Genomic DNA, 144179 nt, shown 5'->3' on the forward strand with positions numbered 1-144179 from the left:
GAGAGTAGACAGCAGGCAGCAGAGAGGAGACAGTAGGCAGCAGAGAGGAGACAGGAGACCGCAGAGAGGAGACAGGAGACCGCAGAGAGGAGACAGTAGGCAGCACAGAGGAGACAGCAGAGAGGAGACAGCAGGCAGCAGAGAGGAGGCAGGAAACAGGATACAGTAGATAGGAGACAGCAGAGAGGAGACAGGAGGCAGCAGGCAACAGAGAGGAGACAGGAGGCAGCAGAGAGGAGACAGTAGGCAGCAGATAGGAGACAGCAGGCAGCAGATAGGAGACAGTAGGCAGCAGAGAGGAGACAGCAGGCAGCACAGAGGAGACAGTAGGCAGCAGAGAGGAGACAGCAGGCAGCAGAGAGGAGACAGCAGGCAGCAGAGAGGAGACAGTAGGCAGCAGAGAGAAGACAGCAGGCAGCAGAGAGGAGACAGCAGGCAGCAGAGAGGAGACAGCAGGCAGCAGAGAGGAGACAGCAGGCAGCAGAGAGGAGACAGCAGAGAGGAGGCAGTAGGCAGCAGAGAGGAGACAGCAGACAGCACAGAGGAGACAGTAGAGAGGAGACAGGAGAGAGGAGACAGGAGACAGTAGAGAGGAGACAGGAGAGAGGAGACAGCAGAGAGACAGTAGAGAGGAGACAGCAGAGAGGAGAGAGGAGACAGCAGAGAGGAGACAGCAGGCAGCACAGAGGAGACAGGAGACAGCAGGCAGCACAGAGGAGACAGGATTCAGCAGAGGAGACAATAGGCAGCACAGACAGGAGACAGCAGAGGAGACAACAAGCAGCAGAGGAGACAGTAGAGAGGAGACAGCAGAGAGGAGACAGTAGAGAGGAGACAGGAGACAGTAGAGAGGAGGCACTAGAGAGGAGACAGGAGACAACAGAGAGGAGACAGGAGACAGTAGAGAGGAAACAGTAGAGAGGAGACAGGAGACAGTAGAGAGGAGACAGCAGAGAGGAGACAGTAGAGAGGAGACAGCAGACAGGAGACAGCGGAGAGGAGACAGCAGGCAGCAGAGAGGAGACAGTAGAGAGGAGAGAGGAGACAGCAGACAGGAGACAGTAGAGAGGAGACAGGAGACAGTAGAGAGGAGTCAGCAGGCAGCAGAGAAGAGACAGCGGGCAGCAGAGAGGAGACAGCGGGCAGCAGAGAGGAGTCAGCAGGCAGCAGAGAGGAGACAGCAGAGATGAGTCAGCAGGCAGCAGAGAGGAGACAGCAGGCAGCAGAGAGGAGACAGCAGGCAGCAGAGAGGAGTCAGCAGGCAGTAGAGAGGAGTCAGCAGGAAGCAGAGAGGAGACAGCAGGCAGCAGAGAGGAGACATCAGACAGTAGAGAGGAGTCAGCAGAGAGGGGTCAGCAGTTAGCAGAGAGGAGAGAGCAGGCAGCAGCGAGGAGACAGCAGGCAGCAGAGAGGAGACAGTAGGCAGCAGAGAGGAGACAGTAGGCAGCTGAGAGGAGGCAGCAGAGAGGAGACAGCAGGCAGCAGAGAGGAGACAGTAGGCAGCAGAGAGGAGACAGCAGGCAGCAGAGAGGAGACAGGAGACCGCAGAGAGGAGTCAGCAGTTAGCAGAGAGGAGACAGTAGGCAGCAGAGAGTAGACAGCAGGCAGCAGAGAGTAGACAGCAGGCAGCAGAGAGTAGACAGCAGGCAGCAGAGAGTAGACAGCAGGCAGCAGAGAGGAGACAGTAGGCAGCAGAGAGGAGACAGCAGGCAGCAGAGAGGAGACAGGAGACCGCAGAGAGGAGACAGTAGGCAGCACAGAGGAGACAGCAGAGAGGAGACAGCAGGCAGCAGAGAGGAGGCAGGACACAGGATACAGTAGATAGGAGACAGCAGAGAGGAGACAGGAGGCAGCAGGCAACAGAGAGGAGACAGGAGGCAGCAGAGAGGAGACAGTAGGCAGCAGATAGGAGACAGCAGGCAGCAGATAGGAGACAGTAGGCAGCAGAGAGGAGACAGCAGGCAGCAGAGAGGAGACAGCAGGCAGCAGAGAGGAGACAGCGGGCAGCAGAGAGGAGACAGCAGGCAGCAGAGAGGAGACAGCAGGCAGCAGAGAGGAGACAGTAGGCAGCAGAGAGAAGACAGCAGGCAGCAGAGAGGAGACAGCAGGCAGCAGAGAGGAGACAGCAGGCAGCAGAGAGGATACAGCAGGCAGCAGAGAGGAGACAGCAGGCAGCAGAGAGGAGACAGCAGAGAGGAGGCAGTAGGCAGCAGAGAGGAGACAGCAGGCAGCACAGAGGAGACAGTAGAGAGGAGACAGGAGAGAGGAGACAGGAGACAGTAGAGAGGAGACAGGAGACAGTAGAGAGGAGACAGGAGAGAGGACACAGCAGGCAGCAGAGAGGAGGCAGGAGACAGCAGAGAAGAGACAGCAGAGAGGAGACAGCAGAGAGACAGTAGAGAGGAGACAGCAGAGAGGAGACAGCCGAGAGGAGACAGCAGGCAGCACAGAGGAGACAGGAGACAGCAGGCAGCACAGAGGAGACAGGATTCAGCAGAGGAGACAATAGGCAGCACAGACAGGAGACAGCAGAGGAGACAACAAGCAGCAGAGGAGACAGTAGGCAGCAGAGGAGACAGGAGACAGTAGAAAGGAGACAGGAGACAGCAGAGGGGAAACAGCAGATGAGACAGCAGGCAGCAGAGGAGACAGCAGGCAGCACAGAGGAGACAGGAGACAGCAGAGAGGAGACAGCAGGCAGCAGAGAGGAGACAGCAGAGAGGAGACAGGAGACCGCAGAGAGGAGACAGCAGGCAGCACAGAGGAGACAGGAGACAGCGGGCAGCAGAGAGGAGACAGGAGACAGCACAGAGGAGACAGGAGACAGCAGGCAGCACAGAGGAGACAGCAGAGAGGAGACAGCAGGCAGCAGAGAGGAGACAGCAGGTAGCACAGAGGAGACAGCAGGCAGCACAGAGGAGACAGGAGACAGCAGGCAGCAGAGAGGAGACAGGAGACAGCACAGAGGAGACAGGAGACAGCAGGCAGCAGAGAGGAGACAGCAGAGAGGAGACAGCAGGCAGCAGAGAGGAGACAGCAGGCAGCACAGAGGAGACAGGAGACAGCAGAAACAGGAGCAGCAGGCAGCAGAGAGGAGACAGAAGACTGACATCTTCCAGCCCAGCCCAGCCCTCCCAAAGGTTTCTGGGAAAACAACTAGGGAGGTCTAAAAATGTGCCTGATGCATTAGCCAAGACCTATATCCATCATAATTAAAGTATTGCGCAGACAGAACCCAGGAGGTTCACATGTCTTGAATGAAATCTTCCAGCCCAGCCCTCTCAAAGGCTTCTGGGAAAACAAGTCTCCAGTTGGGGCCTTCCACTTTTACACTGGAACTCGGGAGGTCTAGAAATGTGCCTGACGCATTAGCCAAGACCTCGATCCATCATTGTGAACGCTAACTAAGCTAACTAGGCCAGTAAACCAGAAAAATGAATGACCTGTGTTTGAGATGGGACGAAAAGCTCTGGATCGCATTCATTATAGCACATCGTAGCAAAAGTTTTGCAACGGAAAATAAAATGTATATTGAAGTTCAGATAGTCCCTCCCTGTTTCAGTATGGCTTCTTGCTTTGGTGCCTAATGAATAAGACCTTTGTCAAGTCTCTTAGCCCTTAAAGACCCAGTGTCAGTTTCCCTCTGTGAGCGAACGCAAAGCCTTTCAGCTGGTTTTAATTAACTCAACCAGAGACAATGATTAATTACAATGAGTGCAAAGACTTTTTACTGAGGATACTGACAAAGACTGGAGAACTTCACACTGGGGGATTTTAATACAGACACAGAAGTAGGTCTAACACACACACACACACAAACTCTCATGAGTCCCTCCCCATTTTAACAATGTCCAAACAAACCAATTGAAAGTGGGCTTTGGATGTTCAATGCAGACGAAACATGTGTTCAGTGGTTATAGGTTTCAACCATCATAATAATTCCCAGATCCACAGCCTTTACCGGTTGGGCTTTGACACACAGAGGGATGCAGAGAGAGAGGAAACATGGTGAGACAGGCAGCGTGGTATAAGGAGCCAGGCGGCGTGGTATAAGGAGCCAGGCGGCGTGGTATAAGGAGACAGGCGGCGTGGTATAAGGAGACAGGCGGCGTGGTATAAGGAGACAGGCGGCGTGGTATAAGGAGAGAGGCAGTGTGGGATAAGGAGACAGGCGGCGTGGTATAAGGAGACAGGCGGCGTGGTATAAGGAGCCAGGCGGCGTGGTATAAGGAGACAGGCGGCGTGGTATAAGGAGACAGGCGGCGTGGTATAAGGAGCCAGGCGGCGTGGTATAAGGAGCCAGGCGGCGTGGTATAAGGAGCCAGGCGGCGTGGTATAAGGAGACAGGCAGTGTGGGATAAGGAGACAGGCGGCGTGGTATAAGGAGACAGGCGGCGTGGTATAAGGAGACAGGCGGCGTGGAATAAGGAGACAGGAGGCGTGGTATAAGGAGACAGGCGGCGTGGAATAAGGAGACAGGAGGCGTGGTATAAGGAGACAGGCGGCGTGGTATAAGGAGACAGGCGGCGTGGTATAAGGAGCCAGGCGGCGTGGTATAAGGAGAGAGGCGGCGTGGTATAAGGAGACAGGCGGCGTGGTATAAGGAGCCAGGCGGCGTGGAATAAGGAGACAGGAGGCGTGGTATAAGGAGACAGGCGGCGTGGTATAAGGAGACAGGCGGCGTGGTATAAGGAGCCAGGCGGCGTGGAATAAGGAGACAGGAGGCGTGGTATAAGAAGACAGGCGGCGTGGTATAAGGAGACGTGGTATAAGGAGGCAGGCGGCGTGGTATAAGGAGACAGGTGGCGTGGTATAAGGAGACAGGCGGCGTGGAATAAGGAGTGAGGCAGTGTGGGATAAGGAGACAGGCAGCGTGGTATAAGGAGACAGGCGGCGTGGTATAAGAAGACAGGCGGCGTGGTATAAGGAGAGAGGCAGCGTGGTATAAGGAGACAGGCAGCGTGGTATAAGGAGAGAGGCAGCGTGGTATAAGGAGAGAGGCAGCGTGGTATAAGGAGACAGGCAGCGTGGTATAAGGAGACAGGCAGCGTGGTATAAGGAGAGAGGCAGCGTGGTATAAGGAGAGAGGCAGCGTGGTATAAGGAGACAGGCAGCGTGGTATAAGGAGAGAGGCAGCGTGGTATAAGGAGACAGGCAGCGTGGTATAAGGAGAGAGGCAGCGTGGTATAAGGAGACAGGCAGCGTGGTATAAGGAGAGAGGCAGCGTGGTATAAGGAGAGAGGCAGCGTGGTATAAGGAGAGAGGCAGCGTGGTATAAGGAGACAGGCAGCGTGGTATAAGGAGGCAGGCAGTGTGGTATAAGGAGACAGGCAGCGTGGTATAAGGAGGCAGGCAGCGTGGTATAAGGAGAGAGGCAGCGTGGTATAAGGAGAGAGGCAGCGTGGTATAAGGAGAGAGGCAGCGTGGTATAAGGAGAGAGGCAGCGTGGTATAAGGAGAGAGGCAGCGTGGTATAAGGAGAGAGGCAGCGTGGTATAAGGAGAGAGGCAGCGTGGTATAAGGAGACAGGCAGCGTGGTATAAGGAGACAGGCAGCGTGGTATAAGGAGACAGGCAGCGTGGTATAAGGAGAGAGGCAGCGTGGTATAAGGAGAGAGGCAGCGTGGTATAAGGAGAGAGGCAGCGTGGTATAAGGAGACAGGCAGCGTGGTATAAGGAGGCAGGCAGTGTGGTATAAGGAGACAGGCAGCGTGGTATAAGGAGGCAGGCAGCGTGGTATAAGGAGAGAGGCAGCGTGGTATAAGGAGAGAGGCAGCGTGGTATAAGGAGAGAGGCAGCGTGGTATAAGGAGAGAGGCAGCGTGGTATAAGGAGAGAGGCAGCGTGGTATAAGGAGAGAGGCAGCGTGGTATAAGGAGAGAGGCAGCGTGGTATAAGGAGAGAGGCAGCGTGGTATAAGGAGAGAGGCAGCGTGGTATAAGGAGACAGGCAGCGTGGTATAAGGAGACAGGCAGCGTGGTATAAGGAGGCAGGCAGCGTGGTATAAGGAGGCAGGCAGCGTGGTATAAGGAGGCAGGCAGCGTGGTATAAGGAGACAGGCAGCCTGGTATAAGGAGGCAGGCAGCGTGGTATAAGGAGACAGGCAGCGTGGTATAAGGAGACAGGCAGCGTGGTATAAGGAGAGAGGCAGCAGGGGTATAAGGAGACAGGCAGCGTGGTATGTTGAGCTTGTCGGCCCCATCAGCGGTCTGTCAGAAGGATGTATCAGGAGCAGACGGAGCGTGACCAACGTTGTGTCAGCAGCTAGCTAACCCAGTACTCCCTCCCTGGAGGAACTAACACTGACAGCCATGCAGCCTCTACAGTCAGCAGCATCTCCTCTCTGTCACGCTGACACACACACACTTTATGTCTAGTCTACACATCATCGTATTTGAACATCTATTGCATTTTTCGTTCAAATTGCTTCAGATCTAACTTCTCTTATCCATTAAACACAAACATCAACGCAACATGTAACAATTTCAAACATTTTACAGTTTATGTAATGAAATCAGTCAATTGAAATAATTAAATTAGACCCTATTCTATAGATTTCACTTGACTGGGAATACAGATATGCATCTGTTGGTCACAGATACCTTTAAAAAAAACAGTAGTGGCATGGATCAGAAAACCAGTCAGTATCTGGTGTGACCCACCATTTGCCTCATGCAGTGCGCGACACATCTCCTTCACATAGAGTTGATCAGGGTGTTAATTGTGGCCAGTGGAATGTTGCCCCACTCCTCTTCAATGGCTGTGCAAAGTTGCTGGATATTGGCGGGAACTGGAACACGCTATTGTACATGTTGATCCAGAGCATCCTAAAAATGTATCATGGGTGACAAGTTAGGTGAGTATGGAAGAACTGGGACATTTTCAGCTTCCAGTTATTGTGTATAGATCCTTGCGATGTGGGGCCGTGCATTATCATGCTGAAACATGAGGTGATGGCGGGTGATGAATGGCACGACAATGGTCCTCAGGATCTCGTTACGGTCTCTTTGTGCAATCAAATTGTCATCGATAAAACACAATTGTGTTCGTTATCCGTAGCTTATGCCTGCCCATACTTTAACCCCACCACTACCATGGAGCACTCTGTTCACAACGTTGACATCAGCATACCGCTCGGCCACACGCCATACACGCTGCCATCTGCCCGGTACAGTGGAAACTGGGATTAATCCGTGAAGAGCTCACTTCTCCAGCGTGCCAGTGGCCATCGAAGGTGAGCCTTTGCCCACTGAAGTCAGTTACGACACCGAACTTCAGTCAGGTCAAGACCCTGGTGAGGACGATGAGCACGCAGATGAGCTTTCGAGACGTTTCTGACAGTTTGTGCAGAAATTATTCAATTGTGCAATCCCACAGTTTCATTAGCTGTCTGGGTGGCTGATCTCAGATGAAGAATTCGGATGTGGAGGTCCCGGGCTGGCGTGGCTACACGTGGTCTGCGGTTGTGAGGCCGGATGGACATACTTTCAAATTCACTAAAACAACGTTGGAGGCGGTTTATGGTAGAGAAATGAACATCCAATTCTCTGGCAACAGCTATGGTGGACATTCCTGTAGTCAGTATGCCAATTACACACTCCCTCAAAACTTGAGACATCTGTGGCATTGTGTTGTGTGACAAAACTGCCCATTTTAGAATTGCCTTATACGTAATGATTATGCTGTTTAATCAGCTTCTTGATATGCCACAGCTGTCAGGTGGATGGATCATCTCGACAAAGGAGAAATGCTCACTAAAAAGGATCTAAGCAAATTTATTTAAGGAATAAGCTATTTGTGCGTATGGAAAATTTCAGGAGTGTTTTATTTCAGCTCATGAAACATGGGACCAACACTTTACATGTTGCGTTTTTTTGTTCAGTGTAGATCAAATACTACCCTATGCTCTGGACAGTGAACATCAAATGATTTACTGACAAATTAAGAGAAGTAAGCCACCTGCTGTCATAAAATGTTTTATTCTCTAAGGTATTATAAATTACACACCACACACAAACACCATAACAGTATTCATGTCCTGAGATCACCTCGAGACTTCACAGATTTGATTGACAGGGAGAGACCTCCTCTGATGATTTACTTGCACACTGAGTTTAAAGCACCAATAGGTAAGAGCACATGTTCTGACATCAAAAACAAGGCCCAGATTGAATACTTTGAAAACACATCCTTCCCTTCAATAATCACAGATTTTAAATGACTCTGGATTGTCAGCCATGAAGTGGAAGCAATCGGTCAGCTATTCAATAGAGTCAGATCAGAGATGAAGTCAAGCAATGATGGAAGGAAGGAAGCAAGGAAGGAAGGATGCATTGTCAAAGTATTGGAACAAGGCCATGTTCTTGATACAGACCACAAGAGAAAAATTATAGTGCCTTTTTACAAAGCTCACTAGAGTGTGGATCAGTAGTAATAAGAAAACTAAATGTATGAAAGCAAGATATATACAATAAAAAAGGACTTGTACAAAAAAACAGGCTCTATCGATATAATTAGTGTAGAAAATGTCCTAAACAGTATTGAACTTGATAGTAAACATAGTCGACAGATGCTATTCTGACAAATGCCTTTGGTCAGGGTTTGAATTACTCATTTGCTCTAGAAAATGGGCTGAACCAATACACATTTTTTATGCATTTATGGCAGTAACGTGATTTGTTGATAACATTGCAAACCAGCCAGGTCACCTGTTATTCAAGTCAGTATTCGACGTCCATCCAAGTCTGAAGATGTTGGGAGATGACGTGGAAACCGGCCACTAGTGAGCGCTGTTACCTTCAATAAAGTTTCAGATTCGCTAGGGCGTTGTGGACAGGGATGGCGGATGGGGGGAAGCATCTCCCTCTGATTCCAAAGGTTGCAAGTTCGAATACAGCAATAGAAAGTTAAGCCTAACCCAAAACTTATCCCTTACCTTAACAATTCAGTTAATACCTAAACTTAAGAATATGGAGTTAATGCCTGGACTTAACCTTAAACACTTTCAAAATTTACGTTTGAGAAACATGGATGAACGTCTAAATCTGACGTGAGACTGAGCTGGTTGATGCAAAGATCCCTATCATTTGGACCTTTCCTTTGCTTTCCCACATTTTCCTTAGTATATGTCCCCTTAAAAACATTAAAGCTGGAATCCTTAGTGGTGAAACAGCCACGTCCGTTTGTGATATTACAACAACAAAGAAGTTACTGGAAACGACCAACAGTTCTCCCCCTCAGACATCAGTGCATGCGCGATAGAAGAGCACAATATGTCCTGCTATTAGTTTTACCATGCTGTGTGACGCTCCTCAGCCCGGACAACAACAACAAAAACAGTAGTGGGTAGGCTTCCCCATACTGCGGACTCCACCTTTAAGGCTTTAGATAGTCCAAATACACAGGTTTAGACCGCTACATTTTTACATTTTAATCAACAGACGCTCTTATCCAGAGCGACTTACAAGAGCAAATTAGGGTTAAGTGCGTTGCTGAAGGGCATAGAGAGATTTTTCACCCAGTCGGCTCAGAGATTCGAACCAGCAACCTTTAGGTTACTGGCCCAACGCTCTTAATCGCTAGGGTCCCTGCCACCCGAACTTCACAGGGAAAAATACATGTACTTTGTTTAAGACGACAGAACACAATCATGACCATTTGCAGAGTGCCACGACATTAACAAAGCAAAAGACTCATTGGGCACTTAGAAATACAAAACCAATTCACTGTGTTTGACAACATCACTGTAGAATCACAACAGATAATGCTGGTGCATTTCATTATAACATAGATTTTCCTAGTTAAAAAGAGCATAGAAAAATCTGTCCATTGCATGCAATTTACCCCAGTGCAGTAGGAATCAAATGCTTTGTCTATGGTCCCCTGATACAATAAGAAAAGCAGAATAGTTCATTTTGTTGTGATTGTTTGACTGTTATGGCATGCAGAAGGCAGAGCAGGAGAAATTATGTATTTCATGTGATTGTTTGACTGTTGTGGCATGCAGAAGGCAGAGCAGGAGAAATGATGTATTTCATGTGATTGTTTGACTGTTATGGCATGCAGAAGGCAGAGCAGGAGAAATGATGTATTTCATGTGATTGTTTGACTGTTATGGCATGCAGAAGGCAGAGCAGGAGAAAAGGATGTATTTTGTTGTGATTGTTTGACTGTTGTGGCATGCAGAAGGCCGCGCAGGATAAATTATTGTCCTTTAGCAGATCTCCTGTTCTTCACCTACTCTGATCTGAGAACGCAGGCTAAAGCAACATAGCAGATGACTAACAGACATTGGCTCTCACCTGTCTGGCTCTTTCAGATCAATGCAAGGAGAGGAGACGAGAACTATAGACTAATGAGCTATAAGGAAACCACTTTAGACTAATGAGCTATAAGGAAACCACTTTAGACTAATGAGCTATGCCTCCCTCTCATTCCACCTTCTTCAGGATGTAGAGGATTCCGATATTGTCGATGGTGACGAAGGTGGAGAAGTCAGGTGACACGTGGATCCTTTTCAGATTGGCTCCTGTCGGGTAGAAGGTCTGGAGGGCCTCTCCTTTCTCCACGTTCCACCACTATGAGGGAGAGCGAGAGGGAGAGAGAATGAGAGAGGGTGAGAGAGACAGACAGAGAGAGAGAGAGAGTTATCAGTTTAAGTGTCTCTCTAAGTTCCTACCACTGATGTACAGTAGTACCCTGTAAGAGCCCTTCTAATAAATAGATCAGTGATGCAGTTTGGTCTTGTCAGCCACACACACAGTTTTGCTAACCAATTCTGTTTAATGCGACCTGCTAAGCTGTAATGTTTTCATTGAAGTTCCACCTCTCAGGAATCCCCTATCAAAAGGCACCAAGTCAATCATATCAAGTGTGCGCGCAGGAGGTGTCTCAAACGAAGACATGCCAATCTTCCACATTTCCCAGAATAATATTCATATTCGCTCTTTTATCAAGCCAATGAAAACAGACAGCATCATCACACCACTTATCTCCCTGCAGAACATATTTCCACTTCCTCAATTCTATTAGTGGAAGGGAGAAACCTAGCAGCTTCTAAGACCCAGCTGTTATTGTGGGTCTGAGGAAAAACCAGGACAAGTCTGTCTCCGAGAGAGTGTATGCAGCGTCAATTGTTGCAGAATTAGTAGTAGTATCCTTGTACCATCGTGCTCAAGTACACACATACATTCTCACACGCAGACACATGTACGCACGCACAAACTCACCACAGACACAGAAATATTAATGAATCATACAAACTCCTCAAACACACAAAAGGGGTCTCATTTTCCATTCCCCTGCAAGTACAGCTTGCAAATGAGGCCCCTTTTGTGTGTTTGAGGAGTTTGTAGCATTCATTAATATTTGTGTGTGTGGTGTGTCTGACTGTCTGCCACTCTGTACCCCCCTATCTCTAGTCTATGAGTGTGAGGCCCATGCTGTGTAATGGCTCGGTCTGTACACTACAAACCTCTGCAGGGGTTTCGGCCACGGTCTGTGGAATACCAACACCACTGTGTGAGCAGCGTATGGAGCCGGCTGCAGTGAAGTGGGTGACTGAGCTCCATAAGGCCTCAAGCTGACTATTCTAGATCTATGAAGACTGAGGAATGGAGGGTCTCATTAAAACAAATAGGAGGAACAACAGGATGTCTGTTTTGACTTAATGAGGTATGCTTCTGTGGAGAAGAGAGGGAGAGATGGAGGGAAGGAGAGATGGAGAAGGTCCGGTAGGCGATTCCCTTTCAGATCCCCGTGTGTCACTCACTCACTCACACACAGAGGTTACATAACCATGCAACACAACAAGACAAAGGTCTTCAATATTTAACACCACTAAGATCTCTCTCTCTCTCCCTCTCTCTCCATCTCTCATTTTATTCTCTCCCCCTCCTTTCTTTCACACACCCTCCATTTCCATATAAATATTTGGAGAGAGAGGAGAGATAGACAGTGAGGCGAGTTAATAATAAATAAACCCTGTACTGTAGCTGTAAGACTGCTGATTCTAATCCCAGACTGGGCAACACAGATATGGACCCACGGATATAGATAGTTAATGCTTTCAGCAATGCTCTCAACCCTAGATAACTCTAGGTAGTGCTGTACTTGGAGTGGTGTGTGTATGTGTATGTGTGTGTGTGTGTGTGTGTGTACGTGCATGTGGCCTGCCTGTTGACAACAGAGAAGAAGGTTTTTGTAGTAACAGATGGATATAAAAATAAAGTACTATTCTTCCTATTTGACAGATTTCCGTGATGGAGGAGGTGGTACCACATACTGAGAGGAGAGAGAGGGAGGGAGGGAGGGAAGTGTGATTAAGTCTCAGAGGAAAGAATAACAGCTCCCCCCACACACACTCATGGGTGCACAAAACTCCTTATCTCTCAAACTCAATCTTTCTTGTAAATATCCTTTGATCGAAAAACCACCAGCAAGGGATGAGAATAAAGACAAGACCACCAGCAAGGGATGAGAATAAAGACAGACCACCAGCAAGGGATGAGAATAAAGACAGACAACCAGCAAGGGATGAGAATAAAGACAAGACCACCAGCAAGGGATGAGAATAAAGACAAGACCACCAGCAAGGGATGAGAATAAAGACAAGACCACCAGCAAGGGATGAGAATAAAGACAGACCACCAGCAAGGGATGAGAATAAAGACAGACCACCAGCAAGGGATGAGAATAAAGACAGACCACCAGCAAGGGATGAGAATAAAGACAGACCACCAGCAAGGGATGAGAATAAAGACAGACCACCAGCAAGGGATGAGAATAAAGACAGACCACCAGCAAGGGATGAGAATAAAGACAGACCACCAGCAAGGGATGAGAATAAAGACAGACCACCAGCAAGGGATGAGAATAAAGACAGACCACCAGCAAGGGATGAGAATAAAGACAGACCACCAGCAAGGGATGAGAATAAAGACAGACCACCAGCAAGGGATGAGAATAAAGACAGACCACCAGCAAGGGATGAGAATAAAGACAGACCACCAGCAAGGGGTGAGAATAAAGACAGACCACCAGCAAGGGATGAGAATAAAGACAGACCACCAGCAAGGGGTGAGAATAAAGACAGACCACCAGCAAGGGGTGAGAATAAAGACAGACCACCAGCAAGGGATGAGAATAAAGACAGACCACCAGCAAGGGATGAGATTAAAGACAGACCACCAGCAAGGGATGAGAATAAAGACAGACCACCAGCAAGGGATGAGAATAAAGACAGACCACCAGCAAGGGATGAGAATAAAGACAGACCACCAGCAAGGGATGAGAATAAAGACAGACCACCAGCAAGGGATGAGAATAAAGACAGACCACCAGCAATGGATGAGAATAAAGACAGACCACCAGCAAGGGATGAGAATAAAGAGACCACCAGCAAGGGATGAGAATAAAGAGACAACCAGCAAGGGATGAGAATAAAGAGACCACCAGCAAGGGATTAGAAGCGACCGAATAAAGAGAACGAGAATGACACAGAGGAGAAGAGAGGACTTAACTCCACATCCTCCAAACTCTAACCCCAAAAAGAGAGAGAAAAGAGAGAGAGAGGAGAGAGAGAGTGGTTCCTGCTAAAGGCATCAGCATGCTTCAGTTCGGCTGATGCCTAGCTGAACCGAACGAGTGTGCTCGCATACTGCCTTGAAAGACCTATGCTTGAAAAAGGAGGAAAATGCAGAAATTGTACTGTTTGTCGTAGCCAGGATATACTTCCTCAAAATAGTCTGAATTATTCCAAGAAATCCGTCATTAATTTTGACGTTTTGCCGAAGAGATCTTAGTCATGCAATTTTACATCTAAGATGTTCGGTGCAGTATTTTTCTGTGTGTTGGGGACAGTGTGTCCATGTGGTGTACATGATGCAGGGGAAGACAGGGGCAAGGGAGGGAACGAACATTACAGGGACAGAGTCACTGTACTATAGGTACACACAGACACACACTACAAGAGCAGCCTTATTTGACAAAGGTCTAATGACCACCAAGAGAATACTGCAGTATAAGTCATGATGGAATGTGTGTGTGTCCTCTATAGAACAGATGGTGCTGCTGATATGAACACTATTACTGTGCTGCCATTGATTTATGATGGTGTTAGCGAAGCAGAAAGATGCAATGTCCTGGTGTGTGTGTGTGTGTGCGCGCATACGTGTACTGTAAGCTGTTTTTGTTTGTGTGCGTGTGTTTGTACTTGGGTGTGTGTGTGTGTGTGTGTGCCATCTTGAGATCTCATGAGTTAGAAAACTTTCCAATCCAACAGCACAGCTTGCTGCCCCCTCCTGCCAAGTCTTCTAAAATTAACACTGATGATGATGATGATGATGATATCTGCATGGATATGCTAATATAGAATAACAACCAGTCTAACACACACACACTGACTAAATGTGTTAGTATATGTACTGTGTGTGTGTCTAGTGAGTATTAGCTTATGCTAGAGTGCATACAGTACACTAGAGCCTGTGTGTGTCAGTATGTTAATATGCAGGCGTGTATACTGAGAGTGTGTGTGTGTCAGTATGTGAATATGCAGGCTTAAATACTGAGAGTATGTGTGTGTGTCAGTATGTGAATATGCAGGCTTGAATACATTTGTGTGTGTCAGTATGTTAATATGCAGGCTTGTATCCTGAGAGTATGTTTGTGTGTGTCAGTATGTGAATATGCAGGCTTGAATACATTTGTGTGTGTCAGTATGTTAATATGCAGGCTTGTATACTGAGAGTATGTGTGTGTGTCAGTATGTTAATATGCAGACTTGTATACTGAGAGTATGTGTGTGTGTCAGTATGTTAATATGCAGGCTTGTATACTGAGCGTATGTTTGTGTGTCAGTATGTTAATATGCAGGCTTGTATACGTTTGTGTGTGTCAGTATGTTAATATGCAGGCTTGTATACTGAGAGTATGTGTGTGTGTCAGTATGTTAATATGCAGACTTGTATACTGAGAGTATGTGTGTGTGTCAGTATGTTAATATGCAGGCTTGTATACTGAGCGTATGTTTGTGTGTCAGTATGTTAATATGCAGGCTTGTATACTGAGAGTATGTGTGTCAGTATGTTAATATGCAGGCTTGTATACTGAGCGTATGTGTGTGTGTGTCAGTATGTGTAGAAACAACCATAACCCAGTCCACTGGAATAAACTGGCTGTGACAGGTGCTTCCAGCTTTTGCAGAGCTGAGCAGGTCTGTCTATTGAAGCTGCCCAGGGAAAAACTCAAGACTTACATGATAGAAACACAGCCTGCCTGGCCCAGTCACAACACAACAGAGTGTGTGTGAGTGAGAGATAATTGGATGGGAGGAGAGAGAGAGAAATAGGGAAAGAGAGAGATGGAGAGGCAGGTGTTTATATGTGGATGAACAATCTTGCTCTTGTTCAACTCCTACAGGCTCTGGGACAAGGTAGCCACAGGAAAGGAGATGGAGGGAGAGAGATGATCAAATAAAAAGGTGAGAGAACTGTGGTTGAACTAGGTGAATACCAGTACACTGTAGGCCTATATTACAACTGTACACTGATGTACCAAATATGAACACCACCTCCCTCAATGTTGTCCTCAGAACAGCCTCAATTCATCAGGACATGGACTCTACAAGGTGTCAGAAGCGTTCCTCAGGGATGCTGGCCCATGTTGACTCCAATGCTTCCCACAGTTGTGTCAAGTTGGCTGGATGGCCTTTGGGTGGTGGACCAATCTTGACACACACGGGAAACGGTTGAGCGTGAAAAACCCAGCAGCGTTGCAGTTCTTGACACAAACCGGTGCGCCTGGCACCTACTACCATAACCCGTTCAAAGGCATTTAAATATTCACCCTCTGAATGGCACACATACACAATACATGTCTCAATTGTCTCATGGCTTAAAAATCCTTCTTTAACCCGTCTCCTCCCCTTCATCTACACTGATTGAAGTGGATTTAACAGGTGACATCAATAAGCTTTTACCTGAAATCACCTGGTCAGTATGTCATGGAAAGAGCATGTTCTTAATGTTTTGTACACTCAAGTGTGTGTGTGTGTGTGTGTGTGTGTGTGTCAGCACCCAGAACCAAGCGGAGAGGGAGGGAAACGCTGTCTGACACAACGGCTGCATTATTGAACAAAGGCTCCACCCAATGAAATATTGATGCAGTTAATTCTTTAACTCCTCCATCTCTCTCATCCCTTCCTCCCTTTCTCTCCCTCTCCTCTCTCTCTCGGAAAGGACGGCATTGTCTCAATTTCTATATGCATATGTACTCTCTGTCCTGGCAAGGCTGTGTGTGTGTGTCTGTTTCTCTCCTGTCTCCACCTACCTCTCCCACTCTTCCCTAACCCTCTACCTTTGTGTGTGTCGGTCTGTCTGCGTGTCTGTCTGTCTGCGTGCGTGTGTGTGTGTGTGTCTGCGTGTGTCTCTCTCTCCACCTACCTTTCCCTCTCTTCCCTAACTCTCTCCCACATCTTGCCTCTCTTTTTCTCCATCTCTTCCCGGGGTGTAAGGTATAACATGCCCTCTCCCTCTCCCACAGACAAAGACAATTAACCCAGGTTTAATGAGAAGAGCATCGGAACAACAGGCTTTGGGGGGGATAAATATTTCACTATATCATGTTGTGTTTACGCCATGAGCCTGAGAAGAGATATACTGTAGCTAGGCCAAACTCAGGGCTGCCAACCAAATGGCACCCTATTCCCTTTATAGTGCACTGCTTGGATAGGGCTCTGGTCAAAAGTAGTGTACTATAAACGGAATAGGGTAGCTTTTGGGACGTAGCAAAAGCTGAACAAGGCTAGATCACGGCTGAAGAAGAAGAAGAATACTTTATTAGTTCAACGGAGACAGAAATTAGTCTTCTGCTTTTACCAAACCGCACGGTTTCATCGCTGCTTGATGAAAGATCTGTCTCTCCAACTGTCTGCACTCCTAAACTACCAGTCATTTTGTACCGGACAGATCATGCTTTACACATTAGAACGTATAGATGTGTGTGTGTGTGTGTGTGTGTGTATGTATGCATGCATGTATATGTGTATGTATGCGCACGTGCGTTCGCGCACGTACGTACGTGTGTGTGTGTGTGTGTACGTACACGCAAACACACATTAAGTTGGAGAAGCTGGAGCAGAGAGCAGCCAATGAGCAGTTTGGGTGGTCCTTACTCAAGGGAACGGTGACAATAGCTGGCTTTTTCAAAGACCGAGATGTATCTTTTGATCTTGGAATAAGAAAAATATGAACACACAAATATAATAACTGTACTGTGTCTGATCGTAATTCTATCCGAAATACACATTTCATTTATACAAAAACACAAGCCTAAAAACAAAATCTCAAACAACAAAATCACAAAAAACACCCATCCCAAACCCACACACACACAAAGCCACCACATAGCACAGAACTGTGATTTAAAGTATGTGATGTGACAGGTAGTGTGCGTGTATTTTATGAGGCATGTCTCTGCTCTGCGTGGAGTGTGGCATGGCTCTCCTGCAGCTTCTCTGTTGGGAACTATCAGTACGTGGTGTTATGGCTGGGGAGGAACAACAGATCTACACTGACAAGGTTCTCTCCTACTGACTCGCTCCACCATGTCTTATCGGATGACTTCATCCAATCTATTTACCGACATAGACTGTGGTGTAAGAATGCTGTATCTACAAGCATTAGAAAATGCACCGTTGTCATGGGAAGGCAACGTGATTACACAGACAGAGACAGAGACAGAAAGGAGAGAGAGGAGCAGAAAGCTCTCATTTTATCCAATTCTTACCCTTGTTCAGAAGCTTATGATGAAGGAGAGAGAGATTGAGAGAGGGGTTCCAATGGGGAGATGAAAAGTGAAAAAACAGAATGAACACCTGAGAGAAAGGGAGAGTGAGAAACAGACAGAGAGAGAGAGACACACACACAAAGTGAATGAGTAAAAGAGAGTGAGAGAAAGACAGAGCGAGAGAGGAGAGATACCATTAGTGTGAGAGACGTCCTATGGGGAACAGAGAGATGGAGCGCAACAACAGCGAGTGTGAAAAGGTGAGATAAGGTTGGATGTCTTCTCTTGGTCTTCAATCACCTAGAGAAGAGAAGTGAGGTCTGACAACACTACCGACAGGCAACTGCCTTCATCTAAACTCCTCACATCCATCTACAGTACTGTGTGCGTGTCTACGTATGTGTGTGTGTGTGTGTGTGTGTGTATGTGTGTGTGTGGGTGCATGATTCATGTGAGAGTAACTTGGGAAATGAATGAAGGTTAAATGAGGATGGTATGAGATCTGGGGATATATTTGATAAATGTGGGTATATTGAGAAAAAAGAACATACAGTGTCTTCAGAAAGTAGTCATACCTGTTAACTTATTCCACATTTTGTTGTGTTACAGCCGGAATTCAAAATTGATTAAAAAATAAATAAATGATCACCCATGTACACGCAATAACCCATAATGACAAAGTGAAAACATGTTTTAAGAAATGTTAGCAAATTTATTGAAAATGAAATGCAGAATTACAACCCAACTTTGTAGATGCACTTTTGGCAGCAATTACAGCTGTGAGTCATTCTGGGCGAGTCTCTAAGAGCTTTCCACACCTGGATTGTGCAACATTTGCCCATTATTATTTTAAAAAATTGTTCAAGCTCTGTCAAATTGGTTGTTGATCAATGCTAGACAACCACAGGTCATGCTATAGATTTAAGTCAAAACATTAACTCGCCTTTCAGGAACATTCCCTGTCTTCTTGGGAAGCAACTCCGGTGTAGATTTGGCCTTGTGTTTTAGGTTATTGTCTTGCTGAAAGGCAAATTAATCTCCCAGAGTCTAGTGGAAAGAAGACAACCAGGTTTTCCAGGTTTTCCTTTAGGATTTTGCCTGTGCTTAGCTCCATTACGTTTCCATTACGTTTTTTTTTTATCCTGAAAAACTCCCAAGTCCTTTATGATTACAAGCATACCCATAACATAATGCAGCCATAACTATGCTGGAAAATATGGAGAGTGGTACTCAGTGGCAACTCGCCATTTAGGGCATGTTATTTTGGCATTAATTCATGTCACATATCAGCAAACGATGTAAAACATTTTTTAAAATAATATTGAGTTAATAAAGCTGCATACAAAACATGGTCTCTTTCTTGAGTAAGGCAGCTCCAAAATGCAGGCGTTTCAGCCTAGCTCAGTGCTTTCTGTGGTGGAGGGGCAGCTAGCGGAATATACAGAGCGTAGGCGTTGGTAATCTTCTTTAGTTGTGCCGTGATTGGCTCAGTACTCTGTCACTCATGGGAACACTACGTCACAGCAGAATCTACAGGGAAAGCTAGGCAATTTAAGTCCCCTTGGATGCTGCCATAGATTTACATTAGAAGGGCATATTTAAGAAGGCTCAAGGTCATTGGCCACAGATAAAATGACATCAAATCACGTTATATCTACCGTTTGATTGGATCATCTTACTTTAAAATCTTAGCTAGCAAGCTAGACAAGCAGTCATCACCATGAACCACGTCGACAATCTACTGGAAAATCCTTTTCCATCCTTGCAATATGAAGATAAATTATAGATAAAATAAATTATAGATAAAAAAAGGTATCGGTGCTCATTGGCCATAAACATTACACAACAAGTCAACAAATTCAAATTCAAATTCAACAATGAGTGGTTTGGAAGGAATCAGTAGCCAACTGCAAGTGTTGCAAAGCAATCACCATTTTGCTTCGCCTGCCTGCTATTTGGTGGAGAGGATGTGTGGTCCAAGTCTGGGTTTAAGGATTTAAATAATCTGTCTGAAATGGTCTCTTTTCCAAGCTTAAAAAGATAAACCTTCACTCGCAACACCATGGGCCAGAAAAGGTTGAATACATTAGCCATGCTGTCCATCCAGAATGACTTCTTCCGTGTTTAAGACAACTGGGAACTCTGGGGGGAAGAAAATAGCTCAAACTTGGAAATGACATTTTGAACGGTCATCCAACAGAATTCCACACTGGGAACTAAGGCATCTTTCTAGCGCTCCGACCTGAAGATCACGGACATCATGATTCAACCTTTTATTTTGTATTGTTTTTTTTAAAGAGTTCCCTTTAAAAAAAGCACCTTTGATGACAAAATGTGCCCACAAGAAGGACCGCCACGCCACCTTCCTGTTCAAGTAAGCACAACAACGGTCCAAAGATTAGCTCATGTGCTTTTATTCATGAGGAAGGGATACTATATAATGTTGTTGGGTCTGTAACCATGAGGAGGGGATACTATATAATGTTGTTGGGTCTGTAACCATGAGGAAGGTATACTATATAATGTTGTTGGGTCTGTAACCATGAGGAGGGGATACTATATAATGTTGTTGGGTCTGTAACCATGAGGAGGGGATACTATATAATGTTGTTGGGTCTGTAACCATGAGGAGGGGATACTATATAATGTTGTTGGGTCTGTAACCATGAGGAGGGGATACTATATAATGTTGTTGGGTCTGTAAACATGAGGAAGGGATACTATATAATGTTGTTGGGTCTGTAACCATGAGGAGGGGATACTATATAATGTTGTTGGGTCTGTAACCATGAGGAAGTGATACTATATAATGTTGTTGGGTCTGTAACCATGAGGAGGGGATACTATATAATGTTGTTGGGTCTGTAACCATGAGGAGGGGATACTATATAATGTTATTGGGTCTGTAACCATGAGTGGATTCTATATAATGTTGTTGGGTCTGTAACCATGAGGAGGGGATACTATATAATGTTAGTTGGTCTGTAACCATGAAGAGGGGATACTATATAATGTTGTTGGGTCTGTAACCATGAGGAGGGGATACTATATAATGTTGTAGGGTCTGTAACCATGAGGAAGGTATACTATATAATGTTGTTGGGTCTGTAACCATGAGGAGGGGATACTATATAATGTTAGTGGGTCTGTAACCATGAAGAGGGGATACTATATAATGTTGTTGGGTCTGTAACCATGAGGAGGGGATACTATATAATGTTGTTGGGTATGTAAACATGAGGAAGGGATACTATATAATGTTGTTGGGTCTGTAAACATGAGGAAGGGATACTATATAATGTTGTTGGGTCTGTAACCATGAGGAGGGGATACTATATAATGTTGTTGGGTCTGTAACCATGAGGAAGTGATACTATATAATGTTGTTGGGTCTGTAACCATGAGGAGGGGATACTATATAATGTTGTTGGGTCTGTAACCATGAGGAGGGGATACTATATAATGTTATTGGGTCTGTAACCATGAGTGGATTCTATATAATGTTGTTGGGTCTGTAACCATGAGGAGGGGATACTATATAATGTTAGTTGGTCTGTAACCATGAAGAGGGGATACTATATAATGTTGTTGGGTCTGTAACCATGAGGAGGGGATACTATATAATGTTGTTGGGTCTGTAACCATGAGGAGGGGATACTATATAATGTTGTTGGGTCTGTAAACATGAGGAAGGGATACTATATAATGTTGTTGGGTCTGTAACCATGAGGAGGGGATACTATATAATGTTGTTGGGTCTGTAACCATGAGGAAGTGATACTATATAATGTTGTTGGGTCTGTAACCATGAGGAGGGGATACTATATAATGTTGTTGGGTCTGTAACCATGAGGAGGGGATACTATATAATGTTATTGGGTCTGTAACCATGAGTGGATTCTATATAATGTTGTTGGGTCTGTAACCATGAGGAGGGGATACTATATAATGTTAGTTGGTCTGTAACCATGAAGAGGGGATACTATATAATGTTGTTGGGTCTGTAACCATGAGGAGGGGATACTATATAATGTTGTAGGGTCTGTAACCATGAGGAAGGTATACTATATAATGTTGTTGGGTCTGTAACCATGAGGAGGGGATACTATATAATGTTAGTGGGTCTGTAACCATGAAGAGGGGATACTATATAATGTTGTTGGGTCTGTAACCATGAGGAGGGGATACTATATAATGTTGTTGGGTATGTAAACATGAGGAAGGGATACTATATAATGTTGTTGGGTCTGTAAACATGAGGAAGGGATACTATATAATGTTGTTGGGTCTGTAACCATGAGGAGGGGATACTATATAATGTTGTTGGGTCTGTAACCATGAGGAAGTGATACTATATAATGTTGTTGGGTCTGTAACCATGAGGAGGGGATACTATATAATGTTGTTGGGTCTGTAACCATGAGGAGGGGATACTATATAATGTTATTGGGTCTGTAACCATGAGTGGATTCTATATAATGTTGTTGGGTCTGTAACCATGAGGAGGGGATACTATATAATGTTAGTTGGTCTGTAACCATGAAGAGGGGATACTATATAATGTTGTTGGGTCTGTAACCATGAGGAGGGGATACTATATAATGTTGTTGGGTCTGTAACCATGAGGAGGGGATACTATATAATGTTGTTGGGTCTGTAAACATGAGGAAGGGATACTATATAATGTTGTTGGGTCTGTAACCATGAGGAGGGGATACTATATAATGTTGTTGGGTCTGTAACCATGAGGAAGTGATACTATATAATGTTGTTGGGTCTGTAACCATGAGGAGGGGATACTATATAATGTTGTTGGGTCTGTAACCATGAGGAGGGGATACTATATAATGTTATTGGGTCTGTAACCATGAGTGGATTCTATATAATGTTGTTGGGTCTGTAACCATGAGGAGGGGATACTATATAATGTTAGTTGGTCTGTAACCATGAAGAGGGGATACTATATAATGTTGTTGGGTCTGTAACCATGAGGAGGGGATACTATATAATGTTGTAGGGTCTGTAACCATGAGGAAGGTATACTATATAATGTTGTTGGGTCTGTAACCATGAGGAGGGGATACTATATAATGTTAGTGGGTCTGTAACCATGAAGAGGGGATACTATATAATGTTGTTGGGTCTGTAACCATGAGGAGGGGATACTATATAATGTTGTTGGGTATGTAAACATGAGGAAGGGATACTATATAATGTTGTAGGGTCTGTAACCATGAGGAAGGGATACTATATAATGTTGTTGGGTCTGTAACCATGAGGAGGGGATACTATATAATGCTGTTGGGTCTGTAGCCATGAAGAGGGGATACTATATAATGTTGTTGAGTCTGTAACCATGAGGAAGGGATACTATATAATGTTGTTGGGTCTGTAACCATGAGGAGGGGATCCTATATAATGTTGTTGGGTATGTAACCATGAGGAAGGTATACTATATAATGTTGTTGGGTCTGTAACCACGAGGAGGGGATACTATATAGTGTTGTTGGGTCTGTAACCATGAGGAGGGGATACTATATAATGTTGTTGGGTCTGTAACCATGAGGAGGGGATACTATATAATGTTAGTGGGTCTGTAACCATGAAGAGGGGATACTATATAATGTTGTTGGGTCTGTAACCATGAGGAGGGGATACTATATAATGTTGTTGGGTCTGTAACCATGAGGAGGGGATACTATATAATGTTGTTGGGTATGTAAACATGAGGAAGGGATACTATATAATGTTGTTGGGTCTGTAACCATGAGGAAGGGATACTATATAATGTTGTTGGGTCTGTAACCATGAGGAGGGGATACTATATAATGCTGTTGGGTCTGTAACCATGAAGAGGGGATACTATATAATGTTGTTGAGTCTGTAACCATGAGGAAGGGATACTATATAATGTTGTTGGGTCTGTAACCATGAGGAGGGGATCCTATATAATGTTGTTGGGTATGTAACCATGAGGAAGGTATACTATATAATGTTGTTGGGTCTGTAACCATGAGGAGGGGATACTATATAATGTTGTTGGGTCTGTAACCATGAGGAGGGGATACTATATAATGTTGTTGGGTCTGTAACCACGAGGAGGGGATACTATATAGTGTTGTTGGGTCTGTAACCATGAGGAGGGGATACTATATAATGTTGTTGGGTCTGTAACCATGAGGAGGGGATACTATATAATGTTGTTGGGTCTGTAACCATGAGGAGGGGATACTATATAGTGTTGTTGGGTCTGTAACCATGAGGAGGGGATACTATATAATGTTGTTGGGTCTGTAACCATGAGGAGGGGATACTATATAATGTTGTTGGGTCTGTAACCATGAGGAGGGGATACTATATAGTGTTGTTGGGTCTGTAACCATGAGGAGGGGATACTATATAATGTTGTTGGGTCTGTAACCATGAGGAGGGGAAACTATATAATGTTGTTGGGTCTGTAACCATGAGGAGGGGATACTATATAATGTTGTTGGGTCTGTAACCACGAGGAGGGGATACTATATAATGTTGTTGGGTCTGTAACCATGAGGAGGGGATACTATATAATGTTGTTGGGTCTGTAACCATGAGGAGGGGAAACTATATAATGTTGTTGGGTCTGTAAACATGAGGAAGGGATACTATATAATGTTGTTGGGTCTGTAACCATGAGGAAGGGATACTATATAATGTTGTTGGGTCTGTAACCATGAGGAAGGGATCCTATATAATGTTGTTGGGTCTGTAACCATGAGCAAGGGATACTATATAATGTTGTTGAGTCTGTAACCATGAGGAGGGGATACTATATAATGTTGTTGGGTCTGTAACCATGAGGAGGGGATACTATATAATGTTGTTGGGTCTGTAACCATGAGGAGGGGATACTATATAATGTTGTTGGGTATGTAAACATGAGGAAGGGATACTATATAATGTTGTTGGGTCTGTAACCATGAGGATATTCTATATAAATATTGTTAGGTCTGTAACCATGTTTGCCAGTGACTCTTCCCATTCAAATATGATTTTTCAACAAAAAAGTTCAGTAATTCTAGTTGATATTGCGAGTTCATTAACTTGGTCTACGTGCTAAAATCACCAGTGGTGGTACTCAGTAATGTGTTGTGTTTTCTCCAAACAACACTACGTATTCAGGACTAAAAGTTAATTAATTGCTTTGCCACATTTTTTACAGTAGTACTTAAGTGCCTTCTTGCAAACAGGATGCACATTTTTGAATACATTTTATTCTGCACAGGCTTCCTTTTTACTCTGTCAATTATGTTAGTATTGTGGAGTAACTACAACGTTGTTGATCCATCCTCAGTTCTCCTATCACAACCATTAAACTCTAACGGTTTTAAAGTCACTATTGGAGTCATGGTAAAATACCTGAGTGGTTTCCTTCCTCTCCGGCAACTTAATTAGGAAGAACGCCTGTATCTTTGTAGTGACTGGGTGTACTGATACACCATCCAAAGCATAATTAATCACTTCACCATGCTGAAAGAGATATTCAATGTCTGCCATTTTCTTTTAAACCATCTACCAATGGGTGCCCTTCAAAAATCTCCCTGGTCTTGGTGGTTGAATCTGTATTTGAAATTCACTGCTCAACCTTACAGATGTGTGGGGTACAGAGATGAGGTAGTCGTTAAAATATATATGTTAAACACTATTATTGCACACAGAGTGAGTCCATGCAACTTATTGAGCACATTTTTACTCCTGAACTTATTTAGGCTTGCCATAACAAAAGAGTTTGAATACTTTTGTCTCACTAGATTTCAGTATTTAATAAATCTGTAAAAATGTTTTTTTTTTTTAAACAATTCCACATTATGGGGTATTGCGTGTGTAGGCCACTGACAAAACATCTACATTTCATCTATTTTATATTCAGGCTGTAACACAGCAAAATGTGGAAAAAGTCAAGGGGTGTGAATACTTTGTGAAGGCATGCTATATGTGGGTCTGTTGAGAGAAAGAACACATTACAAAAACCTGCTCTTTCCATGACAGACTGACCAGGTGAATGCTATGATCCCTTATTGATGTCACTTGTTACATCTTGTTACATACACTTGAGACATATATTGTGTGCCATTCAGAGGGTGAATGGGCAAGACAAAAGATTTAAGTGCCTTGGATCGGAGTATGGTAGTAGGTGCCAGGCGCACTGGTTTGTGTCAAAAACTACAACGCTGCTGGGTTTATCACAGTTTTATCAAGAAAGATCCACCACCCAAAGGACATCCAGCCAACTTGACACAACTGTGGGAAGCATTGGAGTCAGCATGGGCCAGCATCCCTGTGGAACGCTTTCAATACTTTCTAGAGTCCATGCCCTGACGAAATTAGGCTGTTCTAAAGAAGGTGCTCCTAATGTTTTATGTACAGTACCCACATACATGTTCTGTTCTGCTGACATAGGTGTTTCTAACATGTATGGAATCAGGAAGCTGAATACTTATGCAACTAATATATTTTATTTATTTTTTATTTATCTTTAAAAAAAGTGTTGAAAAAAATTCCACTTTGAAAGAGTATTTTGTTTAGATTTGTTGACAAACATTTAAAAAATGTAATCCATTTCAATCCCACTTTGCAACACAATAAAATGTGAAGAAATCCAAGGGGTCTGAATACTTTTGCAAAGCACTGTATTTTGGAATATTGAGAAAATTCAACATTATATCGCTTGCATTAGTCTTTTATAGAACCGTAATGTAATAATATAGAGCACTATGTTGAGTCATATACTACTGTATAATATTGCATTGGAAAGCATCAAAGTAATATAATGATAAATTAAATACTGTGTGATTATCAAGATAGGTGATTGCACCTACAGTACCAGTCAAGGTTTAGACACACCTACTCATTCCAGAGTTTTTCTTTATTTGTACTACTTTCTACATTGAAGAATAATAGTGAAGAAATCAAAACTATGAAATAACAAATATGGAATCATGTAGTAGCCAAAAGAAAAGTGTTAAATCAAAAAATATATTTTATATTTGAGATTCTTCAAAGTAGCCACCCTTGCCTTGATGACAGCTTTGCACACTTTTGGCATCCTCTCAACCAGTTTCATGAGTTAGTCACCTGGAATACGTTTCAATTAACAGGTGCGCCTTGTTAAAAGCTTGTGGAATATATATTTCGTTCTTAATGCATTTGAGCCAATCAGTTGTATTGTGACAAGGTAGGGGTGGTATACAGAAGAAAGACCAATAGTTGAAGTCGGAAGCTTACATACACCGTAGCAAAAAAAACTGAGTTTAAAAGTTTCACAATTCCTGACATTTAATCCTAGTAAAAATTTAGTTTTAGGATCACCACTTTATTTTAAGAATGTGAAATGTCATAATAATAGTAGAGAGAATGATGCATTTCAGCTTTTATTTTTTACATCACATTCCCAGTGAGTCAGAAGTTTACATACACTCAATTAGTATTTGCTAGCATTGCCTTTAAATTGTCAAACGTTTTGGGTAGCCTTCCACAAGCTTCCCACAATAAGTTGGGTGAATTTTGGCCCATTCCTCCTGACAGAGCTGGTGTAACGGAGTCAGGTTTGCAGGCCTCCTTGCTCGCACACGCTTTCTCAGTTCTGCCCAAAGGTTTTCTATAGGAGGTCAGGGCTTTGTGATGGCCACTCCAATACCTAGACTTTGTTGTCCTTAAGCCATTTTGCCACAACTTTGAAAGTATGCTTGGGGTCATAGTCCATTTGGAAGAACCGTTTGCGACCAAGCTTCAACTTCCTGACAGATGTCTTGAGATGTTTCTTCAATATATCCACATAATTTTCCTTTCTCATGATGCCATCTAGTTTGTGACGTGCACCAGTCCCAGCAAAGCACCCCCACAACATAATGCTGCCACCCCCGTGCTTTAATGTTGGGATGGTGTTCTTCGGCTTGCAAGCTTCCCCCTTTTTCCTCCAAACATAACGATGGTCAGTATGGCCAAAGAGTTCTATTTGTGTTTCATCAGACCAGAGGACATTTCTCAAAAAAATACGATCTTTGTCCCCATGTGCAGTTGCAAACCGTAGTCTGGCTTTTTTTAAATGACAGTTTTGGAGCAGTGGCTTCCTCCTTGCTGAACGGCATTTCAGGTTATGTCGATATAGGACTCGTTTTACTGTGGATATAGATACTAATATACAGTGGGGCAAAAACGTATTTAGTCAGCCACCAATTGTGCAAGTTCTCCCACTTAAAAAGATGAGAGAGGCCTGTAATTTTCATCATAGGTACACTTCAACTATGACAGACAAAATTTGAGAAAAAAAATCCAGAAAATCACATTGTAGGATTTTGAATGAATTTATTTGCAAATTATGGTGGAAAATAAGTATTTGGTCAATAACAAAAGTTTATCTCAATACTTTGTCATTGCCAACAAAGGGTATATAATAGAGGTCAAACGTTTTCTGTAAGTCTTCACAAGGTTTTCACACACTGTTGCTGGTATTTTGGCCCATTCCTCCATGCAGATCTCCTCTAGAGCAGTGATTTTTTGGGGGGCTGTTGTTGGGCAACACGGACATTCAACTCCCTCCAAAGATTTTCTATGGGGTTGAGATCTGGAGACTGGCTAGGCCACTCCAGGACCTTGAAATGCTTCTTACGAAGCCACTCCTTCGTTGCCCGGGCGGTGTGTTTGGGATCATTGTCATGCTGAAAGACCCAGCCACGTTTCATCTTCAATGCCCTTGTTGATGGAAGGAGGTTTTCACTCAAAATCTCAAGATACATGGCCCCATTCATTCTTTCCTTTACACGGATCAGTCGTCCTGGTCCCTTTGCAGAAAAACAGCCCCAAAGCATGATGTTTCCATCCCCATGCTTCACAGTAGGTATGGTGTTCTTTGGATGCAACTCAGCATTCTTTGTCCTCCAAACACGACGAGTTGAGTTTTTACCAAAAAGTTATATTTTGGTTTCATCTGACCATATGACATTCTCCCAATCTTCTTCTGGATCATCCAAATGCTCTCTAGCAAACTTCAGACGGGCCTGGACATGTACTGGCTTAAGCTGGGGGACACGTCTGGGCACTGCAGGATTTGAGTCCCTGGCGGCATAGTGAGTTACTGATGGTAGGCTTTGTTACTTTGGTCACAGCTCTCTACAGGTCATTCACTAGGTCCCCCCGTGTGGTTCTGGGATTTTTGCTCACCGTTCTTGTGATCATTTTGACCCCACGGGGTGAGATCTTGCGTGGAGCCCCAGATCGAGGGAGATTATCAGTGGTCTTGTATGTCTTCCATTTCCTAATAATTGCTCCCACAGTTGATTTCTTCAAACCAAGCTGCTTACCTATTTCAGATTCAGTCTTCCCAGCCTGGTGCAGGTCTACAATTCTGTTTCTGTCTGGTGTCCATTGACAGCTCTTTGGTCTTGGCCATAGTGGAGTTTGGAGTGTGACTGTTTGAGGTTGTGGACAGGTGTCTTTTATACTGATAACAAGTTCAAACAGGTGCCATTAATACAGGTAACGAGAGGAGGACAGAGGAGCCTCTTAAAGAAGAAGTTACAGGTCTGTGAGAGCCAGAAATCTTGCTTGTTTGTAGGTCACCAAATACTTATTTTCTACCATAATTTGCAAATAAATTCATTAAAAATCCTACAATGTGATTTTCTGGATTTTTTTTTCTTATTGTCTGTCATAGTTGAAGTGTACCTATGATGAAAATTACAGGCCTCTCATCTTTTTAAGTGGGAGAACTTGCAATTGGTGGCTGACTAAATACTTTTTTGCCCCACTGTACCAGTTTCCTCCAGCATCTTCACAAGGTCCTTTGCTTTTGTTTGTTTTGCACTTTTCGCACCAAAGTATATTCATCTCTGGGAGACAGAACGTGTCTCCTTCCTGAGTGGTATGACGGCTGCGTGGTCTCATGGTGTTCATACTTGCGTACTTCTGTTTGTACAGATGAACGTGGTACCTTCTGGCGTTTGGAAATTGCTCCCAAGGATGAACCAGTCTTGTAGAGGTCTACAATGTTTTACCTGAGGTCTTGGCTGATGTCTTTTGATTTTCTAATGATGTCAAGCAAAGAGGCACTGAGTTGGAAGGTAGGCCTTGAAATACATCCACAGGTAAACCTCCAATTGACTCAAATTATGTAAATTAGCCTATCAGAAGCTTCTAAAGCCATGACATAATTTTCTGGAATTTTCCAAGCTGTTGAAAAGGCACAGTCAACTTAGTGTATGTAAACTTCTGACCCACTGGAATTGTGATACAGTGAATTATAAGTGAAATAATCTGTCTGTAAACAATTGTTGGAAAAATTACTTAAATCATCTACTTTGTGCATGACACAACAGACTTGCCAAAACTATAGTTTGTTAACAAGAAATGTGCGGAGTGGTTGAAAAACGAGTTTTATTGACTCCAACGTAATTGTATGTAAACTTCCGACTTCAACTGTATTTGGTAAAAGTTCATATAATGACAAGAACAGATCAAATAAGCAAAGAGAAAAGACAGTCCATCATTACTTTAAGATCAGTCAATGCGGAAAAATTCAATAACTTTTAAAGTTCCCTCAAGTGCAGTCGCAAAAACCATCAAGCGCTATGATGAAACTGGGACCGCCACAGGAAAGGAAGACCCAGAGTACTCTGCTGCAGAGGATAAGTTCATTAGAGTTACCAGCCTCAGAAATTGCAGCCCAAATAAATGCTTCAGAGTTCAAGTAAGAGACATCTCAACATCAACTGTTCAGAGGAGACTGTGAATCAGGCCTTCATGGTTGAATCGCTACAAAGAAACCACTACTAAAAGGACAACAATAAGAGACTTGCTTGGGCCAAGAAACACAAGCAATGTACATTAGACCGGTGGAAATCTGTCCTTCAGTCTGAGGAGTCCAAATTTGCGATATTTGGTTCCAATCGCCATGTCTTTGAGACGCAGAGTAGGTTAACGGATGATCTCCGCATGTGTGGTTCCCACCGTGAAGCATGGAGGAGGTGGTGTGATGGTGCTTTGCTGGTGACACGGTCATTGATTTATTTCAAATTCAAGACACACTTAACCATTATGGCTACCACAACATTCTGCAGCGATACGCCATCCCATCTGGTTTGCGCTTAGTGGAACTATAATTTGTATTTCAACAGGACAATGACCCAACACACCTCCAGGCTGTGTAAGGGCTATTTGACCAAGAAGGAGAGTGATGGAGTGCTGCATCAGATGACCTGGCCTCCACAATCACCCGACCACAACCCAAATGAGATGGTTTCGAATAAGTTTGACCGCAGAGTGAAGGAAAAGCAGCTAGCAAGTGCTCAGCATACATAGGAACCCCTTCAAGACTGCTGGAAATCATTCCAGGTGAAGCTGGTTGAGAGAATGCCAAGAGTTTGCAAAGTTATCATCAAGGCAAAAAGTGGCTATAAAATATATTTTGATTTGTTTAACACTTACTACATGATTCCATGTGTTATTTCATAGTTTTGATATCTTCACTATTATTCTACAATGTAGAAAATAGTAAAAATAAAGAAAAACTCTGGTACTGTATATTGGTCTGTGGTTGCATTCCAAATGGTGCACTTTCCCCTATACAGTGCACTACTGTTGACCACTACTGTTGACCAGAGCGAGTTGGGCCCTGATCAAAAGTAGTGCACTAAATAGGGGAATAGTGTGCCATTTGGGATGTATACTGTGTCTCCTCAATCCTAAGGACTAGTGTTGACTTAGCAACAGTGGAGGTGTAGGGGTGAGGATGAAGCATCTAAGATTGAGCGCTCTGTGTGAATTACTCAGGGTCTCCTGCTGTGTGTGTGTGTGTAGGTAGGTAGGTGTGTGTCAGGATGAGCCTCTTCACACATCCCACCTCTACTTGGATTATGGCATTATGACAGATTGTCTCACAGCAACTCATGCTGAATCTGTGAGATCCCGCTGATTCTGAGTGTACCTATGTGCGTACCTGTGTCTGCATGTATGTGTGTGTGTGTCTGTGTGCGTGTCTTCATGTGCGTGATGTGTGTCAGACTGTGTGATGTATAGCTGTGCGTCGGGGGCTGTCTCCCAGGTGTAAGACAGGCTGTGTGAGGTATTACCGGGCAGAGAATGATGGGGTCAGTGTGATATTACACCCTCACTTAGAGAGCTGCCCCAAAACACCTTATCACTCCCTGAAACAAACACACACACACACACACACACACACACACACACACACACACACACACACACAATGTCCTATCCTGGTGTCTCAGAGGCTTAAGGAAGCATTGGAACAGCTCCCAGAGGGTCACACACCATGCTGCTTTTAATTACACTACCTGATATTACCTGTCACATGGACCAGATGGAGAAAAGAAAAAGGTAAATAATGAGAGGAGTCCATGGAAAGGGACCAGAGATGGAGAATAGAGAGCGGGAGAGAGATCGATAATCTCCTTTAAATATAGCAAGACAGAGATAGTGTGAGTGTTGTGGTGGGAAGTTACTCCAGGAAGCCATAAGGAGGAGACAGATAGGGGTTGACAGACATCAGGGAGACTAGCTTTATTGAATCAACATCACAGCACTACTGATCCCATCTGCACCACTTCTACTGAACACACACGTCTGTAATGATAAGTTCTTCTCACTGTTGGCTGCTTCCTCAAGTTAGTTTTCATGCAGCGTGATACAAAATCAACATTTGGAAAGACATGGTCTTCTTCAGGCAGACAAAGCTACAGTACAAACTAGGCCTTAACTCAACCAAAACCCAAATTGCCAGAGCAGAAGGAAGAAAGTTTTGTACTTGATTCATGCGTCCTTCACAAAGACACATTTTCACAGTGGGTGCGAGACCCTGTGGCTTGTAGGCCTCTCCAGGTCTCACACCCACTGTGAAATTTGGTGGAGGATCGGTGATGATTTGGGGGTGCTTCAGCAAGGCTGAAAATCGGGCAAATTTGCCTTTGTGAAGGACGTATGAATGAAGCCACGTACAAGGTTGTCCTGGAAGAAAACGGGCTTCCTTCTGCTCTGACAATGTTCCCCATCTCTGAGGATTGGTTTTTCCAGCAGGACAATGCTCCATGCCACACAGTCAGGTCAATCAAGGTGTAGATGGAGGACAACCAGATCAAGACCCTGTCATGGCCAGCCCAATCTCCAGACCTGAACCCCATTGAAAATCTCTGAGAATGTGATCAAGAGGAAGATGGATAGTCACAAGCCATCAAACAAAGCTGAGCTGCTTGAATTGGTGTGCCTTAGTCACCCAACATCAATGTGAAAGACTGGTGGAGAGCATGCCAACATGCATGAAAGCTGTGATTGAAAATCAGGGTTATTAAAGCAAAGATTAATGAACTCTTCCTAATTAAACATTAATGAAAATGAATATGAACTTATTTTCTTTGCATTATTTGATGTTTGACAACACTGCATCTTTTTTGTTATTTTGACCAGTTGTCATTTTCTGCAAATACAGTGGGGCAAAAAAACATTTAGTCAGCCACCAATTGTGCAAGTTCTCCCACTTAAAAATATGAGAGAGGCCTGTCATTTTCAACTATGACAGACAAAATGAGGGAAAAAAAATCCAGAAAATCACATTGTAGGATTTTTAATGAATTTATTTGCAAATTATGGTGGAAAATAAGTATTTGGTCAATAACAAAAGTTTCTCAATACTTTGTTATATACCCTTTGCTGGCAATGACAGAGGTCAAACGTTTTCTGTAAGTCTTCACAAGGTTTTCACACACTATTGCTGGTATTTTGGCCCATTCCTCCATGCAGATCTCCTCTAGAGCAGTGATTTTTTGGGGCTGTTGCTGGGCAACATGGACTTTCAACTCCCTCCAAAGATTTTCTATGGGGTTGAGATCTGGAGACTGGCTAGGCCACTCCAGGACCTTGAAATGCTTCTTACGAAGCCACTCCTTCATTGCCCGGGCGGTGTGTTTGGGATCATTGTCATGCTGAAAGACCCAGCCACGTTTAATCTTCAATGCCCTTGCTGATGGAAGGAGGTTTTCACTCAAAATCTCACGATACATGGCCCCATTCATTCTTTCCTTTACACAGATCAGTCGTCCTGGTCCCTTTGCAGAAAAACAGCCCCAAAGCATGATGTTTCCACCCCCATGCTTCACAGTAGGTATGGTGTTCTTTGGATGCAACTCAGCATTCTTTCAAAAAGTTATATTTTGGTTTCATCTGACCATATGACATTCTCCCAATCTTCTTCTGGATCATCCAAATGCTCTCTAGCAAACTTCAGACGGGCCTGGACATGTACTGGCTTAAGCAGGGGGACACGTCTGGCACTGCAGAATTTGAGTCCCTGGCGGCGTAGTGCGTTACTGATGGTAGGCTTTGTTACTTTGGTCCCAGTTCTCTGCAGGTCATTCACTCGGTCCCCCCGTGTGGTTCTGGGATTTTTGTTCACCGTTCTTGTGATCATTTTGACCCCACGGGGTGAGAACTTGCGTGGAGCCCCAGATCGAGGGAGATTATCAGTGGTCTTGTATGTCTTCCATTTCCTAATAATTGCTCCCACAGTTGATTTCTTCAAACCAAGCTGCTTTCCACCATAAATTGCAAATAAATTCATTAAAAATACTACAATGTGATTCTGTGGATTTTATTTCTCATTTTGTCTGTCATAGTTGAAGTGTACCTATGATGAAAATTACAGGACTCTCATCTTTTTAAGTGGGAGAACTTGCACAATTGGTGGCTGACTAAATACTTTTTTGCCCCACTGTAAATGCTCTAAATGACAATATTTTTATTTGGAATTTGAGAGAAATGTTGTCAGCAGTTTATAGAATAAAACAAAAATGTTCATTTTACCCAAACACATACGTAGTATATATTTTTTATATTTTATTTCCTACATTGGTACCCCAGGTAATCTTAGGTTTCATTACATACAGTCGGGAGGAACTACTGAATATAAGAGCAACGTCAACTCACCATCATTACGACCAGGAATATGACTTTCCCGAAGCAGATCCTGTGTTTTGCATTCCACCCAGGACAATGGATCGGATCCCAGCCGGCGAACCTAAACAACGTCGCCGTAAAAGGGGAAAACTAAGGTGTCTTCTGGTCAGGCTCCGGAGACGGGCACATCGCACACCACTCCCTACCATACTACTCGCCAACGTCCAGTCTCTTGACAACAAGGTTGACGAAATCCGAGCAAGGGTTGCCTTCCAGAGAGACATCAGAGACTAACGTTCTTTGCTTCACGGTAACATGGCTCACTCGAGACACGCTATTGGAGTCGGTGCAGCCAGCTGGTTTCTTCACGCATCACCCCGACAGAAACAAGCATCTTTCTGGTAAGAAGAGGGGCGGGAGGGTATGCCTTATTATTAACGAGACGTGGGCTGCATTCATTGTAGCTGGGGATTTTAACAAGGCTAATCTGAAAACAAGACTCCCTAAATTCTATCAGCATATCGATTGCGCAACCAGGGCTGGTAAAACCCTGGATCATTGTTATTCTAACTTATTCTAACGCATATAAGGCCCTCCCCCGCCCTCCTTTCGGAAAAGCTGACCACGACGCCATTTTGTTGCTTCCAGCCTACAGACGGAAACTAAAACAAGAAGCTCCCGCACTCAGGTCTGTTCAACGCTGGTCCGACCGATCTGATTCCACGCTTCAAGACTGCTTCGATCACGTGGATTGGGATATGTTCCGCATTGCGTCCAACAACAACATTGATGAATACGCTGATTCGGTGAGCGAGTTCATTAGAAAGTGCATCGGTGATGTCATAACCACAGCAACTATTAAAACATTCCCAAACCAGAAACCGTGGATTGATGGCAGCATTCGCGCGAAACTGAAAGAGCGAACCACTGCTTTTAACCAGGGCAAGGTGACCGGAAACATGACTGAATACAAACAGTGTAGCTATTCCCTCTGTACGGCAATCAAACAAGCTAAGCGTCAGTATAGAGACAAAGTAGAGTTGCAATTCAACGGCTCAGACACAAGAGGTATGTGGCAGGGTCTACAGTCAATCACGGATTACAAAAAGAAAACCAGTCCCGTCGCAGACCAGGATGTCTTGCTCCCAGACAGACTAAATAACTTCTTTGCTCGCTTTGAGGACAATACAGTGCCACTGACACGGCCCGCTACCAAAACCTGTGGACTCCTTCACTGCAGCCGACGTGAGTAAAACATTTAAACGTGTTAACCCTCGCAAGGCTGCAGGCCCAGAGGGCATCCTCTGCCGCGTCCTCAGAGCATGCGCAGACCAGCTGGCTGGTGTGTTTACGGACATATTCAATCAATCCTTATCCCAGTCTGCTGTTCCCAAATGCTTCAAGAGGGCCACCATTGTTCCTGTTCCCAAGAAAGCGAAGGTAACGGAGCTAAACGACTACCGCCCCGTAGCACTCACTTCCGTCATCATGAAGTGCTTTGAGAGACTAGTCAAGGACCATATCACCTCCACCCTACCTGACACCCTAGACCCACTCCAATTTGCTTATCGTCCCAATAGGTCCACAGACGACGCAATCGCAACCACACTGCCCTAACCCATCTGGACAAGAGGAATACCTATGTGAGAATGCTGTTCATTGACTACAGCTCAGCATTTAACACCATAGTACCCTCCAAACTCGTAATCAAGCTCAAGACCCTAGGTCTCGACCCCGCCCTGTGTAACTGGGTACTGGACTTCCTGACGGGCCGCCCCCAGGTGGTGAGGGTAGGTAACAACATCTCCACCCCGCTGATCCTCAACACTGGGGCCCCACAAGGGTGCGTTCTGAGCCCTCTCCTGTACTCCCTGTTCACCCACAACTGCGTGGCCATACACGCCTCCAACTCAATCATCAAGTTTGCGGACGACACTACAGTGGTAGGCTTGATAACCAACAACGACGAGACGGCCTACAGGAAGGAGGTGAGGGCACTCGGCATGTGGTGTCAGGAAAGTAACCTCACACTCAACGTCAACAAAACAAAGGAGATGATTGTGGACTTCAGGAAACAGCAGAGGGAGCACCCCCCTATCCATATCGACGGGACAGTAGTGGAGAGGGTAGTAAGTTCTAAGTTCCTCGGCGTACACATCACAGACAAACTGAATTGGTCCACCCACACAGACAGCGTTGTGAAGAAGGCGCAGCAGCGCCTCTTCAACCTCAGGAGGCTGAAGAAATTCGGCTGGTCAACAAAAGCACTCAAACTTCTACAGATGCACAATCGAGAGCATCCTGTCGGGCTGTACGGCAACTGCTCCGCCCACAACCGTAAGGCTCTCCAGAGGGTAGTGACGTCTGCACAACCTATCACCAGGGGCAAACTACCTACCCTCCAGGACACCTACACCACCCGATGTCACAGGAAGGCCATAAAGGTCATCAAGGACAACAACTACCCGAGCCACTGCCTGTTCACCCCGCTATCATCCAGAAGGCGAGGTCAGTACAGGTGCATCAAAGCAGGGACCGAGAGACTGAAAAACAGCTTCTATCTCAAGGCCATCAGACTGTTAAACAGCCACCACTAACATTGAGTGGCTGCTGCCAACATACTGACTCAACTCCAGCTCACTTTAATAATGGAAATTGATGTAAAAAAAATGTATCACTAGCCACTTTAAACAATGCCACTTAATATAATGTTTACATACCCTACATTACTCATCTCATATGTATATACTGTACTCAATACCATCTACTGCATCTTGCCTATGCCGTTCTGTACCATCACTCATTCATATATCTTTATGTACATATTCTTTATCCCTTTACACTTGTGTGTATAAGGTAGCAGTTGTGGAATTGTTAGGTTCGATTACTCGTTGGTTATTACTGCATTGTTGGAACTAGAAGCACAAGCATTTCGCTACACTCGCATTAACATCTGCTAACCATGTGTATGTGACAAATAAAATTTGATATGGATTTATAACCAGAGAAACTGATCATTTTGCAGTGGTCTTTTATTTTGTTCCAGTGCTGTATATTTTGTAATAATTTCCAGCTGAAATCTGGATACAGGTTTGATTGAATAAGGCCCGCTGTTAATACATACAGATGCAATTAGTCCGTTTTATTTATTCTGTCCCCACGTCTCCCCAGGCTAAATTAGCCATCGTTTAACTATGAATACACAGCTGCCACGGCAATTATTATGACTGACAGCTCACCTCTCACCCACGATAAATCAATCAACGCTCATTACAAGGGATTCGCCTCTTCAGCGCAGACAGGCATAATAATCAATCACTGCTCGTTACATCTACACATGCTCAGATCCATCAAGGGAAGGTGCCTCAGGAGAAAGAAAGGAAGTGTGGAAAGAGGAAGTGATAGAAGGACAGAATACCTCCATCACTCTAACACTCTGGATAAGAGCGAGTGTCATCAGGAGGTAATGATGGAATTAGTAGTTAAGTTCTCCATCAGTATCAATGGAGTTGACTCATTAACACTATGCACAACATATTGACTGATCACAATGGGCTTAATGACCTGGGGCGCATCAATAGAAACTAGAATCTTCCCAATGAAGACAACAAACAAAAAGGCTAGCTAACAACTGCGAGAGAAAGAAGTTTGAAATGAACATGCAGTCAATTTATTTTGGGTTTCTTGGATACGTGGCAAACAGTTTGATTCAAACAGACTAGAGGTCGGCCGATTAATCGGAATGCCCGATTAATTAGGGCCGATTTCAAGTTTTCATAATCGGAAATCGATATTTTTGGACGCCGATTTTTTTAATTATTATTATTTTTTAAAAATACCTTTATTTAACTTTATTAACCTTTATTTAACTAGGCAAGTCAGTTAAGAACACATTCTTATTTTCAATGACGGCCTAGGAACGGTGGGTTAACTGCTTTGTTCAGGGGCAGAACGACAGATTTTCACCTTGTCAGCTCGGGGGATTCAATCTTGCAACCTTACAGTTAACTAGTCCAACGCAATAACGACCTGCCTCTCTCTCGTTGCACTCCACAAGGAGACTGCCTGTTACACGAATGCAGTAAGCTAAGGTAAGTTGCTAGCTAGCATTAAACTTATCTTATAAAAAACAATCAATCATAATCACTAGTTAACTACACATGGTTGATGATATTACTAGATATTATCTAGCGTGTCCTGCTGATATAATCTGACTGAGCATACAAGTATCTGACTGAGCGGTGGTAGGCAGAAGCAGGCGCGTAAACATTCATTCAAACAGCACTTTCGTGCGTTTTGCCAGCAGCTCTTCGTTGTGCGTCAAGCATTGCGCTTTTTATGACTTCAAGCCTATCAACTCCCGAGATGAGGCTTGTGTAACCGAAGTGAAATGGCCAGCTAGTTAGCGCGCGCTAATTGTCGTTGTGTTGCTGGTTCGAGCCCAGGGAGGAGCGAGGAGAGGGACGGAAGCTATACTGTTACACTGGCAATACTAAAGTGCCTATAAGAACATCCAATAGTCAAAGGTTAATGAAATACAAATGGTATAGAGGGAAATAGTCCTATAATTCCTATAATAACTACAACCTAAAACTTCTTACCTGGGAATATTGAAGACTCATGTTAAAAGGAACCACCAGCTTTCATATGTTCTCATGTTCTGAGCAAGGAACTTAAACGTTAGCTTTCTTACATGGCACATATTGAACTTTTACTTTCTTCTCCAACACTTATTATTTAAACCAAATTGAACATGTTTCATTATTTACTTGAGGCTAAATTGATTTTATTGATGTATTATATTAAGTTAAAATAAGTGTTAATTCAGTAGTTGTAATTGTCATTATTACAAATAAAATAAATTAAAAGTCGTCCGATTACTCGGTATCGGGTTTTTTGGTCCTCCAATAATCGGTATCGGTATTGAAAAATCATAATCGGTCGACCTCTAAAACAGACACTTGAATATCACAGAAAAAGATGTGTTGAGAGATATTAGAAGAAAAACATCCATCACATTGATCCAATGTACGTTAAAATCACTGGTTTAATATACTTCATACATTTACTAGAGGCTTTTGGAATTCAGAGCGGAGGAGACAAGTGAGTTAAGGAATGCTGCTGTTGAATTTTCCTGAAATCACTCAGGCAAGAAACTCCCTCTCTCTCCTCTCACACCCACACCCGCCCACCTACCCACGCCCATCCACGTATGCTAAATGTAACGCCCCCAAGCTTCCTTACACCACAGTAGGTTTATAGTACTCCCAAAGCAGTGAGATTTCACATCTCATCCTCCTCCCAACTTGATTGGATTGCGGAGTGTGTGTCTGCATGTGTCTGTTACTCCTCTCTGATTACCTCCAGTTTTACAGAAGGAGGGATCACCTGGGGGTCAGCCTCAGTCGGGCTCTGATTGGCTTTTTAACCAGGCAGTGATGATGTAATCCCCGGGGGACAAGGGCTCTGGTCGATAGTGCTTTAAACCTCAGTTTGTTCCCATTAGTGTGTGTGTGTGTGTGTGAGTGTGTGCGCGCGCGCCTTTGTCTTTACATGTCTGTGTGTGTCTCTCTGTGTGTATGTGTTTCCTACCTTAATGTATCCTCCTGTAGACAGCAGCACAGTGTTGTCTGGGGAGAAGTGCAGGTCGGTCACCCAGCCTCCATGCAGAGAGTCCATGGCGTCCTTGTTGTCACGGGAACAGATCTTAAGCAGAGTACCATCCTTCACGTTCCACAGCTGAGACACACGAGACAAACGAATGAAAAATGAGAGAAATGAATGAGACCTAGTAGTTATAAATGGTGGGGTGTATGACAGCTATGTACTTATTATCAACCTGGTATCTTAGGAACCTTTTGACGGGACGGCCATAAAATATCTAACCCCAACCAGAACTACAAACTAAAATAACAAATATCTCATGTACTGTTCGGGCTACTTTAGTACTTTCTAACATGGCCATCTAGTGACTACCAACCTTAGACATACAGTAGTCTACAGTTAGGTGTGCAATAATCCAGTCCTTGAATGCTACAGTATGTTGTGCTTTTCAACTTTACCTTTCAATCAATGACTACTTTCACTGATTAATAAAGGCCCATAGAGACGTAAAACAACTCTCCATTTTAATACTGGAGTTATGCAACTAACAACCATGAGCCATACTGTCCTGTCTATATAGGACACAGAACATGCTATATTTAACACCTTGCATGATTCACTGAGAATGACTCAAGTGTTTCCATAGAAACAAGAGGGGCATATATTCCACTTTATGTACTGTAATTCAATCTTGTGGTTTAAGTCGGTTTCCTTCTGTTTGGTGCCTAATGAACACAACCCTGGATGATTGACATGTCATGACTTTAAAGTGACAGTTCACTCCAAAATAAAAGTTTGTCAGTTGTTTTCGAACCTGGGAAGTGGCATGAGATGTGGACTCATCTCGACTTTAGATTACTTTTCACGTTCGAAAACTTGAGTGTACTCACAAACTTTGGAGTGTAGTCCAAATGTACTAGTCAGACAGTCAGGGATAGTTTGTGGAAAGCAGCTGGTAGTGGGATTGTAGAGGAACAGACAGGTCCCTCTGTCATGCTCTCATTTCTTCAGTCCATTGTCTGTCCCTCTCTCTCACTCTCCCTGTTCTTCTCTTGAATTGTTCTTATTTTCCATCATCCCCTCTTGCATACTCATTTCTTCTCTTACCCCACTTTCCCTCTCTCCCTTCATTTCCATCATCCCTTCTCCCTCCATCTCTCCTTCTCTTTCTCTAGGATCTATGCAGATGCCAGAGCCTTAGGGATTCAATCTGAATAACTGTCTTCTACTTCCTCCCCTCCTCAGCCTTATTTCCTTCCTCTTCATCCCCCCTGCTGACCTGCACACCTGTTCCTCCTCTCCGTCTCTCCAGCTCCTTCCTTCACTCATGTGCTCACTTCTTCACTTAACTTCCCCTCCTTCTAATGCTCCTTCACTCACTCCTTCCTTCCTCCCTCCCCCTTTACTCACTCACCCCCCCCTTCCATCCCTCTATCCCTACCCACCCGTATCTCTCCGTTGTCGTCGCCGGTTGCTAGGCGCCTGCGGTCCCAAGAGAAGCGGCAGCTGCGGACACAGTCCTGGTGGCCGGTCAACAGGCGCACGCACTCCCACGATGCACTGCTCCACACCTGAGGGCCAATGAGAGGAGAAACAGGAGGTCAGCGGTTACAAAAGTTTGTTGAAACTAAAATAAAACATTTTCAAATATGTTATTTTGAACATGCCATAGCAATTTTGGTTAGGCCACTTCTATATGCAGAGTGCCTTGGTTAATTCAATTGAATACATTTCCTTTTTCCCTGAAGGCCTAACTGTCTATTGTTTCTCTATGCTGCTAGTCTGGTAGACCACTCAACTTAAAGAACGGAGCAAGCGCTCACTGATAATGAAGCCTGGCACCAATTAAAGCCTCCCGGCTGCTCTTTGATAGACGATACTGCCCATACCATAAGGCTATTTTTACACTGTATTAACCCATCCACCACTGCCCCTCTTTGGAGGATACACACACACACACACACACACACACACACAGTGGGGCAAAAAAGTATTTAGTCAGCCACCAATTGTGCAAGTTCTCCCACTTAAAAAGATGAGAGGCCTATACTTTTCATAGGTACACTTCAACTATGACAGACAAAATGAGAAAATAAAATCCAGAAAATCACATTGTAGGATTTTTTATGAATTTATTTGCAAATTATGGTGGAAAATAAGTATTTGGTCAACTACAAACAAGCAATATTTCTGGTTCTCACAGACCTGTAACTTCTTCTTTAAGAGGCTCCTCTGTCCTCCACTCGTTACCTGTGTTAATGGCACCTATTTGAACTTGTTATCAGTATAAAAGACACCTGTCCACAACCTCAAACAGTCACACTCCAAACTCCACTATGGCCAAGACCAAAGAGCTGTCAAAGGACACCAGAAACAAAATTGTAGACCTGCACCAGGCTGGGAAGACTGAATCTGCAATAGGTAAGCAGCTTGGTTTGAAGAAATCAACTGTGGGAGCAATTATTAGGAAATGGAAGACATACAAGACCACTGATAATCTCCCTCGATCTGGGGCTCCACGCAAGATCTCACCCCGTGGGGTCAAAATGATCACAAGAACGGTGAGCAAAAATCCCAGAACCACACGGGGGGACCTAGTGAATGACCTGTAGAGAGCTGTGACCAAAGTAACAAAGCCTACCATCAGTAACACACTACGCCGCCAGGGACTCAAATCCTGCAGTGCCAGACGTGTCCCCCTGCTTAAGCCAGTACATGTCCAGGCCCGTCTGAAGTTTGCTAGAGAGCATTTGGATGATCCAGAAGAAGATTGGGAGAATGTCATATGTTCAGATGAAACCAAAATAGACCTTTTTGGTAAAAACTCAACTCGTTGTGTTTGGAGGACAAAGAATGCTGAGTTGCATCCAAAGAACACCATACCTACTGTGAAGCATGGGGGTGGAAACATCATGCTTTGGGGCTGTTTTTTTGCAAAGGGACCAGGACGACTGATCCGTGTAAAGGAATTAATGAATGGGGCCATGTATCGTGAGATTTTGAGTGAAAACCTCCTTCCATCAGCAAGGGCATTGAAGATGAAACGTGGCTGGGTCTTTCAGCATGACAATGATCCCAAACACACTGCCCGGGCAACAAAGGAGTGGCTTCATAAGAAGCATTTCAAGGTCCTGGAGTGGCCTAGCCAGTCTCCAGATCTCAACCCCATAGAAAATCTTTGGAGGGAGTTGAAAGTCCTGTGTTGCCCAGCAACAGCCCCAAAACATCACTCAAAATCATCATCATCAGAGGAGATCTGCATGGAAGAATGGGCCAAAATACCAGCAACAGTGTGTGAAAACCTTGTGCAGACTTACAGAAAACGTTTGTCTGTCATAGTTGAAGTGTACCTATGATGAAAATTACAGGCCTCTCTCATATTTTTAAGTGGGAGAACTTGCACAATTGGTGGCTGACTAAATACTTTTTTGCCCCACTGTATGTATGTATGTATGTATGTATTTTTTTACAGCTTTTCTGCTACATATACATACACATTTGACACACATGGTACTTCTATATAAAGCTGTCACATAACAATAATACATTACCAAACAACGTATTATTACCAATCCCAACCCTCAGCCACTCTCAGCCCATCCCACCTACCACCATAGACCTCAGCTCTTTAATCCCACCCCTCAGCCACTCTCAGCCCATCCCACCTACCACCATAGACCTCAGCTCTTTAATCCCACCCCTCAGCCACTCTCAGCCCATCCCACCTACCACCATAGACCTCAGCTCTTTAATCCCACCCCTCAGCCACTCTCAGCCCATCCCAACTACCACCATAGACCTCAGCTCTTTAATCCCACCCCTCAGCCACTCTCAGCCCATCCTACCTATCACCATAGACCACCCTCATTTGGTTTCCATCTACTGTGTTAAACTTGAAATATGAAATATCCTTGTTCATGGTACAGAGGGGAATGCAGAACCTGTCATTCTGACATTCTGTTAGAACATGTTATTGCTTGACATCAGGTATCCTATGGAAAGAAGGGCCACAGTCTAGTTTCAGTTGTTGTTTAATTTAATTTGAAATACTTGCTACACCAGAAGTGAATGGTTTTCTGTAGGAGGAATGTATATGGTGGGGTCAATTAAGGTTGGATATGAGCCAGGGGCTTGGACTGTTACTGAGTAAGGGAAAGGCAATCACATGGTTGTGGTCACTGATAAGGGTGGAGAGCTGTGGATTAGTGAGGAATCGGGGCCCAGGTCAGATCACATTAAGAGAAGGAACAGTTTATTACCCACATCACTTACCTTCCTGCCTACCATTACATATGTAATGTTTAGAGAAAGGGAGGAGACCACCCAAAGTGGGGTGGGTATATATAGAAGGATATTTCATATTCCAATTGTGCAAGTTCTCCCACTTAAAAAGATATACCATAATTTGCAAATAAATTCATTAAAAATCCTAAATTTTTTTGGGCATTTTGTCTGTCATAGTTGAAGTGTACTTATGATAAATTACAGGCCTCTCTCATCTTTTTAAGTGGGAGAACTTGCACAATTGGTGGCTGACTAAATACTTTTTTGCCCCACTATGTATGTATATGTAACACACACACACACACACACACACACACACACACACACACACACACACACACACGGGAACATGTCTTTGTCTGTTCAGCTGTCTGACCCATTGGGTGAATAAACTTGGTTTGAGCTTTTCCTAGCTGTCCGTTTGGTTCTAAATAAACAGAGTAAAACTAACATAATAAAGAATACTGTTTATTACAAGAACACAATGTTCTTAGTAAATTGTCTCTGTCTTCCTGTCTGTCCATCTCGCTCTCCCTCTTTCGCTCTCTCTTTCATGCTTGATGGAGAGAACATCACATGGTAGATGATTAAAAAGTTAATTTGGCACGTCTCGTAGTCATCTGAAGGTCAATAGACAGAGGGAGGAAGGGAGAGAGAAAGGAACAGAGAAGAGAGAGAGAGAGGGGGAGAGAGAGACAGATGAGTGGAACAAAAAGCTTCAGTCTTTTATTCTATCAGACAAAGATGATCAGACTCAGGGTTCGGCTTTGATCTATGATAGCAGACAGAAAAAGACCGTGGGTGTATGTGTGCATACAGTGGCTTGCGAAAGTATTCACCCCTCTTGGCAATTTTCCTATTTTGTTGCCTCACACCTTGGAATTAAAATAGATTTTTGGGGAGTTTGTATCGTTTGATTTACACAACATGCCTACCACTTTGAAGAAACATACAAGACAAAAAAAACAGAACATTTGAGCGTGCATAACTACCCCCCCCCCCCCCCCCCCATTCTTCAAGGCAAAACTGCTCCAGCACCTTCAAGTTGGATGGGTTCCGCTGGTGTACAGCAATCTTGAAGTCGTACCACAGATTCTCAATTGGATTGAGTTCTGGGCTTTGACTAGGCCATTCCAAGACATTTAAATGTTTCCCCTTAAACCACTCGAGTGTTGCTTTAGCAGTATGCTTAGGGTCATTGTCCTGCTGCAAGGTGAACCTCCGTCCCAGTCTCAAATCTCTGGAAGACTGAAACAGTTTTTCCTCAAGAATTTCCCTGTATTTAGCGCCATCCATCATTCCTTCAATTCTGACCAGTTCCCCAGTCCTTGCCAATGAAAAACATCCCCACAGCATGATGCAAACACCACCATGCTTCACTGTGGGGATGGTGTTCTTGGGATGATGGGAGGTGTTGGGTTTGCGCCAGACAGCGTTTTCCATGATGGCCAAAAAGCTCAATTTTAGTCTCATCTGAACTGAGTACCATCTTCCATATGTTTGGGGAGTCTCCCACATGCCTTTTGGCAAACACCAAACATGTTTGCTTATATTTTTCTGGACACTCTTCCGTAAAGCCCAGCTCTGTGGAGTGTACGGCTTAAAGTGGTCCTATGGACAAATACTCCAATCTCCGCTGTGGAGCTTTGCAGCTCCTTCAGGATTATCTTTGGTCTCTTTGTTGCCTCTCTGATTAATGCCCTCCATACCTGGTCTGTGAGTTTTGGTGGGTGGCCCTCTTGGCAGGTTTGTCGTGGTGCCATATTCTTTAAAAAAAAATGTATAATGAATTTATTGGTGCTCTGTGAGACGAGAAGTTTCAGATATTTTTTTATAACCCAACCCTGATCTGTACTTCTCCACAACTTTGTCCCTGACCTGTTAGGAGAGTTCCTTGGTCTTCATAGTGCCGCTTGCTTGGTAGTGCCCCTTGCTTAGTGGTTTTGCGGACTCTGGGGCATTTCAGAACAGGTGTAAAAATACACAGTAAGATCTTAAAGTCCACCTGTGTGCAATCTAACTAATTCTGTGACTTCTTGAGGTAATTGGTTGCACCAGATCTTATTTAGGGGCTTCATAGTAAAGGATTGAACACATATGCACGCACCACTTTTCCTTATTTTTTTATTAATATATACGTTTTTTTTTTCCATTTCACTTCACCAATTTTGACTATTTTGTCTATTTTGTGTATGTCCATTACATGAAATCCAAATAAAAATCTAATTTAAACTACAGGTTGTAATGCAACAAAATAGGAAAAACGCCAAGGGGGTGAATACTTTTGCAAGGCACTGTATGTGTGTGTGTGTGTGTGTGTGTGTGTGTGTGTGTGTGTGTGTGTGTGTGTGTGTGTGAGAGAGCGCGCGCGCGCCTGCGTGTATGTCAGAACCACGGCCAGCCCTTCAGACGACAATTCCACATCATTACCAGAGTGTCTAGGTCCAAAGCACTAATGAAAGCATGCTGGTCTGATGAACAGACATAAACAGTGTGGTTAATGGGAACACCAGCTCTGAACCATTACTACCCCCCCCCCCCCCCCCCCCCCCCCACACACACACACACACACACACACACACACACACACACACACACACCTCCAATGCCAATTTGGATGCTGACTTAATAGCCATTTCCACAGTGAGTGACCAACTCAACGATCCTGTGACTGACAGAAGGGGAAACAAGGATAGAAAATAGAAGAGGGAACAATACAAACTGATGGAGAACGAGGAAGGACGATCGAGGGCAAAAACACAGTAAGGTGACAGAGTGTAAACCTAGTCAGAGGAGAGATCCTCTCCCAACCTACAGTGTCAATCAAAATCAACCGCAGAGCAACAGCCTGCTCTCTCTCACAAAAACGCACACACACAGGTAATGCTAGGTAGGAGGAGAGGGCAGCGGTACGGTCTGTAGGTTGCAGTCAGACTTAATGACCGCTGGAGGGACAGGGAGGCGAGTGGGCGGCTTGACCGCTGGAGGGGCAGGGAGGCAAGTGGGCGGCTTGACCGCTGGAGGGGCAGGGAGGCGAGTGGGCGGCTTGACCGCTGGCTAAGTTAGTGACCACAGTAACCATCTGCTTCATGTCCATCTCAAGCTACCAATGACCTTTAGTTGACCGCATAATAAATGTACACTATACACATGTTTCTGAAGGGATCATGATATAGACAACATGTCTGTCTCACACTGATCTAAGGATTTAGGCTAGGTTCGGTCGCATACTGATGACACGTGTGTGTGTGTGTGTGTTACCTTGGCAGTCTTGTCAGCGGAAGTGGTGGCGAAGAGCTGTCCATCAGGCGACACGTCACAGGCTAGCACCGCCCCCTGGTGACACACTAGGTCCTGTAGCCGTTCACCACAGATGTCCCACACCTGGGGGGAGGGAGAGAGAGGGGGAGACGCTTTCTGTGTCACCTCCCTCTAGTAAATATCCTTTAGTTCATGTAACTTCTTGCTTTTAACAGGTTTTGCATGCGTGTGTTTCTAAGTCTTACTGTCTGTCTGGTACTGCATACGTGTGCTTGTATTACCTTGATGGTGCCGTCAAAGGACCAGCTGAGGAGATGTGTCTCTGAGGAGGGTGTGGTGGTGAGCAGAGAGAAGCATCTGACCTGCTCCTTGTGGCCCTCCAGAACCACACACTCACCTGTCCTCCACCTCCACACCTACAGGGGGAGAGAGAAAGAGAGAGAGAGAAAGAGAGAGAAGGCGAGGGAGAGAGAAAGTGCGAGAGAGAGAGAGCAATCACCTTCTGGTACTGGAGTGGGTAAAAGTTGCACCTCAACCAGGGATTTAGCACAATCAGAGTTATTGAGGGTAAGCTGATCCTGGATCTGTGCCCAGAGTGGGAGTATTCAGCTGCTAGGAGGGAATGGGCACTGGGCAAAATATTGGCCTCTACGCAAATATCTCAGACAATGATTGACACATAAAACTCTTACTAATGTTGGGTTTGTGAATGTACCATTCACCCCCCTCACCACTCCAGAAGTCAGTGGTCAGAGTAACAGCTATGTTTACTGTATAGAGCTAGTCACTCAAAGTCAATCTATCCACCAAATACTCCCTTTTCAGCGAAGCTACTCAAACATTCATATAAACAGGAGATGGTCCATGGACCGTAAGGGACTACATAGAAGATGGTCCATAGACAGTAAGGGACTACACAGGAGATGGTCCATTGACAGTAAGGGACTACACAGGAGATGGCCCATAGACAGTAAGGGACTAAACAGGAGATGGTCCATAGACAGTAAGGGACTACACAGGAGATGGTCCATAGACAGTAAGGGACTACACAGGAGATGGTCCATAGACAGTAAGGGACTACACAGGAGATGGTCCATAGACAGTAAGGGACTACACAGGAGATGGTCCATGGACAGTAAGGGACTACACAGGAGATGGTCCATAGACAGTAAGGGACTACACAGGAGATGGTCCATAGACAGTAAGGGACTACACAGGAGATGGTCCATAGACAGTAAGGGACTACACAGGAGATGGTCCATAGACAGTAAGGGACTACACAGGAGATGGTCCATAGACAGTAAGGGACTACACAGGAGATGGTCCATGGACAGTAAGGGACTACACAGGAGATGGTCCATGGACAGTAAGGGACTACACAGGAGATGGTCCATAGACAGTAAGGGACTACACAGGAGATGGTCCATAGACAGTAAGGGACTACACAGGAGATGGTCCATAGACAGTAAGGGACTACACAGGAGATGGTCCATAGACAGTAAGGGACTACACAGGAGATGGTCCATGGACAGTAAGGGACTACACAGGAGATGGTCCATGGACAGTAAGGGACTACACAGGAGATGGTCCATAGACAGTAAGGGACTACACAGGAGATGGTCCATAGACAGTAAGGGACTACACAGGAGATGGTCCATAGACAGTAAGGGACTACACAGGAGATGGTCCATGGACAGTAAGGGACTACACAGGAGATGGTCCATGGACAGTAAGGGACTACACAGGAGATGGTCCATGGACAGTAAGGGACTAAACAGGAGATGGTCCATAGACAGTAAGGGACTACACAGGAGATGGTCCATGGACAGTAAGGGACTACACAGGAGATGGTCCATAGACAGTAAGGGACTACACAGGAGATGGTCCATGGACAGTAAGGGACTACACAGGAGATGGTCCATGGACAGTAAGGGACTACACAGGAGATGGTCCATAGACAGTAAGGGACTACACAGGAGATGGTCCATGGACAGTAAGGGACTACACAGGAGATGGTCCATAGACAGTAAGGGACTACACAGGAGATGGTCCATGGACAGTAAGGGACTACACAGGAGATGGTCCATGGACAGTAAGGGACTACACAGGAGATGGTCCATGGACAGTAAGGGACTACACAGGAGATGGTCCATGGACAGTAAGGGACTACACAGGAGATGGTCCATGGACAGTAAGGGACTACACAGGAGATGGTCCATGGACAGTAAGGGACTACACAGGAGATGGTCCATGGACAGTAAGGGACTACACAGGAGATGGTCCATAGACAGTAAGGGACTACACAGGAGATGGTCCATAGACAGTAAGGGACTACACAGGAGATGGTCCATAGACAGTAAGGGACTACACAGGAGATGGTCCATGGCCAGTAAGGGACTACACAGGAGATGGTCCATAGACAGTAAGGGACTACACAGGAGATGGTCCATAGACAGTAAGGGACTACACAGGAGATGGTCCATGGACAGTAAGGGACTAAACAGGAGATGGTCCATAGACAGTAAGGGACTACACAGGAGATGGTCCATAGACAGTAAGTGACTACACAGGAGATGGTCCATGGACAGTAAGGGACTACACAGGAGATGGTCCATGGACAGTAAGGGACTACACAGGAGATGGTCCATGGACAGTAAGGGACTACACAGGAGATGGTCCATGGACAGTAAGGGACTACACAGGAGATGGTCCATGGACAGTAAGGGACTACACAGGAGATGGTCCATGGACAGTAAGGGACTACACAGGAGATGGTCCATGGACAGTAATGGAATATAGAGTAAGATGAATACAAAGTGAGGCTGTGCTGTTCTGATTTGCAGCAAGGTGGTGCTCTGGATAGTGTGTGTACTTCTGATAGGCAGATAGGTCTAGCAGTGGACAGGCTGTCCTAAAAACAGAGGAGAGGCGATGAGAGAAACAGAGGATATGAGAGGATATGTTCAGTGAGGTGGAACTGTAGAGGAGAGCTGTTAGGGGTGACAGAGCGGAACAGTCCGAAAACATCAGACACACACACAGACACATGGAGGGAAATAACAAACCACAGAAGAGAAGAGAAGAAAGAAGGATGAGGAAGAAAGAGAAGGGCCCCACCCGTATGGTGGTGTCCTCAGAGGAGGTGATGAGTGTGTGTCCCTCCGGGGTGAACTGGCAGTGGAGAACTGTCCTGGTGTGACCCTGAAGAGTGGCTAGAGAGGTCCCCGACGACACCTCCAACACCTGGGGAGAGAGAGGGGAGGGAGGAGAAGGGAGAGACAGATGATTCCAATTAAATCCTTTATTACTGTGTCAAAAGAGCAAAAACAATCTATTAAAATCATGAGTTGACACACATCCCAAGAAGTTGGAGAGGTGTTGACTAACAGAATAGTAAACTTGGAAAAAATAAAATAAGAGAGTCCCACACTATATTTTGCTCCCAAAAGTGTAAAAACAAGTGAGATAGAAAACGGGAGACAGAAAGAGGGAAGACAGAGATATTTAGAGGGGAAAGCTGGGAGGATAAAGAAATAACCTAACTGTCTATGGGTAAGCCTAGACCAAAACTAGTAAAAGAGCTAAATAAAATATATTAGAATAAAAAAGGAGACCAAAGTAATGCGTTTGGGTTGACAGTGATAAGCTCATCAAAAAGGACATGTTTTAAATATTACCGGGCTCTGCGTGCGATTGATCAGCCCATTAGCAGAGTGGATCTGCCCTGACTGCTTTGTGTGAGGGTCTGACAGACAACACTGCCACAGCAGGACAAAAAACAGCTCTGATGCCCAAAGAACTGGCTTCAAGTTACAAAACCCCTTTAATCTTATAAAGGGAGACAACAGAAACTCTGACAACATAGAGTACATTACTGAGGTCCTAGAAGTCCGAACTGTCTTACAAACTTCCTGCGCCATCTTTGATAACTTGACTGAGTAGTTGGACTAGAATTTTAAGGCTGAATTCTGTTGACATTGAACTATTGGAAATGATTGCAAACTTAAGTTATTAAACATACTTGAAGTCTATAAATATTATCGCAAAATAATAAATGAACCCTCCTGGTATGATATTTGTAGTGTAAACCAAAAGGCAAAGAAACACACAAGCTCATAACTTTAGACGAAAAATGACTACACATGCACGCAAGCATGCACACACGCACACAGACACACACACAGACATGCACACACGCACACAGACACACACACAGACACACACACAGACACACTGAGCACAAGGTGAATCGTAGATTGAGATTGTGCTAAAATATTTAAACCTCTCAAATAAAACCCTACTTCAAACAAACGTGTGAGAAGGCTAGCCGCAGGGCATGCCAACCAGAGGACGCTCTGCGATGCTACTGGGAAACAAACGCGTGAGAAGGCTAGCCGCAGGGCATGCCAACCAGAGGACATGCCAACCAGAGGACGCTCTGCGATGCTACTGGGAAACAAACGCGTGAGAAGGCTAGCCGCAGGGCATGCCAACCAGAGGACGTTCTGAGATGCTACTGGGAAACAAACGTGTGAGAAGGCTAGCCGCAGGGCATGCCAACCAGAGGACGCTCTGCGATGCTACTGGGAAACAAACGTGTGAGAAGGCTAGCCACAGGGCATGCCAACCAGAGGACGCTCTGCGATGCTACTGGGAAACAAACGCGTGAGAAGGCTAGCCGCAGGGCATGCCAACCAGAGGACGCTCTGCGATGCTACTGGGAAACAAACGCGTGAGAAGGCTAGCCGCAGGGCATGCCAACCAGAGGACGCTCTGCGATGCTACTGGGAAACAAACGTGTGAGAAGGCTAGCCGCAGGGCATGCCAACCAGAGGACGCTCTGCGATGCTACTGGGAATCAAACGTGTGAGAAGGCTAGCCGCAGGGCATGCCAACCAGAGGACATGCCAACCAGAGGACGCTCTGCGATGCTACTGGGAAACGGGTTTGAAAAGGTTGCCAGCTCTCCTCAAGGTTTGGGAATGAGGCAGCAGGGAGGGTGCTCAGGGCGATATGGGGGAAAGGTTGAGTAAAACATGTTAGCGTTAGGAATACTAGTTTGGCTTATGACGCTTAGGAATAAACAGATCAACGAAAGCAGCACAGATCTGATCTGAGAGCAGTGGTCATCGAAGTAACTAACGATGAGCAGGTTAACATGTACTGATCCCTGATCTGTTTTCATCCACATGTGCAGCCTCCCTTGTGTAATACTGCATACAGAAAGATATGCTGTGATGTGCACCTTAAACTCCATTTGAACAATAGATCACTCCACAGTACTGGAGCTTTCCCTCGCCCTAACACTGATCACAATCCCTTTGAGAAGGTCAAGGAACACACACACACACACACCTTAAAAAGATCAGGACTTGATTGAGCCTGGTGCAAATGGAATAGTCCCAACAGTGCACACCCTGACCATCTAGGCAGACTAAAGCAAAGTATTTATGATATTATTTGAATCCAGGTCGAAGCACACAGTGGAGGCTGCTGAGGGTAGGACGTCTCATAGTAATGGCTGGACTGGTATCAATCACATAGAAACCACGTGTTTGAGACAATTCCATTGACTCCATTCCAGCCATTATTATGAGCCGTCCTCCCCTCAGCAGCCTCCACTGACGCGCACACATGTCATATCACGCTACCATACCTGCACACTGCCTGTTTCTAGCCCTAGCGCCAGCAACAAGCCCCTGTGAGGGGTCAGCCGCTGTAGAGTCCTCCATCCAATGGTCCTCAGTACCTGCCTAACTGTCTTCCCTCCTGCCTGGGGTAGAACACACACTCTCTTCAACACTCCTGTCCCTCTCTTCTTTTCCTTCTTAATAGAAAAACCGCATGTCATTTCAGAGGAGAGAACCGAGCCAATCAAAGTGGCAATTACAGCCCAGAAAGAAGACTAGAATGCGAGGCATGAGTCAAACTGAGTCAATGACAACGAGGGCATTGCTTTGTGAGTTCATTAAGAGTTATGGTCAATTTGTACCTCTCTGCTCTAATAGCACAGTGGCTCTGATGTGGAGAGAAAGAGAGAGCAGGCAGAGAGACACAGAGAGAGAGAGCGAGAGAGAGCTAGAGGGAAAGAAAGAGTGCGAGAAAGCACAAGAGCTAGAGGGGGAGAGAGAGAGAGAGAGAGAGAGAGAGAAAGAGAAAGTGAGAGCACAAGAGCTAGAGGGAGAGAGAGCGAGAGAGAGCAAGAGTTAGAGGGAGAGTGCGAGCAGACTACTGCAGTAGCGGACCTGGAAGGAAACAAAGCAGCAGCTCCCTCTGGTGGAAATGAGAGGAATTAGATGTAATGGAACAGGTGTAAAGACCAACACAAGTATCCTCACAGTGAAACCAACATTTCCATGGTATGCCCACTTTTCACATGTTAAGTAACTGATATTACACAACCCTGCAGTCTTTCAGCTCCACTCATTTCAACCATTATCATCCATCTGTCCTCTTCCTCATCCCCCTCTTGACTGTCTTGACTCAGAAGAGTAGACAGACACCCAAGTGTGTGTGCGAGTGAGAGAAGAGGCCCGAGTTATTATAATCCATTAACCCCTGTAATGGTTAGAGCCCAGGCCCCATTCATTAATTAAAGAGGTTCCTGAGGTGTGGCCCCAACTGGAATACAGAGTTTTACACACCTGCCTGTGTGACACTACTTACTACCACTTCCAGGGACATCCCTGAGTCTCCTGTGTGACACTACTTACTACCACTTCCAGGGACATCCCTGAGTCTCCTGTGTGACACTACTTACTACCACTTCCAGGGACATCCCTGAGTCTCCTGTGTGACACTACTTACTACCACTTCCAGGGACATCCCTGAGTCTCCTGTGTGACACTACTTACTACCACTTCCAGGGACATCCCTGAGTCTCCTGTGTGACACTACTTACTACCACTTCCAGGGACATCACTGAGTCTCCTGTGTGACACTACTTACTACCACTTCCAGGGACATCCCTGAGTCTCCTGTGTGACACTACTTACTACCACTTCCAGGGACATCCCTGAGTCTCCACACACACTTCCAAAAGGGACCAGATTTTCCTGGGCTCACAGTAAACAACCATTTATCATAGAGACAGGGAGCGATGGAGCAAGTAGAGCAGAGAGTGGGAATAAATGAGAGAGGAAGAAAAGGTCAGAAGTAGGAAAAATTTAATTTATGACAACTAGAAAAGAGAAGCAGAAAGAGAGGACAAAATAGGTAAAGAGAGAGAGAGAGAGAGAGAGAGAGACATTTGACACATTGGAAAGAATTAAACAAAGAACTGAGCAAACTAGAATGCTATTTGGCCCTAAACAGAGAGTACACAGCGGCAGAATACCTGACCACTGTGACTGACCCAAACTTAAGGAAAGCTTTGACTATGTACAGACTCAGTGAGCATAGCCTTGCTATTGAGAAAGGCCGCCGTAGGCAGACCTGCCTCTCAAGAGAAGACAGGCTATGTGCTCACTGCCCACAAAATGAGGTGGAAACTGAGCTGCACTTCCTAACCTCCTGCCCAATGTATGACCATATTAGAGAGACATATTTCCCTCAGATTACACAGATCCACAAAGAAGTCGAAAACAAATCCAATTTTGATAAACTCCCATATCTACTGGGTGAAATTCCACAGTGTGCCATCACAGCAGTAAGATTTGTGACCTGTTGCCACGAGAAAAGGGCAACCAGTGAAGAATAAACACCATTGTAAATACAACCCATATTTATGCTTATATATTTTATCTTGTGTACTTTAACCATTTGTACATTGTTAAAACACACACACATATATATATATATATATATATACACACACTGCTCAAAAAAAGAAAGGGAACACTTAAACAACACAATGTAACTCCAAGTCAATCACACTTCTGTGAAATCAAACTGTCCACTTAGGAAGCAACACTGATTGACAATACATTTCACATGCTGTTGTGCAAATGGAATAGACAACAGGTGGAAATTATAGGCAATTAGCAAGACACCCCCAATAAAGGATTGGTTCTGCAGGTGGTGACCACAGACCACTTCTCAGTTCCTATGCTTCCTGGCTGATGTTTTGGTCACTTTTGAATGCTGGCGGTGCTTTCACTCTAGTGTTAGCATGAGACGGAGTCTACAACTTACACAAGTGGCTCAGGTAGTGCAGCTCATCCAGGATGGCACATCAATGTGAGCTGTGGCAAGAAGGTTTGCTGTGTCTGTCAGCGTAGTGTCTAGAGCATGGAGGCGCTACCAGGAGACAGGCCAGTACATCAGGAGACGTGGAGGAGGCCGTAGGAGGGCAACAACCCAGCAGCAGGACCGCTACCTCCACCTTTGTGCAAGGAGGAGCAGGAGGAGCACTGCCAGAGCCCTGCAAAATGACCTCCAGCAGGCCACAAATGTGCATGTGTCTGCTCAAACGGTCAGAAACAGACTCCATGAGGGTGGTATGAGGGCCCGACGTCCACAGGTGGGGGTTGTGATTACAGCCCAGCACCGTGCAGGACGTTTGGCATTTGCCAGAGAACACCAAGATTGACAAATTCGCCACTGGCGCCCTGTGCTCTTCACAGATGAAAGCAGGTTCACACTGAGCACATGTGACAGACGTGACAGAGTCTGGAGACGCGGTGGAGAACGTTCTTCTGCCTGCAACATCCTCCAGCATGACCGGTTTGGCGGTGGGTAGGTCATGGTGTGGGGTGGTGTAACAGTATAACTTTATACCATCCCCTCGCTCATACCCTGGCGCGAACCAGGGACCCTCTGCACACATCAACAACATTCACCCACGAAGCATCGTTACCCATCGCTCCACAAAAGCCGCGGCCCTTGCAGAGCAAGGGGAACAACTACTTCAAGGTCTCAGAGCAAGTGACGTCACCGATTGAAACGCTATTTAGCGCGTACCACCGCTAACTAAGCTAGCCGTTTCACATCCGTTACAGTGGCATTTCTTTGGGGGGCCGCACATCCCTCCATGTGCTCGCCAGAGGTAGCCTGACTGCCATTAGGTACCGAGATGAGATCCTCAGACCCCTTGTGAGACCATATGCTGGTGCGGTTGGCCCTGGGTTCCTCCTAATGCAAGACAATGCTAGACCTCATGTGGCTGGAGTGTGTCAGCAGTTCCTGCAAGAGGAAGGCATTGATGCTATGGACTGGCCCGCCCGCTCCCCAGACCTGAATCCAATTGAGCACATCTGGGACATCATGTCTCGCTCCATCCACCAACGCCACATTGCACCACAGACTGTCCAGGAGTTGGCGGATGCTTTAGTCCAGGTCTGGGAGGAGATCCCTCAGGAGACGGGGCGGCAGGGTAGCCTAGTGGTTAGAGTGTTGGACTAGTAACCGGAAGGTTGCAAGTTCAAATCCCAAGCTGACAAGGTACAAATCTGTCGTTCTGCCCCTGAACAGGCAGTTAACCCACTGTTCCTAGGCCGTCATTGAAAATGAGAATTTGTTCTATTTAAATAAAGGTAAAATAAAAAAAGACCATCCGCCACCTCATCAGGAGCATGCCCAGGTGTTGTAGGGAGGTCATACAGGCACGTGGAGGCCACACACACTACTGAACCTCATTTTGACTTTACATCAAAGTTGGATCCGGCTGTAGTGTGGTTTTCCACTTTAATTTTGAGTGTGACTCCAAATCCAGACCTCCATGGGTTGATAAATTTGATTTCCATTGATAATTTTTGTGTGATTCTGTTGTCAGCACATTCAACTATGTAAAGAAAACAGTATTTAATAAGAATATTTCATTCATTCAGATCTAGGATGTGTTATTTTAGTGTTCCCTTTATTTTTTTGAGCAGTGTATATATAATATGACATTTGTAATGTCTTTATTGTTTTGAAACGTCTGTATGTGTAATGTTTACTGTTCATTTTTATTGTTTATTTCACTTTTGTATATTATCTACCTCACTTGCTTTGGCAATGTTAACACATGTTTCCCATGTCAATAAAGCCCCTTGAATTTAATTGAATTGAGAGACAGAGCTGGGTATTGTACAGTACAGTAGGACTGAGACAGGGTTGACAGGCCAGACAGAGAGCTGGGTATGGTACAGTACAGTAGGACTGAGACAGGGTTGACAGGCCAGGCACACACACACACACACACACACACACACAGAGCGCAAGACAGAGAGAGAGCGCAAGACAGAGAGAGAGCTGGGTACGGTACGACAGACAGGGTTGACAGGCCAGACAGAGAGAGCTGGGAACGGTACGACTGAGACAGGGTTGACAGGCCAGACAGAGAGAGCTGGGTACGGTACGACTGAGACAGGGTTGACAGGCCAGACAGAGAGAGCTGGGTACAGTACGACTGAGACAGGGTTGACAGGCCAGACAGAGAGAGCTGGGTACGGTACGACTGAGACAGGGTTGACAGGCCAGACAGAGAGAGCTGGGAATGGTACGACTGAGACAGGGTTGACAGGCCAGACAGAGAGAGCTGGGTACGGTACGACTGAGACAGGGTTGACAGGCCAGACAGAGAGAGCTGGGTACGGTACGACTGAGACAGGGTTGACAGGCCAGACAGAGAGAGCTGGGTACAGTACGACTGAGACAGGGTTGACAGGCCAGACAGAGAGAGCTGGGTACGGTACGACTGAGACAGGGTTGACAGGCCAGACAGAGAGAGCTGGGTACGGTACGACTGAGACAGGGTTGACAGGCCAGACCGAGAGAGCTGGGAACGGTACGACAGACAGGGTTGACAGGCCAGACAGAGAGAGCTGGGAACGGTACGACAGACAGGGTTGACAGGCCAGACAGAGAGAGCTGGGTACGGTACGACTGAGACAGGGTTGACAGGCCAGACAGAGAGAGCTGGGAACGGTACGACAGACAGGGTTGACAGGCCAGACAGAGAGAGCTGGGAACGGTACGACAGACAGGGTTGACAGGCCAGACAGAGAGAGCTGGGAACGGTACGACAGACAGGGTTGACAGGCCAGACAGAGAGAGCTGGGTACGGTACGACTGAGACAGGGTTGACAGGCCAGACAGAGAGAGCTGGGTACGGTACGACTGAGACAGGGTTGACAGGCCAGACAGAGAGAGCTGGGAACGGTACGACAGACAGGGTTGACAGGCCAGACAGAGAGAGCTGGGAACGGTACGACTGAGACAGGGTTGACAGGCCAGACAGAGAGAGCTGGGTACGGTACGACTGAGACAGGGTTGACAGGCCAGACAGAGAGAGCTGGGTACAGTACGACTGAGACAGGGTTGACAGGCCAGACAGAGAGAGCTGGGTACGGTACGACTGAGACAGGGTTGACAGGCCAGACAGAGAGAGCTGGGAACGGTACGACTGAGACAGGGTTGACAAGCCAGACAGAGAGAGAGAGAGAAAGAGAAAGAGAGAGCTGGGTACGGTACGACTGAGACAGGATAGGCAGGCAGGCAGGCAGACAGAGAGTACAGTACAGGGTACAGTACAGGAGGACTGAGACAGGGTTGACAGGCCAGACAGAGAAGTTTCCAGCACAATGTCACCAGCCATTAGTGGACGTGAGAAACACCTCCTCCAGCAAGGTGAACATGATTTTTACACACACACACACCACTTCGACCAACTCTTCCAAGCATAGGCAGACCACAGTAGTCACAATGCTACTAGGACAGCACCAGTGGTAAAACTGTCAAACTTAGTTTTGGTGTAACATTGTGTCCAGCTTTACCTGAAAGAATGTCTCTTCCTGCCTTTCCTACAGCTCAGTTGGTCTTTATCTTCTCCAGCCAAAAAGCCTTTTACATTTCTGCCACTTTTCCCTCATAACTTGACAAAAGTGCAGGGGCTAAGCATAAATTATACATAAGCATTTTCCTACTTTTGTGTCCTTGAAGATTTTTGCTTTCTGGTATATGTGTGAGGGTAAAAGTGTGTACCTGTATAGTCCCATCCTCTCGTCCCAGCCCCACGGCTGAGGTCTGTGAGCAGATAGCAGTGCAGCGGATACGAGACTCCTGGTTCTCTGACTGGAACATCACCGCTCCGGTCCTCCCATTTCTCACCTGACACACACACACACACACACACACACACACACACACACACACACACACACACACACACACACACACACACACACACGCCAGCTGGGTTAACACCTGTCACATCTGTAAGACGTCATTGTGTGTGTGTGTGTGTCCAGCCCAGCCCTCTCACCTGCAGTCTGTTGCGGTTGTCGGCGGCGACCACGGTAATGTCACCGTTGTTAAAGAGCACGTCAGAATCCCTCTTCAAACAGACAGCTGATGAGGTGTGGACTTTTTTAGTCTCCCACACCTGACACACACATCACAGCATTAAAAAAATGTTATGCCATTAAAAATGTTAAATGGTTAAGTACAATATGTCACGAGAAGGGTTAACTGATGAAGACAGATTGGACAAATTATTGACAGACAGACGGCAGACGCACAAATACACACACACACACACTTACCCTGACGGTCTGGTCGTCAGAACAGGAGAGCAGTAGAGATCCGTCAGGGGAGAACTGGACTCCATGGACCCAGCTCAGATGACCACTACAGTCAGCCATCTTCTTACTGGTCTCTATGTCCCACAGCTGGAGGGAAGAGACCTATGATGTCATATCCTGCTGTATGATGGTGTAGTAGTTTGATAGGGCTATAGCCACCATGTGTGTACATGGCACAGTGTAATAGTCAACAGGCTGTGTGTGTGTGTACCTCCACAGCATAGTGTGACAGTGCGATGGCCACCAGGTTGCTGCTGGGGCAGGCGTGACAGTACTGCACCGTGCTCAGACGACTGGTCCGGATCTCCAACAACATGGCCGCCGTCTCTACATCAAACACCTGGGAACAGCAGGAGGGATCTGTCACTACACCATAGTTATAGCTGGTGATCACTCTCTAGTGCAACTGCCAATATGTGGGGCACAAAATGGCTTCCATGCATAAGCCAGTGATAACTTTCTAGGCACTTCTTGATGGCCCCTTGGAGGGCTCATTGGTTGTTAGGTCAGACCATGTAGAGATCTATTTGTAAATTGATCTGGAGTCTTTGCTAAATGACTCAAATGTAATGTGAACTGTAAAGGACATGACAGGATGGGATTAGATGGAAGCAATATGGTAACAGCCTGATAAGCTGCTAAGTGAAGTCTCAACTGCAGGTTTTGTTTTCATTCATTTTTCTGACTTTGCAGCTGTCCCATCTAGCGGGAACCGGCTCAGTTCTGCCTCCAGGGCAAGACTCATGACAATACATGTCAACCTGCATCTCAACCATGGATGATGATTTCCATATCTTCCAACTTGGCAAAGTGTGGGATTGTGAAGGGAAAAGCAGACCGAAGAAAAGAAAGGGAAAGAGACGGAGAGAAAACAGAGATTCAGGTGGAAAACAAAAGAGTTCCAACTGCTGTTTCTACGAGCCATAATTGTTTTTAAAGTCCATCAAGCTATCTATTCTTCTATCAATACTAGCCTACAAACTGACAACTCTGACATTCAACGCCACTCTGATTCCTGGAGTGGAGAGAACAGACACGGACACAGAGACCTTTACATTTCCCAGGAGTGGGACGGCTTCATTCTCAGTCAGAACACACGCTTCTACCCTCTGATGGGCAGACAGGCCCAAATACCAAAACATGAAAGACAAGTTGTCCAGGGCATTCTCATTGCTTCACGGACAGATTGCTCTAGGAGCAGTTTACTAGACAAGAACATACCGCTAAACACAAATATATTGACAGAATTTGACAGATTGTCAATGCACTGCGTCGACACAGCATACAAAACATTATGAAGACCTTCTCTTTCCATGACAGACCGACCAGGTGAATCCTGGTAAAAAAAAAAAAACTTATTGATGTCACTTTATTGATGCCACTTCAATCAGTGTAGATGAAGGGGAGGAGGCAGGTTAAAGAAGGATTTTTAAGCCTTGAGACAATTGAGAAATGGATTGTGTATGTGTGCCATTCAGAGGGTGAATGGGCAAGACAAAATATTTAAGTGCCTTGGATCGGAGTATGGTAGTAGGTGCCAGGCGCACTGGTTTGTGTCAAAAACTACAACGCTGCTGGGTTTATCACAGTTTTATCAAGAAAGATCCACCACCCAAAGGACATCCAGCCAACTTGACACAACTGTGGGAAGCATTGGAGTCAGCATGGGCCAGCATCCCTGTGGAACGCTTTGTAGAGTCGATGCCCCGACGAATGGAGGCTGTTCTGAGGGCAAGAGGGGGTGAAATGTTTTTACACAATTTATGTCATGTCGTTAATACCACAGATGTCTCAAGTTGAGGGAGTGTGCAATTGCCATGCTGACTGCAGCAATGTCCACAAGAGCTGTTGCCAGAGAATTTAATGTTCATTTCTCTCCCATAAGCCACCTCGAAAAAAATAATTTGGCAGTACGTCCAACAGTACGTCACACAACACAATGCCACAGATGTCTCAAGTTTTGAGGGAGTGTGTAATTGGCGTACTGACTACAGGAATGTCCACCATAGCTGTTGCCAGAGAATTGGATGTTCATTTCTCTACCATAAACCGCCTCCAACGTTGTTTTAGTGAATTTGAAAGTATGTCCATCCGGCGTCACAACCGCAGACCACGTGTAGCCACACCAGCCCAGGACCTCCACATCCGGCTTCTTCGTCTGAGACCAGCCACCCGGACAGCTGATGAAACTGTGGGTTTGCATAAATGAAGAATTTCTGCACAAACTGTCAGAAACCGTCTCAGGGAAGCTCATCTGCATGCTCGTTGTCCACAGCCACAACATTCCCCAGGCCACAATCAACAGCCTGATCAACTCTACGTGAAGGAGATGTGTCACGCTGCATGAAGCAAATGGTGGTCACACCAGATACTGACTGGTTTTCTAATCCACGGCCCAACTTATTTTTTTAAGGTATCTGTGACCAACATATCTGCATGATATGAAATCCATAGATTAGGAACGAATACATGTATTTCAATTGACCGATTTCCTTTTATGAACTGTAACTCAGCAAAATCTTTGAAATTGTTGCATGTTGGGTTTCTATTTTTGTTCAGTGTAGTGTTAGCCATAGCAAGTTACCGAAGTCCATTCAACATTCAGCCAGCTCCTACTCTGATGCAACATGCTAAACAAATCTGGTCCGAGTCATGGAGCTCAGCCAGGGGACCACCCCTCAGTCCCTGTGCCCACGCCACGGCCCCATGCCAGCCTGACGGAGCAGAGCAGAGGCTTACTCACTCAGCAGGGGAGGGCTGGCTCTTCAACACTCACAAAGACTGTGTTCCTGGCAGCACAGATGATGGTCCTGCCGCCTGCTGACCAGGTGCTGCACTTCACCATGACCTCCGTCTGCTCTCTCTGCTCCGGGAACATGTCCGCCACGTCTATGGACTTCCACTCATTGGCCGAGGACACCTCCCACAGCTGAAACACACATGCAAGCACACAGGTAGGCACGCACACATGCATGTACAGAAACACATACACAGGTACGTACAATTAATGTTGTTAAATACATAATAGTAGTCTACACCTAAATGAAAAACCTTTATCTATATTTGCTAATATAAACACATAGGTGGTGACTATGCCCCGCCCACCTTCAGGGTTCCGTCGCTGGAAGAGGTGGAGAGGTAGGCGTCATCAGGGGAGAAACAGCAGTGATTGACAGGCTCCAAATGACCAAACATGGTGTTCTGGGAAGAGGGTTTATTGATGTTCCACAGCTAGAGAGAGAGAGTAGGAGATATATATATATATATATAGTGTGGGGGATATATATCTATCTTATAGCCAGAGTGCAAAAAAATGTGGCCTACTTCATGGTTTAACAAAACAGACAGGCACACACACACACACACGCACACACGCGCACACAGGCACACCTTGGTGTTCATGAACTTGTCGTTGGAACAGGTGGCCAGTAGGAGGCGTCGGCGTGTGTTGGTGAACTGACAGTGGTTGACCTGCTCCTCGTGTTCTTCCTCAAACACCCTCATCAGAGTCCCACGCTCCACGTTCCAAACCTGGCACACAACACAGATAGTGTAGTTACACAGATATACAACTCTTTTATTTACTTTCCAAGCCTTTTACACTACACAGATTAGAGACAGACAAACCACTTCCGTCTGTCGAAGTCGGGTTGTCAGGCAAGTCTGTCTGAAGTCTGTCCAAAGTTTGAATGGCAGAGGCTTCCACACCATACCTTGACCTTCCTATCACTGGAGCAGGTTGCTAGGAGACGGTCATCCGGGGAGAAGGCGCAGCAGAGCACCTCATCGTCGTGGGCCTGGATCTCCAGCAGCTTCTCCCCAGATGTGCTCTTAAACACCTGGAGACACACACAGGGCAGAGTTTGAGGACACCCACTCACACAAACAGAGATGTGTGGGAGATACAGTGGGTGAAGATTTATTTCAAAAGAATGTGTGTGTCTTACTCGCAGTGTCTTGCTGGAGCCACAGGAGGCGATCTTGGTGCCGTCGTGGGAGAAGCAGGCAGAGTAGATGGATCCCTGGTGGGGCTGGACCACCAGACGAGACAGGCTCTTCAGACTACTTTTGTTCCTGGAACAAACCACAAACATAAATGACTTAGAGAACGTGAGCATGAGGGGATGTTAGAGGAAGTAGAACATCAGGGAATGAGACTAAAACGTAGAGTAATGGTCATAGAGTTGGATAGAGGGTACGTCTTTGCATTTACAATGGCTTCTGTTTTAGCATGGGCAGTGCCACTGACACTACGCTCAAACAGGCTTTGTGGTAATTGCGAGACAAAACCAACTCTATGGTTAGGGTATGGTTGACTGGGGAATGGAATGCATAAGGGCTAGGGAGTAAGAGGTGGGGGCTAGGGGTCAACACTGTACACCCCGATTAAGTAGTGAGTACGCTTATAAGCATGTGAGTAGTGTGTACGGGCCTACTACTGACACCCAGTCAAGGTAGAGTCCCCCTCTGGTGGCCCTCTCCTGCGCCTGCAGCAGGGCCTGGCGGTACACCTCAGAGGAGTCTGGCTGGGACAGGGCCAGCTGCACTACGTCAGGGAACGGACGCTGCTCCAACTGGTGGCCGTTCAGAGACAGGAACTCCTGGAAGTGGCCCCGCACCTCGCTGTTCTGGGGGGGACCATAAAGAGAGACTCACAGTGAGGATGTGACAAACGGGGTGTTTCAAAACCATGAGGGGAATTGAACAGGTACACAGTGAGAGAAAGGAGAGATTGGAACACAACAATTGTATTCACAGGCATGAAACGAGTAACTGTTTCTTGCATTGACATTTCTACATTGTAGTCATTTAGCAGACGCTCTTATGCAGAGAGACTTACAGGAGCAATTAGGGTTAAGTGCCTTGCTCAAGGGCACATTAACAAATGTTTCACCTAGTCGGCCCAGGAATTCAAACCAGCGACGTTTTGATTACTGGCCCAATGCTCTTAACCGCTAGGCCACCATTGACTTATGAGGAATTGATACCAAATACAAGATCTGAAAAACATATAAAATGAGGATAAAACAGGGTACACTAATTTCCTCAGTGAACTTGGTGTTGATCAAATCCTGACCTCTTTGTCCAGGATGGCTCCGTACTCCACATAGTCATTGATGAGATGAGCCGGTCCCATAATCTGAGCTTTAGTTCTGACCCAGTCCAGAGAGAACATCAGAGAGCACAACTCCTAAGGGGGAGGGGAAAAAAAGAAAGAGAGAGAGAAAGGAGAGAGAGAGAGAGAGAGAGAGAGAGAGAGAGAAAGGAGAGAGAAAGGAGAGAGAGAGAAAGAGAGAGAAAGGAGAGAGAGAGAAAGAGAGAGAAAGGAGAGAGAGAGAAAGGAGAGAGAGAGAAAGAGAGAGAAAGGAGAGAGAGAGAAAGAGAGAGAAAGGAGAGAGAGAGAAAGAGAGAGAAAGGAGAGAGAGAGAAAGGAGAGAAAGGAGAGAGAGAGAAAGAGAGAAAGGAGAGAGAGAGAGAGAGAGAGAGAGAGAGAGAGAGAGAGAGAGATAAGTTAGCGACTTGTGCTTGTCTGGCGAAGGCCTCCATCATACGGAGTGGTGCCTTTATCTCCATCAGACTGTTGAACAGCCATCACGCCATCTCCTGTAGCAAGATGCAAAAGACTCGCTCACAAAACACACTCACACCAGCTCTCTCTCACACATCCGCAAACAAGCTTAAGCACAAGCTCTGATAGTGTTATTTGGATTTAGTTTTTGATTATTTGTGTACCTGTTAGTAACCCAAGCATTTCCCTGCACCCGCTATAACATCTGCTAAACTGTGTACGCGACCCAAAAATGTTGATTTAGATGTGTGGGTTGTGTGTGTGCGCGCGCGTACCTGTGTGAGGTTGGCCTTGGCCATGTGGTAGGTGAGGAATCTGAACCAGTAAAGGCACTCTTCATCTCCTGAGGTGGGGGGACCCTGGCTGTAGCGCTGCTGGTACTGACACACCACCTTGGTGTGGAGGCTCTGGAACACACACACACACACCATATTATAAAACTGGGTGGTTTTAACGCCCTGAATGCTGATTGGCTGACAGCCGTGGTATAACAGCCCATATAGCACAGATATGACAAAACATTTATTTTACTGCTTTAATTACATTGGTAACCAGTTTATAATCGCAATAAGGGGTTTGTGATATATGGCCAATATACCACGGAGAAGGGTGGTTCTTAAGCACGACGCAACACGGAGAGCCTGGACACAGCCCTTAGCCGTGGTATATTGGCCATATATCACAAACCCCTCGGACCTTATTGCTTAATTATAGTAGATTGATGTCCCAATAATGCAGGGCATAGAAGACATGAGTCTAACTGATTCATTCTGTAAGCGACGGTCTAGTTTTCCAAGTTCTATGTACATTGATTCTCTACAATTTTTTCCTTATATTGGATTTCAGAAAATATGAATTAATTTCAACACAGTTATCAAACATCAAACTTTAGATACATTTCAAAATGGCCACCAGCATAGATAACAACCCTATGTAAATGAAGATAGAGGTGTGTATGTTGGAGTCAGTGGAGGCTGCTGAGGGGAGGACGGCTCATAATAATGGCTGGAATGGAGTGTTTGATACCATTCCATTCACTCTATACTGGACATTATTATGAGTCGTCCTCCTCTCAGCAGCCTCCACTGGTTGGAGTGTATGAGACCCACCTCTAGACCAGAGCGGTTCATCTCAGCCAGGAAGTCCAGCTGGAGGTCGTGGAGGTAGTAGAGGTAGGGCCGGTGGTGACAGTCACGGAACAGTAGGGACTTGTTCACAAAGTCCTGGAGAACATCCTCCACCTCCTCCGGTTCTAGATCCCACAGAACCGACAGAACCTGCAGGCAGAGGAACATGGAGGACACCGGAGGTTGGTGGCACCTTAATTGGGGAGGACTAGCTCATAGTAATGGCTGGAACGCTATTCAAGACATTATTATGAGTCGTCCTCCCCCCCGCAGTCTCCTTTGATGGAAGAACAGGCTTCGATTAAGAGACAATGACCTGCTTCCTTGTCTTTTATTATCTTATTCCCTCCTTCTTTCCATAAGGACAGCTCACAATGTCTCCATGGGTTGTGAATACTTTCCGGCTGAAGGTGCGGGATAGCCTTACCCTAACCTACTGTAGCCTAGCTTAGTTTAGCCTAACCTGACCTAACCAAGCCTAGCCGAATTTAACCTTACCTACCCAAGCCTAACCATTATCCCCCCCGGCCAGTCTGACCTTGGCAGGTACTTTGACGTCCTTCTCCAGCACGGTGAGGTCAATGTACCGCTCTCTGTGTTCCTCAGACAGGACCTGGATGCTGGCAGCCATGGCCTGGTCAAGGGCATCGTAGTCATACGAAGACGACTTACGGATACGCTTGAACTTCTTCTGCTGAAGCGTGTGCAGGTAGTAGGCCCAGCGGTCTGGGAACTCCCGCAGCAGGGCCCCGATTAGAGACACCACCAAGGGAGAGCCTGGGGAAGAGAGGAGGGTAGAGGAGGGGTTTAGGTAGGCTGGTTGATTGTGCCAAGAGTTTTATAGTTTTTTAAGAGTTGAGATGTAACAGAAATGGAATTTGTATTTATTTCATGATTTAGAATGGAATTCTACAAGTCATTGAAGGTTAACAGAAATTTCAGTGGGCATTAAGGGCTCCTTTTCTCCGAAGTCTATGCTCAGGCTAATTTGACTGAGTTTTTTGACAGAAAAACCAAAACAGGCTGACAGACTCATACTCATTTGACTGATGTCCTGCTGGTAAGAGAGAACTGAACATAACCACTATACAAATAAAGCTATAAAAATACATGAATATGTGTTTTGTGAAACCCATTGTTCTGACAGAGAAATAGCACCTGCCCTACAGAGAAAGGTGCAGCTGAATGCAGAGAATCCACAGTACACCCAGGTCAAGACAGCTAGCTCAAAATATTGGTTTATTTTTTTAGGAATCTTTTGTCATGGAGAGGAAAGTGCCGATTGTGTTTTTCTCAGGTCAGTGTCTTTGTTATGATATTTAAAATATATTTTATTACAATGTATTTACGATTGCATATCTGCAGCCAGCACATTTGTGTTCCAACCCAACACTATCACAAATAATCAATGAACCATCAAGCCCTTGAGAAGTTGAATCTGCTAAAGTGCAATACTTTTAGATATTGAGTTCAAATGTGAACATTAGTAGTTTAAGAAATAGTAATACTATTTTCTTCTGCTCTGAACTTTTAGATGATCAAATTGACTATTGATATTGCAGCCTCTGGGTAGAAGGGTCTATATTAATGATGTTACAGCCTCTGGGTAGAAGGGTCTATATTATTGATGTTGCAGCCTCTGGGTAGAAGGGTAGATATTATTGATGTTGCAGCCTCTGGGTAGAAGGGTCTATATTAATGATGTTGCAGCCTCTGGGTAGAAGGGTCTATATTATTGATGTTGCAGCCTCTGGGTAGAAGGGTAGATATTATTGATGTTGCAGCCTCTGGGTAGAAGGGTCTATATTAATGATGTTGCAGCCTCTGGGTAGAAGGGTAGATATTATTGATGTTGCAGCCTCTGGGTAGAAGGGTCTATATTAATGATGTTGCAGCCTCTGGGTAGAAGGGTAGACATTATTGATGTTGCAGCCTCTGGGTAGAAGGGTCTATATTAATGATGTTGCAGCCTCTGGGTAGAAGGGTCTATATTAATGATGTTGCAGCCTCTGGGTAGAAGGGTAGATATTATTGATGTTGCAGCCTCTGGGTAGAAGGGTAGATATTATTGATGTTGCAGCCTCTGGGTAGAAGGGTAGATATTATTGATGTTGCAGCCTCTGGGTAGAAGGGTCTATATTAATGATGTTGCAGCCTCTGGGTAGAAGGGTAGATATTATTGATGTTGCAGCCTCTGGGTAGAAGGGTCTATATTAATGATGTTGCAGCCTCTGGGTAGAAGGGTAGATATTATTGATGTTGCAGCCCTTGAGGCAGTTACTTGAGATGACAATGCACCTCTTCACAGGGCTCTTCACACTATCCTCCTGTCAGTATCACTATGTAAGGGACCCTAAACTGGACTGAAGCACAGAGGTACTGCAGAGAGAAGTACACGGACCTGGCCACCGTAAGCAACATGGAGGATATGAACAGAGTGAACCACTTGACTATAGACAGCGGTTATGATGGCGCAGTGTGGATAGGACTGAGGAAGGGACAGTATTTCAGGTGGCAGTGGTCTCTGGCAGACATAGACCACTATAGTGAGGGACAGACTGAGTTTAGTGTGTTTTGGAACACAGGCCAGTCAGGTAATTTGAATGAAGATTGTGGTGTCGTGCATGATTCTGGAAAATGGCACAACTATCCCTGCACTACTCGACTACCTCCAGTGTGCTACGACGGTGAGTGACATACTACATGTATTGTAGTTAAAACACACTAACCTGGTAACACCAGAGGACACTAACATCACATACACAAGTTCACCAAGTAACAGATTACTGTGGGGTTATCAAGGTCGCAACATTTGTCTTTCAAATTTCTTGTCAACTCCAAGCTTGATTTCCAAAGGTTTATGAATTGACAACAATTCAAATGGGACTGATCCAAACTCTGATCCAAACTCTGATCCAAACTCTGCCGGTTGCATTTGTCCCCATACTAAGTCTCCAGCTGGTCGTTTCCTAATGGTTCAACAGCTAAAGACCTGGAGGGAGCTGCAGGAAGCACCATACAGACCTGGCCAGTGTGAGGAACCAGACTGAGAACAAAGAGATCTGTAACGTGGCCGGGGGTAGAGGCATGTGGATCGGCCTGTTCAAAGACACCTGGACGTGGTCGGACCAGAGTAACTCCTCGTTCAGATACTGGGTCGACAGAGAACTGAACGAGTTCTGCGCTGCTTGGAATCGCAGTACCTCAGACCAATGGATAGACAAGAGAATGTCTGAAGGAATGTCCCTTTGTTGCTACAGTAGTAAGTTAAAATCCCTTATTGTGCCACCGAACTCATCTCCTTAAATGGGCTGTTGATTTGGAATAACTGTCCACACAGATTTAAATATGTAACATTATTGTATGTAATGGTGACTGTTCATCTTAACTGTGTATATAACCAACCACCCTGCGTCATGGGTTTTGCATTTTGTGGAGTTTAATTGGACTACCTTGACAATGTGTCTTTCGACATGCAGGTCCCCAAAGTTAAATTACCATGAAAAGGCTACATTATGAATTATTTCAATTGGTGGTTTGAATTTCCAATTCATTCCCTGCTGAGAAGGGTTATATCTGTGTATGTGTTAGACCCAAGAGCCCCAACAGGCAAGAAGATACAGGTAGTGAGAGTGAGGATGACCCCAGACCCAAACATGGACCTGAATGATGCTACGTGAGGGAGACCATTTTACAGCAGGTGAGTCTCACCCTCTTCATTTCTAGACTTTTACCTTCATTTAACCATGTATGCCAGTTAACCCTTTACACTTTATTTTATTTAACTAGGCAAGTCAGTTAAGAACAAATTCTTATTTACAATGACGGCCTAGGAACAGTGGGTTAACTGCCTTGTTCAGGGGAACAGTGGGTTAACTGCCTCGTTCAGGGGAACAGTGGGTTAACTGCCTCGTTCAGGGGAACAGTGGGTTAACTGCCTCGTTCAGGGGAACAGTGGGTTAACTGCCTCGTTCAGGGGAACAGTGGGTTAACTGCCTCGTTCAGGGGAACAGTGGGTTAACTGCCTCGTTCAGGGGAACAGTGGGTTAACTGCCTCGTTCAGGGGAACAGTGGGTTAACTGCCTCGTTCAGGGGAACAGTGGGTTAACTGCCTCGTTCAGGGGAACAGTGGGTTAACTGCCTCGTTCAGGGGAACAGTGGGTTAACTGCCTCGTTCAGGGGAACAGTGGGTTAACTGCCTCGTTCAGGGGAACAGTGGGTTAACTGCCTCGTTCAGGGGAACAGTGGGTTAACTGCCTCGTTCAGGGGAACAGTGGGTTAACTGCCTCGTTCAGGGGAACAGTGGGTTAACTGCCTTGTTCAGGGGAACAGTGGGTTAACTGCCTTGTTCAGGGGAACAGTGGGTTAACTGCCTTGTTCAGGGGAACAGTGGGTTAACTGCCTTGTTCAGGGGAACAGTGGGTTAACTGCCTTGTTCAGGGGAACAGTGGGTTAACTGCCTTGTTCAGGGGAACAGTGGGTTAACTGCCTTGTTCAGGGGAACAGTGGGTTAACTGCCTTGTTCAGGGGAACAGTGGGTTAACTGCCTTGTTCAGGGGAACAGTGGGTTAACTGCCTTGTTCAGGGGCAGGACGATTTGATCGTTTACGGGTTCAAAATGGCAGATTTTATGCCCATCTGACCCAGATTGCGATTTATAAATGGTCCGTAAACAGTAATTGTGTGAAAGTGGGATGCAGGGTTGTGTTCCAAACAAAACTACACATTTGCTTGCTCTAGTTCCTCACCACTAGGAGAGCTAAAAAAAGCACTTTATATTTGAACACTCTTCTTTGAGTCATAAACGTGCATTGGAATGACTTAGGAACTGTGCACACTTTGGAGAGGTGTGTGGCCACTTAGTCCTGTCACTCAAACCCTTGTAATTGTTTTGTCTTATGTTGTACGTATCCCACCTTTTCCAGGAATATTCTTATCATGCTACTGGATGGATCCAGAGTATTTCCAGATTTCGCTAATAACAAATGATGTGAAAGGTACAGTAAATGTAAAATGCACATAAAATCAACTGTGTAATGTTTGGATTCAGTCTTGTTTCAGGTGAACTGTTGTGTCCTCAACTTTGATCAAATCATTTCCCCATAATCTCCTAATTGTTCCATTTCAATTTCTACCATGCTATTCATATTTCTTATTTTAGAAACATTTCAATTTAGCCCTATCCATAAAGGTAAATTTCCCACAAGTGTAAAGGGTTAAGAATAAATTCTTATTCATAATGACTAGCTCGCTGTGAACAAGTACAGTCCACTGCTCCTTACGTTAAGAGAGTTCTCCAAGTAATGATAAACCCTTCAAACCGTAAGAGTGCAGGTACCTACATATAGCTGCCATAATTAAATGTGTAATGCAAATTGGTTAATCCTACAATGTAATAAATAAATATTCAGTAAGATTAGGTGTTCAGGGCATAAATCCTGGTTCTGTTCCTCAGATAATGGAGAAAATGAAGGCCAATGGGATAACTTCAAACTTCAAACTGAGATAGAAAGAGCAGCCAGATGGAAAGGTCTTCCACAAGGAAGAGAAGAAAGAATGACAGAAAGAGAGAAAAAAGGGGGCCGAAAAAGAAGGAAGAGCTTTGAATAGAAGCACATGGAGTTAGTGTGTGGATCAGTTGCCCCGTGCCAGCTATAATTAATGATTCCCTTCTCATCTCACATTGTACTCATTTATCATGAACCATTATTAAATATCAGAATTAAGTGATAATGCCCGAGAAGCCGGTGTTTGTAGGATATATTGGCATGGGTGTTGTTAGGCCTGAAACGAAGTCAAGAGCCGGCAAACCGTGCCATTAAATCCTCCAAACACTGGCTTCGAGGGCATTAACGGGTTACCAACATATTCAAATAACAATTTACATATTTTTATTAAAAACTTGATTTTGATTACCTTATTCATGCCATTTCATCCTTCCAGGGTTGCTACCCAAGCCGGCTGGTCGTTCGTTCGTTCTATCGGTTCGGTTGCCAGAGACGCGACCCAGTCGTTCGTTCTGAATGTTCCAGAGCCATACTGGCTGGCAACGATCTTATCCCTTGCTTGTTAGCTAGCTAACTACGGCTAAATTACAGTCACGTCAAACAGTGCAGCCAGAATAACAACAGTAGCTGCATTTGTGTTTGTTTAAGCTGTTTTCTAGTGACATTTACTTGGATACATCCATAACAATGAGCTAATGATGCACGATTTCTACTGGCATAGAAATTTCTCTCTCTTGTCAGGACAGAGGAGCGAACAACACAATCACTAAAAACTAAAGCTGGAAAGACTGCAAACTAGCCCCATTTCGTTTGACCATATCCATAAAAGTAATGCCAGCTGATTATCTTCACTGACATTTTCAAACCCTCCCTAACAGAGTCTATAATACCTACATGTTTCAAGCAGACCACCATAGTCCCTGTGCCCAAGGAAGCAAAAGTAACCTGCCCAAATGATTACCGCCCCGAAGCACTCACGTCTGTAGCCATGAAGTGCTTTGAAAGGCTGGTCATGGCTCACATCAACAGCATCATCCTGGATACCCTAGACCCACTCCAATTCGCATTTCGCCCCAACGGGTCCACAGATGATGCAATCTCTATTGCACTCCACACAGCCCTTTCGCACCTGGACAAAAGGAACCCCTATGTGAGAATGCTATTCACTCACAGGTCAGCGTTCAACACCATAGCACCCACAAAGCTCATCACTAAGCTAAGGACTCTGGGACAAAACACTTCCCTCTGCAACTGGATCCTGGACATCCTGACGGGCCGCCCCCGGGTGGTAAGGGTAGGCAACAACATGTCTGCCATGCTGATCCTCAACACTGGGGCCCCTCAGGGGTGCGTGCTTAGTCCCCTCCTGTACTCCCTGTTCACCCACGACTGCGTGGCCAAACACGACTCCAATACCATCATTAAGTTTGCTGACGACAACAGTGGTAGGCCTGATTACCAACAACAATGAGACAGCCTATAAGGAGGAGGTCAGAGACCTGGCAGTGTGGTGCCAGGACAACAACCTCTCCCTCAATGTGGGCAAGACAAAGAAGCTGATCATGGACTACAGGAAAAGGCAGGCCGAACAGACCCCCATTAACATCAACGGGCTGAAGTGGAGAGAGTCGAGAGTTTCAAGTTACTTGGTGTTCACATCACCAACGAGCTATCATGGTCCAAACACACCAAAGCAGTTGTGAAGAGGGCATGACAACACCTTTTCCCCCTCAGGAGACTGAAAATATTTGGCATGGGTCCCCAGATACTCAAAAAGTTTTACAGCTGCACCATCGAGAGCATCCTGACCAGTTGCGTCACCGCCTGGTATGGTAACTGCTCGGCATCTGATCGTAAGGCGCTACAGAGGGTAGTGCATACGGCCCAGTACATCACTGGGGCCAAGCTTCCTGCCATCCTGGACCTATATACTAGGCAGTGTCAGAGGAAAGCCCAAAAATGCACAGCAAGCAGTACCGGAGAGCCAAGTCTAACACCAAAAGCCTCCTTAAAAGCTTCTACCCCCAAGCTATAAGACTGCTGAACAATTAATCAAATGGCCACCCGGACTATTTACATTGTCGTCCCCCCCCCCCCCCCCCCCCCGTTGTTTATTATTTATGCATAGTCACTTTAAACGGTGGCAACTTGTGGAATAGACACCGGCTGGAATGTGGTTTTAACCAATCAGCATTCAGGATTAGACCCACCCGTTGTATAATGTACTACATTCTATCCATACTATTACAGTATGCCACGTTGCTGTTTTATTTGATGTTTAATTAGCTTGTTCTCTATTTATGATCTGTTCATTATTTCTATCAATGTTCTTGGGCACTACATAATGCTTCCCAAATCCTTCATATGAAAATGTAATACTGTATTTCTCTTGAATATGTGAAGTAAATTGACATTTTATTGTAAACCTTGAAAGGAATTTTAATTTAATTCAAATACAATTTCTGTTGACACTATAGTTCCATATGGTGTGTGTGTACCTTTGCACTCTCTGACAATGCTGCGGGCCTGTTCTGGGAGTCTCTGGGGTTTCCCGTTGACATACAGGGCGAGGATCTCCAAGGCCTGATCCTCCTCCAGACCACTCTCCACTGCCACCTCAGACTTAGAACCTGGACACACACACACATACACGCATGAGTGCGCACACACACACACACATATGCAGGTGCACATATGCAGGTGCATTGAGTGTAATGTTTGAGAAGTGTTCTATAAATTAAGTCATCCTTTTCAGTAGTACTGTAGTAATGTTAGTATTAGTATCAGTGCTATTACTCATACACACCGCTGACACAGTCGGCTAGGCTTCTGTCTCGGGTGGTGAGCAGTACTCGACACTGGATGTCAAAGGCCTTGAGCACCGAGCTGTCCCAGATGTCATCCAGTATCAGCAACGACCTGCACACACACACACATCTAATTCAATTGACAGGAATTGGAATGGAATTAATAGCATACAATAATTCACTCCAGAGCTGAAACTTCTGAGTTTCAACTGAACGTTCTACTCATCATTAACAGCCACCATTTAGGAGAAATGGACCAAGTTGAAAAGTTGGCTACCAGTCCACATCAACCCTGGGGGACTGACCTGGGGTAACGACGGAGCATGAGGAAGCGTAGTCGCTCCTTGGCCTCCTCCAGAGAGCCAGGAGGCCGGTGGAGGGAGGACGAGGGGTCTTTCTCCTGGCTCTGCTGCTCCAGACGGAAACACAGTGACTGGATCCTAACCAGCAGGTCAGACCGGTCCAGCTGGCCTACGGACAGCCAGTGGACTCCTCCCGGAAAACACTCTGGGGGGGGGGGGGGTGTCAGGAGGACCAGTGTGAGTGAGTGTGTGTGCGTGTGTGTCAGGTCAGAGAGAGAGAGAAAGACAGGGAGAGAGAGACAGATGGAGAGAGAGTACAGTCAAGAGACCAATGTGATAAACAGAGAAAACAGAGAGAAAGATGGTCAGAGAGAGAGAGAGATGGTGAGGCAGAGACACAGAGACACAGACAGACAGACACAGACAGACAGAGACAGACAGATAGAGACAGACAGACAGAGAACAGTTAGACCAATGTGATAAAGAGAGAAAACAGAAAGTGAATGCAGACAAAGAGAAAACAGAGAGAAAGTGAATGCAGACAGAGAGAAAAAGAATCTCCTCTACATGTGTTAACCCTCTCCTGAAATGCATCTTGAGTCAGTCTGACATTTTACCCATTATTGGGCTTGGTTAAGATTGGGGGAGAAAACTGATCCTAGATCTGTACCGAGGGAAAACTTCACCCCGAAGCCACCTACCTGTGATGAGTGCGTGGTCTCGGACTGCCTCCGCAGCCAAGACAGACTTGCCGGAGCCGGCCATGCCGAACACAGTGACCCAGCCAGGCTCCTTCTGCAAGTGGTAGAGCTTCTCCCTGACCCGGTTCACCAGGGCTGGCCGGCTCACAAACACCACGGGTCTCTGGGGCACGCCGCCCTCACTCAGCACCGCCTGGACTGGAACAGGGTAATACAGCAAAGACGGCATTATATATATAAATGCAGTATGTTGCCAATGGAATAAACAGAGGGGTCAAACAAGGCAGAGAGACAGAGGTGAGCCAACAGAAGCACACATACAGTTGAAGACGGAAGTTTATATACACTCAGGTTGGAGTCATTAAAACTTGTTTTTCAACCACTCCACAAATTTCTTGTTAACAAACTATAGTTTTGGCAAGTCGGTTAGGACATCTACTTTATGCATGACACAAGTAATTGTTCCAACAATTGTTTACACTTATAATTCACTGTATCACAATTCCAGTGGGTCAGAAGTTTACATACAGTAAGTTGACTGTGCCTTTAAACAGCTTGGAAAATTCCAGAAAATGATGTCATGGCTTTAGAAGCTTCTGATAGGCTAATTTGAGTCAATTGGAGGTGTACCTGTGGATGGATTTCAAGGCCTACCTTCAAACTCGGTGCCTCTTTGCTTGACATCATGGGAAAATCAAAACAAATCAGCCAAGACCTCAGAATTCTTTTTTTGTAGACCTCCACAAGTCTGGTTCATCCTTGGGAGCAATTTCCAAACACCTGAAGGTAACACGTTCATCTGTACAAACAATAGTACGCAAGTATAAACACCATGGGACCACGCAGCCGTCATACCGCTCAGGAAGGAGACACGTTCTGTCTCGTAGAGATGAACGAACTTTGGTGCGAAAAGTGGAAATCAATCAAAGGTCACTCAGCAAGGAAGAAGCCACTGCTCCCAAACAGCCAGACTACGGTTTGCAACTGCACATGGGGACAAAGATCATACTTTTTGGAGAAATGTCCTCTGGTCTGATGAAACAAAAATAGAACTGTTTGGCCATAATGACCATCGTTATGTTTGGAGGAAAAAGAAGGAGGCTTGCAAGCCGAAGAACACATCCCAACTACGAAGCACATGGGTGGCAGCATCATGTTGTGGGGGTGCTTTGCTGCAGGAGGGACTGGTGCACTTCACAAAATAGATTCATCATAAGGAAGGAAACTTATGTGGATATATTGAAGCAACATCTCAAGACATCAGTCAGGAAGTTGAAGCTTGGTCACAAATGAGTCTTCCAAATGGGCAATGACCCCAAGCATACGTTCAAAGTTGTGGCAAAATGGCTTAAGGACAACAAAGTCAAGGTATTGGAGTGGCCATCGCAAAGCACTGACCTCAATCGTATAGAAAATTTGTGGGCAGAACTGAAAAAGCGTGTGCGAGCAAGGAGGCCTATACAAACCTGACTCAGTTACACCAGCTCTGTCAGGAGGAATGGGCCAAAATTCACCCAACTTATTGTGGGAAGCTTGTGGAAGGCTACCCAAAATGTTTGACCAAAGTTAAACAATTTAAAGGCAATGCTACCAAATATTAAATTTAGTGTATGTAAACTTTTGACCCACTGGGAATGTGATGAAAGAAATAAAAGCTGAAATAAAATAATTCTCTCTACTATTATTCTGGCATTTCACATTCTTAAAATAAAGTGGTGATCCTAGCTGACGTAAGACAGGGTATTTTTACTATGATTAAATGTCAGGAGTTGTGAAAAACTGAGTTTAAATGTATTTGGCTAAGGTGTATGTAAACCTCCGACTTCAACTGTACATATACATAGAGCTCCCCTGTACAGTGGGGAGAACAAGTATTTGATACATGTAGACCTCTACATGCTTTGTGAGTAGGAAAACCTGCAAAATCAGCAGTGTATCAAATACTTTTTCTCCCCACTGTATATTATTTCCCTGTATCAGAAAAGGAGGGCACATCTCAGACTGCCCTAGTCTCCTGGTATTCTCCATTCTCCACCCTTTGGGGCAGCTCACCATAGCGGGTGCCACCGTCTGAGAAGCTCTTCTCAGCCTCAGGGGAGACTAGGGGCAGGCTGTTGTGGAGCAGGCTGGCCAGGTCTCCGTAGCTCTCGCGGACCAGGGCGTTGTAGAAGGAGATGTAGGCCTGGTTATCCTTCCTCAGGAGCAGCTCCAGCAGGGCCGCCGCCTGCTCTTTCCTGGTGGGCTGATCAATGGAGAGAGACCATGTGAATTTTGAATCCACTTTATTGCTTTTCTTACACCGATGCAGTTCTTTCAGATGTCCGTAGTGTTAAGTGTTTAAAAGGCCCTGCAATCTCTCTGACTTTACCTCTTTCTCCCCCCTTCCTCTCTTTCTTCCTCCCTCTCTCTTATGAGGGTGTTTGTTTGGAATCAGGCACCCAACCACTTATACGTTTTCCCAGCACAGTGCCCTCGGTTGGCTCAGTAGTGTGAAAGTTTGTTTGGAATCTGGCCCACAAACAAACACTTTTATACACTTAATCATCACTACACACTTACCAGTATGGACATAGGAAAGTGTATGAAAAGGGTGCTACTGTACTTCCCCACCTCCTCACCCCACCTTGCTCCTGATCCTGTCCTCCTCGTCCCCCGTCAGCACACCGTCACTGATCATGTGATCCATCAGATAGGAAGCCCTGATGTCCTGCTCCAGGCTGGAGCGTGACTGAAGCAGGCAGCTCCGTGCCCCTTCCTCCATCATCGCCATGCCAATGGGCCAGACCTGGTCCGACCACACAGGTGGGGTGGCTGGGCTGGAATGGTGATTGATTGGCAGGTGATGGGAACTGCGGGGAAAGGAAGTTGCATGGATAGATGTAGTATGGGCAGCACAAGCTCTGGTCCAGTGTGCTGTGTGGCTTGAGCCTTCTTGAACAATAATACTTTGAAGGAGGCTCAAGCTGCACGTAACACCCTGGACCAGAGCTAGGACAGAACCACTACAAGCACTGCTGCCTCTTAGTGTGACTCCTGTGCCCCACCTAAAATAAAACTGGACACTGATAAGAGCTCTGATAGGTAGATATACAGTATGATGAAGATCCTTGTAATACTACAGTGCCATAAAATACTTGAAAATGCTACCCTTACAACAACAACAAAAATCAGTTTTGAAATTGCAGTAAAAGTGCAGTAACTGCAGTCGACTGTGGTATTTGAGGCAGTATTTGCAGGATACTGCAGTTATACAGCACTTTGACCGCAATATATTTCGTAAGGACAGCTGACTTTCTTCTCCATGAATGTGGTTGAGAATGGAATAAAAGTCTGACTGACTTGACCAACTTATTTGTAGCAGAAAAACAACAATTGAGACTACTTCCGTTATCCATCTATCCATTCAGTCTGCGTGCACTGACTTGCCAGATATTGCGATGATTCAACTTCGGGAAGTTACCAAATTTCCTATTTAGAGTGAACATTGATTGTAGGCTTTTGTCAGTCAGTATATGTAGCTAACTGTGCACTTGGTAGTTAACTATCAACGTTACTGTCTAATTTGACAGCTTTTCGACACAGCAGTGTAGCTAGCCGACATTCCCAAAACTACACAGCAGCTGTCTGTAGTAGGCTATATAGTATGCATAACAAACGCTATTTATACGTGTATTATTTCCACAAGCAGACAAACATTTTATAATGTTTATAAAAACAACAGATAGGAACAAGACTTTTTAACTGAAGGTGGTACATACTTCACTCGTAATAAGACTTACCCAAGTTGTAAGGAAATGAAATACAACTACTCACGTGTATCTATTTGCTCGACACAGGAGCTCGCTATCCACACTCGATAGTGCTCATGATTATAATAATTTCCTTTGAAAATAATGTAATTCGAACAAAAATCCCCAACTATTTTTGAAATGAGTAGGGTTCTTCCTGAATTATAACATAAACACTCCCCGGTCTGAAATGACCAATGCGGTGGCGTTTCGCGCACACGTGAGAGGGTGAGATAATGCATGCTTGACTGTAACTAGGCAGATGGGAGCAGGCTGCCTGGTGATACGTGACAGCTTGTTGTTCATTGTAAACTTGTAGGCCTGCAGTGCTAGCTCGGTATATTTGGTATTGCACTTGGTAAAACTGATAACACACTTACCAGTGGCCCTAAATAGACTCATAGTGCAAACAGCGTTCCTTTTGTCATGGCACTTAGAGTTGCATGTTTCTGCCACACTCAGAACAAAATAATGTAAATGATTAATGACAAAATATTCCCCATATCAAATGTTGTCAATGTCAGATGAACCTACTAGTAGTGCATATATACTATCCAATCACGTTCATACATTTACTTGACAAGTGATAATGATAGTGGATTATACATAATATGAATACATACAAATTATCAAATATAATATTTCCTTCCCAGCAGTGTATACAAACAACTATCCAAGCATTTTATTCATTTTCATACAAAGTTCAAACTTATACCGGATACACTGAGCTCGGCTGGGTTGGGTTGGAGTGGCTGTGTGTGTGAGGGTGGGGTCTCTGGCTGAGGGTCGGGGTGTGTCCTTGGGGGGTGGGGTGGGCGCCCGGGTACAGCTGAAGGTTGTTTTTTTTACATTTTATTTATTTATTTCACCTTTATTTAACCAGGTAGGCAAGTTGAGAACAAGTTCTCATTTACAATTGCGACCTGGCCAAGATAAAGCAAAGCAGTTCGACACACAACGACACAGTTACACATGGAGTAAAACAAACATACAGTCAATAATACAGTATAAACAAGTCTATATACGATGTGAGCAAATGAGGTGAGATAAGGGAGGTAAAGGCAAAAAAAAGGCCATGGTGGCAAAGTAAATACAATATAGCAAGTAAAACACTGGAATGGTAGACTTGCAGTGGAAGAAATGTGCAAAGTAGAAATACAAATAATGGGGTGCAAAGGAGCAAAATAAATAAATAAATACAGTAGGGAAAGAGGTAGTTGTTTGGGCTAAATTATAGGTGGGCTATGTACAGGTGCAGTAATCTGTGAGCTGCTCTGACAGCTGGTGCTGAAAGCTAGTGAGGGAGATAAGTGTTTCCAGTTTCAGATATTTTTGTAGTTCGTTCCAGTCATCGACAGCAGAGAACTAGAAGGAGAGGCGGCCAAAGAAAGAATTGGTTTTGGGGGTGACCAGAGAGATATACCTGCTGGAGCACGTGCTACAGGTGGGTGATACTATGGTGACCAGCGAGCTGAGATAAGGGGGGACTTTACCTAGTAGGGTCTTGTAGATGACATGGAGCCAGTGGGTTTGGCGACGAGTATGAAGCGAGGGCCAGCCAACGAGCGCGTACAGATCGCAATGGTGGGTAGTTAATGGGGCTTTGGTGACAAACCGGATGGCACTGTGATAGGCTGCATCCAATTTGTTGAGTAGGGTATTGGAGGCTATTTTGTAAATGACATCGCCGAAGTCGAGGATTGGTAGGATGGTCAGTTTTACAAGGGTATGTTTGGCAGCATGAGTGAAATAGGAAGCCAATTCTAGATTTAACTTTGGATTGGAGAGGCTTAATGTGAGTCTGTAAGGAGAGTTTACAGTCTAACCAGACACCTAGGTATTTGTAGTTGTCCACGTATTCTAAGTCAGAGCCGTCCAGAGTAGTGATGTTGGACAGGCGGGCAGGTGCGGGCAGCGATCGGTTGAAGAGCATGCATTTAGTTTTACTTGTATTTAAGAGCAATTGGAGGCCACGGAAGGAGAGTTGTATGGCATTGAAGCTTGCCTGGAGGGTTGTTAACACAGTGTCCAAAGAAGGGCCAGAAGTATACAGAATGGTGTTGTCTGCGTAGAGGTGGATCAGAGACTCACCAGCAGCAAGAGCGACATCATTGATGTATACAGAGAAGAGAGTCGGTCCAATAATTGAACCCTGTGGCACCCCCATAGAGACTGCCAGAGGTCCGGATAACAGACCCTCCGATTTGACACACTGAACTCTATCAGAGAAGTAGTTGGTGAACCAGGCGAGGCAATCATTTGAGATACCAAGGCTGTCGAGTCTGCCGATGAGGATGTGGTGATTGACAGAGTCGAAAGCCTTGGCCAGATCAATGAATACGGCTGCACAGTAATGTTTCTTATCGATGGCAGTTAAGATATCGTTTAGGACCTTGAGCATGGCTGAGGTGCACCCATGACCAGCTCTGAAACCAGATTGCATAGCAGAGAGGGTATGGTGAGATTCGAAATGGTCGGTAATCTGTTTGTTGACTTGGCTTTCGAAGACCTTAGAAAGGCTGGGTAGGATAGATATAGGTCTGTAGCAGTTTGGGTCAAGAGTGTCCCCCACTTTGAAGAGGGGGATGACCGCAGCTGCTTTCCAATCTTTGGGAATCTCAGACGACACGAAAGAGAGGTTGAACAGGCTAGTAATAGGGGTGGCAACAATTTCGGCAGATAATTTTTAGAAAGAAAGGGTCCAGATTGTCTAGGAAGGCTGATTTGAAGGGGTCCAAATTTTGCAGCTCTTTCAGAACATCAGCTGACTGGATTTGGGAGAAGGAGAAATGGGGAAGGCTTGGGCGAGTTGCTGTGGGGGGTGCAGTGCTGTTGACCGGGGTAGGGGTAGCCAGGTGGAAAGCATGGCCAGCCGTAGAAAAATGCTTATTGAAATTCTCAATTATAGTGTATTTATCAGTGGTGACAGTGTTTCCTATCTTCAGTGCAGTGGGCAGCTGGGAGGAGGTGTTCTTATTCTCCATGGACTTTACAGTGTCCCAGAACTTTTTTGAGTTAGTGTTGCAGGAAGCAAATTTCTGCTTGAAAAAGCTAGCCTTGGCTTTTCTAACTGCCTGTGTATAATGGTTTCTAGCTTCCCTGAAAAGCTGCATATCACGGGGGCTGTTCGATGCTAATGCAGAACGCCATAGGATGTTTTTGTGTTGGTTAAGGGCAGTCAGGTCTGGGGAGAACCAAGGGCTATATCTGTTCCTGGTTCTAAATTTCTTTAATAGGGCATGCTTATTTAAGATGGTTAGGAAGGCATTTAAAAAAAATAAACAGGCATCCTCTACTGACGGGATGAGATCAATATCCTTCCAGGATACCCCGGCTCGCTGAAGTGGGTTGGAAAGGCCTGCTCGCTGAAGTGAGTTGGGGGGGGGGCAGTCTGGTGGGGAGAGAGCCCCTCCCCTCCACCACCCTCTCCAGAGCCTGGACCCTGCGCTCCTGCTGCAGCCAGTAGAGCATCTCGATGCGGTCCCAGCGCATCTTCTCCCTGTACGGCCTCCCCTGGAGAGAGTGAGAGAGTGACCGTTGAAAACACAGCTGTGAGGAAACTGCTTAGTCTGGCTGCACCAGAGTTTTGGGGCTTTTGTTCTAGCCCAATACTACTACACCTGATTAAACCAATGAAGGACTTGATGATGAGTTGACAAGTTCTGGTTATTGGGGATAATCAGATGTGGGATGGCGCAGAGCTCTTCATAGCGTTTTATCAGTATGTATGAGCCTAGTATGTCAATATTTGTAGCTTACTGCATACAGTCTTTCTAACTGGTATGTTCTAGATAGAATATATGACTATTACACATTATGCAGTTTTAGTAAGTAGGAGGCAAGACAGGACCGATTTTGGACACGGCCAGAGGACGAAACAGAGGAAGTGAGCAAGGCTCTTTCAATGAGGGTAAATCACCAAACTAAAAACTCTGCTTTCGCTCTGTCTCTCTCTATCCCCCATAGCATACTGCATGTGCTGTATGTCAGAGAGCACAGTGACACTAGTGGGTCATATTCACTAGGAAGTCAACGGAAGCAAACAAGCAAAAACGAGGAGGGACTTTGCTCAATTTGTCTAATAAGAAACACAGGTTTTCGTTTTCCGTTGCAAAACAATTTGCTACGCTGTACACTAATTAATAGACCCCAGATGTATGGCCCATTGGCCTGACTCACCTTGTAGGTGACAGTGTCGTGGAAGCTGTCTGTAATGTGGTGGAGAATCTTAGACAACACCTTCTCCAGAGAACAGATCTGGGAGTTGAGTTTGCTCCGGTGCTTGGACTCATCCAACCTGGCTAGAGAGGTGCCCTGGTAGCCTGAGAAAGAAAAAAATGAGTGAGAGAGAGAGCGAGAAAGAGAGAGAGTGGCAGGAAATAATTAATAGAAAGAAAATAAAGAAAGAGGAAGGAAGGAAGGAAAGAAAGAAAGATAGAGCGAAAGACATTCACTTTGTAAAGTACATGAAGATATGTTCCTTCACTTACGACCATACTAGCCTCTCAGAAGCTATGCAGGGTTGGGCCTAGTTAGTACTTGGCTGGGAGACTGCCTGGGAATACCAGACGCTTAAATTTTTTTGTCCAGTAGGGTGTACTCTGGCATTAGATATTTCATCAACTGCCTTTTATTTATAACAATAATAATATGATGATATATTTAGCAATTTACAATATATCATCCAATACAATACGCTGTAAAAGCAATATGTTATAATATTGTAAAGAGCACAGGAGGTTGGTGTCATCTTAATTGGGGAGGACGGGCTCGTGGGAATATATCTGCACCGAGGGGAAACTTTACCCCAGAGCAGATATATATTATGCAGTACCTTGCAGGAAGAAGCACTTGGGGTCAGAAGCGTCCCTGTCAAACATCTCCAGACGAGCCAGCAGAGACTCCCTCTGCTGGATGAGACGGGCAGTGCGCTCCCATGCTGCTGTGGCCTGGGAGGAAACGCGTGCACACACACGGATGTATACAAATGCACACACACGGACACATACACATAAACGGATGTATACACACACACACACATATGGTTAGCATTAGCTGTAAAAACACTGCCCCTCAGTGTCATTCAAATTTACTTTTTATTATGTTTTATTTTGACTTTATTTTTCATGCATCATTCCATCTCCTGCCAAGCAACTCCACTCCCACTTGTCTCCAATTCCACATCCCAACCCTCAGCTTCCCTCAGCCCATCCCACCTATCTCTGTTGGCCACCCTCTTCGGATTTCTACACAACATGTATCTTTCAACTATGCTGTGATGCTTAATGTACAATTTCAATCTATCTAATCGAATAGAATCCACAGATTGCGAGTTGAAGATAAATACTTTTACTAAGAGTATTAGTATATTAGTAATTGACAGACCTGGTCTCTCCAGATCTCCTAACAGTACTATTTCTAGGGTCAATTTTATATCAATGTTATGTATTTTCAGCCATTCCTGGACCGGAGACCAGAAACAGGCTACCTGAGGGCAATACCAAAATAAATGGTCTATTGATTCTGTATCCTCACAACAAAATCTGCAGAGCTTCGATGATTTTATGCCCCAAATTTTCAAAATTTTGTTGGTTGCAAGAATTCTATATAATAATTAAAGCTGAAAAGCACAAAGTCTTGAATCTGGCGTCGTTTTTTTATCAACTCATACACCCTGTACCATGGAATCGGTACATAAAAAATCTCTTCCCAACTATTTTGCAATCTGTACTGAACATTTATAGTATCATCTGTACATTAAGACACGCATACACACACACCTGTTTAGGACTGGTTATTTCTTCATCTGGGCTCTCTTCCTCCTCTGTAAAAAACCCAACAGACAATAGGTTACCTATGAGTCTAGAAACAATAGGCTATGAAACAGGTTTAGTACTAACGAGCCAGAAATTCAATGAGTCATGACATTACCTACTAAACCAGAACTGTTTGACTTCCTTTTATTTCACAATCCTTGACTGGAACATCCTGCTTTTGAATGACTCACTAAATTACTATGGTCAAAAGTCAGTGTGTGTGAGTGTTTGTTACCCTCCAGATCGGGTTCCTTCCACAGCCCTCTCAGCAGCACCGTGTTGACGTTCCACACCCCTGTCATGTACTCCTGCTTCTGACCCTTTAGAGCCTCCATCTTCTGCCTCCGCCTCCTGTCCACACACACTGGTTTGTTAGCTGCTCGCAGTCCTCATAATGTAAGAAAAATGATTACAACAAAAAAGAATGGAGAAAAAAGTACGAAAATAGTGTGGCAGACAGAAAAACAGTAAGATAGACAGACCTACAGACAGGAGTTCTCTGTGGCAGGAGTTAAGAAGGTGATTGACGCTGCAAAAAATGGGAAAGCGTTTGGCATTGATGAACTGCCTAATGAGGTTTTAAAATCCCCTAAATTCATTGACGTCCTATATGATTTGCTCCAAATGTGTTTGGAGTACAGTATACTGCCGTCCACTTGGTATAAGTCTATAGTGAATCACATTCCCAAATCTTCAAAATAATTACCCAAGAGTGCCACAACTATAGAGGCATAAGTTAATTAAGTACAGTTTATAAATTATATTTTCATCCATCCTCAACAATAGGCTAATTACATTTTTGGAGGATCAAAACATTCTGGTGGAAGAACAAAATGGTTTTGGTAAATCCAGAGCCTATACAGATCCTATCTTCTCGGTCTGTACAATAATCAGAAATAAATTACACGAAGAGAAGCCTACTTTTGCATGTTTCATTGATTTCCAGAAAGCTTATGATTTTGTAAATAGGGATATTTCAGCCTATAGTTTGTTAAAGACAAGGGTTGAAGGGAAATTTGATTACGCAATCCAGTCTCTTTACAAAGTATCAATTGCTTGTGTGCAGGTTCATGAGTATGGTACAGACTGGTTTCCCACACCCTCGGGTGTAAAACAAGGAGACGCCTTATCACCGACTTTGTTTGCTTTATTTATAAATTACTTGGCAAAAGAAATTCCACAGTTAAATATTGGAGTAAGATATGATGATGAAATGTTAAGGATCCTTTTATATGCTGATTATACTATTTAGATGGAAGAAACCTGCAGAACATGTTATTATGTGCAGTCAATTGGTGTAAAATATAGAGATTCATGATCAACCAGACAAAAACACAGATAATGACTTTTAGAAAACCAGCTACTAAGATAAGTGTTTTTCAGTTTTGTTTTGGTGAAAACATTCTTGAGTTTACTAGCAATTATACATATTTGGGTCTTTTTATTGATGAACATATTACCTTTCTATACAGAACATCAGCCCTAGCCGACTCAGGAAGTAGAGTTCTTGGAGGAGTTATGGGAAAAACAAAAACACTCAAAGATATTGGTTATTCTACGTACTCCAAACTGTATCAGACATGCGTGTGTCCTGTTCTGGACTATTCAGCAGGAGTGTGGGGTGCTAAGAGTTATTTTAAAAACAAACATGCCCATAGCAGAGCAGTATGTTACTTTTTAGGTGTCCACAAGTTTGCACCTTTCCTTGTAATAACTGGGGATATGGGCTGGGAACCCTGTGAGGTGAGATGGAAGGCATGTATGGTGAGACTTTAGAATAGACTGCTGGATATGCCAACTGCCAGAATAGCTAGTAAAGTTTTTCAACGGGATCTATCCATAGGGGGAGCCTGGTCAGCTGAAATGTCCGAACTTTTTCAAGAGTCTGACTGTGAACATCTGTACGAAAACCAAATGAAGGGAGACATAGATATGATTGAAAAACAACTGTTGATGCAATATGAAAAAAAATGGATGGTGAGATGAATTCTAAACCCAAATTGAGAAACTTTTGTTTGATTAAGGGTGAATTTGTGTGTGAGAGATATATTATGTATAACCTACCTAAAAGCAAGAGATCACTATGTGCACAGGTAAGATCAGGGATATTGAAACAGGTAAGATCAGGGATATTGAAACAGGTAAGATCGGGGATATTGAAACAGGTCAGATCAGGGATATTGAAACAGGTCAGATCGGGGATATTGAAACAGGTCAGATCAGGGATATTGAAACAGGTCAGATCAGGGATATTGAAACAGGTCAGATCGGGGATATTGAAACAGGTCAGATCGGGGATATTGAAACAGGTCAGATCGGGGATATTGAAACAGGTCAGATCAGGGATATTGAAACAGGTCAGATCAGGGATATTGAAACAGGTCAGATCTGGGATATTGAAACAGGTCAGATCAGGGATATTGAAACAGGTCAGATCGGGGATATTGAAACAGGTCAGATCGGGGATATTGAAACAGGTCAGATCAGGGATATTGAAACAGGTTGGTATCATGGTGAAATGGAAGACGAAAGACTATGTAACTACTGTGAGCTCAAATAAATAGAGAAGTAAACTCATTTTAACCTCTATTGCCCTTTCTATACTCTTACTCTTATTCTAGAAAGCACACCCGATATACCCTGGCCTTATGTGACTGAGTGATGAGGACAAATTGAAATCGTTTTTTTGTCTATTGTTTATTTCAGTTTGCATAATATTTAAATAAAGCTTGGAATAAAAAAAAAGGGCTACCTATAATTAAATTGTAAAAAAAAAAGATATACAGTGGGGAGAACAAGTATTTGAGACACTGCCGATTTAGCAGGTTTTCCTACTTACAAAGCATGTAGAGGTCTGTAATTTTTTATCATAGGTACACTTCAACTGTGAGAGACGGAATCTAAAACAAAAATCCAGAAAATCACATTGTATAATTTTTTAAGTAATTCATTTGCATTTTATTGCACAACATAAGTATTTGATCACCTACCAACCAGTAAGAATTCCGGCTCTCACAGACCTGTTAGTTTTTCTTTAAGAAGCTCTCCTGTTCTCCACTCATTACCTGTATTAACTACACCTGTTTGAACTCGTTACCTGTATAAAAGACACCTGTCCACACACTCAATCAAACAGACTCCAACCTCTCCACAATGGCCAAGACTAGAGAGCTGTGTACGGACATCAGGGATAAAATTGTAGACCTGCACAAGGCTGGTATGTATAGTCGTGGCCAAAAGTTTTGAGAAAGACGCAAATATTAATTTTCACAAAGTCTGCTGCCTCAGTGTCTTTAGATATTTTTGTCAGATGTTACTATGGAATACTGAAGTATAATTACAAGCATTTCATAAGTGTCAAAGGCTTTTATTGACAATTACATGAGGTTGATGCAAAGAGTCAATATTTGCAGTGTTGACCCTTCTTTTTCAAGACTTCTGCAATACGCACTGGCATGCTGTCAATTAACTTCTGGGCCACATCCTGACTGATGGCAGCCCATTCTTGCATAATCAATGCTTGGAGTTTGCCAGAATTTGGGGTTTTTTGTTTGTCCACCCGCCTCTTGATGGTTTGTTCCCAGAGCCACTTAGTTATTACTTTCGCCTTATGGCAAGGTGCTTCATCATGCTGAAAAGGCATTGTTCATCACCAAACTGTTCCTGGATGGTTAGGAGAAGTTGCACTCGGAGGATGTGTTGGTACCATTCTTTATTCATGGTTGTGTTCTTAGGCAAAATAGTGAGTGAGCCCACTCCCTTGGCTGAGAAGCAACCCCACACATGAATGGTCTCAGGATGCTTTGGCATGACACAGGACTGATGGTAGCGCTCACCTTGTCTTCTCCGGACAAGCTTTTTTCCGGATGCCCCAAACAATCGGGACGGGGATTCGTCAGAGAAAATGACTTTACCCCAGTCCTCAGCAGTCCAATCGCTGTACCTTTTGCAGAATATCAGTCTGTCCCTGATGTTTTCCCTGGAGTAAAGTGGCTTCTTTGCTGCCCTTCTTGACACCAGGCCATCCTCCAAAAGTCTTTGCCTCACTGTGCGTGCATATGCACTCACACCTGCCTGCTGCCATTCCTGAGCAAACTCTGTACTGGTGGTGCCCTGATCCCGCAGCTGAATCAACTTTAGGAGAAGGTCCTGGCGCTTGCTGGGCTTTCTTGGGTGCCCTGAAGCCTTCTTCACAACAATTGAACTGCTCTCCTTGAAGTTCTTGATGATCCGATAAATGGTTGATTTAGGTGCAATCTTACTGGCAGCAATATCCTTGCCTGTGAAGCCCTTTTTGTACAAAGCAATGACGACAGCACGTTTTTCCTTCCAGGTAACCATGATTGACAGAGGAAGAACAATGATTCCAAGCACCACCCTCCTTTTGAAGCTTCCAGTTTGTTATTCAAACTCAATCAGTATGACAGAGTGATCTCCAGCCTTGTCCTCGTCAACACTCACACCTGTGTTAACGAGAGAATCACTGACATGATGTCAGCTGGTCCTTTTGTGGCAGGGCTGAAATGCAGTGGAAATGTTTTTGGGGGATTCAGTACATTTGCATGGCAAAGAGGGACTTTGCAATTAATTGCAATTCATCTGATCACTCTCCATAACATTCTGGAGTATATGCAAATTGCTATCATACAACCTGAGGCAGCAGACTTTGTGAAAATATATATTTGTGTCATTCTCAAAACTTTTGGCCACAACTGTATGTGTGTGTGTGTGTGTATGTATGTACAGTGCCTTGCGAAAGTATTCGGCCCCCTTGAACTTTGCGACCTTTTGCCACATTTCAGGCTTCAAACATAAAGATATAAAACTGTATTTTTTTGTGAAGAATCAACAACAAGTGGGACACAATCATGAAGTGGAACGACATTTATTGGATATTTCAAACTTTTTTAACAAATCAAAAACTGAAAAATTGGGCGTGCAAAATTATTCCCATATATTAAGCACTCATATATTTTTTCCCTCAATAATCTATGGAAAATACCCGATAATAGATTTTTTATTGAAAATTAAATACAGAAATATCTCCTTTACATAATGTTACATTCCCTACTTTCTGTGTTGTGGTTTTGTATGTGTGTGTTTCAGGATGGCTTCCTGAAATTCCCCCAAGCAGCTAATTGGTCGGCCCCATTGCTAATTGGGGCTGACCCCGCCCTCTCGTCAGAGGATACAGCTATATCCCATTACAGACTCCTTCTCCAGCTATATAAGCCAGTGTTCTGTTACTCAGAAGAGAGATGATTAGTGTTTCCTCTGTTGGTTGTTGTTAAGAGAAATTTGGTATGTCCTACATTGGTTGTTGCAGAGAGAGAGCTGATTTGATGTCCTATCTTGGTTGTTGCTCAGAGACAGGTTTTTGTTAAGTATTGTGTTCTGGTTCTGATGTATGTGTGTGTGCCTTTGGGATGCAGTGGTTTTGATTATTGAAATTGTTTACTTACGTTTGTTATTCTGTTTTTGTTCCCAGGGGGGAAGGGGAAGGCACCTAGGGAGTGCTTAGGTAAGAGGCCTGCGGGCATACATAACCCGTAGTCTTTACTGTCTATACACACTAGGTAAGACCTGGGTAGTGCACCAGGTGGTGCTAAAAGGTTAGGTAAGTAGTGGGTAGGCAGGTAAGGTAGGAGTGGAGGCTTTGTTTGACATTTACTTTCTTTGCTTTGGTTCTGTTCAGCCCTTTTTCCCAAAATGTACTGTGTGAAGGAATAAATAAATTCCCAGTAAATGGTAAATTCTCTGCCTTTGTCATCTGTACTTGCATTTATATGAGATGTATCAGGGTGTTGCTTTCCCTCTTCCTAGAGGTCTACGTAACAAGTATTCACATCCCTGAGTCAATACTTCAGTAGAAGCACCTTTGGCAGCGACAACAGCTGTGACTTTCTGACTAGGTCTCTAAGCTGTGTTCACGTTGGCAGTTTGAAGTGACCCAACTCCTATTTGCATTTCTGATTTGAATCTTATTTTGCCTGCAGTCTGAACAGCCTTCGTAGGTCGTTTGAAGTCAGATACAAATTTGATTCCTGGCCATGTGACTTGTGATTTAAATGCTTTTTAGACTGTTATTCCACATATCTTGTTGCTTGTTAGCTACTCAGGTGACAGTTTGACAAGTTGTCTCTTATCCTTTGAGGCTTTCAGTGTTCTTCCACTAAGATTTTAAACATTCAAATCAACTGTGAAATGTCCATGGCAAGCACTGTCACTTTAGCTTGCTACTTAACTTCTGAGTGAAAGGAAGCACCACCACCTCTCAGCCTACACTACTGTTCTCTCTCTCTCTCTCACACTCACACACACACACACACACCATTACTATGACAACTAGCATAGCCTTATCAGGAAATGACTGCTGTCTGAACACACACCTGATTTAGTCACTTGTAACTTGCTGTTTGGACAGTGAGTATTCCAAAACAGATTAAAGCATTAAGACCTGAGTTTTGAACAAAGCTTAAGAGCTTTCCACACCTGGATTGTGCAAATTTTTCCCTTATTTTTAAATTCTTCAAGCTCTGTCAAATTGGTTGTTGATCATTGCTAGACAACCATATCCAGGGCTTGCCATAGATGTTCAAGTAGATTTAAGTCAAACCTTGAACATTCCCTGTCTTCTTGGTAAGCAACTCCAATGGATATAGATTTGGCCTTGTGTTTTAAGTTGGTGATTCCCGACCCTGGTCCTCCAGTACCCCCAACAGTACACATTTTTATAGTAACCCTGGACAAACACACCTGATTAAACTAATCATCAATCCCTCAATGAGTTGAATGAGGTGTTTGTCCAGGGCTCCAAAGAAAATGTGTACTGCTGGGGGTACTGGAATACCAGGGTTGGGAAACACCTGCTGGTTCTACATTTCTTGAATGGGGCATGCTTATTTAAGATGGTGAGGAAGGCATTTAAAAAAATAAAAATAACCAGGCATCCTCTACTGACGGGATGAGGTCAATATCCTTCCAGAATACCCCGGCCAGGTCGATTAGAAAGGCCTGCTCGCTGAAGTGTTTCAGGGAGTGTTTGATAGTGATGAGTGGAGGTCGTTTGACCGCTGAGCCATTACGGATGTGATCGCTGAGATCTTGGTTGAATACAGCAAAGGTGTATTTAGAGGGCAAGTTGGTTAGGATTATATCTATGAGGGTGCCTGTGTTTACGGCTTTGGGGTGGTACTTGGTAGGTTCATTGATAATCTGTGTGAGTTTGAGGGCATCAAGTTTAGATTGTAGGATGGCTGGGGTGTTAAGCAAGCAGCACGAGCTCTGAAGATAGATGGTGGGCAATCAGTTCACATATGGTGTCCAGAGCACAGCTGGGAGAAGAGGGTGGTCTTTTGCAGGCGGCAACGGTGAGACTTTTTACAGAGATGGATTTTTAAAAGTAGAAGATCAAATTGTTTGGGTACAGACCTGGATAGTAGGACCGAACTCTGCAGGCTTTCTCTGCAGTAGATTGCAACACCGCCCCCTTTGGCCGTTCTATCTTGTCTGAAAATATTGTAGTTAGGGATGAAGATTTCAGAATTTCTGGTAGTCTTCCTAAGCCAGGATTCAGACACGGTTAGAACATCCGGGTTGGCAGAGTGTGCTAAAGCAGTGAATAAAACAAACTTAGGGAGGAGGCTTCTAATGTTAACATGCATGAAACCAAGGCTTTTACGGTTACAGAAGTCAACAAATGAGAGCACCTGGGAAGTAGGAGTGGAGCTAGGCACTGCAAGACCTGGATTCACCCCTACATCACAAGAGGAGGAGTAGGATAAGGGTACGGCTAAAAGCTATGGGAATTGGCCGTCTAGAACGTCCGGAACAGAGAGTAAAAGGAGGTTTCTGGGGGTGATAAAATAGCTTCAAGGTATAATGTACAGACAAAGGTATGGTAGGATGTGAATAAATTGAAGGTTAACCTAGGAATTGAGTGATGATGAGAGAGAGATTGTCTCTAGAAACATAATTGAAACCAGGTGATGTCATCGCATGTGTGGGTGGTGGAACTGAAAGGTTGAATAAGGTATAATGAGCAGGGTTAGAGGCTCTACAGTGAAATAAGCCAATAAACACTAACCAGAACAGCAATGGACAAGGCATAATGACATTAAGGAGAGGCATGCTTAGTTGAGTGATCATAAGGGTCCAGTGAGTTGTGAGGTTGGTTGGGGTCACGGCGATTCAGACAGCTAGCCGGGCCATAGGTAGCAAGCTTGCATAGGATGGAGGTCTGTTTTTAGCCACCTCGTGCATTTCCGTCGGTAGATTAGTGTGGTTCCGTGTGGTAGAGAGGATCAATCCAATTGGCAAAATAGATATAGTCATAGTGACCCAAGAAAAATTGTCTGATCTATTCAGATAGCAGCCGATAAGACAGCTAATGATGAGCGGGCCGCAGATGGGCGTTCAGGTAACGTTGCGATGGATGGGCCAGTTGGATAACTCCCTCGGGCAGATAACGTCGGTAGTCCAGTCCTGAAGGCCCGGTAGGGCTCTGCATCGGCAGTAAAACGGGTCCGGATAGGTGATTGTAGCCCAGGAGTGGCTGATTGAACTCTTCAGCTGGCTAGCTCCGGAATAATTGATGTTTGCTCCGGGAACGACGTAAGCCAATAGTTACACGGATAGCAGCTAGCTAGCTGCGAGGTCCAGGTGTAAATGTCCAGAGCTTGCGGTTGAAATCCGGGGATATGGAGAGAAAAATAGGTCCGGTATGTTCTGGTCTGAGTCGCGTTGTACAAAATTGGAGATAGATTTTTGAGTTAAAGGATAGCTGATGACCACAAACCGTGGTTAGCTGAATACTAACGTTAGCCAATAAACTGACTAGCTTCTGGTTAGCTTCTGGCTAGCTTCTATTGTGGATTTCAGATTTGAGGTAAATAATACTTTTTAAAAAATTGGTGAGGCGGGTTGCAGGAGAGTGTTTTGAAGTTGAGTTTTTGGAAAATAAAATATATAAAAGATATGTGAAGAAAGGTGTAAATATATATATCGGGACAACCCTATTGTCAACCCTATTGAATACACAGTGGGATATTGGTTATGTTGCACTTCCCAAGGCTTCCACTATATGTCAACCGTCTTTAGAAACGTGTTTGAGGATACTACTATGAAGTGGGAGAGAATGAGAGCTGTTTGACTAAGGGGTCTGCCAGCAGTCACGCGCTGGTCATGCGCATTTCACATGAGAGGTAGCTCGCGCTCCTTTGCTTTTCTGAAGACAAAGAAATTCTCCAGTTGGAATATTATTGAAGTTGTATGTTAAAAACATCCTAAAGATTGATTCCGTACATCGTTTGACATGTTTCTACGGACAGTAACAAAACTTTTTGACATTTCATCTGCTCCTAGTGAACGTGCTTTGTGACTTTGGATTTGTTTACCAAACGCACTAACAAAAGTAGCAATTTGGATATAAATGATGGACATTATCGAACAAATCAAACATTTACTGTGGAACTGGGATTCCTGGGAGTGCATTCTGATGAAGATCATCAAAGGTAAGTGAATATTTATGTTATTTCTGATTTCTGTTGACTCCAACATGGCGGATATCTCTATTTGTTTTCTGAGCGCCGTTCTCAGATTATTGCATGGTTTGTTTTTTCCGTAAAGCTTTTTTGAAGTCTGACACAGCAGTTGCATTAAGGAGAAGTATATTTATATTTTCATGTCTAACACTTGTATTTTCATCAAAATTGTATGAGTATTTCTGTGAACTGATGTAGCTCTCTGCAATATCACCGGATGTTTTTGGAATGAGTGAACAACGCGCCAATGTATACCGAGATTTCTTGATATAAATATGCACTTTATCGAACAAAACATACATGTATTGTGTAACATTTAGTCCTATGAGTGTCATCTGATGAAGATCATCAAAGGTTATTGATTAATTTTATCTCTATTTGTGCTTTTTGTGACTCCTCTCTTTGGCTGGAAAAATGGCAGAATTGTTCTGTGACTTGGCGGTGACCTAACATAATCGTTTGTGGTGCTTTCACTGTAAAGCCTATTTGAAATTGGACACTTTGGTGGGATTAACAACAAGATTACCTTTAAAATGATATAAAATACATGTATGTTTGAGGAATTTTAATTATTAGATTTCTGTTTGAATTTGGCGCTTTGCACTTTCACTGGCTGTTGTCATATCAATCCAGTTAACGGGATATCAGCCCTAAGGCTTCCATCTGGCCACTCTACCATAATGGCCTGATTGGTGGAGTGCTGCAGAGATGGTTGTCCTTCTGGAAGGTTCTCCCATTTCCACAGAGGAACTATAGAGCTCTGTCAGAGTGACCATCAGGTTATTGGTCACCTCCCTGACCAAGGCCCTTCTCCCCCGATTGTTCAGTTTGGCCCGGCGGCCAGCTCCAGGAAAAGTCTTGGTGGTTCCAAACATTTTCAATTTAAGAATGATGATGGAGGCCACTGTGTTCTTGGGGATCTTCAATGCTGCAGAAATGTTTTGGCTCCCTTCCCCAGATCTGTACCTCGACACAATCCTGTCTGGGAGCTCTACGGACAATTCCTTCAACCTCATGGCTTGGTTTTTGCTCTGACATGCACTGTCAACTGTGGAACCTTATATAGACAGAGGTGTTCCTTTCCAAATCATGTCCAATCAATTGAATTTACCACTGTTGAACTCCAATGAAGTTGTGGTGTAATGTGTATGCTGGGAGTCGTGAAGCAACTACAGGGAGTGCAAATGTAATAATAAATAGAACATAACAAGAAACACGAATAGCGTACAGGCATGAAGCAGATTCAATAACTCCTGAGGAAAGAACCAAAGGGAGTGACCAATATAGGGGAGGTAATCAGGAAGGTGATGGAGTCCATGTGCAGGTGCGTGTATCGATAGTGACAGGTGTGCCTAATTATGAGTAAACTGGAGTCAACGAGCGCCAGAGAAGAGGAGCAGGAGTAGACGTGACAGAACCCCCCTCCCTGGCACACGGCCCCAGCCGCAGGACGCCGACCAGAGGGACGATCCCGAGGACCAATCTAAAAGCTCATGGGGGCGAGTCTCATAGCCAGATTTAGATATTCTTTAGCCTATAGCTGTGGTCTGACCGTGACAATGATCTACAGTGCATTCGGAAAGTATTCAGACCCCTTGACTTTTCCCAAATGTTTTTACATTACCGCCTTATTCTAAAATTGATTAAATTGTTTGTTTACAAAAATATAAATGCAACATGTAAAGTGTTGGTCACATGTTTCATGAGCTGAAATAAAAGATCCCAAAAAGTTTGCTGTCAACGTTGTGAACAGAGTGTCCCATGGTGGCGGTGAGGTTATGTTGTGGGCAGGCATAAGCTACAGACAACAAACAGTTACATTTTATCAATGGCAATTTGAATGCACAGAGATACTGGGACGAGATCCTGAGGCCCATTGTCTTGCCATTCATCTGCCCCCATCAGCTCAGTGCAAGGATCTGCACACAATTCCTGGAAACTGAAAATGTCTCAGTTCTTCCATGGCCTACATACTCAGACATGTCACCCATTGAGCATGTTTGGGATGCTCTGGATCAACGTGTTCCAGTTCTCGCCAATATCCAGCAACTTTGCGAAGCCATTGAAGGAGTGGGACAACATTCTACAGGCCACAATCAACAGCCTGATCAACTCTATGCAAAGTAGATGTGTCGTGCTGCATGAAGCAAATGGTGGTTTTCTGATCCATGCCCCTACTTCTTTTTTTTTACGGTATCTGTATTCCCAGTCATATGAAATCCATAGATTAGGGCCTTTTTTCAAATGAACTGATTTCCTTATATGCACTGTAACTCAGTAAAACGTACATGTTTTTACAAGTATTCTACAATACTCAATGCACATTCATTCCAGACCTTGGTTTTTAATAATCAGACAGTATTCAGTACATGACATAACTTGAAGGTCTTACAACTCTTTTCATTGTGTCGAGGGAGTCCGTGTGGATAATTCCTCACACCTGTACTTTCCCCTCCCCCTTTCAAAGCATACTCAAAGGCACAGTAAGGACACAACTCATTTATCTTTCTGTCTGTGCAGTAAGGTTGTATGGTTTCCTTTGTTTTGTGCTGGTAGGTAAACAATGCAAAAACAAATGTATGCAAAGGGTTTGCTCTGTTTGGGCCATTGTAGTTTTTCTGCGGGTCAAATCTCCGATATGGGCAGTGGAGTAAATTAGTGCATATTCTGAACTGATCAAGCAGGTGAAAATGGTGTGGCTGCTGTGAGGTGGTCAACATTAATACAAATATCCACAAATCTTTAACAATATTTAAAATTCATTGCATTCTCACATCAATTTAAAATCTCTAAAAGCAATTAAAAAAAAGATTAATGCACAGCATTTGTACATTACATGATCTTAATATGGGTAATATTTTACATTACATGATGTTAATGTGGGTAATATTTTACATTACATGATGTTAATGTGGGTAACATTTTACATTACATTATGTTAATGTGGGTAACATTTCACATCACATGTTGTTAATGTGGGTACCATTTTACATTACATGATGTTAATGTGGGTAACATTTCACATCACATGTTGTTAATGTGGGTACCATTTTACATTACATGATGTTAATGTGGGTAACATTTCACATCACATGTTGTTAATGTGGGTACCATTTTACATTACATGATGTTAATGTGGGTAACATTTTACATTACATGATGTTAATGTGGGTAACATTTCACATCACATGTTGTTAATGTGGGTAACATTTTACATTACATGATATTAATGTGGGTAACATTTGACATTATTAGGTAACAAGTCATTTTACACGTTCCCCCCTCTTTTCTCTGTTGTGTATTGTATGGTTTGTGTGCACCCCAGAAAGAGTGGCTGTTGCATGTGCAACAACTACTAGGGCTCCTAATATTCTAAAGGGTTGTTTTGTTTCAAGAAAGAGTGTCTTGTCCATCCCTTCAATATTTTAAGTAGAAATTGTGCACCAGTATTGGATTTTTAAATTCCTGTTATATTAAATGAGGTGCCCTTTTAATATAGACCACATGGAGAATTCAATAACAGTTTTTTTATACGAATAAAGACTTAAAGTGCTAAAATGTAGCATTTTGACATGTCCCTCCATGCACTCTCTCATTTTGACATGTCCCTCCATGCACTCTCTCATTTTGACATGTCCCTCCATGCACGCTCTCATTTTGACATGTCCCTCCATGCACTCTCTCATTTTGACATGTCCCTCCATGCACTCTCTGATTTTGACATGTCCCTCCATGCACTCTCTCATTTTGACATGTCCCTCCATGCACTCTCTCATTTTGACATGTCCCTCCATGCACTCTCTCATTTTGACATGTCCCTCCATGCACTCTCTCATTTTGACATGTCCCTCCATGCACTCTCTCATTTTGACATGCACTCTCTGATTTTGACATGTCCCTCCATGCACTCTCTCATTTTGACATGCACTCTCTGATTTTGACATGTCCCTCCATGCACTCTCTGATTTTGACATGTCCCTCCATGCACTCTCTCATTTTGACATGTCCCTCCATGCACTCTCTCATTTTGACATGTCCCTCCATGCACTCTCTCATTTTGACATGTCCCTCCATGCACTCTCTCATTTTGACATGTCCCTCCATGCACTCTCTCATTTTGACATGTCCCTCCATGCACTCTCTCATTTTGACATGTCCCTCCATGCACTCTCTCATTTTGACGTGCACTCTCTGATTTTGACATGTCCCTCCATGCACTCTCTCATTTTGACATGTCCCTCCATGCACTCTCTGATTTTGACATGTCCCTCCATGCACTCTCTGATTTTGACATGTCCCTCCATGCACTCTCTCATTTTGACATGTCCCTCCATGCACTCTCTCATTTTGACATGTCCCTCCATGCACTCTCTCATTTTGACATGTCCCTCCATGCACTCTCTGATTTTGACATGTCCCTCCATGCACTCTCTGATTTTGACATGTCCCTCCATGCACTCTCTCATTTTGACATGTCCCTCCATGCACTCTCTCATTTTGACATGTCCCTCCATGCATTCTCTCATTTTGACATGTCCCTCCATGCACTCTCTCATTTTGACATGTCCCTCCATGCACTCTCTCATTTTGACATGTCCCTCCATGCACTCTCTCATTTTGACATGTCCCTCCATGCACTCTCTCATTTTGACATGTCCCTCCATGCACTCTCTCATTTTGACATGTCCCTCCATGCACTCTCTCATTTTGACATGTCCCTCCATGCACTCTCTGATTTTGACATGTCCCTCCATGCACTCTCTCATTTTGACATGTCCCTCCATGCACTCTCTCATGTTGACATGTCCCTCCATGCACTCTCTCATTTTGACATGTCCCTCCATGCACTCTCTCATTTTGACATGTCCCTCCATGCACTCTCTCATTTTGACATGTCCCTCCATGCACTCTCTCATTTTGACATGTCCCTCCATGCACTCTCTGATTTCTAGGAAGATTTGAACCCGCTTAACCCCAACATTTCTCCAAGTTTTCCCCATCATTTTAAAGCCTTAGTTATTTTGTTGCGTTGAATATGAAGAGTTACATTTGTGATTAGTGATTCATTTATCCCTCATTTTAAGCTCTACCTTGTTACGTGAACTGAACTTTGGTTTTAATATGGGGAAAAACTATTCCGGATTAAATATTTTTCTTAAAAGAAGCTTTGAACATTTAATAGTCGAATCATAGTGTAAAAGCAGGTGAACTAGTTCTACTCTTCTTGGAAATGTTCTAGTGTTTTGTGGTGAAGAAAAAAAACCTGCTCAGTTTTTTACCGTTACACTTCTCAAAAGGTACCAAATTGGTGGAACGACCCTAAACTATTCCACACCTGGTTGTCCAGCATACAATACTCTTCACACAGCCACAATGTTGACCACTACAAATGGGTCACTTAGCCCCAAAACCATTTATTTAGATGATGAAAAGTTTTGTATCCTTTATTTCTTTGAATGTAATCACATGAGCGACAGGCGTGCTCAAGTCCAAACCACCATTGTTGAACTTTAAAGTTATTTCGCCAAGTGAAGTACCTCATGTATTCTTCATTTTTCTGGTCGAGAAAGAGAAGCTTCTTTGCCAGCTCCTCTGTAGAGGAGAAGTCATCCACATGGATGAAAGAGTCCCTTGGGATAAATTGCTCGTAGTTGTCCCTGGATGGACCTAGAACAATGGGCACTGCTCCCAACTTCATAGCGTTGAACAGCTTCTCTGTAGCATAGTCTTTGTAGAGGGAGTTTTCAAATGCCAGGTAGAATTTACAGCTGGACAGCGTCTTTGAGTAGTCTTGGTTTTCAAGGTATCTACTAAAATGTCTCCCATAGGCCTCTATTTTGACATGCCTACTGAGCTCGTTGAACACCTGTACCCTCTTGTAGTTTGGGTTCCAGTTGCTCACTACCCAGCAGACTAATTTGTCCTTCTTGGGCAGCTCAAAGATTTTATCCTCACTGGTTACCTCAACAAGCGACCCATAAGGAACCTTGATATCAGAATCCAGTCGATAACTGGCAGTCAAATTGAACAAGTGGTCAACACCAGGGATCCTGTTTGTGTTAGCCGGTGATTCTGCATTCCACCACACCCATTTCTGGAACCATGGACGTTGCTCTTGGGGCATGTTCTTCAGGTCTCCATGGATGTCTCTATGGTGGAATATGACACCGTGCGCCTTGCTGTAAAGGTTTTTATCCACTGTTAGGTGACAGCCTTTGATGTTAAAGTAGACACAAGAGTCTATGTCAAAGGCCTGACCAAATGGCCACATCCAGATCAAAATGATAGTGTCTGTGTCTCCGTCATCATCGGCCTGAATGGCTTTCTGTGCATGGTGTGTTTTTTGCCCTGTGTGGTTCCCTGCCATACTTACTTGAGGGCAAGGAGAACAACCAGCCTTCCCCTCGTGGGATGCCTGGTCAGTAGGGCATGAAAGGAACTTGATCTGGGGTTTGTAGTAAATTAAGAATATTCCCACGAAGCCCGCCATAAAAAAACAGCCAATCAGAACAGGCCGTAGAACCCCCTTGGAAGCCGGAGTGGACATACCTTGACCCTTTGAAAGACAAAAGAGACCAATCAAAACCACTCTAGAATATCAACAACAACTAGAAAAGTATTTCTGGACGTGAAATACTCTATAATAATGGCAGTGACTGGTTATAGCTGAAAAAGTAGTTAGATAGAAAAATTGATTGAATGTATTATATAGAATTTATATTAGAATCTTAATGTGACAAAAATCATTTGTTATAAGCAGTTTTAAGAGGACGTCATTCCCCCCCGCCCCTCAATCACTGCAGGTCATTCCCTTTCAGTCTAAACTGTCACGCCTGCCCCCGCTCCCCCTCTCTGACGCTCAAGGGCGCCAGGCAGCCCATCATTACGCAAACCTGTTACGCGCATCAGCGCTTCATGGGACTCACCTGGACTCTATTACCTTATTGATTGCCTCCCCTATATCGGTCACTTCCTTAGTTTCTTCCCTGTGTGCATTGTTGTTTTGTTCCTTGTCCAGAGCCTGTTCTTGGGCTTTTTTCTTGTCCATTTATCCATTAAATCTTCACTCCCTGTACTTGCTTCTCGTCTCCCAGCGTCTGTCCTCACACTAAACTATGTATATCAAAACTAATTTCCCACATTTAAAACTAGAGTTAGCCTAAAGACAAGATTCAATTGACAATAGTCTGATGGTTGAGAATATTATCAATTGTTAAATTGTATATGAATAATCTAATGAACAGCTGCAGCTTGGAATTGACACAGAGGCAGGTAAACGATGTGCCAAAAAAGTTACTTTTTAAAATTCTCCTACAAATCACAAGCAGGTAAGATGTTTTGATGTCTATATTGTGTCAGAAAGAGCAGCTGATGTAATTCCAAATCACTTATCCTTGCCATACAACTCTTAAAATGACCCCTTGGAGCTACCATATATTTGAAGATATAACTTTTTGGCACAATTCATGGGAAAGTGGGATACCTACAACGGAATGACTCAACCGAAATGTGTTCTGCATTTAACCCAACAACTCTGAATTACAGTGATCCCATCCATGCACTCCCCACGTGAACTCAACACTCAAAGAACAGTAATATATTTAAATAGAAAATATGCCATTCTGTTCTTTTGAAATGCATTTTCTTAAATTCATGATGCTCATTAAGACCTGTCTTTAACAAATGAATTATCTTTGTGACAGTGTTTATTTTAACACTTGAATTGTGTTGTTTTTTTCATCTGCACGTATGGCCTGCAGTTACATAAACAAATGCAAACGCTATTGTGTCCTTTCATGTACATTTTCTTTAATATTCTAATGTTGCCTAAGACCTTCACAAACACAATTAAATGATAGGATATATTAAATGTATTCTTTAGACTGTTTTAATGTTGACTTTCAAAGGATGGCCGAAGGGGGTCAAAGGAGGTCAGGCTTTTCTAGTGTTAAGCGCTAGAGCTGGTAACATTAATTAATTTCAGCAAGCACATTAACTATCTTCTATGACAATACACCAGGGAACAAATAATGTAAAATGCATCACTAGTGAAACTAAGGCTAACATAAGGTGTCATTCAGTGCTGTTGATAAATTCAGCATTCATGAGGACCGTGATTATCCTGTATGACGATGTATACAGTATGTACAGCAAACAGTGTACACCAGGGATGGACAACTGCAGTCCTCAGGGGCCTGATGATTGGTGGCACACTTTTTCCCCAACACTAGCTGACACACACCTGACTCTAATCTACTAAGTTATATGGAATTGTTTTAAGAAGGTCATACCAAGGATCATTTAGCTATTTGGTTTAGAATTTCATTTGGAAGACCTCTTGAAGTATACATATTTTCAATTTTATTTGGCCTTACTGCTATTAGCCCAAACAAACAATAACAGATTCACTAAGTGGAAGAGAGAGTCCCAAAAAAAATCCAAAAGGAAGTGTTTTAAAGTATCTGAGAGATATAATAAAGATCCAATTTTTCTTTTACATGTATTTAACCCCTTATTCTTGGAACTAAACAGTTTCTATATACGGTGCCTTCGGAAAGTATTCAGACCCCTTGACTTTTTCCAAATTTTGTTACATTACAGCCTTATTCTAAAATTCAATCTTTTTTTTATCAATCTACACGCAATGTACCATAATGACAAAGCAAAAACAGCTTTTTATAAATTGTTGATAATTTGTTAAAAAAACAACTGAAATATCACATTTACATAAGTACCCTTTAATCAGTACTTTTTTGAAGCACCTTTGGCAGCGATTATAGCATTGAGTCTTCTTGGGTATGACGCTACAAGCTTGGCACACCTGTATCTGGGGAGTTTCTCCCATTCTTCTCTGAAGATCCTTTCAAGTTCTGTCAGGTTGGATGGGGAACGTATTTTCAGGTCTCTCCAGAGATGTTCGATCGGGTTCAAGTCCGGGCTCTGGCTGGGCCATTCAAGGACATTCAGAGACTTGTCCCGAAGCCTCTCCTGCATTGTCTTGGCTGTGTGCTTTGGTTCGTTGTCCTCCTGAACGCTCTGAAGCAGGTTTTCATCCAGGATCTCTCTGTATTTTGCTCTGTTCATCTTTCCCTTGATCCTGACTAGTCTCCCAGTCCCTGCTGCTGAAAAAACATCTCCACAGCATGATGCTGCCACCATGCTTCACTGTAGAGATGGTGCCAGGTTTCCTCCAGATGTGACACTTGGCATTCAGGCCAAATAGTTCAATCTTGTTTTCATCAGACCATAGAATCGTGTTTCTCATGGTCGAGAGACTTTCCAAGCGGACGGTCATATGCATTTTACTGAGGATTGGCTTCCATCTGGCCACTCAACCAAAAAGGCTTGATTGGTGGAGTGCTGCAGAGATGGTTGTCCTTCTGGAAGGTTCTCCCATCTCCACAGAAGAACTCTAAAGCTCTGTCAGAGTGACAATCAGGTTCATGGTCACCTCCCTGGAAAAGGCCCTTCTCCCCCGATTGTTCAGTTTGGCCGGGTGACCAGCTCCAGGAAAAGTCTTGGTGCTTCCAAACATTTTCAATTTAAGAATGATGGAGGCCACTGTGTTCTTGGGGACCTTCAATGCTGCAGAAATGTTTTGGTTCCCTTCCCCAGATCTGTGCCTCGACACAATCCTGTCTCGGAGCTCAACGGACAATTGCTTCAACCTCATGGCTTGGTTTTTGCTCTGACATGCACTGCCAACTGTGGGACCTTTATATAGACAGATGTTTACCTTTCCAAATCATGTCCAATCAATTGAATTTACCACAAGCGAACTCCATTGAAGTTGTGGTGTCGAGAGCCAAGTACAGGGAGTGCAAAGGTAATAATAAATAGACCATAGTACAAAACAAGAAACCTGAAAAGCGTACAAACATAAAACAGAGTCAATAACGCCTGAGGAAAGCACCAAAAGGAGTGACCGATATAGGGGAGGTAATCAGGAAGGTGATGGAGTCCAGGCGAGTCTCATGCCTTATGATTCATGATATGTGGTGTGATCATAACAACATACAGGAACTCAAGTCCTTTTGTTCACCTGACCTAGAATTCACCTGACCTAGAATTCCTTACAATCAAATGCCGACCGCATTATCTACCAAGAGAAATCTCTTCGATTATAATCATAGTTGTGTATATCCCCCCCAAGCAGACACATCGACGGCCCTGAAAGAACTTCATTGGACTCTATGTAAACTGGAAACCACATATCCTGAGGCTGCATTTATTGTAGCTGGGTATTTTAACAAGGCTAATCTAAAAACAAGGCTCCTTAAATTTTATCAGCATATCGAATGCGCGACCTGGGCTGTCAAAAGCCTGGATCATTGTTGTTCTAACTTATGCGACGCATACAAAGCCCTCCCCCGCCCTCCTTTTGGGAAATCTGATCACTAGTCCATTTTGTTGCTCCCAACCTATAGACAGAAACTAAAACAGGAAACGCCCGTGCTCAGGTCTGTTCAATGCTGGTTCGACCAATCGGATTCCACGCTTCAAGATTGCGTCGATCACGTGGACTGGGATATGTTCCGCATAGCGTCGCACAATAACATTGATGAATACGCTCATTCGGTGAGTGAGTATATTAGCAAGTGCATCGGTGATCTGTACCCACAGAAACTAATTAAATCTTCCCCAACCAGAAACTGTGGCTTGATGGCAGCATTCGTGCAAAACTGAAAGCGCGAACCACTGCTTTCAATCAGGGCAAGGCAACATGACCGAATACAAACAGTGTAGTTATTCCCTCCCCAAGGCAATCAAACAAGCTAAGCGTCAGTATAGAGGCAATTCAACGGCTCAGACACGAGAGGTATGTGGCAGGGTCTACAGTCAATCACGGACTTCAAAAAGAAAACCAGCCCCCTCGCGGACCACGATGTCTTGCTCACCGACAAACTAAACAACGTCCATGCTCGCTTTGAGGACAATACAGTGCCACCGCCCGCTACCAAAAATGGCCCCCTACCAAAACCTGCAGGCTTCTCCTTCACTGCAGCCAACGTGAGTAAAACATTTAAACGTGTTAACCCTTGCAAGGCTGTCGGCCCAGACGGCATCCCTAGCCGCGTCCTCAGAGCATGTGTTTACGGACATATTAAATCAATCTCTATCCCAGTCTGCTGTTCCCACATGCTTCAAGAAGGCCACCATTGTTCCTGTTCCCAAGAAAGCGAAGGTAACTGAGCTAAATGACTATCAACACTTACTTAGTAGCACTTACTTCCGCCATCATTAAGTGCTTTTTTTTTATTTTTAAACTTTGTTTTTATTGTAGGAACACGAAGGTACAAATAAAGTAAACTAAAAGAACAACAAAAAAAGATCTGGCAGTTACAGTGCACGTCATACCTTTATCATCATATTAGTTACATTGACATCTTTGAATTAGACCTTTTCCAAGTACGAAACCCATTTTTCCCAGTATTCTTGACCTCTCTTCTGTTGAGTTCTTAAAGCAAAGGTCATACATGTGGTGTATTTCTTTACAATGTCTATCCATTGTGTCACTGTGGGAGGGTATTTTTGTAGCCATTTCCTAGTGATAGCCTTTTTACTGGCTGTCAGTAGGACTTTCAAGAGGTACTTTTCTCTATTGTGTAAGTTATCAGGTATTTCACCCAAGTACAAAGAAAGGAATGTTTGTTCTATGTCAAATCCTATTATTTTTCCAATGTTAGATCTTATTTCTCCCCAGTAAGTTTCGATTGCGGGGCAAGTCCAACAGATATGAGAGTGGTCCACCCTCAATAGACCGCATTCTCTCCAACAAGGGTGTAGGGAGCCAGTCTGTTTTGATTTCAGTTTAGGTGTTATGAAGAAACATATAACATTCTTCCAACAGAATTCTCTCCATGACCGTGAGTTGGTGGAGCTTTGTTGAGTCTCTAATATGTTCAACCATGTTTCATCAGTTATTTCAATGTTAAGTTCCTCCTCCCATTTCTTTTTAATGTAGTTTGTAGAATGTTTCTTTGAGGATTGAATACCCAAGAAGAGATTTGAAATCGTTTTTTGTAACTCCCCAAGTTGTATGCGTTGGTGAATACTTGGATTAATTTTGGAGGTGCTCGAGGGTCAGTCACCTTCATCTCCCTTAAGAAATAGTGTCGGACTTGTAGGTATCTGTAAAAATCTTGTTTATCCAAGCCATGTTTTTGACTTAGGTCCTGGAAGTTATCTAGGTCCCCATCCCTTATAATTGTACTGAATGATGTGATGCCTTTCTGCGTCCACTGTGTAAATCTGCTGTCCTGAGTTGCAGGGATGAAGCTGGGGTCGTATGCGGGCCAACTCAGCAGTTTGATCTCTCTGTCTAATTCATTTTGCTTAACTACCCTAAACCATGTCTTCAGAGAGAAATGAATCCACTGATTTTGTCTATTGTGTGTTTCTTTTACCATGTCTTTATTTCCCAAAACTGTCTGTATGGGTATCTCTGTCAAAGTAGTCTCGATGTCTTTCCATTTGGATTTGTATTCTGGATTGCACCAACACACCAGAGGTCTCAATTGGGCTGACACATAATAATATTTTAGGTTTGGTAAGGCCACACCCCCACAGTTTTTTGGTAATTGTAATGTTGTATATCTAATTCTTGGTCTCTTACTGTTCCATGTAAACCTTGATATCCATTTATCCCATTCCCTAAACTGTTTAGGTGGGATTTCTATGGGCAGTGATTGGAACAAATTCAGCAACCTTGGCAGGATGTTCATTTTGATTGTATCAATTCTACTACGAAGATCTAAGGGAAGTGAATTCCACCTGTCTAGGTCATTATATATTTTCTTGTTGATGTGATCGTAATTCATGCAATAAAGTTTGGGTGTATCTTTTGGTAGATATACTCCAAGATATTTAATAGCTGAAGAGGTCCAGTGGAAGTTATACCCACTCTTCAGCTCTTCCTGTGGGGTATAATTATATAGTAGGTCTTGTGTATGTTAAGCACACAGCCTGAATATGTTCCAAATGTTTGTAAAACATCCAATCAGTCTAGGTCCACTTGAGCCTGGGTCTTTAAGGAATAACAGAACGTCATCAGCATACATGCATATCTTATGTTCACTGCCTCTTATTGTTATTCCCTCTAAAGTTGGGTCCTGTCTTATTGCCTGTGCTAATGGTTCGAGGTACAAGGAGAAGAGCGTGGGTGAAAGATTACAGCCTTGTCTTGCCCCTCGCTCTAATTTTATTGTTTGTGTCAAATGTCCATTTATCTTTATTCTAGCGGTCGGACATGAATACAGTGTTTGGATGCACTGTATCACTTCTTTGTTGAAACCAAATCTTTCCATAACTTGGAATAGGTAATCCCATCCCACTGAATCAAATTATTTTTCTGCATCTAGACTGATTAATATTGCACTGGTCTTATTCTGAGTAATGTGGTCCATGACATGTAGTGTTCTCCTTATATTGTCCTGTGTCTGCCTATTTGCTATGAAACCAGTTTGATCTCCGTCAGTCAATTCTGGGATTATGTTCTCCATTCTTTTGGCTATCATTGATGCATTTAGTTCTTAATCTGTGTTAAGAATTGCGATAGGTCTATATGAACTGCATTCTTTCTTATCTTTACCCTCTTTTGGGATTACTGATATGATGGCCTCTCTCCATGACGGTGGGGGGGGGAGACCCCCCTCCCTCAGAGTCCAGTTAAAACAGGCCTTAAGTAGAGGTGTTAGTTGTTCTCTGAAGGTCTTGAACCATTCTGAAGGGAAGCCATCAGGGCCTTAAGTAGAGGTGTTAGTTGTTCTCTGAAGGTCTTGAACCATTCTGAAGGGAAGCCATCAGGGCCTTAAGTAGAGGTGTTAGTTGTTCTCTGAAGGTCTTGAACCATTCTGAAGGGAAGCCATCAGGGCCTTAAGTAGAGGTGTTAGTTGTTCTCTGAAGGTCTTGAACCATTCTGAAGGGAAGCCATCAGGGCCTTAAGTAGAGGTGCTAATTGTTCTCTGAAGGTCTTGAACCATTCTGAAGGGAAGCCATCAGGGCCTTAAGTAGAGGTGTTAGTTGTTCTCTGAAGGTCTTGAACCATTCTGAAGGGAAGCCATCAGGGCCTTAAGTAGAGGTGTTAATTGTTCTCTGAAGGTCTTGAACCATTCTGAAGGGAAGCCATCAGGGCCTGGAGACTTGTTTACTTTTTGTTGAGATATTGCTTTATTAATTTATTCTGTGAATATTTCTAAAGTTAGTCTATCATTTTGCTCTGTCCCCAATTGAGGGGAGATCAAGTGAGTTCAAAAAGTGCTCTATTGTCTGTGCACCTGCCTTCTCTGGTTGCTTGTACAGATTTGTGTAATATGATTCAAATGCATTCTGTATTTCATCTAACTTGCATGTGATCTTCTTTGTTTTGGGGTCTTTTATTTTGAAAATGGTATTCTGTGCTTGTTGTTTCCTGAGTGTCCATGCAGGTAATTTGGTTGCCTTTGAGCCTGCTTCATAATATCGTTGTTTCAGGAACCTAAGCTTTTTCTCTACTTGTTCTCTATAAATCTGGTCAATTTCCTGTTTTACCTTTTGAATCTCTTGTAATATAAGAGGGACTTTGTATTGACTATGAGATCGTTCTAAGTTTCTTAGTGTTTCCTGTAATTTCAGCAGTTTCTGTGCTTTAATCTTTTTCTTGAGAGCTGATGTGGCTATGATCTTTCCTCTAATAACCGCCTTAGCTGCATCCCACAATGTAGCAGGAGATACTTCCCCGTTATCATTATTCTCCAGATAGATGTTCAATTCAGTCTTTATTGATTCATTGAATGCTGGATCATTCAGCATGCTTGTATTAAGTCTCCATATAGTATTTATTGGTTTGCTATCAAGGTGTAGAGTAAGGTCAACTCAATTATGATCTGAAAAGTCGCTCTGCCCGGTCCTACAATCCTTAAGCCTGTGGCTATCTGCACTGTACATGAAAAAGTAGTCTAACCTGGAGTATTCAGTGTGGCGGGCTGAGTAAAAAGTATATTCCTTATCGGTCTTGTGGGTGTCACGCCATACATCGAGCAGTCCTAGATCCTGCAGTATCCTATTGATCTTTTTAGCAACTAGACTAATTTTCCTATTTTGATTTGTGTGGTCCAATTTTGAGTTTAGAATTGTGTTGAAGTCCCCTCCACAGATAAGAGTGCCAGTGGTTTCTGTGGCAACTAAATCAAACACCTTCCCGTAGAAGACCATGTTACTCCCTGGGGGTGCGTATACATTAAATAATTTAACTTCCTTGTTATCCAGTTTACATTTAACAAGTATAAATCTACCCTCCTTGTCTTTTATTTCTGACATAAACTCAAAATGAACTGAATTTGGGAGCAAGATTGCAACTCCCCTTCTACACATTTTGTAAGAAGAAAAAAAAGTGTTCCTAAATCCCATTTTCTTGAGTTTCTCGTGTTCAGGTGTGGATAAGTGAGTTTCCTGCCAGAATAGTATGTCACCTCTCTCCCGTTTCATCTTTGCTATTACCTTACTTCTCTTGATGTCACTCCCCAGTCCGTTTACATTGAGACTTATTATGACCTTAAATTCCCCATGATGCATCGATATAAATAAAAAACCCTGGGCACCATATCTGCCTGCTTATCATGAACCTAAAAATGAACGAAAAATCAAGAACGATAATAAAGTAAACCAAAGTGGTAAAATACTTTGGTATTTGGACTCCCATGCCAGAGGACTGTCTCTTGCCTCTGGGGTTTGAGGGGATGAGCCTGTCCGCAGGATGGGCCCCTCGCTCAGATATGAAAATGCGTGACGTAGTCACAGACAAGACCTGGTGGAACCGAAAATAATAAGGGCACCTATTTCATCGATTATACACATTGGTTAATTACAAGTGAAAACTACATCGGTCATGCGTGCATATCATGAATCCTCCCCTTGATATGCCCTTCTGCCGCCCCGTTGTCAATGTGTCATTAATCCTTCGCTAATATATATGTTATTAACGTGACGCTACTTAGTGTGTTCATAAAGAACACATGCTTTTAGCTACTCACCCTTGTTCAGCATTGGGGGAAAATAGGGGATACATTTTACCTATTGCAATGTCAACTGTAACAACCCAAAGTCTTAACAGCTTGCGGTAACTATTCATTCTATTAAATCTGATTCAGTGTCTTCCATCTTCCCGTCGACAATGATCCATGGGAGAGCCTGCTCGAGTCGATTCCCAGGTCACTGTCGTCTTCAAGTATGTCCTTGAATAGACCCTCCACGAAGTTGGGCATAGAGTCTTTTTCTGCGCCCTCTACTACGTTTATAAAGTCTAATGTTGTTTCGACGTGAGAAACCTTCGAGTTCTGTCACGTTTGCCTGTAGTGCGTGTTGGCTGTTCAGTGACTGTTCAAGTATTTCCTTGACTGTGAAGTTCCATGTGTCCATTTCCCCAATGCGCTGTTCTGTGTCCCCCATTCTTGTAGATATGCTGTGAAGTTCTAATTAATTTTCTTCCAGTTTCTGGTTAATGTCCTTCTTGAACTCATTTAGTTATTTTCTTACATCTTCTCGAAGTTCCTCTCGTAAGCCTGTGGGTGCCTCGCGCAATTCCTCCATTACCTAACGAAATGAGGGTTATTTTGCTGCTGCTATCTTATTTGCGCTAGCATTAGTCATTTTGGGTTCATTGACGATTATATCTTGTGCTGTCTTGTTATGGGCTGTTGTTGTAGCTCCGCGACCTTTTCCTATTTTCCCCTTTTCCATTTTGCATAAGTTATTATAATGCTCAGAGTAAATACTTGAATTTAGGGGGGGAATTCCCCACCTGATGTGCAGTACGAAAAACTAGGCAGCCATTTCCTAAGTTGTCACCGGAAGCCCCCATCATGCTTTGAAAGACTAATCAAGGACCATATCACCTCCACCCTACCTGACACCCAAGACCCACTCCAATTTGCTTACCACAATAGGTCCACAGACGACGCAATCACACTGCATACTGCCCTAACCCATCTGGACAAGAGGAATACCTATTTAAGAAAGCTGTTCATCGACAACAGCCTGGGTCTCGACCACGCCCTGTGCAACTGGGTCCTGGACTTCCAGAAGCGCCTCTTCAACCTCAGGAGGATGAAGAAATTTGGCTTGTCACCAAAAACACTAAAACTTTTTATAGATGCACAATCGAGCACATTCTGTCGGGCTGTATCACCGCCTGGTACGGCAACTGCTCCGCCCACAACCGTAAGGCTCTCCAGAGGGTAGTGAGGTCTGCACAACGCATCACCGGGGGAAAACTACCCACCCTCCAGGACACCTACAGCACCCGATGTCACAGGAAGGCCAAAAAGATCATCAAGGACAACAACTACCCGAGCCACTGCCTGTTCACCCCGCTATCATCCAGAAGGCGAGGTCAGTACAGGTGCATCAAAGCGGGGACCAAGAGACTGAAAAACAGCTTCTATCTCCAGGCCATCAGACTGTTAAACAGCAATCACTAACATTGAGTGACTGCTGCCAACATACATTTATCTCTAGCCACTTTAATAATAAAAAATTGGATGTAATAAATATATCACTAGCCACTTTAAACAATGGCACTTTATATAATGTTTACATGCCATACATTACTCATCTCATACAGTGGGGAGAACAAGTATTTGATAACCTGCAAAATCGGCAGTGTTTCCTACTTACAAAGAATGTAGAGGTCTGTAATTTTTAGCATAGGTACACTTCAACTATGAGAGACGGAATCTAAAACAAAAATCCAGAAAATCACATTGTATGATTTTTAAGTAATTCATTTTCATTTTATTGCATGACATAAGTATTTGATACATCAGAAAAGCAGAACTTAATATTTGGTACAGTTTGCAATTACAGAGATCATACGTTTCCTGTAGTTCTTGACCAGGTTTGCACACACTGCAGCAGGGATTTTGGCCCACTCCTCCATACAGACCTTCTCCAGATCCTTCAGGTTTCGGGGCTGTCGCTGGGCAATACGGACTTTCAGCTCCTTCCAAAGATTTTCTATTGGGTTCAGGTCTGGAGACTTGCTAGGCCACTCCAGGACTTTGAGATGCTTCTCACGGAGCCACTCCTTAGTTGCCCTGGCTGTGTGTTTCGGGTCGTTGTCATGCTGGAATACCCAGCCACGACCCATCTTCAATGCTCTTACTGAGGGAAGGAGGTTGTTGGCCAAGATCTCGCGATACATGGCCCCATCCATCCTCCCCTCAATACGGTGCAGTCTTCCTGTCCCCTTTGCAGAAAAGCATCCCCAAAGAATGATGTTTCCACCTCCATGCTTCACGGTTGGGATGGTGATCTTGGGATTGTACTCATCCTTCGGCTTCCTCCAAACACGGCGAGTGGAGTTTAGACCAAAAAGCTCTGTTTTTGTCTCATCAGACAACATGACCTTCTCCCATTCCTCCTCTGGATCATCCAGATGGTCATTTGCAAACTTCAGACGGGCCTGGACATGCGCTGGCTTGAGCAGGGGGACCTTACGTGCGCTGCAGGATTTTAATCCATGACGGCGTAGTGTGTTACTAATGGTTTTCTTTGAGACTGTGGTCCCAGCTCTCTTCAGGTCATTGACCAGGTCCTGCCATGTAGTTCTGGGCTGATCCCTCACCTTCCTCATGATCATTGACGCCCCACGAGGTGAGATCTTGCATGGAGCCCAAGACTGAGGGTGATTGACCGTCATCTTGAACTTCTTCCATTTTCTAATAATTGCGCCAACAGTTGTTGCCTTCTCACCAAGCTGCTTGTCTATTTTCCTGTAGCCCATCCCAGCCTTGTGCAGGTCTACAATTGTATCACGCACTACCTGATGTCCTTACACAGCTCTCTAGTCTTGGCCATTGTGGAGAGGTTGGAGTCTGTTTGATTGAGTGTGTGGACAGGTGTCTTTTATACAGGTAACGAGTTCAAACAGGTGCAGTTAATACAGGAGAGAACAGTGGAGAACAGGAGGGATTCTTAAAGAAAAACGAATAGGTCTGTGAGAGCCGGAATTCTTACTGGTTGGTAGGTGATCAAATACTTATGTCATGCAATAAAATACAAATTAATTACTTAAAAATCATACAATGTGATTTTCTGGATTTTTGTTTTAGATCACACAGTTGAAGTGTACCTATGATAAAAATTACAGACCTCTACATGCTTTGTAAGTTGGAAAACCTGCAAAATCGGCAGTGTATCAAATACTTGTTCTCCCCACTGTATGAGATGAGAAATGTATGGCATGTAAACATTATATAAAGTGGCATTGTTTAAAGTGGCTAGCTATACATTTATTACATCCAATTTGAATTATTAATGTGGCTAGAAATGAGTCAGTATGTTGGCAGCAGTTACTCAATGTTAGTGATGGCTGTTTAACAGTCTGATGGCCTTGAGATAGAAGCTGCTTTGATGCACCTGTACTGACCTCGCCTTCTGGATGATAGCGGGGTGAACAGGCAGTGGCTCGGGTGGTTGTTGTCCTTGATGATCTTTTTGGCCTTCCTGTGACATCGGGTGCTGTAGGTGTCCTGGAGGGTGGGTAGTTTGCCCCCGGTGATGTGTTGTGCAGACCTCACTACCCTCTGGAGAGCCTTACGGTTGTGGGTGGAGCAGTTGCCGTACCAGGCGGTGATACAGCCCAACAGAATGCACTCGATTGTGCATCTATAAAAGTGTGAGTGTTTTTGGTGACGAGCCAAATTTCTTCATCCTCCTGAGGTTGAAGAGGCGCTTCTTGCGCCTTCTTCACCACGCTGTCTGTGTGGGTGGACCATTTCAGTTTGTCCGTGATGTGTACGCCGAGGAACTTAAAACTTTCCACCTTCTCCACTACTGTCCCGTCGATGTGGATAAGGGGCTGCTCCCTCTGCTGTTTCCTGAAGTCCACGACCGTCTCCTTGTGTGTATAAGGTTGTTGTGAAATTGTTAGATTACTTGTTAGATATTACTGCATGGTCGGAACTAGAAGCACAAGCATTTTGCTACACTCGCATTTACATCTGCTAACCATGTGTATGTGACAAATAAAATTTGATTTGAGGCGCAGGTGTGTGTAACGATGGTGACAGGTGTGCGTAATAATGTGTAAACTGGCGACAACGAGCGCCAGAGAAGAGGAGCAGGAGTAGACGTGACACTACCCCCTCCCTAACGCGCGGCTCTTGCTGGAGTGTTCTAGAAGTGTATTTTCCAGTTTTTTTTAAAACAAATATTTTATAACATCACCCCTCTTTTTGAACAAAGTACACTTGTGCTACCCTGTGAATACGCCAAGTGCACGTTCAGCAATATGTCTCAAACAATGACCAACAACGCCTTGGACAAGACCAAACCATACAACCATGTTAGAACTCATATCAAAGTCAAAAATTCTACCAATCATTAACTAGGACTCATGCCTATTCCTTAGCCTTATCACAAAAAGATCCCTGGTCACTTATTAAACTATATCATAATATGGCAAAGTTGTCTTTAATCAACAATTACTCAAATAAAATAACAAATTAACATTAGAAATAGTTTATCAATGTGAAGTACAAGATTCGGTATGATTTTTATGATTACTCACAATGCTCTTATTTAGAGTAACAGTTATACAAAACCAGTCAAAACATTGTCACTACTTTTATTATAATGAATAGTTCCTCCTCCGAGCCAAGTTGTCAAACTTACCTTGGTATCCACAATGCCAGGAGAAGATGAAGTATTGTATCACACTGTCTACGTATACCATCCAGGTGTAGAGATCAGTGAGTGACTGAGTGACGCAGCCAAACGCCTTGTGCCGAGCTACTCTCGGAGACGGCAGGTTAGGTAAAAAGGTGTGGCTGATATTTACGTTTCCTCTTCACCTGGTTGTCTGATGCAGGCAGGAAGTTTATCAAAGTATGAGTCTACTTTTATCATAGTTATTTAGACCTAACTCCACATTCAAAAAAGTGAACTTGGAGCATAGTTTATTCTCTCTAATGATTTCTAATCATTTTTTGTTATCGTTGAAAGCTGTCAGAGACTATGTATATAATACAAGAGGGAGCAGTTAAATGGTTGGTCCACACCCCCTCGGCAATGAGTAGCCTACAGTACGTAGTGTTTGCATCAACACCATCAACAGGTGATTTTACCTGACAAATAGAGCCCTCGACAGTTTTGTGCCAGCATCATTACAACTTGAACTTCTTTGGTCCGGAACAGTATCTTTCATGTAGTGTGTCTTACTCTGCTGTTATTTGTTGTACTGTAAGTTATTACCCCTGTTGTATTCCAAGTTTATCATTTTGAGTTGTACATCATTTCTATGCCAATTGTATGGACATATCGAAGTAACTTTCTAGTTCACTTTCCATTTGAAAAACAACCTATGCTAATTTGACATTGGATTGTGAACCTGCCTAAAGCTAGACACACCATCAACGCCATGGTCATACCCCTATGGTTAAAACTGGTTTGATGAGATCTTAACCTGATATAACAAGAAGAAGAAAAGAACCTGTTTCAATTTGTCTGACTCATCCATGGTTATGCCCACTGAGAGAACCTGATTTTAGAAGATCAAAAATACAAAGCAATACATGATAAGAATGAACTATTTTAAATAACTTTGGATTTAAAAAATATATAATTTGAGATTGTGTAACAAAAGAGCATTCCCACTGAGCACACTGGTTAAATCAACATTGTTTCCACGTCATTTCAATGAATAGATGTCAAATTGATATATTTGCCCAGTGGGTTAGTCTTTTATTCTCTAAACTAGTTCCTCCAAGTATGTTAAAAAAACCACACTGAAACTGAACATAACAACATCACCTATTCTGTCATTTACTATATTTGAAACCAATATAGACTATAATTTGTCTATCACCATAATGAAATGAATAATTTTCTCTACCTTGAGTTCTTCAAGTGACAATGACAATGAGTGAGTGTTGAGGGAGTGCATGTTGGACGGTTGTTTGATAAAGCAGTAGGTCACAAAATGTCTCTCCCACTTTTTGGTAAAATTCTGCTTCTGGTTTATTCTAGTAGGAACCACGTAAGTTTGTGGGCTAGACTAGTCTAGCAATGCTGCTACAGGAACTACGTAGATGTGGTCAAGTGAATCATGTCTCATCACTGAAAGCAAAATGACTTGTGGACCTGTATTCAATTGCATTTCAAATGAATAAACAGGTACACACTTTACTTTTCAACTAAAGCTTTTCAAAATAAAAAAATACAATATCAAAGAATAATTATTGAATCAATCTGCCAGCCTTTTATACAACACATGCCAAGCCTATAGGATGCCTGTTTTCATTGTATTGTGGTTGTAGCCCTGCTTCCTGTCAGAATGTATCTGTCTGCGTTCAGTATCTGTCTGTGGTCTGATGTGTTGCAATTTATTCTCACACAATCTAAAAGATCATGGGGGCGAGGCTCATAGCCAGATTGAGATTTTCTTTAGCCTATAGCTGTAGTCTGACCGTGACAATGATCTACAGTGCATTCGGAAAGTATTCAGACCCCTTGACCTTTTCCCCAAAAGATTACGTTACAGACTTTTTCTAAAATGCGTTTTTCTATCCTCATCAATCTACACACACTACCCCATAATGATAAAGCAAAAACAGGTTTTAGACAATCCTGCAAATATTGTTTTACTGAAAAATCATATTTACATAAGTATTCAGACCCTTTACTTACTTACTTTGTTGAAGCACCTTTGGCAGCGATTACAGCCTTGAGTATTCTTGGGTATGATGCTTCAAGCTTGGCACACCTGTATTTGGGGAGTTTTTCCCATTCCTCTCGGCAGATCCTCTCATGCTGTTTCAGATTGGATAGAGAGCGTTGCTACACAGCTGTTTCTAGGTTTCTCCAGAGATGTTCGATTGTATTCAAGACCGGGCTCTGGCTGGGCCACTCAAGGACATTCCTGTGTTGTCTTGGCTGTGTGCTTAGGGTTGTTGTCCTGTTGGAAGGTGAACCTTCGCCCCAGTCTGAGGTCCTGGTTTTCATTGCCTTTGCCTCATCCTGACTAGTCTCCCAGTCCCTGCTGCTGAAAAGGATCCCCAAAGCATGATGCTGCCACCACCATGCTTCACCGTAGGGATGGTGCCAGGTTTCCTCTTGACGCAAAGCTTGGCATTTAGGCCAAAGAGTTCAATCTTGGTTTCTTCAGACCAGAGAATGTTGTTTCTCATGTTCTGAGAATCATTAGGAGCCTTTTGGCAACCTCCAAGCGGAATGTGTCGAAAAAGTCAAGGGTTCTGAATACTTTCCGAAGGCACTGTATACATAAATATGAATGCAACATGTAAAGTGTTGGTTCCATGTTTCATGAGCTGAAATAAAAGATGTAAAACAGAATTGAAAACGCTGCACACTGCTGCTCATGCTCTGTTAAGGGATTTGTTTTATCTATAATGACTTATGTATACATTTCAATCAGGATGTACTAATCAGAAAACTATTATGCTACTGTACATGTATGAATTTTCTCTCTTGATCCCAATATTGAATATAATGTAGTGAATGTGGTCAAGAGTTTAGAACAATGACGGTCTGTTCCTTGGTACAAATGAATGAACAATATCTCCAGACTGTCTAGAATGCTTATCTACACTGACTGACCTTGGCTCTAGGCGAGGAGGGAAGGCTTGAGAGCTATAGAGCCTTTCTACCAGTGTCAAGAAGAGACGGAACATTTAGAAAACTGTGACGGCCCTGAATTATTTTGAGCCGTCTCAGTGCTTCTCCTTCCAATAGGGTGCTTGCCCTTTAATTCCCAATTAAATAGCCAGCATCAGCTGCGCAAAAGTGGCGTTTTTGTGATGGAGACGTGACTGAGGATGTGTTCCCGAAGCTTCTCTATTCCGGTTGTTTTGTTGCTGTTAAACGTGTGTTTTGTAGCCTGAGAGTTTACCCAGGATCGGATCCACTCTTTGCGTCCGTGGACTACTCCTCTCTATTCTTCGTGGCCTTTCTCCGCTGGAGATCTGTTGGCGGATTGGATTGCCTGACTGACCGACTGACTACCACCTTTTTTGTATACGGTATTTCATTTGTTTTGATATGATGTATACGGTGATGATTTATGTAGTTAGATGTAGTTGAGGAATTAGTAAGAGCAGATACGCTTTAAAGTTCTGTGGTAAAATGGTTATATTGATTGTATGATTTAATACTGGGTTTACGCTACACGGAATGAACGGACCAACATTGCGTGACAAAAGTCACTTGAGTTCACTGAACTCCTTTACCGGGCGGGACTCTTTTTAGGCCCGAGGTACAGGACATTTCTGGAGGAACCAGAACTCATTGTGTTATATTATTATGTGTGTGTAATCCATTGATGTTGCTAATACAACCCACGCAAAAGAATAGTTGTTTTTGAAGTTCTTTCAATGTTTTAAGGGTTTATGAAAAGTTGATTTCCCTTCTGACGTTTACATAAGTCCTTTGTATGGTGTAGACTTGACGGACCAGATGGGACTCATTCCCTCCCAAACTAAAAGGAGAGACCAATGTTTTCTCTGGTAGGCACAACCTACCTGGCACCCCTATAAAAAAAATAACCTCAAGTCAAAACCGTTACATAAAAAATGGCACCCCAGATGGGACAGCTCAACATTGAGAACTAACCAAAGCAAATCTTTTGTGTGGAATTAAAACAATGGATTCACCCCAAGATAATGTGCTCATCCATGTCATACCTGTCAATGGGAATATACAGGGCCATTCTGACCATCAAGCTGACAATACAAATCATAATGTGAATGGAGATAATGGAGTTGATTTGGGCCAGAGCCCTGGGAATCTGAATGCTCGGTCTGAACCACAGGCCACAGGAGGTCTAACCAGTTACTCACTTATTGACATGGATCTGTGTGGAAGTACTGAGCTAGCCCTCCCTCTGACACCCAACCTTCTTCCATTGTCTGGTTTATCTCCAGAGGTGGGAGTCTTACAACTTCAAGGTGACATCCTTGATATTCGTCGGACTCAACAACATCTCCAAACTCTTATCCACGATAAATTTAAATGTCTGAGGGAAGAGCAACAACAGAGTGCCATGGAATTCAGAAACTCACTGAGCACTCTAACCCACACACTGACAGAGCTCAGTGAGAGTGGAAGACGGGAAATTACTGGTGCCATGGACAGGCAGTTTGACTACCAACGAAACCAACTCACTGCCACTCTCCAATGGCGCCTGCAACATCATCACACTGAGGTCCTCAAGGACGTTAATTCAGTTTTTTCTCCCATGGTTAACACTGTAGACCACTTGCAAACAGAGCTCTCTAATTGTGTTAAAATGTTGGATGACGTGTCTGTGGACATGGCCTCCATTAAACACAACTCCTTACACAGAGTTTCTCTAGTGTCCACTTCTGTTCAGACCACTGAGGGCCAAGCTGGCACCTCTGAAGAGCCAAGACAAGGCCATGCTACAGCCACCCCTTGCAGGATGCAATCCACCATGCATCCTGGTGTTCATTTTCATTGTCCGATAACTCCCTTCCCCTCTACTTCCTCAATCCCTCCTAGCTCGTTTGTTCATGGTGATTTGAGTAGACGTCATGTGGGGGCGATGCCCATTAAATTGCAATTTCCCACCTTTGGGAAAAAAGATGACAGTCCTGATCCGCTAATGTACCTAGAAAGATGTCGTGACTTTCTTGCCCTCAATCCCCTGGCTGACGAAGAACTCCTTGCCACATTGAGGAATGTGTTGCATGGGACAGCTCGAGACTGGTGGGATGTGGCACGTCTCACCACTACCTCCTGGGCTGACTTTGAGGCCAAGTTTTCCTCTGCATTTCTGTCTGAGGACTACACAGATGAGTTGGCAGACAGAGTCAGGAATCGAGTACAAAGAGAGAAAGAGAGTATCCGTGACTTTGCATACGGTTACCACTCCCTGTGCAGAAGGTGGAAACCTGGCATTGAGGAGGAAGAGGTCATTAAATTGATTTTGAAGAACATCAACCCACTACTAGCCAGTCAACTCCGAGAACGAGTCACCACTGTCGATGGACTGGTTCGCTTGGGACAGCAGTTTGAGAAGGACAGAGAATGCCAACAGCAATATGACCAAAGAAAGAAACAGACACCCAAACCGTTACCCAAGACAGACCATCAACAACAGCCAGAGTCTCAAGCCATGACCCCTCTCATGTTCTGTTGGAGATGTAGCCAAAAGGGACATTCTTCAGCTACATGTCCAAGACCGTATCACGAAAACCCTTCCAGAAACCACAAATCACAACAGGCCAACACACCTAACTCTCTTCGCAGGAATGACCATCCTTCTCTGGGTGCTTTAACCAGAGCTGAAACCCCAAGAGTCACTGCCTACGCCCCCCCATCGACATCCCCTTCCTTTCAGTTCATACAGCACCAACTGGTGTTACCCCTGTCCATAGGCCCATGGACAGGAAGAGCCATCCTGGACACCGGGTCATCCTACACACTGCTCAATGAGAAACTGTGGAAGGAGGTTAAAGGTCCGCAATACAACTTGAAGCCGTGGACAGAAGGTCCACTCTATCTGGCTGATGGTGAGGTTAGACGACCACTTGGATGGAGTGAGGTAGAGTTCCGCCTGTGTAACCGCTCCTATATGATTCCTTCGGTTATCCTACAAACCAAGAACCTTGCTTTTCCTGTCGTGTTGGGAATTGATTTCATGTACTTCAGTGGTGTCCAGATTGATATCGCACACAATTGCTACTGGTTTCCATACAATCCGAGCAAGAAGCATTTCTTCCAATCAGAAGCTACGAAGTTACATGATTGGGGTTCAAATGTGGCAGTCTTCTCTGCCGTTGCTCCGTTACCACTAACCCTTGATAATCCTTCTGACGATCTCCTTTTACAGGCTGTAAGAAGAGCTCAGCTGGAACATCCAGAGGAGTTAAGGCTGTTGGAACAGCTGCAGAATAATGCTGATGTATGTACTTCAAGGCTAGGACGCACCGGGCTCCTGAAGCACAAAATATTCCTTACACAGGAAATGCCGATCAAGCAAAAGCCATATCGTTTGTCCCCAGCGAAGCTAATCATCCAAAAGGGACTCATTAATGATATGTTAACACAAGATATAATAGAACGTTCCTCCTCTCCTTGGGCTGCTCCTGTTGTCCTCATCCCAAAAAAGACTGGTGGTCTTAGATTTTGTGTGGACTATAGGAAGACCAACAATGTTTCCCAGACTGATGCCTATCCTTTTCCTACCATCCACGAGATCCTGGAGTCATTGTCGGGCGCTGTTGTGTTCACTACCCTTGACCTCAATAGTGGTTATTGGCAAGTTGAGATGGACCAGGAAAGCAAGGACAAGACTGCTTTTGTCTGTGCTGAGGGCTTGTTTTCCTTTAAGGTGATGCCTTTTGGATTAAAGAATGCACCTGCCACTTTCCAAAGACTGATGGAGATTGCGTTAGGTGAGCTCAAAGGGAAGATCTGTTTCGTCTACCTGGACGATATAATTATCTACTCCCAGAACAGAGAACAACACTTTCAAGATCTTCAAGCAGTGTTGGACAAGCTAAGAGAAGCTGGTCTGACCGTGAATATGAAGAAGAGCAACTTCTGCCAAACTTCCCTGAAGTTCCTTGGCCATATTGTGTCTTTCGACGGCATTCATGTGGATCCTGAAAAGACCAAGGCGGTACAGGATTTTCCTGTGCCAACCACACTCAAGGCCCTTCAACGGTTCCTTGGGATGGCTGGATGGTACCATCGGTTTGTGTCGAACTTCTCCCAGGTGGCAGAACCCCTCAACGCGTTGAAGCGAAAAGGAGTGAAATTCCTATGGACGACAGAGTGCCAGACCTCCTTTGAAACCCTGAAACGACACCTCGTCACACCTCCCATTTTAGGTCATCCCAACTTTGATTCCCCTTTTGTTGTTTACACTGATGCAAGTGATGTTGGACTTGGTGCTGTCCTAGTCCAACAGACTGGACTTGGCACTGAAGAAGTGCTAGCGTTCGCCAGTCGGACATTGAATGGAGCAGAACGGAACTACTCCACAACCGAGCAAGAGTGCCTTGCAGTTGTCTGGGCTTTGGAAAAGTGGAGGTACTACCTGGAGGGAAGACACTTCACTGTGGTCACTGACCATTCCTCCCTTGTGTGGGTGTTCAAGACCAACAAACCAAGCACCAGACTCATAAGATGGGCTCTACGGTTGCAAGAGTTCACCTTTGCAGTAGAATACAGGAAAGGAAAATACAACACTGTTCCAGATGCCTTATCCAGGGCTCCTGCTTGTGATAACGGTGGCCCTCATTTTACATGTGCTACTGTCCTGTCAAGCAGTCGAGACTCGCCCAAAACAGACTTTCCCATCTCTGATGAGACCATATGGAAAGCCCAACAGGATGATCCAGAAGTACAGGCTTTGTACCAGACTATCCTGGAAGATGGAGAAAAGATGGTCAATCCTACTACAAAGCTGACCATCCTGGAAGACAAAGTCTACCGTGTTGTACAACTACCACACAGAACCCTCTACCAATTGTACATACCTGAAACTCTACGCCTACAACTGCTTCAACATTTCCATGAAGACCCATTAGCTGGTCATTTGGGCAGGTTCAAAACCTACAAGCGGTTGCAAGCGTTACTGTACTGGCCACATCTGAGCATGGATGTGAAGTCACACATCCGAAACTGTCAGGTTTGTCAAATGTACAAACCAGAAGGTAGAAAGCCTGCTGGCAAGTTGCAGCAAACGGTGGTTACCCGACCTTGGGAAATGCTAGGAGTGGATTTGATGGGTCCATTTCCTAGAAGCTCCAATCAGAATGTGTACATGCTTGTGTTTGTTGATTATTATTCAAAGTGGGTGGAACTCTTTTCCCTGCGTCAGGCCACAGCAAGGACCGTCTCTAACATCCTTACGAAAGAGATCCTGACTCGCTGGGGAGTGCCTGATTACATCCTGTCTGATCGAGGTTCCCAATTTGTCTCTGATCTCTTTGAGGAGACCTGCCAAAGATGGAACCTGAGACAGAAGTTGACCACGGCCTATCACCCACAGACCAATCTCATGTCACTGAGAGAGTAAATCGAACCTTGAAGACAATGATTGCTTCCTATGTAGGGACCCAGCACAAACACTGGGACAAGCACCTTCACGAGTTTCGATTTGCCCTGAATTCTGCTGTGCAAGAGTCCACTGGAGTCACACCTGCAGAGCTGAACCTAAGTCGTCCCCTCCGAGGACCCTTGGATATGGTGCTACAGCCCCAGCAGATTACTCCAGACGCTGCTTGCTATGACCAGGTAGTCCATCTCCATGACTTGAGAGCTCTTGTCTCAAAGAACATGACCCAGGCTCGACTCAAGCAGAAGAGAAATTATGATAAGAACAGACGAGACATGCAGTTTCAGCTTCGTGATCGGGTGTGGCTTCGCTCTCATCCTTACTCGAAAGCTGAACAATTCTTCTCTGCCAAGCTCGCTCCTAAATGGCAAGGACCATATAGGATTGTGGAGCAGATGGGCCCTTTGAACTACCGAGTGGTGAAAGAGGACACAGGTGAAGATATGCGCGTTGTCCATGTCTCACGCCTTAAGGCCTGTTACCCCTCGGCTGAGGAATTGGAGGCGATTGAGCGCCGCAAGATCTTGGATATCTTTGAAGAGGAAAGTGAGGAGACTTTTCTCGGATTCCCAGACCCAGAAGTCTCACACCTTAAGGCCTGTGACCCCTCAGCTGAGGAGCGTGAGCTCCAAAAAGTCATGAGAATTTTTGTAGAGGAAAGTGATGAGGAGACCTTTCTCGGTTACCCCGACCAAGATGTGCCTTCCAGGGCAATGGTCGGCTTTTTCCAGGGGAGGGGGTGTGTGAATTATTTTGAGCCGTCTCAGTGCTTCTCCTTCCAATAGGGTGCTTGCCCTTTAATTCCCAATTAAATAGCCAGCATCAGCTGCGCAAAAGTGGCGTTTTTGTGATGGAGACGTGACTGAGGATGTGTTCCCGAAGCTTCTCTATTCCGGTTGTTTTGTTGCTGTTAAACGTGTGTTTTGTAGCCTGAGAGTTTACCCAGGATCGGATCCACTCTTTGCGTCCGTGGACTACTCCTCTCTATTCTTCGTGGCCTTTCTCCGCTGGAGATCTGTTGGCGGATTGGATTGTCTGACTGACCGACTGACTACCACCTTTTTTGTATACGGTATTTCATTTGTTTTGATATGATGTATACGGTGATGATTTATGTAGTTAGATGTAGTTGAGGAATTAGTAAGAGCAGATACGCTTTAAAGTTCTGTGGTAAAATGGTTATATTGATTGTATGATTTAATACTGGGTTTACGCTACACGGAATGAACGGACCAACATTGCGTGACAAAAGTCACTTGAGTTCACTGAACTCCTTTACCGGGCGGGACTCTTTTTAGGCCCGAGGTACAGGACATTTCTGGAGGAACCAGAACTCATTGTGTTATATTATTATGTGTGTGTAATCCATTGATGTTGCTAATACAACCCACGCAAAAGAATAGTTGTTTTTGAAGTTCTTTCAATGTTTTAAGGGTTTATGAAAAGTTGATTTCCCTTCTGACGTTTACATAAGTCCTTTGTATGGTGTAGACTTGACGGACCAGATGGGACTCATTCCCTCCCAAACTAAAAGGAGAGACCAATGTTTTCTCTGGTAGGCACAACCTACCTGGCACCCCTATAAAAAAAATAACCTCAAGTCAAAACCGTTACAAAACGCTGACGTCATTTTCAGTTTATAACCTGTGGTAAAATGTGTATGTACTCAGTACTCTCTTGAATAAAGGCTGTTACTTGAGTTTTAAGACCGGTCTCTGTCCATTCCTATAAAATAAGGGTCTTACAAATTCTTATGAATTGACAGAGTGTTTAATTGTAATTGGGAATTAAAACAGAGGAATACAATTCCTTCAACATGCTCCCAGGTGATATTTATTTACCACGTTTCGACCCTTAGGTCTTCATCAGGTAATAAAAGATCCCAAAAAGTTTGCTGATGTCAACATTGTGAACAGAGTGCCCCACGGTGGCGGTGAGGTTATGTTGTGGGCAGGCATAAGCTACAGACAACAAACACAGTTGAATTTTATCAATGGCAATTTGAACAGAGATACCGGGACGAGGTCCTGAGACCCATTGTCGTGCCATTCATCCACCTTTATCACCTCATGTTTCAGCATGACAATGCAAGGCCCCATGTCGCAATGATCTGTACACAATTCCTGGAAACTGAAAATGTCTCAGTTCTTTTATGACCTGCATACTCACCAGACATGTCACCAATTGAGCATGTTTGGGATGCTCTGAATTGACGTGTTCCAGTTCTCGCCAATATCCAGCAACTTCGCAAAGCCATTGAAGGAGTGGGACAACATTCCATTCAGTACATGACATATCTTTAAGGTCTTACAACTCTTTTCATTGTGTGGGAAATTCCTCACACCTGTACTTTCCCCCTCCCCCTTTCAAAGCATACTCAAAGGCACAGTAAGGACACAACTCATTTATCTTTCTGTCTGTGCAGTAAGGTTGTATGGTTTCCTTTGTTTTGTGCTGGTAGGTAAACAATGCAAAAACAAATGTATGCAAAGGGTTTGCTCTGTTTGGGCCATTGTAGTTTTTCTGCGGGTCAAATCTCCGATATGGGCAGTGGAGTAAATGAGTGCATATTCTGAACTGATCAAGCAGGTGGAAATGGTGTGGCTGCTGTGAGGTGGTCAACATTAATACAAATATCCACAAATCTTTAACAATATTTAAAATTCATTGCATTCTCACATCAATTTCAATTCTCTCAAAAAGTTAAAACAGTATAATGTTCACGGACAGCACTTGTACATTACATGATGTTAATGTGGGTAACATTTGAAAATGTTTGGTAACAAGTCATATTGCACGTTCCCCCCTATTTTCTCTGCCGTGTATTGTATTTATTTATCCTTTATTTAAGTCAAGTCAGTTAAGAACAAATTCTTATTTTCAATGACGGCCTAGGAACAGTGGGTTCAGGGGCAGAATGACAGATTTTTATCTTGTCAGCTCACGGATTTGATCTAGCAACCTTTCGGTTACTAGTCCAACGCTCTAACCACTAGGCTACCTGCCGCCCCAGATTCTCCTTTCAATAAATATTGAGGGTCTTATTTTGTCGACATGATGATCGAAGCTTGGCTGCCATTTGATAAATAAAATAATTCTCAAACTTTGGTCCATAATAATCTCATCATGTCGTAGACTATACCCACACTGTGTCTACAAGCTGTTGACTAGAGTGCACCTGCCAATATCAGAGTGGGCACTATTGTTATACCTATGCACCATTTATTGTGATAAAACCATCAGTTGGCCTAGAGTTGAAAATAGAATTAGAAACCCATTTAACCTGTATTTTTTATTCAGTTTATGGGAATTTAACAGCAAAAGTCATTTGTATGTGCGCTAAGTATTTACACACAGACTTTAATCTGCAACATGTCAATTTGATGGAAACAACTGATGGGAAAATACCTATATTGTATTTCTACAGATTTTAGAATATTCACATGGAAATCTCTTCTACTTTTTCAGAGTAAATAACCCATGGACACTAGAGAAGCTTTAACCAAGTTGAATTCTATCCCAAAGGTTCTGTACAGCTGTAATCAGACAACCCAACATTTGTCCCATCCAGATATTTATATTCCACTTAAGACACTTCCTCTCTCCAATCCTTACAGTTTATGCCCCAACAGGAAGAAGGTAACCAGATAGTACCCTGATTACTCCCTTAACTTCTTTGGGGTAGGGGGCAGTATTTTCACGTCAGGATGAAAAGCATGCCCAGAGTAAATGGCCTGCTACAAAGCCATAAAAGTGCAGTGCGCCAAATGCAAACAACAGAAATCTCATAATTAAAATTCCTCAAAAATACAAGTATTTTACACTATTTTAAAGATAAACTTGTTGTTAATCCCACCACAGTGTCTGATTTCAAAAAGGCTTTATGACAAAAGCACACCATCTGATTATGTTAGGTCAGTACCTAGTCACAGAAAAACACACAAAAAAATTCAACCAAAGAGAGGAGTCACAAAAAACAGAAATAGAGATAAAATTAATCACTAACCTTTGATGATCTCATCAGATGACACTCATAGGACTTCATGTTACACAATACATGTATGTTGTTCGATAAAGTTCATATTTATATTCAAAAATCTTAGTTTACATTGGCGCGTTATGTTCAGTAATGTTTTGCCTCCAAAACATCCTGTGATTTTGAAGAGAGCCACATCAATTTACAAAAATACTCATAAATGTTGATGAAAATACAAGTATTATGCATGGAACTTCAGATAAACCTCTCCTTAATGCAACTGCTGTGTCAGATTTCCCCCAAAAATTATGGAAAAAGCACACCATGCTATAATCTGAGTACAGCGCTCAGACACAATCAGCTCTTATTCCCTCATCCTTCACAGTAGAAGCATCAAACAAGGTTCTAAAGACTGTTGACATCTAGTGGAAGCTTTAGGAAGTGCAATATGACCCCATAGACACTGTATATTGGATAGGCAAACCTACAAACCTCAGATTTTCCACTTCCTGGTTGGATTTTTTCTCCGGTTTTTGCCTGCCATATGAGTTCTGTTATAGTCACAGACATCATTCAAACCGTTTTAGAAACTTCAGAGTGTTTTCTATCCAAATCTACTAATAATATGCATATTTTAGCTTCTGGGCCTGAGTAGCAGGCAGTTTACTCTCTGCACCTTATTCATCCAAGCTACTCTATACTGCCCCCAGCCATATTAAACAAACAAACAAATGAACAAACACTCACCGCAAGGTGTACAAATTCAGAGACTTATGGCCTCGGAACTATGATCACACAACAAAATGCCATTCCAGCTGAATCTGCCGTCTTGTTCAATGGCAGATGGAGCAGCGTTGGTTTCTCCATTTCCCCCTTCTGGTTCCTAAGAGTGTAATAGCACAAGACTTGGAAAGCAACAAAAAGACACACACACATAACAGCATTAATATTGTGATAAGCTATGCATATTTATTTATGCTAATTCCCTCCACCCTTTCGTCTATTCTAGAAACCCATTCCAGAATAATACGACATCAAACGTAAATGTATTTAAAAATAAAACCCCAAACTGTCTAATGATTTAAACAAACTCTAAGGCCTTCTGCATTTGCAATGATTGTTCGGTCATATAATTTAAATGTGTTACCTTTAACCATATCTACATGTACATACTGCCTCAATCAGCCTGACTAACCAGTGTCTGTATGTAGCCTCACTACTTTTATAGCCTCGCTACTTTTATAGCCTCGCTACTTTTATAGCCTCACTACTTTTATAGCCTCGCTACTTTTATAGCCTCGCTACTTTTATAGCCTCGCTACTGTATATAGCTTGTCTTTTTACTGTTTTATTTCTTTACCTACCTATTGTTCACCTAATACCTTTTTTGCACTATTGGTTAGATCCTGTAAGTGAGCATTTCACTGTTGTATTCTGCGCACGTGACAAATAAACTTTGATTTGATTTAGAATCCATTCCCCTGGCATTTCGCCTAGAATCTTCAACCCAAAATACGTTTTCCTATGGCAAATTTAGCCAATGTCTCATCGTAAGGAATCCGCAATATATACATGTGGTTCCATAACACTTTCTCTCACCAAGGCAGCCACCTTAGCCATTTTGTCTGCTTTACGATTACCTATGGCGATTTTATCTGTACGACTAGTATGAGCTTCACATTTTACCACTGCTAATTTACTGGTTAACTGACATTATTCTAATAATACATCTACCTCCAGACCATTATTATTGGGGTTCCTGTCGCTGCTAACATGCCCCGTGGTGACCACACTGTACTCAAATTATGAATTACTCCAAATGCTTACCACACACAGCGCACTCCTTTACTCTATTCCCTTCTGTGTTCATGTAACTAGAGCCACCTGTATACTATACTTTTCCTGATTCCAATGCTGTCTCTTGCAAATCAGGCCTAGGTTTTGGAGTAATCTGATCTGGGTCACATGTATGCGACTCACCATCCTAACAACGCAGGATTAAAAGCACAAATCTTATGAAATTGTAGATTTTCCCCATTTAACGTTAACTCCCAGTTTGTCCATCTTGCACTAGTAACATGTTGTGCTTTGTCATACATGCTTTATGACCCTGTTCCGCCAAATTGTCTACCAATGTGGTGCGGTCTCGCATATGACTTTCTTCGTCTTTTGACGCTAATAACAAATCCTCCACGTATTGTACCAACACAGAACCTACAATTTAAACCCTTTTAACTATTGGTGGTTTTAATACAGCTGGACAGTATCTTTCGGTAGTCTTTTTTTTCTCTAGGTATCTACTAAAATGTCTCCCATAGGCCTCTATTTTGACATGCCTACTGAGCTCGTTGAACACCTGTACCCTCTTGTAGTTTGGGTTCCAGTTGCTCACTACCCAGCAGACTAATTTGTCCTTCTTGGGCAGCTCAAAGATTTTATCCTCACTGGTTACCTCAACAAGCGACCCATAAGGAACCTTGATATCAGAATCCAGTCGATAACTGGCAGTCAAATTGAACAAGTGGTCAACACCAGGGATTCTGTTTGTGTTAGCCGGTGATTCTGCATTCCACCACACCCATTTCTGGAACCATGGACGTTGCTCTTGGGGCATGTTCTTCAGGTCTCCATGGATGTCTCTATGGTGGAATATGACACCGTGCGCCTTGCTGTAAAGGTTTTTATCCACTGTTAGGTGACAGCCTTTGATGTTAAAGTAGGCACAAGAGTCTATGTCAAAGGTGTGATCAAGTGACCAAATCAAAATGATAGTCATCCTGAATGGTTGTCTGGGCATGGTGTGTTTGGTTCACCATCTGGTTCCGTGCCCTACGTACTTGAGGGCAAGGAGGACAACAAGCTTTTCCCAAGTGGGATGCCTGGTCGATAGGGCATGAGAGGAACTTGATCTGGCGTTTGTAGTACATGAAGGATAAGCGCAGTAAGAATGTCATCATCAGAACAGGCCGCAGAACACCCTAGGAAGCCGGAGTGGACATATCTTGACCCTTTGAAAGAGAAAAGAGTCCAATCAAATCCACTCTAGAATATCAACAAAAGCCATCTTATAAAATGACAATACACCATGGAATCCAGGGAAGAAAATACACTAGGAATGCAAAATGCATCACTAGTGAAACATACCAACATTCAGTGCTGTTGATTAATTCAGCATTCATGTTGACCGTGCGTCAAACTCATTCCACGGAGGGTCGAGTGTCTAGGTTTTTGCTCCTCCCTTGTACTTCAATGATTAATTAAGGTCACTAATTAGTAAGGAATTCCCCTCACCTGGTTGTCTAGGTCTTAATTGAAAGGATAAACCAAAAACCCACAGACACTCGACCCTCCGTGGAATGAGTTTGACACCCCTGATGTGGACTCTGGTTGTCCTATACGATGACGTACACTACAACCCTCAAACGCAACTCTGGACCTCGAAACCAGTTCCACTGCATTCTTTCATTGTTCCCTTCTATTCAGGGACTGAAACTGTTATATGGGGCAAGTGTCAACCCCGACCTGCTGCTGCTGCTGCTGTTTCTTCAAGGTTTGTTGGCAGACTACACTCAAAAGGTGCATTGTCTCCACCTACTGTACAAGGTGGTGAGAGAAAAAAAATCTAACCTGAGCTGACCAGTTTAACCAGTTTAACCAGGTAGGCCAGTTGAGAACAAGTTCTCATTTACAACTGCGATCTGGCCAAGATAAAGCAAAGAAGTGTGACAAAAACAACAACACAGAGTTACACAAACGTACAGTCAATAACACAAAAGAAAAGAAACATTTGAAAAATCTGTACAGTGTTTGCAAATGTAGAAGAGTAGGGAGGTAGGCAATAAATAGGCCCTAGAGGCAAAAATAATTACAATTTAGCATTAATACTGGAGTGATAGATTTGCAGATGATGATGTGCAAGTAGAGATACTGGGGTGCAAAAGAGCAAGAGGATAAGTAACAATATGGGGATGAGGTAGTTGGGTGTGCTATTTACAGATTGGCTGTGTACAAGCACAGTAAGCTGCTCAGACAGCTGATGCTTAAAGTTAGAGAGGGAGATATAAGATTCCAGCTTCAGAGATTTTTGCAATTCATTCCAGTCATTGGCAGCACAGAACTGTAAGGAAAGGCAGCCAAAGGAAGTGTTGGCTTTGGGGATGAACAGTGAAATATACCTGCTGGAGCGCTGATACGGGTGGGTGTTGTTTTGGTGACCAGTAAGCTGAGATAAGGCGGGGCTTTACCTAGCAGAGACTTACAGATGACCTGGAGTGAGTGGGTTTGACGAAGGACATGTAGTGAGGGCCAGCCAATGAGAGCATACAGGTCGCAGTGGTGGGTAGTATATGGGGCTTTGGTGATAAAACGGATAGCAGTGATAGCAAACTGGATGTAGTCTGAGTAGAGTGTTGGGGGCAATTTTGTAAATGACATCGCCGAAGTCAAGTATCGGTAGGATAGTCAGTTTTACGAGGGTATGTTTGGCGGCATGAGTGAAGGAGGCTTTGTTGCGAAATAGGAAGCCGATTCTAGATTTCATTTTGGATTGGAGATGCTTAATGTGAGTCTGGAAGGAGAGTTTACAGTCTAACCAGACACCTAGGTATTTGTAGTTGTCCACATATTCTAGGTCAGAACCGTCCAGAGTAGCGAGGCTAGTTGGGCGAGAGGGTGTGACCAGCAATCGGTTGAAGAGCATGCACTTAGTTTTACTGGCATTTTAAAAGCAGTTGGAGACAACGGAAGGAGTGTTGTATGGCAATGAAGCTCGTTTGGAGGTTTGTTAAGACAGTGTCCAAAGAGGGCCAGATGTATACACAATGGTGTCGTCTGCGTAGATGTGGATCAGAGAATCACCAGCACCAATAGCGACATCATTGATATACAGTGGGGAGAACAAGTATTTGGTACACTGCTGATTTTGCAGGTTTTCCTACTTACAAAGAATGTAGAGGTCTGTCATTTTTATCATAGGTACACTTCAACTGTGAGAGCCGGAATCTAAAACAAAAATCCAGAAAATCACATTGTATGATTTTTAAGTAATACATTTTCATTTTATTGCATGACAATAGTATTTGATACATCAGAAAAGCAGAACTTAATATTTGGTACAGAAACCTTTGTAATTACAGAGATCATACGTTTCCTGTAGTTCTTGACCAGGTTTGCACACACTGCAGCAGGGATTTTGGCCCACTCCTCCATACAGACCTTCTCCAGATCCTTCAGGTTTCGGGGCTGTCGCTGGGCAATACGGACTTTCAGCTCCCTCCAAAGATTTTCTATTGGGTTCAGGTCTGGAAACTTGCTAGGCCACTCCAGGACCTTGAGATGCTTCTTACGGAGCCACTCCTTAGTTGCCCTGGCTGTGTGTTTCGGGTCGTTGTCATGCTGGAAGACCCAGCCACGACCCATCTTCAATGCTCTTACTGAGGGAAGGAGGTTGTTGGCCAAGATCTCGTGATACATTGCCCCATCCATCCTCCCCTCAATACGGTGCAGTCGTCCTGTCCCCTTTGCAGAAAAACATCCCCAAAGAATGATGTTTCCACCTCCATGCTTCACGGTCGGGATGGTGTTCCTTTGATTGTACTCATCCTTCTGCTTCCTCCAAACACGGCGAGTGGAGTTTAGACCAAAAAGCTCTGTTTTTGTCTCATCAGACCACATGACCTTCTCCCATTCCTCCTCAGGATCATCCAGATGGTCATTGGCAAACTTCAGACGGGCCTGGACATGCGCTGGCTTGAGCAGGGGGACCTTACGTGCGCTGCAGGATTTTAATCCATGACGGCGTAGTGTGTTACTAATGGTTTTCTTTGAGACTGTGGTCCCAGCTCTCTTCAGGTCATTGACCAGGTCCTGCCATGTAGTTCTGGGCTGATCCCTCACCTTCCTCATGATCACGGATGCCCCACGAGGTGAGATCTTGCATGGAGCCCCAGACTGAGGGTGATTGACCGTCATCTTGAACTTCTTCCATTTTCTAATAATTGTGCCAACAGTTGTTGCCTTCTCACCAAGCTGCTTGTCTATTTTCCTGTAGCCCATCCCAGCCTTGTGCAGGTCTACAATTGTATCCCTGATGTCCTTACACAGCTCTCTAGTCTTGGCCATTGTGGAGAGGTTGGAGTCTGTTTGAGTGTGTGGACAGGTGTCTTTTATACAGGTAACGAGTTCAAACAGGTGCAGTTAATACAGGTAATGAGTGGAGAACAGGAGGAGTTCTTAAAGAAAAACTAACCGGTCTGTGAGAGCCGGAAATCTTACTGGTTGGTAGGTGATTAAATACTTATGTCATGCAATAAAATAAAAAGGAATTACTTAAAAATCATACAATGTGATTTTCTGGATTTTTGTTTTAGATTTCGTCTCTCACAGTTGAAGTGTACATATGATAAACATTTCAGACCTCTACATTCTTTGTAAGTAGGAAAACCTGCAAAATCGGCAGTGTATCAAATACTTGTTCTCCCCACTGTATACAAAGAAAAGAGTCGGCCCGAGAATTGAACTCTGTGGCACCCCATAGAGACTGCCAGAGGTCCGGACAACAGGCCCTCCAATTTGACACACTGAACTCTATCTGAGAAGTAGTTGGTGAACCAGGCGAGGCAGTCATTTGAGAAGACAAGGCTATTGAGTCTGCCGATAAGAATGCAGTGATTGACAGAGTCGAAAGCCTTGGCCAGGTCGATGAAGACGGCTGCACAGTACTTGTTTTTATCGATGGCTGCAGGGGGTGCTGAGATGTTGGCCAGGGTAGGGGTAGCCAGGTGGAAAGCATGGCCAGCTGTGGAAAATGCTTATTGAAATTATCGATTATCATAGATTTATCGGTGGTGACAGTGTTTATTATCCTCAGGGCAGTGGGCAGGTGGGAGGAGGTGCTCTTATTCTCCATGGACTTTACAGTGTCCCAAAACCTTTTGGAATTAGTGGTACAAGAAGCAAATTTCTGTTTGAAAAAGCTAGCCTTAGCTTTCCAAACTGATGGAGTATATTGGTTTCTGACTTCCCTGAAAAGTTGCATATCAGGGGGGCTATTCAATGCTAATGCAGAACGCCACAGGATGTTTTTGTGCTGGTCAATGGCAGTCAAGTCTGGGGTGAAACAAGGGCTATATCTGTTCTTAGTTTTTTTTTTATTAATGGGGCATGCTTATTTAAGATGGTGAGGAAAGCACATTTGAAGAGCAACCAGGCATCCTCTACTGACTGTATGAGGTCAATATCCTTCCAGGATACCCTGGCCAGGTCGATTAGAAAGGTCTGCTCACTGAAGTGTTTTAGGGAGCGTTTGACAGTGGTGAGGGGTGGTCTTTTGACCGAGGACCCAGTGCGCATGCAGGCAGTGATCGCTGTGATCCTGGTTGAAGACAGCAGAAGTGTATTTAGAGGGCAGATTGGTCAGGATGATATCTAAGAGGGTGCCCATGGTTATGGATTTATGGTTGTACCTGGTAGGTTCCTTTATGATTTGTGTGAGATTGAGGGCATCTAGCTTAGATTGTAAGCATGTCCCAGTTTAGGTCACCTAACAGTACGAACTCTGAAGATAGATGGGGGGTGATCAATTGACATATGGTGTCCAGGGCACAGTTGGGGGCCGAGGGGGGTCTATAACAACTTCTATCTTTGCTTCTAAACGCCACCCAGAATGATTAACCAATGAGAATGTACATTTAGTTAGCTGAACTTTACTTTGTTAATTAGACCAGGTAATACTATGGAAAACATTATTTAAGTTAATTACATTTATTAGTTTAAATGACCATATTTAGTCAAGTACACGTTAGTTTAAAAGACAGAGCAGCATCAAATAGAACATGATTAGACGTTCTACTTATAGTAATTAGGGAGACTGAATGCATGGGTGAGCAGCAGGCCAATTATCTAACTCACCACCACTGGCTGCAACCTGAGCAATCAACTTGGTAGCAAACCATTAAGGCCAGGCACACCTAAAATGGTAGAGGCCCCTCGGTCTGCGCTATAGCCTAACTACGGCAAGTAAAAAGGGTCAAGGGGTCCGAGGACCTAGATGACAGAAGTGAGGGAGAGACTGGAAGCTGTGGCTAGCGATCAATCGTTGATCAACAAACAATCAAACTGTTCTTGGTGTGGCGGTGGTTCGGCACTGGGTCAAAGATGGTACGAGATGGTGATGGAGACGAAAGTGAAGCAAGCATGGAGCATAGTGGTACAAATGAATTTAAGAGTAAGAAAGAGAAATGAAGAGGGAGATAAAGGGAGAAATGGTTTGAAAAGGAAGGGAAAGGTCAATGGAGGCAGAGAGGAGGCAGAAAAGGATGTTTGAGGAGAGCAACATAGCTTCCAACGCTAGCAGCAGTTCAGAGGTAGAGAGTGCCAAGGAAGGGCAAGATAAATTACGAGGGGAGCATGGAGGTGAGGAGGAGCATAAAGTGATTCTGAAGTTTAAGGAGGAAGGGGAAGTTGGGGCAATGAGTCCGATAAGGTTGACGGCTGTGATAAAAGAGTTGATTGGGGAAGTTGTCCATGCTAAAGTGTTAAGAGACGGGAGCTTGTTGGTGTTCTGTAACGACATGGCACAGAGGGGAAAAGTATAAGGTGGTGTCAAGCAGTATGTATGAACAATGAACACTTTTATTTGAACTTAATATAAGACATTAATAAAAATTAATTTAGTCTCAAATAATGAAACATGTTCAATTTGGTTTAAATTATGCAAAAACAAAGTGTTGGAGAAGAAAGTAAAAGTGCAATATGTGCCATGTAAAAAAGCTAACGTTTAAGTTCCTTGCTCAGAACATGAGAACATATGAAAGCTGGTGGTTCCTTTTAACATGGGTCTTCAATATTCCCAGGTAAGAAGTTTTAGGTTGTAGTTATTATAGGACTATTTCTCTCTATACCATTTGTATTTCATATACAGTGCCTTGCGAAAGTATTCGGCCCCCTTGAACTTTGCGACCTTTTGCCACATTTCAGGCTTCAAACATAAAGATATAAAACTGTATTTTTTTGTGAAGAATCAACAACAAGTGGGACACAATCATGAAGTGGAACGACATTTATTGGATATTTCATACTTTTTTAACAAATCAAAAACTGAAAAATTGGGCGTGCAAAATTATTCAGCCCCTTTACTTTCAGTGCAGCAAACTCTCTCCAGAAGTTCAGTGAGGATCTCTGAATGATCCAATGTTGACCTAAATGACTAATGATGATAAATACAATCCACCTGTGTGTAATCAAGTCTCCGTATAAATGCACCTGCACTGTGATAGTCTCAGAGGTCTGTTTAAAGCGCAGAGAGCATCATGAAGAACAAGGAACACACCAGGCAGGTCCGAGATACTGTTGTGAAGAAGTTTAAAGCCGGATTTGGATACAAAAAGATTTCCCAAGCTTTAAACATCCCAAGGAGCACTGTGCAAGCGATAATATTGAAATGGAAGGAGTATCAGACCACTGCAAATCTACCAAGATCTGGCCGTCCCTCTAAACTTTCAGCTCATACAAGGAGAAGACTGATCAGAGATGCAGCCAAGAGGCCCATGATCACTCTGGATGAACTGCAGAGATCTACAGCTGAGGTGGGAGACTCTGTCCATAGGACAACAATCAGTCGTATATTACACAAATCTGGCCTTTATGGAAGAGTGGCAAGAAGAAAGCCATTTCTTAAAGATATCCATAAAAAGTGTCGTTTAAAGTTTGCCACAAGCCACCTGGGAGACACACCAAACACGTGGAAGAAGGTGCTCTGGTCAGATGAAACCAAAATTGAACTTTTTGGCAACAATGCAAAACGTTATGTTTGGCGTAAAAGCAACACAGCTGAACACACCATCCCCACTGTCAAACATGGTGGTGGCAGCATCATGGTTTGGGCCTGCTTTTCTTCAGCAGGGACAGGGAAGATGGTTAAAATTGATGGGAAGATGGATGGAGCCAAATGCAGGACCATTCTGGAAGAAAACCTGATGGAGTCTGCAAAAGACCTGAGACTGGGACGGAGATTTGTCTTCCAACAAGACAATGATCCAAAACATAAAGCAAAATCTACAATGGAATGGTTCAAAAATAAACATATCCAGGTGTTAGAATGGCCAAGTCAAAGTCCAGACCTGAATCCAATCGAGAATCTGTGGAAAGAACTGAAAACTGCTGTTCACAAATGCTCTCCATCCAACCTCACTGAGCTCGAGCTGTTTTGCAAGGAGGAATGGGAAAAAATGTCAGTCTCTCGATGTGCAAAACTGATAGAGACATACCCCAAGCGACTTACAGCTGTAATCGCAGCAAAAGGTGGCGCTACAAAGTATTAACTTAAGGGGGCTGAATAATTTTGCACGCCCAATTTGTTAAAAAAGTTTGAAATATCCAATAAATGTCGTTCCACTTCATGAATGTGTCCCACTTGTTGTTGATTCTTCACAAAAACATACAGTTTTATATCTTTATGTTTGAAGCCTGAAATGTGGCAAAAGGTCGCAAAGTTCAAGGGGGCCGAATACTTTCGCAAGGCACTGTACCTTTGGCTATTGGATGTTCTAATAGGTACTTTAGTATTGCCAGCCTAATCTCGGGAGTTGATAGACTTGAAGTCATAACCAGCGCAATGCTTGAAGCATTGCGAAGAGCTGCTGGCAAACGCAGTAAAGTGCTGTTTGAATGAATACTTACGAGCCTGCTGCTGCCTACCACTGCTCAGTCAGACTGCTCTATCAAATCATAGACTTAATTATAATATAATATCACACAGAAAAACTATCATTTCGGAAACTATCATTTATTCTTTCAGTGAAATACGGAACCGTTCCGCATTTTATCTAAAGGGTGGCATCCATAAGTCTAAATATTGCTGTTACATTGCACAACCTTCAATGTTATGTCATATTTACATAACATTCTGGCAAATTAGTTCGCAGCGAGCCAGGCGGCCCAAACTGTTGCATATACCCTGACTCTGCGTGCAATGAATGCAAGAGAAGTGACACAATTTCCCTCGTTTAATATTGCCTGCTAACATGAATATATTTTAGCTAAATATGCAGATTTAAAAATATATACTTGTGTAATGATTTTAAGAAAGGCATTGATGTTTATGGTTAGGTACATTGGTGCAACGACAGTGCTTTTTTTGCGAATGCGCTTGTTAAATCACCCGTTTGGCGAAGTAGGCTGTGATTCAATGATAAATTAACAGGCACCGCATCGATTATATGCAAAGCTGGACAAGCTAGATAAACTAGTATTATCATCAACCATGTGTAGTTAACTAGTGATTATGTTCAGATTGATTGTTTTTTAGAAGTTACGTTTAATGCTAGCTACCACTTTACATTGGCTCCTTTCTGCACTTGCATAACAGGTAGTCGGCCTGCCACGCAGTCTCCTAGTGGAGTGCACTGTAATCGGCAGTGATCGGTGTCCAAAAATGCTGATTACCGATTGTTATGAAAACTTGAAATCGGCCCTAATTAATCGGACATTCCGATTAATCGGTCGACCTCTAGTAGGGAGTGATCATTACCCCATAGTATGCACAGTAGGCCAGAGGGAGGAGGAGGTGTCAGTGGATGGAGTAGGCAGGTGCGTGTTTGGAAGGGCAAAGTGGGCTCAGTTTCAGGAGCTGAGTGAGCAGATGATGGCTCAGGTGGATATGAGAGGAAGTGGATAGTATATAATAACTGGGCGAGAAGTTTTAGTGGGGGCAGCTACTGAGGCTATACATAAGTGTTCAGGGAGGAGGAAAGCAGTCCCATGGTGGACCGAGGAGTGTGGGGCAATGGGGAGGAGTTGAAACAGGGCATTTAGAGTACTGAAAAGGACTCATATCTTCCAACATCTGATTCAGTATAAGCAGGCCCTGGTGAGGAGAACTATCCTTCAGGTAAAGAGGTCATGTTGTCGTCAGTTCTGTGACACCATTGGAAGGGCGACACCTGTGGGAGAAGTGTGGGAGATGATTAAGAGGATGAGTGAGTGGGATTTTTCCAGTGTTGACGAGTGGGAAGGATGTGGCAGTAACAGATGAGAAGGCAAAGATGATGGCCAAACTATTTGTCCAAGTGCATAGCTCTGCAAATTTGTCAGAGGAGGGGGAGGGAAAGGGGGAGAGAACGAGAGAGGAGCATCCTGGAGTGCTGGATAGGAGGGAGGATGTAAATGATGCGTTGAATGCACCATTTACCATGGCAGAGGTGAAAAGGGCAGTAGATAAGGCTGGGTTAACTTCACCTGGGAAAGATGAGGTGTGCCATGCTATGTTGACCCATCTTTGTGATGAGGCACAGGATAAGGTGTCGGTGTTGTACAACTGAGTGTGGGAGGAGGGGAAACTACCAGGCAGCTGGAAGTAGGCAGTAGTGTAAACAAGCCAGGGAAGGATCCAATGAGGTCAACAAGCTATCTGCCAATAGCTTTAACATCACATGTATGTAAGATTATGGAACATGTGATTACGGAGAGGCTAACTTTATTCCTGGAGTGCAGGGGGCTAGTATCGCCACATCAGAGTGGGTTCAGGAAGGGGCCGGGGAACTATGAACCCAGTGCTCTGCTTAGAAGCAGAGGTCCGGAAGGCTCAGGTGAACAAGGAGACAGTTGTAGCTGTTTTTGTTTGATGTGGAGAAGGCGTATGATATGATGTGGAAGGAGGGGTTGTTAATCAAGCTTGGTATTATGGGGGTAGGAGGAAGAATGTACAACTGGATAAAGGATTTCCTGTTCCTGGTGAGGGTGGGGAAGTCTATCAGGCAGCTAGCTACCTGGTGGATAACGGTACACCACAGGGGAGCGTGATTAGTCCTCTGTTGTTCTCAATCATGATTAATTATGTTTATTCTCAGGTAAGGGAAGATATTGGGAAGCCGTTATTTGCAGATGATGGGGCCTTATGGAAGAAATGTGCCATACATAGTCAGGAAGGTACAGGAAGCAATTGATGAGGTTGAGCGATGGCATTAACGTGGGGATTCAGGTTCTCTGTAGAGAACTCGCTGTTCTTTACCAGGAGGAAGGTGGGAGATGAGGTATGCTTGAGGTTATATGGGAGAAACTTGGAGAGATTGGGGGCCTTCAGGATCCTTCGGGGATACTTTGACTGACCTGGGCAGAACACGTTGAGAGAATGGTGGAAATGTGTAAAAAGGTGCTAAATGTGATGCGCTGTCTGACGGGGAAGGAGTTGGGGGGCTGGGCGTTCCTCATTGAAGACCATGCATGTTGCATTGATCCGATCTGTAATAGACTATGGCAGTGTAGTGTATGGTTCAGCAGGCCGGACCTCATTGGAAAGGCTATATCGTACAGGGGCAAGGACTCTGAATATGTAGTGGTGTGTTTCGGACCTCCCCAGTGTCTGAACTACAGGTGGAGCTGAGACAGCAGCTGGGAATTAATTATTGGATCAACCTACAGGGACATGGGGTGTCTCATCCTGCGAAAGGGATTTTACAGGCAAGCTGGGAACATGAGTGAAGACAGAACACAAGCTTTGGGTGGGTGGGTGGGTAATACCCAGGTGAAGGTGATGGGACTGTATGGAAGGGAGTTTAGTCCAATGGTAGCTATTCCTGTGAATCCACCATGGTTACTCCCACCCTCAGTAGTTGATCTAGAAGTGTTGGAGAGACTACAGAAAGACATGATGTTTAAGAGACGTCTGGATACTGTGTATCAGGATTTTGTAGCCACTTACACAGATGGTTCAAAAGATCCAAGGACAAGACGTACTGGGTCAGCATTTGTAGTGCAGGAATGTGGGGTGGCAGTCAGGAAATGTATTACAGATCATCTGACTGTATATACGGCGGAGCTGATGGCCATACTGTTGGGCTTGCAGTGGGTAGAGGAAGTCAAGCCAGACAGAGTAGTTATTTGCTCTGATTCATGTGCAGTGTTGATGATTCTCGAGTCCTTTAGCTCACGTAGCAGACAAGACCTGCTTTAAGAGGTGTTACAAACCCATTGCAGGATTAGACAAATTAGTATATAGATATGATTTACTTGGGTCCCAGCCCATGTGGGTGTGGAGGGCAACTAGGCAGTTGGCTAAACAAGCACTTAGTAGTGGGGATTTTGAGGTTGTAGTTCCAATGAGCAAGGCAGAGGAAAAAAGCCTGATATAGACAGTGATGGTGTAGAGATGGTAGGAGCAGTGGAAGAAAGATACTAAGGGCAGGCAATTATTTAAAGTACAAAGGAGTCGGGGAGGCCGGCAGGAAGGGATCAAAGAGAGGACGCTAATGTTTAAAAGATTAAGGGCGGGACACCGCCAGTTGAAAAATACCTTAAATGTGATGGGAAAACATCCATCAGGAAAGTGTGATTATTGCCAGGAATTATTATTAAGGGATTATTGCCAGCATGTATTGCTACACAGTGGGCAGTGTCAAAGGGAAAGAGAGAGGCTGATCTCTAGTATGAGGGAGAAGGGGATACACGAAATGTGTTTTTAAAGAGTATACTGAGTAGAACGTCATTATATATAAACTCAAATATTTATATATTTTTAAGAGCAACAAGGCTGCCAGGTAGGATTTAGTTTCTCCCGGTCTCTGGCCCACACTCCAGTACAGTAGGTGTCGGTAATGCACCATAACGTTGGATGCCAACTGCCAATAAACACCAATGAAGAAGTAAAATGGTAGATAACTATGCATGGCAATGAACTAGTGCACCTTTTCCAAATCACACTGTATAGCATTTTAGATTATAATATTAAAATATAATAGACCAGGCTAAGGCTGCACCATTACATGCCCAAGTTATCAAACTTACCTTGGTATCCACAATGCCAGGAGAAGATAAAGTATTGTATCACACTGTCTACGTATACCATCCAGGTGTAGACATCAGTGAGTTGACTGAGTGAAATGCCTTATCCCTAATACGTACCTTTTCAGAGAGGGGACCGGGTCAGGTGAAAAGACATGGCTGCATTTTATGTTGTCTCATCACCTGGGGTGTGTTCAGTTCGCCTCAACGGTTGCTACGTTGCGTGATGGTTTGTACTGTATGACACGTTTTCCCAAAATGGTGCGCACCGTTCTTTAACAACCTTCGATGTACGTGTGGCTTGATCAATACGGGTCTGAAATGGAAGTGAATAAGGGAGAATTATCTGAGGTGGCATGTGCAGTGAAGTTCATATGTGGTTTAAGGGTGGGTGCAGTGGAATCGGTGAAGGTAACCTGAAGTGGTCTTGTGATAATGGTTTGTGTTTCTGCCGGTCAGAGGGAGCGGGCGCTTCACACCACACTAATTGGGAAGGCAGCTGTGACTTGTTTTGCTCTCAAGAAAAAGGCACCATTGAAAAGAGTGACTACTGGGGTAGCGGTAAATGTGAAAGTGGACCAGCTGAAGGGAAAGACTCCCAGAGTTTGTGATGCTTGTCGTTTGGTGCGACGCAAACATTGTGGTGTGAATGTAAAAATAGAAGTCATGGTCTGTTCTTTTGAGTTTTGATAAGTATTTGCCCGACAAAGTGATGTTAGGAAATTTCAGTTATCCCGTGCGAGCCTTTGTGCAGAATCCATTACATTGTTACAGGTGTCAAGCTTATGAGCATCTGGCAGCAGTGTGTAGGTGTG

General features: G+C 44.0%; 3 protein-coding genes and 1 pseudogene across 3 annotated transcripts; all 4 read right to left on the reverse strand.

Annotated features, from left to right (window-relative positions):
- Positions 1-7957: 7957 nt before the first annotated feature.
- On the reverse strand, positions 7958-80348 carry LOC139392681 (apoptotic protease-activating factor 1-like). Its single transcript, XM_071140845.1, has 27 exons — positions 80198-80348; positions 79008-79233; positions 78437-78626; positions 76385-76582; positions 75687-75888; positions 75381-75493; positions 75073-75204; positions 67606-67844; positions 67050-67217; positions 66216-66347; positions 65449-65562; positions 64815-64999; positions 64319-64445; positions 64085-64210; positions 63762-63902; positions 63477-63602; positions 63148-63300; positions 60583-60711; positions 60333-60458; positions 60053-60172; positions 59773-59898; positions 50986-51111; positions 48150-48284; positions 47869-47991; positions 41769-41894; positions 40312-40458; positions 7958-10574 (listed from the first exon to the last, which is right to left on the reverse strand). The coding sequence occupies exons 2-27, from the start codon at positions 79152-79154 to the stop codon at positions 10428-10430; spliced, it is 3798 nt and encodes a 1265-aa protein (XP_070996946.1). The 5' UTR covers positions 79155-79233; positions 80198-80348; the 3' UTR covers positions 7958-10427.
- A 484-nt stretch (positions 80349-80832) lies between these two features.
- LOC139392682 (coiled-coil domain-containing protein 87-like) lies at positions 80833-86418 on the reverse strand. The gene is made up of 5 exons (XM_071140846.1): positions 86224-86418; positions 85953-85996; positions 85007-85121; positions 84352-84494; positions 80833-83685 (listed from the first exon to the last, which is right to left on the reverse strand). Exons 1-5 carry the CDS (start codon positions 86321-86323, stop codon positions 83482-83484), a joined length of 606 nt encoding a protein of 201 aa, XP_070996947.1. The 5' UTR covers positions 86324-86418; the 3' UTR covers positions 80833-83481.
- A 13999-nt stretch (positions 86419-100417) lies between these two features.
- LOC139392801 (4-galactosyl-N-acetylglucosaminide 3-alpha-L-fucosyltransferase 9-like) lies at positions 100418-116260 on the reverse strand. Its single transcript, XM_071141058.1, has 2 exons — positions 116183-116260; positions 100418-102086 (listed from the first exon to the last, which is right to left on the reverse strand). Exon 2 carries the CDS (start codon positions 102075-102077, stop codon positions 100929-100931), a length of 1149 nt encoding a protein of 382 aa, XP_070997159.1. The 5' UTR covers positions 102078-102086; positions 116183-116260; the 3' UTR covers positions 100418-100928.
- A 14560-nt stretch (positions 116261-130820) lies between these two features.
- LOC139392949 (4-galactosyl-N-acetylglucosaminide 3-alpha-L-fucosyltransferase 9-like) lies at positions 130821-131588 on the reverse strand (annotated as a pseudogene).
- Positions 131589-144179: the final 12591 nt, after the last annotated feature.

This window comes from Oncorhynchus clarkii, chromosome 33, assembly GCF_045791955.1.
Source record: "Oncorhynchus clarkii lewisi isolate Uvic-CL-2024 chromosome 33, UVic_Ocla_1.0, whole genome shotgun sequence".
Taxonomy (NCBI): domain Eukaryota; kingdom Metazoa; phylum Chordata; class Actinopteri; order Salmoniformes; family Salmonidae; genus Oncorhynchus; species Oncorhynchus clarkii.

Coding starts and splice junctions, on each gene's coding strand:
- LOC139392681 (XM_071140845.1), bottom strand. CDS start 79,154: ATGGCGATGATGGAGGAAGGGGCACGGAGCTGCCTGCTTCAGTCACGC. Junction 63,603..63,761: donor ACAAGTTCATGAACACCAAG/GTGTGCCTGTGT, acceptor CTCTCTCTCTAG/CTGTGGAACATCAATAAACC. Junction 60,459..60,582: donor TGTCACACTATGCTGTGGAG/GTACACACACAC, acceptor TCTTCCCTCCAG/CTGTGGGACATAGAGACCAG.
- LOC139392682 (XM_071140846.1), bottom strand. CDS start 86,323: ATGGAGGCTCTAAAGGGTCAGAAGCAGGAGTACATGACAGGGGTGTGG. Junction 85,997..86,223: donor GAAGGAACCCGATCTGGAGG/GTAACAAACACT, acceptor GGTTTTTTACAG/AGGAGGAAGAGAGCCCAGAT. Junction 85,122..85,952: donor AAATAACCAGTCCTAAACAG/GTGTGTGTGTAT, acceptor GTTTCCTCCCAG/GCCACAGCAGCATGGGAGCG.
- LOC139392801 (XM_071141058.1), bottom strand. CDS start 102,077: ATGTCCACTCCGGCTTCCAAGGGGGTTCTACGGCCTGTTCTGATTGGC.